General features: G+C 55.5%; 5 protein-coding genes across 6 annotated transcripts; 1 reads left to right on the top strand and 4 right to left on the bottom strand.

The window, feature by feature from the left end:
* The first annotated feature begins 27284 nt into the window (after positions 1 to 27284).
* Positions 27285 to 46455, top strand: LMTK3 (lemur tyrosine kinase 3). The gene is made up of 15 exons (XM_027620287.2): positions 27285 to 27575; positions 28471 to 28604; positions 28859 to 29009; positions 29528 to 29604; positions 30077 to 30195; positions 33806 to 33893; positions 34216 to 34364; positions 34856 to 34940; positions 35019 to 35140; positions 35319 to 35468; positions 35903 to 38436; positions 41047 to 41462; positions 42819 to 42954; positions 43363 to 43500; positions 46305 to 46455. The coding sequence occupies exons 1-15, from the start codon at positions 27500 to 27502 to the stop codon at positions 46319 to 46321; spliced, it is 4392 nt and encodes a 1463-aa protein (XP_027476088.1). The 5' UTR covers positions 27285 to 27499; the 3' UTR covers positions 46322 to 46455.
* Positions 46456 to 50826: 4371 nt separating this feature from the next.
* On the bottom strand, positions 50827 to 59398 carry CYTH2 (cytohesin 2). Of its 2 annotated transcripts, none has more exons than XM_035725059.1 (12): positions 59183 to 59398; positions 58198 to 58345; positions 58042 to 58108; positions 56878 to 56996; positions 55754 to 55834; positions 55142 to 55254; positions 54908 to 55056; positions 54321 to 54433; positions 52330 to 52408; positions 51451 to 51522; positions 51195 to 51349; positions 50827 to 51104 (listed from the first exon to the last, which is right to left on the bottom strand). In XM_035725059.1, exons 1-12 carry the CDS (start codon positions 59199 to 59201, stop codon positions 51017 to 51019), a joined length of 1203 nt encoding a protein of 400 aa, XP_035580952.1. In that variant the 5' UTR covers positions 59202 to 59398; the 3' UTR covers positions 50827 to 51016. The 2 variants fall into 2 exon arrangements, with proteins under 2 accessions (XP_035580952.1, XP_035580951.1); XM_035725058.1 differs by lacking the exon at positions 59183 to 59398 and adding an exon at positions 58646 to 58886 and having other exon boundaries at positions 52330 to 52406; positions 54322 to 54433.
* Positions 59399 to 61588: 2190 nt separating this feature from the next.
* Positions 61589 to 71936, bottom strand: KCNJ14 (potassium inwardly rectifying channel subfamily J member 14). Its single transcript, XM_027620028.2, has 3 exons — positions 71477 to 71936; positions 65255 to 66008; positions 61589 to 63523 (listed from the first exon to the last, which is right to left on the bottom strand). Exons 2-3 carry the CDS (start codon positions 65954 to 65956, stop codon positions 62927 to 62929), a joined length of 1299 nt encoding a protein of 432 aa, XP_027475829.1. The 5' UTR covers positions 65957 to 66008; positions 71477 to 71936; the 3' UTR covers positions 61589 to 62926.
* Positions 71937 to 72130: 194 nt separating this feature from the next.
* Positions 72131 to 78649, bottom strand: GRWD1 (glutamate rich WD repeat containing 1). Its single transcript, XM_027619579.2, has 7 exons — positions 78392 to 78649; positions 78073 to 78190; positions 77758 to 77917; positions 75183 to 75396; positions 74901 to 75043; positions 74536 to 74733; positions 72131 to 73161 (listed from the first exon to the last, which is right to left on the bottom strand). Exons 1-7 carry the CDS (start codon positions 78576 to 78578, stop codon positions 72841 to 72843), a joined length of 1341 nt encoding a protein of 446 aa, XP_027475380.1. The 5' UTR covers positions 78579 to 78649; the 3' UTR covers positions 72131 to 72840.
* Positions 78650 to 79674: 1025 nt separating this feature from the next.
* GRIN2D (glutamate ionotropic receptor NMDA type subunit 2D) lies at positions 79675 to 112030 on the bottom strand. The gene is made up of 12 exons (XM_027619578.2): positions 111566 to 112030; positions 107345 to 107964; positions 103284 to 103398; positions 102741 to 102952; positions 102294 to 102462; positions 101657 to 101810; positions 99402 to 99527; positions 98999 to 99228; positions 96708 to 96868; positions 82649 to 82836; positions 82227 to 82459; positions 79675 to 82020 (listed from the first exon to the last, which is right to left on the bottom strand). The coding sequence occupies exons 1-12, from the start codon at positions 112028 to 112030 to the stop codon at positions 80686 to 80688; spliced, it is 4008 nt and encodes a 1335-aa protein (XP_027475379.1). The 3' UTR covers positions 79675 to 80685.
* Between the last annotated feature and the right edge of the window lie 343 nt (positions 112031 to 112373).

Below are 112373 nucleotides of genomic sequence, written 5' to 3'. Positions count from 1 at the left end.
AGCGGGTCCATCTCGGGGTGTGCAGCGTTGCAGAAACCTCGCTCGCTGCTCTCCACCCCGATTACTCCATCCCCGTGGAGGAGCCTGCCGCAGGGTCGATACTGCAGGCCGGGCCCCACCCCGCACTCTCACCCGGGTGCCCCGCCCACCCGGCTCCGGGGGTGGGGCTAGCGCTGCGCGGAGGTGGGGGCGGCCACGCCGGGTCTCCTCGCAGGGGTGGGGGAGAGTGGACTGCTGGGGACCCTTACGCGGGATCCCGGAGCTGGCCAGACACTGAGGAGGGGGGCTGGCGGGGGACCTGAGAAGCTGGGTCTTTACCTGGTCACAAAAGAAGAGGGGCATGAGGGGGCACAGGTGTACAGGGAGCCGGGATCCCCGGAGGTCGAGCCAGGTGATGACAATGTGGGAGAGCCCACGGCTTGGGCGCTGGACCCCTGGGTGTGAGGGAGGAGGGAGTTGGGGGCCTGGAGTCTTGGATCTGGAAGGGGGTCGGCCATGGGGAGTTTAGCTTCCTTGTCCCTGTGGCTGGGGCAGACAGAGCCCAGCGAGCCTTCTGGGGTGGCGGTGTTGGATACGGGAGTGTTGGGCCCACAGGGACCTGCGTCTTCCAGTCCTCCCAGGTGCTCCCAGCAACATCCTCACCGGTCCCCAGGGCTCTCCTCTGCCAAGATGCCAGGACCAGCCAAACCAGCTGTGCCAGTCAGGCATCCCTGTGACCTCCCCCCTTCCCTGCGGTGGCTCCAGGAAGACCTGGGCCCAGCCCGAGGGCGAGGGCAGTGAGTAGGTGGGTGGGAGGCGAACTCAGGCTGAACAGGATGCCCCAACTGCTGCTTCATCCTCTCCCGCCTGCCGGACCTGTCCTGCTCCATCCCTGCTCCTTCCATCATCGTCCCGCCTTGGGCCAGGGGTGGCACCTTCACTTCCTTCTGGGGATGGTACTTCCTCTTTGGCCCTCAGTCCCCCAAAACCTGCTCTGCCAAATATCTGTCCTGCCCTTCCTGCTCCTGTGTCCCATTTGTTCACTCAGCAACTCCTACAGAGCACCTGTTCTGGGCCAAGCACTGTGCCAAGTACTATACAGTGGTAAACCGAAGCTGAGGATGCACTGCGGGGAACTCAGTAATGACCCCACACCCGGATGATCCCAGAACAGATCCATGACCTCGCACCACAAAAGGGGCTTTGCAGATGTGATCAAGTTAAGGGTCTTGAGATGGGGAGATGACCTTGGGTTACTTGAGCAGGTTACAAGGGCCATTACAAGGGTCCTGGGAAGTGAAAGAGGGAGGCAGGAGGGTCCGAGTCAGAGAGAGATTTCCAGATGTTCTGCTGCTGGTTTGGGAGATGGGGGAAGGGGGAGTGAGCCGAGGGATGCAGGTGGCCTCCAGAAGCTGGAAAAGGCCCAGAAACAGAGTATCCTCCGCAGCCTCCAGAAGAGACCCACCCTGGGGCACACTTTGCTTTTTAGCCTTGTAAGAACCACTTTGGACTTCTGATAAATGTGTGCTGTGTTAAACCTCTACATCTGTGGGAATTTGCTCTAGCAGCAACAGGACACTGCTATCCTAGGAAAGGAAGACAACAAACAGCTAAAAATTACATCAACGGCGGAGAGTGACAAGCACTAGGGGGAAATTTAAGTCAGGTGATATTGCTGGAACATGGACCAGGGGCTGTTTCCAGTGGGCGGTCAAGACTCTAGGAGACTCGGAACAGGGCCTGGAGTTGAAATGCAGTTTTAAAAAAAAATTTTAATGTAAACTCCACACCCAACGTGGGGCTCAAACTCAGGACCCCGAGACCCGCTCTACCGACTGAGCCAGCCAGGCACCCTGAATTGCAACTGTAACCCAAGGTGGTGCTATCTGCACAAGTGCTGGAAAGGGGTGAAGGAGGGAAGGGCAGAAGAGTCCGCAGGAGCAGAAGGTCAGAGGTGGGACCATGCCTGAATCAACGGGCAGAATGGAAGGATGGTAAGAGCTGGGTGCAATCCCAGTTTCCCTCTGGGACCCGGGACTGCTTCCCCTGATGCGGCAGGCTCTCTCCCAGCTCAGGGAAACCGACAGACCTTGCACAATACACAAACACCACTGGGGGTGCTCTACTTATACCAAGATCCCTACTCATAGTTCTGTTGTATTTGTGAAACACGTAGCACTTACTCAGTACCCAGTGATGTAGGAAAGAACATTAGGGGTCGAAGCCAACAGCCAAGAAAGAGTTCTTTTTAATTTTTTTTAAGGTTTTATTTATTTACTTGACAGAGAGAGGGAGAGAGAGGGAGAGGGAGAGAGCACAAGCAGGGGGAGCAGCAGGGAGAGGGAGAAGCAGGCTCCCAGCTGAGCAGGGAGCCCCATGAGGGGCTTGATCCCGGGACCCTGGGATCATGACCTGAGCTGAAGGCGGGCGCTTAACCGACTGAGCCACCCAGGTGCCCCAAGAAAGAATTCTTGAGACATCTTTGGTGCAAAAAGTGGTTTTGTTAAAGCACAGGAACGGGACCCGTCTGCCTTCTGCTTGGGTCATGATCTCCAGGTCCTGGGATCGAGCCCCAGGTCAGGTTCCCAGCTCAGCAGGGAGTCTCCTTCTCCGTCTGCCGCTCCCCTTCCTTGTGCTCTCTCTCTGTCAAATAAATAAGTAAAATCTTTAAACTTTTTTCCTTAGTTTTGAAAGTCATCTCTATCCCCAATGCAGGACTCGAACTCACAATCCCAAGATTGAGAGTCGCACGCTCCACCGACTGAACCAGCCAGGTGCCCCGCTCAAGGAAAAAGGTTTTGCATATTGCCTAGCCCACAATAAATGCTTAATTAACAGTAGCTTGGCGTCACCAGTTCTCATCCTGGGCGCCCATCAGAATCCCTTCGGGAGGCTTTTAACAGCCAGTCCCTAGGTCAAGGAAGTCAGAAGCTCCAGGGGCTCAAGTGTAACAGCCTGTCTCTCCTGTTGGTTGACGGTCCCTGGAGGAGGGGTTGTGTCCACTCACCTCACCACTGAGAACTCCTACTGGGGGATAGGAGATGCTACTCGGAATAGTGGGTGGAGGCCAAGATGAGGTTCAACATCCCACAGCACACAAGAGGCCCCCACGACAGAGTCATCTGGTCCCAAATGTCAGCAGTGCCCAGGTGAGGAGACCTGTTGGAGACACACCTTCCAGTTTGGGGGAAACATGGAGGCAGGCGGGTAGTCCAAGCTAAAGGAATCTGCAGAGAAAGAGATGAATCCAGAAGTGGGGCATTCCCTTCAGAGCCATAGACCAGGCTCTTGACCTCCTCAGACCGGGAGCAGCAAAAGGGAAGGACTGCGTAAGTTATGCATTTGTCGAAGCTGTCTGAATTAAGATTTTTGCATTTCACACCATGTAAATTTCACCCCGTTTAAAAAGCTACAACTGTGAACAAACGCTGAACTCCAGTGAATTAATATAGTTGTTGAAGTGTTGGGTGAAATGCACTGATTTCTGCAACTCACTTTTAAATGAATCAAAAGAGAAGGTGCGCCTGGGTGGCTCAGTTGGTTAAGCGTCTGTTTTCGGCTCAGGTCATGATCTCAGGGTCCTGGAATCGAGCCCGGGCATGGGGCTCCCTGTTCAGCGGGAAGTCTGCTTCTCCCTCTGTGCATGCTTTCTCTCTTTCTCTCTCAAGTAACATAAATATAATCTTTTTTTAAAAGATTTTATTTATTTATTTGACAGAGAGAGAGGGAACACAAGCAGGGGGAGTGGGAGAGGGAGAAGCAGTCTTCCCAACCGAGCAGGGAGCCCGATGCGGGGCTTGATCCCAGGACCCTGGGATCATGACCTGAGCCGAAGGCAGATAGATGCTTGACTGACTGAGCCACCCAGGCGCCCCAATAAAGTCTTTTTTAAAAATAAAATAAATCAATCAAAAGATTAGATGCATACTGTGATGTTGTGATTTATAATAAGAAATATACATGGGGCACCTGGCTTACTCAATTGGAAGAGCATGTGACTCTTGATCTCGGGGTTGTGAGTTCGAGCCCCACGTCGGGTGTAGAGATTACTAAAAAAAGTTTTAAACTTAAAAAAAAAAAAGAAATATATATTTGGTCCCTGTTCCTGGCACAAAGCTCCTAAAACCCTTGGAATTTCCTAAGCAATAGCACCATGAAGGTGTTTTGATACTCATAATAAACCGCTTTCAACCACACCTGAGCATATGCTAATGAAGTGACTTTTGGAAAGGACCTAAGGTTGGGGATGGTTGCCTGGAGATGAGAGGAACTTTCATCCTACTGCTTCACCTCTGGGGAGGTAGGAGCGGCTGGAGGTAGGATCAGTCGCCAGTGGCCAATGAGTTAATTAATCACACCTACATAATGAAGCCTCCATAAAAACCCAAAAGTTGGTGAACCCATGGGGATTGGGGAGAGAGTCCAGCCTGGAGAGAGCATGGGCCCTCCGTACCCTGTCCCCTTGCCTGGCCCTCTGCATCTCCTCCATCTGCTGTTCCTGAGTTATAGCCTTTTATAATAAACTGGGAATCTAGTAAGTAAAATGTTTCTCTGAGTTCTGTGAGCTGCTCTAGCAAATTAATCCAACCTAAGGAGGAGTCATTAGAACCTCTGATCAGCTAGTAGAAGGTGACAGCCTCGATCATTGGCGTCTGAAGTTGGGGGAAGGGCAGTCTTGGAGGACTGAGCCTTTAACCTGTGGGTTCTGATGGTGTCTCCAGGGAGACTGTGTCGGAATTGAGTTGAATTATAGGGCACCAAGCTGGTGTTGGAGAATTGCTTGGCATGGGGAAAAAAACCCCACACATCGGAATTGGAATTGGTGTCAGAATATTATATACCCACTAGAACAGCTAAAATTTAAAAGACCAAGTGCTGGGGCGCCTGCTGGGTCAGTTGGTCGAGACTTCGACTCTTGATCTCAAGGTCGTGTGTTTGAGCCCCGCGTTAGGTGTGGCGATTACTCAAAAATAAAATCTTTAAAAAAAAAAAAAGAAAGGCCAAGCACTAGCAAGAATGTGGAGCCAATTAGAGCTCTCCTATACTGTTGGAGGGGGTACAAAATGATCCAGCCCCCTTGGAAAACAGTTTGTTGATCTCTTAACAAGGCAAACATAGACTGATGTGACCCTCCGTCACGGTCCTGGTATTTACCCAAGAGAAGTGAAGATATTTGTCCACCCCAAGACTTGGACGTGAACGTTCACAGCCACTTCGTTATAACCAAACTCTGGAAATAATGTAAACATCCATCAACAGGCAAATGGGTCAGGAGATTGGTCCATCCAGCCTGGGGAATAAATACTGCTCCACAGGGAGAAGGAAGGAACTGATACATGAAACAATGTTGGACAAACCTCAAAGTAATCCTGCTGAGCAAAAGAAGCCAGACAAAAAATAGAACGTTCCGTATGATTCCATTTATATAAAAGTCTAGAAAATGCAGACTGGTCTACAGTGACAGAAAGCAGGTGGGTGGGTGTCTGGGGACAGGGATTGGGCTGGAAAAGGGTAGGGAGGAGGAATTACAAAAGGGCACAGGACACTTGCGGTGACAGAGGTGATCACTACCATGATTATGGCTGGGGCCTCACGGGGGCGCACAGACGTCCAAACTTGCCAAACTGTGCACTTTCGAACGTGTTCGGTTCATTGTATAGTAACGATCTCAGTAAAGCTGTAGATCGATAAATGAAAACCTGCTCGTTGAACTGTGTACTTTAAAAATTGTTTATAGACAGTGCCATAAAATTCAAAGTTGCTAAGAAACTAGATCTTTATTGTTCCTACCACAAAAAAGAAATGATAATCATGTGACGTGATAAAGGTGTTAGCTAATGCTATAATGGTAATCATATTGCAACATAAAAATGTAGCAGATCAACACACAGGTACACCTTAAGCTTACACAATGTTACGTGTCAATTGTATCTCAATTTAAAAAAAATGGATGGACAGATAGGCCATAAAGCAAACAGAGTGAAACATTCTGCACTGAATCTAAGGGGTGAAGGTGGGGTATTCAGTGTCTAATCCTTTTGATTTTTCTGCATGTTTGAAATATTTTATATTAAAATGTGGGTTCAGGGGTGCCTGGCTGGCTAAGTCGAGAGAGCATGTGACTCTCGATCTTGGGATTATAGGTTTGAGCCCCACATGGGGTACAGAGATTACTTATAAATAAATAAAATAAAATGTGGGAGAAAGGGGGTAAAGGAAGAAAACTGTTTCTTTCCTCACAGCACACTGACACCAGAGGTGTGGGCTGTTCCCAACACCCCCCCCCCCAACCAATTCCTCATCTCTCTCCAGCTGGGTGTCCAACAGTTCAATTCAATTCTGACGCTCACTACCCGGAGTCCCCGCAGACCCCACAGATGAAGGGCTCAGGCCTTCAAGACCGGCCCCCACTTCAGATCCCAGGCCCGGGTCCCAGGTTTGTCACCTGTACTTTCGACCAACCAGCTATAAATGGAAGGTTCCCTCCACTGCCCCCTTAGGTTCATTAATTCGCAATAGCAGCTCACGGAACTCAGGGAAACCCTTTTCTTCTGTTTATCAGTTCATCACAAAGGATTTTATGAAGGATCCAGATGATCGGCCAGATGAAGAGGAGCACGGGGTGAGGGGCAGAGGGTCCAGAGTGTAGGAGCTTCCGTGCTGTGAAGTTGGGGTACGCCACCCTCCCACGATGTGGATGCATTCACCGACCCAGAAGCTCCTCGAATCCCTTTACTCAGGGTTCTATGGAGGTTCTGTTACCTAGGCATGATTGGTTAAATCCCGACCCATGGGTGATTAACTTCTTTCCAGTCCCTCTTCCTGGAGGTTGAAAGTTCCAACCCTCTGGTCATTGAGTTGGCTCCTCTGGCCACCAGCCCAGCTCCTGAAGCTCTCTAGAAGTCACCTCATTAGCATAAAGTCCGGTAGGGTTGAAAGGGGCCAATTAATAACAAAAGACCCTCTTCTGACCCCCATCACTCAGGAAATCCCATGGGCTTTAGAAGCTCTTGTACCAGGGCGTCTGGGTGGCTCAGTTGTTAAGCATCTGCCTTCGGCTCAGGTCATGGGATCGTGCCCCGCATCGGACTCCCTGGCATCGGGCTCCCTGGCATCGGGCTCCCTGCTCCGCCGGAAGCCTGCTTCTCCCACTCCCCCTGCTTGTGTTCCCTCTTTCGTTGTGTCTCTCTCTGTCAAGTAAATAAATAAAATCTTAAAAAAAAAAAAAGAAGAAGACAAAGCTCTTGTGCCAGGAAACCAGATGAAGACCAAATATTTGTTTCTTAGAGCTCAGTGTCACTGCAGGACTGCCCAATGGAGAAGAAACTGAAGAGATCTAACAACCAGACAAAACACGTGACCCTTAGCTAGGATCCTGGTTCATTTACTTATTTTCTTTTCTTTTTCTTCCTTCCTTTCTTTTTTTTTTTTAAAGAAATCTCTACACCCAGCATGGGGTTTGAACTCATAACCCCGAGATCAAGAGTTGCACGCTCCATGGACCATGCCAGCCAGGAGACCCTAAGGGTCCTAGTTCAAACAAACCAGCTCAAGAGACCAGTGGGGACACTTGAATATGAAGGAGGGACTCAGTATTAAGGAATTACTCTCTTGTATAGTGGTTATGTGTGTGTGTGGGGGGGGGGCTGTCCTTATGTTTTAGGCACACACACCAAATATTGTGGGGTGAGAGGTCATGTTGTCCGGGGTTTGCTTTAAAACACTTCAGCACTCGGGCAACAGCAATGTGGGATTTCCTAAATAATGTTGATCGGAAGGAGCCAGGTGCAAAAGAGCACACACAGTGTGATTCCGTGTATAGAAAGTTCTAGAAGGAATAAAACCGACTCAACGGTACTGGAAGTCAGGTTGGAGGTGTTGGACCTGAAAATAAATAGCCACAGTGAGAGGCAAATACAGTGTTTCTTTGGGATCAAAGAATTGTCTTTTAGGGGCCTCCTGGGTGGCTCAGTCAGTTAAGCATCTGCCTTTGACTCCAGTCATGGATTGAGTCCCTGCATCAGGCTCCCGGCTCAGCAGGGAGCCTGCTTCTCCCTCTGCCTCTGTCTCTCCCCCTGCTTGTGCTCTCTCGCTCTTTCAAATGAATAATTAAAAATCTTAAAAAAGAAAAATTTCAATTGGTACTAACAGACCGAGTCGCTTTTTTGTATCAACAAACGAAACTACTCCTAGTACGCACTCAGTAACTATTCTGTCTTCAAAAGGTCCACAGCCAACATTCTGATGACCAAGATGCCCACATCTTGTTGACTTCATAAACAATTGCTTGGAAGACAAGCCGTTTTGCCCTGTCCCAAGGTTTGGGCCCCGTTCAAACAAAGGTGGTAAAACAGTTTCTCTGCAGTGGCCCCGCCCACTCTTTTTGGGGGATGGGGAGAGGGAGAGATAGACCCTTAAGCAGACTCCACTCCCAGCATGTGAGCCCGACAGTGGGGCTCGATCCCACCACCCTGAGATCATGCCCTGAGCCCAAACCGGATGCTTACCTGACTGAACCACCCAGGTGCCCCAGGCACCCCAGGCTCTATTTTTAAATGACTCCAGTCATGGCCATTTTTCACCGTGATTAATTTGGGGGAGGTGGTAGTGCCCAGGGAGGGGGTACGTACACATTACACTTCAGGATTGGATTCTAAGCAGACACCTGGGGGAAACACGGGGTTTGGTCAGGAGACAGAAGCAGGTGCAGTGGGAAAACTAAGCCAAAGCCTTTACTGGGGTTTATGCCGGAAAAGCAAGGCAGGGTGGGCTGAGCAGTTTGGGATTAGCTAGTGCTTATAATTCTGGTGGGCTTTGGGATATGGGGTGGTCTCTGGTCGCCTGGTACCTGGTCCTGGGTGATTTAAGGCAGGGGAAATAGTGGGTCAGCGTGAGGGTTGGCTAAAGAGAGTGTTTTGGGGGCTATGGGTTCAGGATGGGTCGGTTTGCATTGGAAAGATGTGCTAGCAGGCGCGTTGTTATCGTTAAGAGTCAGCAAGCCCAGGTCGGGGGGACTGTTTTCCCTCGATCTGTAAGGCACCCCCAAATGTCAACATAAGATACAGAAAAATGTTTAAGTGATTAATATGCTTGTAAATGCGTGATCTCATGTGGCAAAAGGGACTCTGCAGGTATGATTAAATTAAGGGTCTTGAGATGGAGAGATGATCCTGGATTATCCAGGGGGGTCCAACATGATCACAGGGGTCCCTGTAAAAGGGGGGTGCAGGGAGGTTTGACATACACACAGAAGAGGAGGAGGTGGTGTTTTGAAGACAGAGGCAGAGATTACCCTAGAAGCTGCAAGAGGCAACGAAATAATGGATTCTCCCCTGGAGGCTCCAGTGGGAACCAGCCCACCTCGATTTAATACCGGAAGACTCATTGCAGACTTCTGGCCTCCAGAACTCTAAGAGAATAAATGTGTGTTGTTTGAAGTCACTTAGTTTGTGGCAAAGTGTTGTAGAAGCTGTAGGAAACTAACACAGTTGGTCTATTTCAGGGCTGAACGAGAAGTAGGGAGCCAGCAATGGGAACATGCCTGGGACGAAGCAGATCAGGGTTCATTGTGATGCTCTCAGCCTCTGGCATCAGGGGCCCTGTCCCCTCCCCTTCTGCTCCTCTCTCAGCACTAAGGTCAAGGGACTCTGGTCCTGGAACCTAAAGAGACACAACCCCAGTCTTATCTCAGATTCCAAGACTCTGCGCCGAGTCTCTTACAGAACAGAGTCACTGGCAGGATGGGGGACCTGTATCCCCTTCCTCAGGCCTGGAGATGGGAATCCTGAGATAAGAACAGGTCACCCTTAACACCCCCCGGGGTGCGGGGCTCCCCAGAAGGGGATATAGGCATTTAGTTCATCAGACCAGGGGTGTCCCAACTTGATTTCCAGAAACTGGGGTGCAGGTGACATTCTTAGAAATCACCCCTTATTTTCGTGTTCATGAAAACACTCAGGCTCAGGTTGGAACACCTGACAATCATGAGGGAGGAAAAGGAGGAAGAGAGTGCAGTCTTTATGGAGGGCCACATGGTGGTGGTGGGGGGCGGTGTCTATTAACATTAAATGTGCACACTCCTCCTTCAGAATGTCTACTTCTCTGGATCTCCCTAGAGAAGCACAGGAACATGAACCCAAGGCCCGACTTGCAAGGATGCTCATCCCCGTGTTTTTGTCATGGTAAAAGGATTGGAAGCGACCCAGATGCTATCAGTATGACAATAATTAAATAAGCCAGGACTTTGTGAGTGTGGTGTGCCAAGTGCTTCAAATCACAAGCAGGTGCTAGGGACAGAATCAGCCCTCAGAGGCGTGTTAACTGACAAAGGCAAGTTACGGTACAATTCATACAGTATGATGTGCAAGGCTTAGGTGAAAAAAAAAAAAGCTGCAGAAGTATATACTTATAAAGGGTTAAATATGTGGGAAATATATGGGGATAAAACCTGCAAGGGGACACATCCAGCAGACAACAGTGGGTCCCTAGGAAAGGCGTGGAGTGGCCAAAGTCACTTCCCCTGCAAAGTCGAAGGGGCAAGATGAACCCCCAGGGGTCTGGTCCTCTATCAGGTAATAACAAGGAGTGGGGCGCCCGGGTGGCTCAGTCGGTTAAGCGTCTGCCTTCGGCTCAGGTCATGATCCCAGGGCCCTGGGATGGAGTCCCTGCATCGGGCTCCCTGCTCAGCGGGGAGTCTGCTTCTCTCTCTGCCCCTCCCTCCTGCTCCGCTCTCTCTCTCGCTCTCAAATAAATGAATAAATAAAATCTTTAAAAAAAGGAAAAAAAGAAATAACGAGGAGTAACACTGAGAGACATTAAGTTCCAGGTTTTATCCTTGCTAGGAGAGGATGATACTGCATATGTCATTTAATATCTTACTGTTTTACACATTATTTTAAACATAATAAGCATTTGCTGTTCGGCTTCAAGCTCTTCATAAACACGACTTTTAATGCCTCCTTCAGAGTCTAGGGGTAGATTATAATTTACTTCCCAATTCCCTGTTTTTGGCTCTCTGGTTCATTCTGAGGTTTTCACTGGGATCATTATGTCTGTGCCCGGCACTGTTTCTGCATTTTGGATCAGTTTCACCCATCTCCAGACCGAATCCCTGACGGCCCAGAGGAAATAAACACTCGTTCTGAAGATAATTCTCTTTCTTTGTGCTCACAAAAAAACAAACAAAACCAAACAAAACCAAAAAACCCAAAATGATTGCATCCACGTTTGTGTACAGAGTGTGGAAATACAGATAAGCAAAAGACAAAAACAGAAACCATTGGCGATTCTGCCACCATTATTTGCTATAGACTTTTCCAATAATTTAAAAATTATGAATAATTTTCCTTCTGTTTCTTGCTGAGAGCACAGCACACAGCACTTCCGCACCCTGCTTATTTTTACTTAATATACTATAAAAACATTTTCCCATTTCATTTACAATGATTGCTTGATATTTCCTAATGCTACAGAACCTATAAAGTTTATTATTATAAATATTTGCTATTTCCAATTCTGTGGGCTTAAAAAAAAAAAGCAAAACTCTTACAAATAAAAACAAATAGGGGAAATCATTGTGCATGAACTTAGAATGTGCAGATCTTATGTTATTTTCCTGGAACAGAGTCCCAGGAATGGAATGCTGGGAAAGAGTGCCAAGTCAGTTTCTAGAAAGGTTAAAAATCTCTCCACTCGCTCGCAATAAGCACAGCCTAGCAGGATTTGTGCCCCTGTATTTTTGCTATCATTTAGTGTTATCATTTTATTAGCCCTTTGCTAATACATAAGTTGAATGCACAGTTGAATCTCGTTTTCATTTATATGTATATATATATATTATATATTCACTCAAGGAATCAAAAAAAAGTTTTTGAGCACCTGCTACATGGCAAGCGTGGCTCCAGGCGCAGGGGTACAAAATAGACTCATGTTCTAGGGGGTGTGGGGAGAGGTGATGGGCAGCCAACAAATTAATAAATAACTGGACTAGGTCATCTCAGAGAGCGATACGTACCATTAAGAGAGCTCATAATGAAAATAAGTGTGTTCTCATGAGTTTGTAATCATTGTAGTTCTGCCTGTGACTTACCTGTTCCCTCCCTTTGCCCATTTTATCAGCATAGTGGTTCTGCGTCTTCTATTCCTTTCTTTCTCTCCCCACCGCAAGCTCAGCATTTTCTATTTGTTTACACTTTAACCCTTCAATGGCAGAAACAATGGCACTATCTTGCATTGAACACCGCCCTGTGACAATTCTACTAAATGTCTTACCCTCTTTGTCTCAGACAATTTTGCCAGGGACGTATGTGTTTCCTTCACTTCACAGATAGAATTTGAGGTTTAGAGAGGTTAAAGCCTCTCTACTCGCTCTCTACTCGTTAAAGCCTCTACTCAACTCTCCCAAAGCCACCCAAGTTCGGTGGCACAGCTGAGATTCCAATGCGACAGCCTGGGCTCCTCCTCACCGGGCAATTCTGTTCCCAAAAAGCCCGAGACACTAGTTATCTTATTTGATAATTTGCTTCCCTGACAACAATAACATTTTTTTAAGTTTTTTTTAATTAGGTTACAATGTACATATAAAAGGACGCAGTTCAGTCGTGGACAGGAGGGTGAATTAATTCTAAGTGGACACACCAATTATCCAGCACCCTGATTAAAAAAAAAAAATTCTGGCTCCCCATGACTCCTCATATCTGGTAATCATATTTTAATTGCCAGGTCTGAATTACTAACAAGGCATACTTACGAGATGCTTTGTCAAACCAGGGGAGGACCATCTGCGCTGCTCCCGCACTGATCCTGTTCTTCTCCTTTTAAGCTAAATGTGTGCTAAAACCCACACCTTTCTATTCTTGTGCTCAGACCCTAGACTCTTGGTCTCATTCAAATTAATAGCAGATGTGCAAACACGCACGAGCACGAAGCCAGAAGGGGACCTGGGGACAACTGGACGGATGTATAATGGCAACAAGATCACGGGGAGCAGAGAAGCATGGTCCCCCAAAGGCTGTCGGGGATGTCATCGGCCAGTGGGGACCATCTCAGCCACGGCTTTGGAAGCTAAGGCAAGTGTCCCAGACAAACGGGGCTGGTTGATTTTATTTATTTATGTGACACAGAGAGAGACATAGTGAGAGAGAGAGAGAGATCACAAGCAGGGGGAGCAGCAGGCAGAGGGAGAGGGAGAAGCAGACTCCCCGCAGAGCAAGGAGCCCCATGCGGGGCTCGATCCCAGGACTCTGGAATCATGATTTGAGTTGAAGGCAGCGGCTTAACCAACTGAGCCACCCAGACGCCTCCCTTTTCTCCACTCTTATTATTATCTTTTTTAAAAAGATTTTATTTATTTATTTGACAGAGAGAGACACAGCGAGGGAGGGAACACAAGCAGGGGGAGTGGGAGAGGGGGAAGCAGGCTTCCCGCCGAGCAGGGAGCCCGATGCGGGGCTCGGTCCCAGGACCCCGGGATCATGACCTGAGCCGAAGGCAGACGCCTAACTGACTGAGCCCCCCAGGTGCCCCTCTTATTATTATTATTTTTTAAAGATTTATTTATTTATCTATTTATTTATTTATTTGAGAGAGAGAGAGCACACACAGAGGGAGAGGGAGAAGCAGACTCCCCACTGAGCAGGGAACCCAACTTGGGGCTCGATCCCAAGACCCCGGGATCATGACCTGAGCTGAAGGCAGACGCTTAACCGACTGAGCCACCCATGCAGTGTGGTGATCAAGTGTCCCCACTCTGTAAAGTTAGATGTCAAGTTGTTTTAAATCAATACGTCAAAACGACTATGTTCCAAGTAGAAAGACAATCCCAAAAGTTATTGCCCTGAAGGTCGTTGACTGTTTCTGTTCCTAAAATTTCATCATCTCTTTCTGGAACTCTGTCTTTCACTGACTGTATATACATTAGTCTCTCATATTCTCCCTCGAACAAGTCTGTCATTCTTCTGGTTCTCCCTTTAACATAGATCTTTGGAATATGCTTACTACGTATTTGTTTGAATCATGTGTTTAACTGTTTTTTGAAAATTACACTTGGACAATACCTTCTGAAATAATGTGGCTTTTTTTTTTTTTTAAAGAAAGGCTTGAACTCATGACCCCGAGATCAAGAGTCACATGTTCTACCGACTGAGCCAGACAGGCGACCGTGAAATAATGTTTAAATGTATAGAAAGAAAATGTGTAGCAGGTGCCTGGGTGGCTCAGTCAGTTAAGTGACTGACTCTTGGTTTCAGCTCAGGTCATAATCTCAGGGTTGTGCGATTGAGCTCCATGTTGGGGTCCGTGCTTAGCTTAGAGTCTGCTTGAGTCTCTCTCTCCCCTTCCCTCTGCCCCTCCCCCCTGACCTCTCTCTCTCTCTCTCTCTCTCTCTCAAATAAATAAATAAATAAATCTTGAAAAAAAAAAAAAGAAAGAAAATGCATAGGATTACAAAAGAAACCAACTGGGGCGCCTGGGTGGCTCAGTCAGTTAAGCGTCTGCCTTTGGCTCAGGTCATGATCCTGGGGTCCTGGGATCGAGTTCCACATCGGGCTCCCTGCTCAGCAGGGAGCCTGCTTCTCCCCTGCCTACCATTCCCCCTGCTTGTGCTTGCTCTCTGTCTCTCTCTCTTGCTCTCTCTGTGTCAAATAAATAAATAAATAAAATCTTTAAAAAAAAAAAAAGAAACCAACTAAAGCACAGTTATCAAAATATTCAAAAGATGCATTTTTGTTATAACACACACGCTTCTCTAGTAACATAAGAAATAACAAGAACTGGCAGCAAGTCTAGTAATAACTGTAATTTCAAGGTGGTGAGGACGGTAAAGAATATCCCAAATGTCTGGGACAGCTGTGCTGTGATTTGGAAATATCTGTGATTTCTCTTGCTAGAATAATAGATTCCAGAATAAACAAAGTCCCAGGTATTGCTAGTGCTACCGTGGTTTGTTACTTATATTCATAATTGTATGAGTTATCCACTGCTGTGTAACAAGCCACTGCAAACCTCAATGGCTTAAAACAGTAGCGATCAAAAACCAAACAATAGCGATAATTTACTTTGCTCTCGAATCTGCAGTTTGGGTTGGGGCTCGGCGGAGCTAGCTCATCATTGAACCACATGGCAACTCTGGGAACTGGGGGGACCCACTTTCAAGATGGCTCGCTCGCATGGCTGGCTGCTGGCTAGTAGCTCAGCTGGGGGTGGTGGCTGGGGGTCCTCAGGTCGTCTCTGTGTGAGCTTCCCCATGGACCCTTGGGCTTCTTCACAGCACAGAGGCTGAATTCTAAGAGTCTGTCCCAAGAGAGAAAGGTGGAGTGCACCGCACCTTTATCGTCTAGCCTCAGAAATCGCATGGCATCGCTTCCTTCGAGCCCTGTTGTCTGAGGGACTCACCCAGGTTCAAGGGGTAGGACACAGAGCTCATCTCCCAATGGGGAAGCAGAAAGGTCTGGAAGAGTATGTGAAATGGGAAGTACCACTGAGGTCATCCTTGGGAAATACAATCTGCCACAACAATGGGGCAAAATGCTAGATTCCAGTGGGAGGTTACTGAGGAGAAGGATGTGATTCTTTTTGTCCAAGCTCATGGACTCTGTGAATTCGATCTACAAACCTTTTATGGGTCCCTGGACCCCACACTAAGAACCCTTGAGCCAGAGGTAGGTGAGTTCACGCATGAAAACTTCTAGGAGGGTGGATGAGGTGTTATCTTATAAACAACAGCTCTAAGGTATGTCATTCATTTGTTCAAAAAATATTTATTGAGCTAGCTCCTGGGCATATGACTACAATCAAAACCAATGCAGCCCTTGCTTGCCTGGTGCGTACAGTGGATGGAGGTGGGAGATATTTATATTCACACTACTTAGTATAATATAATTACAAACCAAGGCAAGATGCTTTGAAAGAAAGGAGCCAGCTTGTATGAGAGTATATAACAAAGGAAATAACCTAGACTGTGGGGTCAAGGATGGCTGACCTGGGGTCTGGATATCCTACCTTGCTCCAAACCCTCCCATGGCTCCCTTCTGCCCGGAGAATAGAGTCCAAGCAAATGCACCTGGCATTCAAGATCTCTCATTTTCGGCCTCACTTAAAATACAGAGACTTTATATTGTTACCAGGGTCAATTCTCTCCTTCTTTAGTCATAAAACCCCAATTTTATTTGAGGCAGAAATATGAATTACCCACCTCTCTTGCAACTGGTGGGCAATGAGAATTAAGTGAAAGTTGTAAGGTGGAACTTCTAAGAAAGCTCCTTAAGAAGGATGATGACAGCTGGCATGCTCCCCTTTGCCCTGCTCTCTCCCAGCACCACCACCTCCTTCCTCCTTCTTGGAACATAGGCATGACGGTTGGAGCTGCAGCAGCCTTCTTGGACCATGAGGCAACCCTGATGATGGCAGCCACATACATAAGATGGTGGAGCAGAAAGTTAGAGGAAGTCCTGATGGTTCTGTGGGCGCCCCGTATCATCCCCAGACTGCTGCCTCCCAGACTTCTTTCATGTGAGTGTGAAATAAGCATCCATCTTGTTTAAGTCACTGCTATTTCTGGGCTACCATTAGCTACAAAATTTCTAACCAATGCACCTGTGGCTCTGTCTCACTTCCTGCCTCACTCCACATGACGCACACACACACCTGCATCTTATACTCCAGATGCTCCAAACTGCTCCCTAACCACTCACACCTCCTTGCCTTCGTACCTGTTGAGCCCTCATTCTGGAAAGCCCTCCCATCTGTCTTCTTATCCATCCGGCAAATTCCTGGCCCCTCAAAGCCCAAGTGTCATCTCCTTTGTTTTCCTTAATGATGCACAAATCCAGCCCTGGTAGAAACAGCTGCTCCCACCTCTGTTTGCCCACAACACTGGTGCAAATATTTATTTGCATCCTTAGCATTATCTAAGTTTTTATTTTATTTATTTTATTGTTATTTATTTATTTGACGGAGAGAGACACAGTGAGAGAGGGAACACAAGCAGGGGGAGTGAGGGAGGGAGAAGCCGACTGAGCCACTTTCTTCTTTAAAAGTTTCAAGAGGTCTATTGCACAACATAGTGCCTATAGTTAACAATATGGTATTGTGGGGGCGCCTGGGTGGCTCAGATGGTTAAGCGTCTGCCTTCAGCTCAGGTCATGATCCCAGGGTCCTGGGATCTAGCCCCACGTCTGGCTCTTGGCTCGGCTGGGAGCCTGCTTCTCCCTCTTCCTCTGCCTCTCCCCTGCTCATGCTCTCTCTCTGTATCTCTCTGTCTCAAATGAATAAATTAAAAAATAAAATAAATTAAAAAACCCCAACATGGTATTGTGTATTTAAAACTTTGATAAAATTGTAGATCTTTTGTTAAGTATCCTTACCACAAAAACAAAAATAAAAACAAAAACAAACAAAGACAAACCATACACACAAAGGGACACAAGAAAACTCTTGGAGGTGATGGTATTACCTGGATTGTGGTGATGGTAACACGAGTATATACATATGTTTAAACTCACCAAATTGTACACGTTATATGAAGTTTTTATATATCAGTTATACCCCAATAAAGCTGGAGAAGACTTAAGTGGGTTAGTTGCACCAGAACAGAAGACAAAATTCAAATGCTACAGACTGCACATTTCATGACCACCCCCAAATGTGTTTTATAAGTTTGTTTTGTATCCTTGAATACTTTTTTTCTGAGCATGTATATGTATGTGCCTCAAAAAGTAACTTTGGATTATTGTTGCTTTCTGCTTTTTTACTTTTGTAATAAGTATCACACTGCGCTAAATGTTCTGTAACTTGGGTTTTTCAGTTGACAATACATCTTAGAACTCTTTCTCTGTCAGTCCATGACTCCTTCTCATTTTTAATTTTTTAAAGTTTTATTCATTTATTTTAGAGAGTGCGTGTGAGAGTGGGGGGAGGGGCAGAGGGAAAGAATCTTTAAGCAGACTCCCTGCTGAGCACGGAACCCGATGACACAGGGCTCCATCCATGACCCATGAGATCATGACCTGAGTTGAAACCAAGAGTCGGATGCCCAAACTACTGAGCCACGCAGGGGCCCTTCCTTCTCATTTTTTAAACAGTTGTATAATATTTCACAGGATCGATACACCCCCTTTTATGAAGCCACTCCCTACCGATGAGCATTGAGGTCGCTTCCAATTTTTGTGGCTTTTACATTAATGATGATCAAAGACAAATAGATGGCAGACGGAGAGGGCCTGCACAGTGAAGGTGTTGCTTCAGATTCTATAGACAAACCCACACAAATGTCTCTCTCCCTCGTCCCTCGCTAGATAAAATCCAGCCGGCCAATCTGAATTTGGTGGCGTAGCCCGTGGGCACACCGCCTTCAGGCCTAAGGTCAAGCCCCAGCTTTGTCTCTTCCTAAGTGTTTATGGCCATGGGCCAGCGTCTTGAGCTCTCTGAGCCTCTATTTTCTCTTCTGTAAAATGGGCTGATAACAATATCTACCTCTGAGGCCTATTAGGATGACATCAGAAACCTGGTGAGTGTTCAGAGTGGTATAAACACTCCAGCTGCTACTTTTCTTATCAAGCTAAACATACCCCCACCCTCCGACCCAGCCATCCCGCCCCTAGGTATTTACCCGAGTCAGGGCAACATAGATCCATGTCGAGACCTGTACACAGCTTTGTTCATCATCGCCCCAAACTGAAAAAGACCCAACAGAAGATGGATGGACAGACCGTGGTCCATCCATACAATGGGATACACCTCAGCAATAAAAAAGGAACAGTCTTGACACATCCAGCAACAGGGATGCACTTCCAAATAGTTGTTCTGTGCAAATGGAGGCAGACTCTAAAGATACGAACTGTATGACCACTTGTGTGAGATTCTGCCATAAGTGAAATTGATGCACGGTGAAGACAGGCAGACTGATGGTCGCCGGGGGGTTGGGGGGCTGACTGGGAAGGGGTGCAGGGAGATTTTCTGACTTCTGCACTGCAAGGAGTCTTTCTGGAATGTTCTATATCTTCTTTGGGGTGGTGCTTGCATAAATGTATGCATTTGTTAAGACCCAGCCAACTGCACTCGTAAGATCCGTGAGTGTGACTGTATGTAAATTACACCTCGATAAAAATGAAGTAAAGGGGGCGCCGGATGAGCGCCTGACTTCGACTGGGGTCATGCTTCCAGGGTCCTGGGATCGAGCCCCACATCGGGCTCCCTGCTCAGCGGAGAGTCGGCTTCTCCCTCTCCCTCTGCCCCTCCGCCTGCTCTCTCTCACTCAAACAAACTCTTCTTTTAAAAAAATGAAGTAAAATAGTGGCATTAATACTGCTTTCCTTGCTGCTTCTTTCCTTGTGTCCCTGCCAACTGTCTCGCCAGGATGGAGGCTTGTAGTTGTCAGATGAGTGAATGAATGAGGGAAGGAGAAGGAGGGGGTAAATGAGGTTCGCGGCAACGTAGTGGCTCGTGGAATATCCCTCGCCGAGCCCCTCACACCCCGGTGGCCCTCTGATTCTAAAATGGAGGAGGTGGCTGTACGCCCCGATCCTGTCACCCTGGGCCAGGGCCCCTCCCAGCCCCATAGATGCTCAGCAACTTGACTCAGCAGACGAGATCTTCCGGCAACCTCACCCCTGCCCCCTGCTTGGGCTGTTCTCCCCTGTCACCCCAGGCTCACCCCTCCGACCACTAGACACACAATTCTTTTTTTTAAAAAAGATTTATTTATTTATTTATCGAGAGAGGGAGAATGGTAGAGAGAGAGCATGAGAGGGAGGAAGGTCAGAGGGAGAAGCAGACTCCCCGCTGAGCAGGGAGCCCGATGCGGGACTCGATCCTGGGACTCCAGGATCACGACCTGAGCCGAAGGCAGTCGCTTAACCAACTGAGCCACCCAGGCGCCCTAGACACACAATTCTTGAGCGCCTCCTGTGCACAGGCACCAGGGAGACAGCTGGAAACAAGATAAGCAACGATCCTGCCCTAATGGGCTCCATAAACAAACGTGCAGCCTGATGTCAGGCAGAGTTAAACACAGTGAAAAACTGGGCTAAGGGCCCGGAGAAAGGCCAGAATTGGGGCTGCAGCTTTGGTGGCCAGGGAGGGCCCCTCTGGGAAGGTCACATGCGGGCAGAGAGCCCTGACTGAAGCAAGGAGGCCAGCCAGGTGGAGATCTAAGGAAAGGACATTCCCTAGAGAAAAAGAGCCAGTGCAAAGGCCCTGGGGGCAGTTTCCTATTTACACTGTGTGATTCAAGGAACAGGAATGAGGCCTATGTGGCCAGAGGTGGGTGAGAGGGGGAAGAGGACCAGACATGAGGGCAGAGAAATATTGAGGGGAAAACCATTTAGGGCCTTACGGGCCATGGGTAAGGAACCAAAGGGCTTTTACTCTGAGTGGGATGGGAGCTGCAGGAGAGTTGGGAGCAGAGGCGGGTGTGAGCTGACTTAGGTGTTAGCAGGTTTTCCTGGCTGCCATGGCAAGAAGAGACTGTGGGTATATGTGTGTGGGGCCAAAGGAGGGAGGCCCCTGGGGAGGGTACTGCAATAGTCCGAGCAAACTGTGATGGTGGGAGCAGAGGTGATGAGAGGTGGTCAGGCTCTGGGAATATTTTGAAATCAGAGCCAGCTGACGGATTGGGTGTGGGGGTGTGAGAAAAAGGCAGGATTTGACAATGACTGTGAGGTTTTGGGTGCGAGCCACCGAACTGGGGGAGGCAGTGGGTGGGGCGGGTGGAAGTCTCCTAAATGTTCCAAGCTGTCTCACACCTCCAGACCTTTGTGCACCAGCCCAAATACCATCATTTCCTGAAGCTTCTCTTTCAGTGACCCTGACTCAGTGCCAAGTGGGTGACTCTCCAGTGGCTGGGCAGGGGCCATGGCTTTAATCCAGCAGCAAATGCGTCAACAGGAAATGACCTTGAATTCTTTTCTTCATTCAGCAGATATTTACTGTGGCAGAAACTCTCTCGCAGGCACTGGGAAAACATCAGGGAACAAGAGAGACAAGTCCCCTGCCCTCAGGGAGCTCTACTGGGAGAGACAACAATAACCAAAGCAAAGAAGTAAAGGTCTAGCATGTCACATGAGGAAGAAAAGAAGAGGGATTCCATATGTGAGATGAGGGGGAGGATGCAGTTATTAATAAGGTGATCAGGGAGGGCTTCACTGAGAAGGTAACATTTGAGCATAAACCGAAAGGAGGTAAAGAAGGAGACAAGTGGATATCGAGGAAGCGAAAACAGCAAGTGCAAAGGCCCTGTGGTAGGACTGAGCTTAGAATATGGGAGGAGCCTGGAAGTTCATCTGGCCAGGGCACTTGAGGAGGGGGGCAGAGAGAGTAAGAGCTGAGGTATAGGGAATAGAGGGAGTTGGCACAATCTTCAGGGCCTTGAGGGCCACTGTAAAGACTGCTTTTACTCTGAGTGAGTGGGAGCCACGGAAGGGTTCTGAGCAGAGCAGGGACGGGATCGGATTCAAGTTTCAACAGGATCACCATGGTTGCTGCAAGAATAATTGACATTTGTCGAGCACTTCCTGTTAACCAGGAAATGTGTGAAGTGCTTTGTACAAATGATGTTGGCAGAAGGCCCCTCTGTCTATCCAGTTGTCTAAGCCACGCTGGTGAGCAATCTAGACACTTCCTTCTCCCTCAGGCCCTGTGCCCAAACCATCACCAAGATTGGTCCAGCCTCCTGACCAAACAGTTTTCAACAGCTTAGAATTCACACACCACGCAACTGGCCCCCTTAAGTTGTACAATTCAGTGGTCTTCAGTATATCCACCGAGTTGTGCAACCGTCCCCACCATTCATTTTAGCACGTGTTCACAGTCCCCAGTGAGAAATCCCTTAGGTCCTCCCTTCCCAAGGCAACCACTAACTTACTTTCTATCTGATTTGCCTATTCTGGACATTTCCTACAAATGGAATCCTACAAGATGTGGCCACTCGTGCCTGGCTTCTTTCACTCAGCACAGAGGGGTCGACGTTCATCCATGTTGCAGCGCCCATCCCGAATTCACTCCCTTTTGTGGCTGAATGATGCTCCCTTGTCGGATCCACCGCGCTCCGTCTGCCCGCTGCCCAGCTGATGGGCACCGGGGCTGCTCCGAATCATGCTGCGGGGAACACGCACGCACAGGTGTTCGTGTGGACGCGTGCTGTCACTCCTCGTGGGACCGCCGAGGAATTCTGTGCTTAACGTCCGAGGCGCCGTCAGACCATCTTCTAAAGCGACTGCACGGTTTCCACCAGCCGTGTGGGAGGGCTCCGATTTCTCCACATCCTCGTTGACGCCTGTGTTTGTCCTGAAGCCACCTTGCTCCTCTCCACTCCCACCGCCAGTAGCGTCCTGGGGCTGCCACCGTCTCTCACTTGCCGCTGGACGTGGCCCCATCTCTGGGCTCCCGGTTTCCACCCTGTCTTTCCTCACACCATCGGCAGAGGGAGCCTGTTAGCTCCGAGGTCAGATCCTGGGGCTCAGCTCAGGATTCTTCCCTAACTCCTCATTGGCTGAGAATAAACCCCAAGTCCTCGCCCTCTGGCCCAGTGAGCCGGCTCCTGCTCACCTCTCTGACATTACTCCTGTCCCTACTTCCCTACCCATTCGGACCCAGCCGCACCAGCCCCCTACTCACTTCTTGATGCCCCAAGGACTGTCCAGCCTCACAGTCAAACACCCGCCCCCCGCCCCGTGCTATTCCCTCTGCCCCAGTACTCTTTGCCCTGCTCTCTTCCCAGCTCTTTCTTTTTCTTTTTTTAAGATTTTATTTATTTATTTGAAAAAGAGAGAGCACGAGCCGTGAGGAAGGGGCAGAGCGAGAGGGAGAAGCAGATTCCCCGCTGAGCGGGGAGCCCAATGCGGGGTTCGATCTCAGGATCCTGAGATCATGACCTGAGCCGAAGGCAGTCGCTTAACCAACTGAGCCACCCAGGCGCCCCTCTCTTCCCAACTCTTTCCTTCCCCTCTCAGATCCGGGCTTTACTGTCACCTTTCTAGAAAAGCCTCCTCTGACTCCTCTGAAGTGTAAGTCACACCCCACACCCCCCATCCTCCCCCTCAAAGCATTTGGCAGAGTTTAAAGTTGCATGTCTGAGTGACCGTTCGCCCAGTGGCTACCTCCACCCTAGGCGGGTTTCCGTGAAGATGGGCGAGCATCGGTGCCTGGCCCACGAAGAAAGCAAACTAAACTATTCGTTCTCACTTCACCCTCCTCAACAACCACCTCCTACCTTCCTCTTTGCGTATGCAGTTACCTCTGCCCAAACACACTGTTCCTTCTCCTTTTCTCTAGCTGACTCCCGGGGGGGCCTCAGGTTCATGTCACTTTTCTCTTGACAATATTTCAGTTTTTACTGTGACAGTGAATGAATGAATGAATGAATGAATGAATGAACGAATGATTTTCTTGTGATCGGGACATACATATAGACACAGGGCAGCAGTTCTCAAACCTTCACACTCTTTAAATTATGAAGGACCCCAAAGGGCTATTATTTATGGGGGTTACGTCTATCGATATTTACCATGTTAGAAGTTAAAACTGATAAATGTTCGCAATGTTTATTATTGCATTTTTGAAATAACAATAATAGGGCGCCCCGGTGGCTCAGATGGTTAAGCGTCTGCCTTCGGCTCAGGTCATGATCCCAGGGTCCTGGGATCGAGTCCCGCATCGGGCTCCCTGCTCTCCTTGGGAGCCTGCTTCTCCCTCTGCCTCTCTGTCTGTCTCTCATGAATAAATAAATAAAATCTTTAAAAAAAATAAATAAAATAACAATAATAGGGGTGCCTGGGTGGCTCAGTTGGTTAAGCATCTGCTCAGGTCATGATCTCGGGATCCTGGGATCAAGTCCCGCATCAGGCTCCCTGTTCTGCAGGGACCCTGCTTCTCCTTCTGCCTCTGCCTCTCTCTCTCTGTCTCTCATGAAGAAAAAATAAATAAAATCTTAAAAAAAAACAACTCCTACTGCTAATAAATAAATAAAATAACAATAATAAACCCATTGCAGTTAACATATAAACCTATGTTAATACAAACAGTAAGTTTTCCAAACAAACAAACAAATGAGTGATGGGGCGCCTGGCTGACTCAGTCGGAAGAGCATGAGACTCTTGATATCAGGGTCGTGAATTCAAGCCCCACATTGGGGGTAGAGATTACTTAAATAAATAAAAAAAATAAATAATTTTTAAAAATATAAAAAAAAATTGGGCGCCTGGGTGGCTCAGTCAGTTGAGCATCTGCCTTCAGCTCAGGTCATGATCTCAGGGTCCTGGGATGGAGCCCCACATTGGGGTCTCTGCTCCGCGGGGAGTCTGCTTCTCCCTCTCACTCTCCTTCTGCGTTCTCCCTCTCTCTGTCTCAAATACATAAATAAAATCTTTAAAAAAAAACATAAAAATTAGTGAGAAGAGTGGCATTGTTTTTACCATTTTGCAGCTAAATCTGTAATGTCTGGCTCAACAGGAAGATTTGTTCCTTGTACCTGCTCGTGTTTACTTACGATAGTGCACCCCGTGTGGCTTCTAAAACTCCAGTGGACACTCATGGATATTTCCCACACGCGATCAGGCACTCCGCTATGTTCTACCTTGTTCTATTTTATTTCCCAAGAAAACTCTGGTCACAAGCCACAAGTTTGATGTCACAGCTCAGTAATGGCTCACAGCTCACAGTTGGGGAAAAACTCTAGCGGAGGACCTTTCCGTAAGCCCCTGTGACGACCCTGCCTCTGAAGGGCAAGGAATGGGTTTGACTCGTTCGTTGCTGCAAGCCCAAATTCTGGCATAGGGCCTAGCTCAGCACATAGTAGGCATTGAATAAATGTTTGTGGAGTGAATAAATGAAGAGTGAGCCAGGGACAGGGCTAGGACTGCAACCCCGTCTGTGCCGTTCTCTAGGACTCAAAAATTCTGTCCACATTGTTTTCCAAAGACCCAGGCGCCTGTCACGGCTACCCCTCCGGGAGGCGATGAACCCGAGCAGCCCTGCTGGGCGAACCAGAACTACACTTCCCACAAGTCTCAGGGCTGGGACTACACTTCCCATAAGCCTCTGCTCTCGCCAGGTTCTGTGCCCTTCAGCCACCGGGGCAGTTAATTGCATCTTCAGAGTTCCCTCCCCAGCTCCCAGTTTCGTTCTCTGTACCCGCCTCCTAGTCATTTCACCTTCCAGCCTTGGTCCCGGCGCCCTCTAACCCCCACCCCTCCTCGCACGATGAACCTGCCTCAGTTTCCCCAAGTGAGACCCCCGAGAGGCGGTCCCTCCCCTTCCCCAGGCCCCCTCCCCCGATGGGGAGGGCTGTGTGCCGCGGGGTGCGTGAGCCGCGCGTCCCTGCTGCGCCCCTGGGGGCGGCGGCGGGGGGGGGCCCCCCCCGCGTCTTGGGCCCCCCGCTGGGGGGCGGGGGCGGGGCGGGCGCGCAGGGGAAGGAGGGCCTGGGTCGCTGCCGCCGTGCGCTATGAGGCTGCGTCTGGGCGGCGCAGCCCCGGCCCGGCCTCACGCGGGAGGGACGCAGCGCAGGTGCTCCCGGACCGCGGGGACGTCCGCGCGCGGGGTGGGAGTCCGTTCTTCCGGGGTGTCTGCAGCTCGGGGTGCTGTGGGGTGGGGTGTGAACCCCTCGACGGCGGCGGCCTGGCACGTGATGTGTGCGTCCTTGTCTGTTTTCGTCTGTGTCCCTGTCGGACCGAGTTCCAGTCCCCAACTCTGCCACTGCCGGGCTGTGTGCCTTGGGGCAGGTGACCTCACCTCGCCCTGACTCAGTTTCCTCATCTGTACGATGGGGCTGATAAAAGTCGCTGTCTCAGAGGGCTGTTGTGTAAAGCGCTGGGAACACTGCCCGGCGCGGAGTAATTGCTCGGAAGAATAAATAAATAAAATAAACTATGACTATGTATCTTTTGTATGAAGCAAGCGTCTCTGGCTATGTCATGGCTGCGTAACCTCGTAGGAAACGTGGGTATTTGTGATGTGTGCGTTTTTGTAAGTGTAGCGCTTGCCTGCGTCTTGGTATGTGGTATGTGTCCCTGCGTGTGTTTATGGATGTGACGTGCGGGAATGAGAGCTAATGTGTCCTTGTGACCTTGTGTGAAACGTGTGTATATTTGTAAGGTGTCCGTCCGTGTGTTTAGGTATGTGATGTACCTTTGTGTCTATGTATCTGATATGTGTGTCTGTGTGTTTATGGATAAGGCGTACGGCTGAGTAGATTTATAAATGATATGTGTCTGTATGTGTCGGTGTGCGATGTATTTGTGTGTGTTTTTGTGTAGCTTTGCATGGATGTGTAATTCTTTGAACGTGTTGTGTCTATGTCCATGTATGAGTTGTGACTGTCGACGTGTAACTGGGTATGTGACATGCGTCTGGGCCTTCAGGTGAGTCAAGTGGGGGTCTGCGGGAGAGATGTGTATCTTCCATGTACCTGGGCATATGTGTGTGTTGTGTGTGTTTGTGACACACATGCCTCTCCATGCATCTGCTGTGTGTATATTCGTGCATGTGATACGTGTATCTATGGGAGTGTATGTCGCGTGTGTGTGTGTCTCTCTGTGAAAGGGATGTCTGTGTGTATGTGTGTGATGTGAGTGTCTGCGTATCCGTGTATGTGATGCTGCTAGCAATGGGTGTTCTTTGTTGCCCATTTGTGGCATGTCTGTGCGTTGTGACTGTGTGCCTCAGCCTGTCACCGTGGTGTCCGCGTGTATCTTTGTCTGTGGTGTGGGTGTCTGTGTATTCGGGGCTTTACTTTGTGGCATGTGTGGGTCTTTGTGATGCTTTGCCGTTCCCGTGTGACGGGGTGCATCTGTGCCGGGGGCCGGCCTGCCTGTGCGTGCCCAGTGCAGCCCGTCGTCCCTGCGTCTTTGTGTGTGACGTGTACGTGTCCCCGTCTGCTGATGGCTGTCCACCTTTGTATGAGATGTGCTTGTCTATGAGGGTCTCTGCGACGTGTGTCAGGCTTGTGCGGGCTGCGTGTGCCTGCCTGACATCTGCATCTCGGCATGGAGCACACGTGTCCATGCTGGTGGCGTGTCACAGCAGTGTCCGGGGCCAGGCACTGTGGGCCCTGCGCCCCCCACAAGGGTCTGCTGGTCCCTGGCTGTCCCTCCTCCTCCCCTCCCTCCTGGCAGCCAATGCTACTGGGGAGCCAGTTGCCATGACGACGCTCCATCCTCCCTCCATCCTCCCTCCTCCCACCCTTCCTCTGACAGGCTCTCTGCTCCCCCAATCCTGGCTGCCCTCGGGGGCGGGGCCCTCATTCTCCCCCCCCATCAGCCCTCTCCCCCCCCCACCCCAGCAACCCCGGCTCCCCAGCTCCTCTCCTCTGTCCGCCTCTCCATCCCTTCATCTGTCTGTCCCTTCAAAGAGGGGGAGGGGGGTACCTGAGCCAGTAAGCAGCCCCTCCCTCCCCCTGTCCTGCGTCTCCTGCCCCTCTCCTGGGCCGGGGGGAGGCCAGGGTCGCGCGGGTCCCCATGGCTGGGGGCTGAGGGCCCGCCCCCCCCTCCTCCCCAGCCGCCACCACCTCCACCTCCCTTCCATCCTCGACAAGATGCCTGCCCCCGGCGCCCTCATCCTCCTCGCGGCCGTCTCCGCCTCCGGCTGCCTGGCGTCCCCGGCCCACCCCGGTGAGTGTGTCCGGCCATCCGGCTGTCCGGCGGCCCCCACCCCCACCCCGGGCCTGCCCGGGGGTCGGTCCGCGGCGCTCCGGCTCCATCACCTGCGTGCGCGTCTCCCCGCAGCCGAGCCGGGGCCTGGGGAGCCGCGGGGACGGTGCCTCTGTCAGCAGGGCCTGTGGGAGGGAGGAAGGCTGGGGGCTGGGTGGGGAGGGGGTCCATTTGGGCAACATGTGTGTGTGCACACGCATGTGTGTGTGCAGGTGTGTGCAGGCAGCCGGGAGGGCCGGGGCCTCTGGGAGAATTGGGGGCAGAGGGGAGGAATACTATTTCTAAGGGGGACACAGCAGAGGAGGCTGCCTCTAGCTTTGGGGGAGACCCAGGGCTTGCGGAGTTCCCTTCTCAGGGGCTTGGGCTGGGGACAGAGGACATGAGTGTGCTCCACGAGTCCCTAAAAGAGACAGGCCTCAATCCCCTTAACTAGGGGGTTCCAGCGCGGGGCAAGAATCTTCTCCCCGCCTGCAGTTAGGGGGCTCATCCTCTTGCCCAAATAGGGGGTAATGAGACTGTCCGTTGGAGCGTATTTCAAATTCTGAGAGCTCCAGCCTCCACTATTACACCTCCTTCCTTCAGTCCTCACTGGAATTCATCCAAGCCTGCGGTGCGGTGATGGGGGGGGGTCCCAGATTGGGGCGAGAGGAGGGACCCCACCCCCAACCCAACCACCTGAGAAGGCCTCAAACTACAACTCCCACAATGCCCTAGGCCATCCGGCTCCGCCGCCAAGGAGCCCCTGGTTGCAGAGCATTATGGGAGTTGTAGTCAATCCTGGCCAGGATGGGAGGGGCATGGAGTCTGGGCGCTTGGGGCTTGAAGCCGGGACCCCAGCCCAGCCCTGTGCCCGCAGATGGATTCGCCCTGGGTCGGGCCCCTCTGGCTCCTCCCTACGCCGTGGTCCTCATTTCCTGCTCCGGCCTGCTGGCCTTCATCTTTCTCCTCCTCACCTGTCTGTGTTGCAAACGGGGTGATGTCGGCTTCAAGGTGAGGTGCATGTGGGGATTCAAGTGGGGAGGAAGACTCCAGCAAGACCTTTGCCCCCCCAACCCAGGTAGTTGGTGGGGGAGAGGGGCAGTAAGTCTGAGAGCACCTTCTGGCCTGAAGTTCTGGCAAGATGCGGAGTCTTGGGATGAAAATCGGGGGACAGTTATAAGAAAGACGGGGAGACACCCTGACGAGAAGGGTGACGGTGTGTCTCAGCCCTGTGTTCTCCCACCCCTCACCTCTCCCGGCCCCAGGAGTTTGAGAACCCTGAAGGGGAGGATTGCTCCGGGGAGTACACTCCCCCAGCCGAGGAGACCTCCTCCTCACAGTCGCTGCCTGATGTCTACATTCTCCCGCTGGCTGAGGTCTCCCTGCCGATGCCTGCGCCGCAGCCTTCACACTCAGGTACTCTCCACACCTTGACTAGGATCCCACGGTCCCACGGGACAGGGTGGCAAGCCCTGAGAGTCTTCCCTCAGGGGCCGGGGAGCTGAGGTCCCCCGCAGCCAAGGGGAAAGACAGAGGTGGGAGCCGCAGAATCTTAGAAGCGACCTATAGGGAGCAGAGATCATCTTGATGGAAGCCATCGCTTAATCCAAAGCCAGATCTGGGGATTCTCGTGGGGCAATCAGTGGTGAGGTCAGCCTAGATCTCAATCCCAGAGGCAGCCAATGGCAGGCCGAAGTCAAGTCACGGGATCTCGAAACGCCAAAGGGAAGGACGGATTGGATGCTGGGAACAAGTGGGCAGCCAATGAGGAGGCTGAGATCCATCAGGGAATGTTGGGGCGGCCAATGAAAAGAGATTGGTATCTGCTTTGACCCCAGTCCCCACTGAGTTGGAGGGTGGGGGTTGTAAGTGGCACTTGGAAGGGGAGAGAGGCTAAGGGGCCTCCCCTTTTTGCCCACCCGCCCCCCCCCCAGACATGACCACCCCCCTGGGCCTGAGCCGCCAGCACCTCAGCTACTTACAAGAGATTGGGAGTGGCTGGTTTGGGAAGGTGAGTGGGGCTGGGGGTGGGAGGGAGGGGGTCCATACAATCCAGGGCTGTGCTCCTGTTCTGTGTCCATCCCCCACCCCCACCCTGCTCCCACCACTTCTCATCTGTCCCCCAGCCCACCCAGCGCCCTTGCCTCTGTCCACTTCTCACCTGCTCCCACCTACCCCATCCCCCCACATCTGTCAGTCAGCGCCTCCCTCCTCACTCCATTGACCACTCTGCCTCGCCACCTGGCTCTCCACGCGTCCGTCTGTCCATCCCTCCATCCGTCCCTGCATCCATCGGACTCTGGGCCCGTGAGTCTCTCACCCTGCATCTGTTTGGGAAGGGGTGGGGGAGACAAGGGTGGTGGGATCTGAAAAGAGAGGCTGGAAAGAAGGGGGAGGCTGGAGCCATGCAGTGGGGTGGCGGTGGTCCTGGGGCTGGGGCTGGGGAGACTGCAGGCACTGACTCCCCGGTCCCCCCTGACCAGGTGATCCTGGGAGAGATTTTCTCCGACTACACCCCAGCCCAGGTGGTGGTGAAGGAGCTCCGAGCCAGCGCAGGCCCCCTGGAGCAGCGCAAGTTCATCTCGGAAGCACAGCCCTACAGGTATTGGGGACTTTTCAACGGATGTGGGCCCTGGAGGCCCCCAAGATACGGGTTTGCACCTCAGGGAGGTGACATTTGGGAGTGGAAGGAGTCTAGTGTGGGGTCAACCCTGGTTTGAATCCTGGATCTACTTCTTCCTGGCTGTGCGACTTGACGGCCTGACCCTCAGGTTCCTTCTTGGTGCAGAGCCAGGGGCCCGATGTCGAGGGGGAGGGGAGGGCACAGAAGCTGAGCTAGAGGCCTGCCCCTCTCCACTCTGAACCTCAGAATCTTCATCTAGGAAGTGAGTCTGGGAAGCCCAAACATCCTCACGTAGAGGACGGCTGAGAGGATGTGAGATTTTGTGTTGAGTACTGGGTGCATAGGGGTTGTTCCCCTCCTCAGGCCCTTGCTTGTGGGTGAGGAAGGCATCACGGACCGGGGCCCTGAGCAGACACCCAAAATGGCCCCAAGGAGCTTTTGTCACCTCACCTCCCACCTCTACTGGACTGTTAGGTCTGGGAAGGCAAGACCCTGTCCTGCCCTGCTTGGTCTCCCCTCCCCTCTAGAGGCTTCTGGACAAGAACTAGATAAACATTTGCTACCTCCGTGCCTCATGAGGTAGTAGTTGCCCTGTCATCGAAAGGATATGTAAACAGAGAACCTTTTTCAAGCATTTATAAAAGTGGAGTGTGCCCTGAGGGATACAGACACTGGACTTTATCTCTCATGCTTTACAACCTCCCATGGCTCCCTATTGCCTGCAAGACAAAGTCCCACGCCTCTGTGCAGCCCACACACCCTGCAGGGCCTGCCCCTGTTCCCTTCCCGCCACTGAGCCCCTTGGCCCAGCCATCCTGGCCTCTTCACTGATCCTTTCCCATAATAGTCTTTTTCCTGCCTCAGGACCTTTGTCCTTGCTGTTCCCTCTGTCTAGAATATCATTCCTGGCTACTCAGCCCCAGCTCTAGATAGTGGGCTCCCTTCCCCTCCTCAGGTCTGTGGTCAGAAAGGCCTGCCCTTACACACACACACACACACACACACACACACACAAACACACTCCCACATAAGGAGGGCCCTGGGACGCTCCATCACACCAATTTGTGCGTTTTCTTCATAACACATATATTTCATAGACTTACTTGTTTATTTGTCTGCCTCTCCCTAGACCCATGCTGGCAACCACTAGCCACATATGGCTATTTAAATTTATGTTAAATAACACGAAATCAAATAAAAAATTCATTTCCTCAGCTACACGCAGCACATTTCAAGTGCTCAGTAGCCACATATGGCCAGTGGCTCCCATGTAAGACAGCTCAGATCTAGAACATTTCCACCTTCACAGAAGGTTCTGTTGGAGAGCACAGGACGACACTGGCAGCTCGGGGTGGCCGGGGGTGGGGAGGGGGAGAGGGGGGTGTCCGTCCTCCCTTTGTAGACATTTGCTGAGCGAGCCAGCAACCTGGGATCAAGTCCTCACACCACCACTGTTACCAGCTGTGTGACCCTGGGCGAATTGCTTTACCTCTCTGAGCCTCTATTTCCTCTGGATTCAAAGGGAAAAGGCATCCTGCCCAGCACGGTGGCCGGGGAGGATTTGATAGCAGAAGCGCCGGCCTTGGCTCAGATTAGTAGGGGTGCAGTGCATCCAAGCATTCTTCCACATCCGCCAACCTAAATCCCACCTTCAGAGCTCCAGCTGTCTGTCAAGTCCCCAGGACATGCCGGGTGCTTTGTGACTAGTTGGTCTCATGATTCTTGGACCGGGCAGGGGTGCGAGGCCCCGTTCTCCCAGGTGGAGAAGGTTGGAACACAGGCAGTGAGCCTGGGCACCGGCCCCACGGCACACCAGTGGCCCCTGCCCCCGGCCAGACCCGAGCGGGACAATTACTCACTGTACCTGGAGCCAAACCTGGCATGTTTTCACCTTCCTCCAGGCCCCCAGGCCGGGTATCAGGGCCAGATCCTTAAGTGTGCCCATTTTTACTGAGCCCCTTGTCCAGGCACTGGGGATGCGGCCGCCTGAACGGAAAGCCCCAAATTCTTGTCCTAGTGGGGCCCCCTAGTGGAGGAGATACGCAATGAACAAACGAAGGAGGAAATTTTAAGAAGAAAATGTCAGAGACTGACAAGTGCCGGGAGGAAATAAGGCTGCACGTGACAGAGGGGAACTCTGGAGGATCCTGGGGGAGGTGGGGTTGGCTGGGAGGGATCAGTCGCGCAGGCGCGGTGGGAAGCATGTTCCAGGCAGAGGGAAGAGCAGCTGCAAAGGTGGGAAGGTAGGAAAATGTGGGGCCATGTGAAAATCAAACAATGTGTTGACACGGGAACGGAAAAGCAGTAATAATAGCGAGGATCTTCCACTGTGTGGCGGCGGCTCCTCTCTGGTCTCATTAAATTCCTCCCCACAACCGTCTGAGGGAGTTGCTATGACTGTGCCCATTTTACAGCTGGGGAAAATCGAGGCAGGAAGAGGTGAAGTGATTTCTCTGGGGTTACACACGTGCCAAAGGTGGACTCAGGGGGCGCCCGGCTGGCTCAGTGGGTGGAGCATGCGACTCTTTTTTTTCTTAAGATTTATTTATACGAGAGAGAGAGAGAGAGAGAGAGAGAGAGAGAGAGAGAGCATATGAGCAGAGAGGGGCAGAGGGAGAGGGAGAGAGAGAGAATCCCAAGGAGCCTCCATGCCCAGCACGGAGCCCCGATGCGGAGCTCCATCCCACAACCCTGAGATCTCCGCCTGAGCTGAAACCAAGAGTCGGTGGCTTAACCCACTGAGCCGCCCAGGCGCCCCAGAGCATGAGACTCTTGATCTCGGCGTCGTGAGTTCAAGCCCTACGTTGGGGGTAGAGATGACTTTAAAAAAAAAAAAAAAAAAAAAGGTGGACTCAGGATTCAACCCTCCCCCGGACCCCCCAGCCTGACTCTTACCCACAGTGTGAGGATAAGGGAGGCGGCTTGAGGGCCGTGAGGTTTCTTGGGGGAAATGTTGAAGCTGAGGCCTGAGGGATGAGGGATGAGGAGGACTCTGCTGAGTGGAGGGCTCGTTACCGAGGGAAGTGTATGTGCAAAGGCCTGGAGCCCCAGCGGGTGCCTGTGTGTTTGGGGAGACGCGCAGGGCAGGGCGGGGAGAAGCGATGCTGAGGAAGGGCAGGAAAGACCCAGGAGCGAGGCTTGCGCTGTCCCTGGCTGCCGGGGGAGCCACGGAGGGCTGTGAGCAGGCGAGTGGCGTGTCACAGGCTGACTGCCTGTGGAGGGGAGAGACCGGAGGCAGGGAGGCGGGGAGGAGGCTGAGAAGAGAGTCCAGGAGGTGAGGAGGAGGCTCCAGCCAGGCTGTGGGGAGGGAAGGGGCTGGGGGGGCGGTGAGGTGAAGAGGAAGGGGAGCAAGGAGGCACCTTGGGGGTCTGGCCTGGGAACTGGGGGGATAGTGGGGACGTCCTGAGATGGGGACCCGGGGAAGGAGGATGTGCGTTGAGGGGCGAAAGAGTGTGGGGGTGTGGCCGGGAGTCAGGAGATGGAAGAGACATTTTGGTGTCGCGGGGTTGCTGGGGCGGGACAGGGGTCTGCGGTGGGATGGACAAGGCTGTTTCCTGACCCTGCCGCTCCCCGCCCCCTGCCGCCCCAGGAGCCTGCAGCACCCCAACGTCCTCCAGTGCCTGGGCGTCTGTGTGGAGACACTGCCCTTTCTGCTGATTATGGAGTTCTGTCAACTGGTGAGGGTCTGCGGAGGGAGGGCAGGGCGGCGGGCTGGACGGGCCGGGGGTCCTGGGAATCCTTGGCAATAACACGTGCGACGTGCGCTAAGGTCTCTGGAGCGCTTACTGGAGATGAGCTTTCGCTCAGAGGGCGGGCAGTGAACTAGCATGCCAGGTGGGCTCTGTTGTTATGCCCTTCTAAGCAGCAGGGGAAACTGAGGCTCAGAGGGGCTGCCCGCTGAGTGCAGAGGCCGCCCCCCCATCCTCGCCTCGGATAGGCTGGATGTGTGGACCCCTGGAAGGGGGGGTGGTACTGACCCCACCCTCCCCTCCCTCCCAGGGGGACCTGAAACGTTACCTCCGGGCCCAGCGGCCCCCTGAAGGCCTGTCCCCCGAGCTGCCCCCTCGAGACCTGCGGACGCTGCAGAGGATGGGCCTGGAGATCGCCCGTGGGCTGGCACATCTCCACTCCCACAACTACGTGCACAGGTGGCTGCCGGGGGGGCCACGGGGAAGAGTGTGTGTGGGGGGGTACTACTTAGGGGAAAGAGGCGAGGCTATGGGGGGTGGGAGAGGGGGCTCAACGAGGGGAGAAAGAGAGTGGCAGAGTCAGGAGGGGAGGAGTCCTGGAGGGGGAGGAGTCAGAAGAGAAGAGGGACGAGTCAGGAGGGGGGGCGGAATCGGGAGAGGAGGAGTCATAGAGGAGAGGGCGAGGAGCCCTGCCGGGGAGGGGTCAGAAGGGGAGAGGGAGGAGTTAGAAGGGGCGGAATCGGGAGGGGAGGAGCCCTGCCGGGGAGGGGTCAGAAGGGGAGAGGGAGGAGTCAGGAGAGGAGGAGGCATGGGGAGGCGGGGCAGGGGAAGAGGAGCGAAGCAAGGAAGGGAGAAGGGGCGGAGCCTGCAAGGTGGGCGGAGTGTAGGCGAGGCGGGCAGTCCGTCCCAGGCTGACCCCTTCTCGCCTCACGTCCTTGCCCCGCCCCCAGCGACCTGGCCCTGCGCAACTGCCTGCTGACCTCCGACCTCACCGTGCGCATCGGAGACTATGGGCTAGCCCACAGCAACTACAAGGTGGGGCTGCCCTCCATCAGGGCGGGGGGGCGGGGGAGGGCCCCGACCCTCCTGACCCGGCTCCGGCGCGCCCCCCAGGAGGACTACTACCTGACCCCGGAGCGCCTGTGGATCCCGCTGCGCTGGGCGGCTCCCGAGCTCCTTGGGGAGCTGCATGGGACCTTCATGGTGGTGGACCAGAGCCGCGAGAGCAACATCTGGTGAGGGGGTCCTCCCATCCCGGGGCCGCGCGGAGTCGAGGGCGGCAAGGAAGGTGGAAGGGTCACGGGTCCTACAGGGGTTGTAGAAATGGAGGCCGGGAGGCGGGGGGGGGGGGGGGAGGCCCCCAGGCGGGGCAAGGCAGGGCTCTGACCCCTCTCCGTCCTCTGCTCCCCACAGGTCCCTGGGGGTGACCCTGTGGGAGCTCTTTGAGTTTGGGGCACAGCCCTACCGCCACCTGTCCGACGAGGAGGTCCTTGCCTTCGTGGTCCGCCAGCAGCACGTGAAGCTGGCCCGGCCGAGGCTCAAGCTGCCCTATGCGGACTACTGGTGAGGGCAGGGCCTGACCCGCGGCCCCTGACCCTCCCATCCCACCCCGGGATGTCCCAGAGCCCCTCACCTCTTCGTACCCCACCCACAGTCTCAGCCCTCGCTATACCCCACACCTTTTGCTGCTTGGAAGCATCTGCTGCTTGGGAAGGGGTGACACTGAGGCGGGGAGTGGCAGACCTGGTACTTGAACCTGAGTTCCTCCACTCGTAAAAGACCCCAGCTGCTTGCTTGTCTCTGATTCCAGAACTTACAGCCCAAACAGGAAGGCCACCTAACCATCATTTCCTTACACCTGCCTTGCTGTCCCCTCTCCTAAGTCTCTGCCTCCCCACCCCCCACCAACCCCCCTCTGTCACACACACACACACACACACACACACACACACACACCCTGGGACTCTACTCACCTGCGCCTCCTCCCTGTCCCCCAGGTACGATATCCTGCAGTCCTGCTGGCGGCCACCTGCCCAGCGCCCTTCGGCTTCTGATCTCCAACTGCAGCTCACCTACCTGCTCTCTGAGCGCCCCCCACGGCCCCCGCCCCCGCCTCCCCCACCCCGAGACGGTCCCTTCCCCTGGCCCTGGCCCCCGCAGCACAGCGTGCCCCGCCCAGGGACCCTGTCCTCACCGTTCCCCCTTCTGGATGGCTTCCCTGGGGCTGACCCCGACGATGTGCTTACGGTCACTGAGAGCAGCCGTGGCCTCAACCTCGAGTGCCTGTGGGAGAAGGCGCGGCGGGGGGCCGGCCGCGGTGGGGGGGCGCCCCCTTGGCAGCCGGCGTCCGCGCCCCCGGCCCCCCATGCCAACCCCTCCAACCCTTTCTATGAGGCGCTGTCCACGCCCAGCGTGCTGCCGGTCATCAGCGCCCGTAGCCCCTCGGTGAGCAGCGAGTACTACATCCGCCTGGAGGAGCACGGCTCCCCGCCTGAGCCCCTCTTCCCCAATGACTGGGACCCCCTGGACCCAGGAGTGCCTGCCCCCCAGGCCTCCCAGGCCCCTTCCGAGGTCCCCCAGCTGGTGTCCGAGACCTGGGCCTCCCCCCTCTTCCCTGCAGCTCGTCCCTTCCCAGCCCAGGCCTCGGCATCAGGCAGCTTCCTCCTGAGCGGCTGGGACCCCGAGGGTCGAGGTGCCGGGGAGACCCTGGCGGGAGACCCTGCCGAGGTGCTGGGGGAGAGGGGTACCGCCCCGTGGGCGGAGGAGGAGGAGGAGGAGGAGGAGGAGGAGGGCAGCTCCCCGGGGGAAGACAGCAGCAGCCTCGGGGGTGGCCCCAGCCGCCGAGGCCCCCTGCCCTGTCCCCTGTGCAGCCGAGAGGGGGCCTGCTCCTGCCTGCCCCTGGAGCGGGGGGACGCCGTCGCTGGCTGGGGGGGCCACCCTGCTCTTGGCTGCCCCCATCCCCCAGAGGACGACTCGTCCCTGCGGGCAGAGAGGGGCTCCCTAGCCGACCTGCCCCTGGCCCCCCCCGCCTCGGCCCCCCCCGAGTTTCTGGACCCCCTCATGGGGGCGGCGGCGCCCCAGTACCCCGGGCGGGGGCCGCCTCCCGCTCCCCCCCCCCCGCCGCCACCTCCCCGGGCCCCCGCGGACCCAGCCGTGTCCCCCGACCCTCCCTCGGCCGTGGCCAGTCCCGGCTCAGGCCTGTCATCTCCGGGCCCCAAGCCGGGGGACAGCGGCTACGAGACCGAGACCCCTTTTTCCCCCGAGGGAGCCTTCCCAGGCGGGGGGGCAGCCGAGGAGGAAGGGGTCCCTCGACCGCGGGCTCCCCCCGAGCCCCCCGACCCGGGAGCGCCCCGGCCACCCCCAGACCCGGGTCCCCACCCACTGCCGGGGACCCGGGAGAAGCCGACCTTCGTAGTTCAAGTGAGCACCGAGCAGCTGCTGATGTCCCTGCGGGAGGACGTGACAAGGAACCTCCTGGGGGAGAAGGGGGCAAACCCCCGAGAGACAGGACCCAGGAAGATGGGGAGAGGCCTCGGGAACAGAGAGAAAGCCCAGGGCCCGAGCAGGGACCCCACAGTCCTGGGCAGCGGGAAGAAAGCCCCAAGCCCGAACAAGGACCCGAGCCTCCCCATGAACGGGGTGACAGTGTTGGAGAACGGGGGACAGAGAGCCCTGGGCATCGAGGAGAAGGTGGCGGAGAATGGGGGCCCAGGGACCCCAGAGAGAGAAGAGAAAGTGCTGGAGAAAGTGCTGGAGAATGGGGAGGTGACACCCCCAAGGAGGGAGGAGAAGGTGTTGGAGAATGGGGAGCTGAGGTCCCCCGAGAGAGAAGGGAATGTGCTGGCGAATGGGGGGCTGACACCCTCAAAGATCGAGGAGAAGGTGTCAGAGAATGGGGGCCTGAGACTCCCCAGGAACACGGGGAGGCTGCCAGAGACTGGGCCTCGGAGAGCCCCAGGGCCCTGGGAGAAGGCGCCCGAGAGTGGGGTGCCAGCCCCAGAGACCTCGCTGGAGAGAGCCCCCGAGCCCGGCGCAGTGGCCTTGTCCCGGAACGGCGGGGAGACAGCCCCTGGCCCCACTGGCCCAGCCCCCAGGAGCGGGGTGCTGGAACCCGGGACCGAGAGGAGAGCCCCCGAGACTGGGGGGGCACCGAGAGCCCCCGGGGTTGGGAGGCTGGACCTCGGGAGTGGGGGCCGAGCCCCAGTGGGCATGGGGATGGCCCCCGGCGGCGGCCTCGGAAGCGGCGTGGACGCAAAGGCCGGATGGGTAGACAGCACGAGGCCACAACCGCCCCCGCCCCCGCCGCCGCCGTCGGAAGCACAGCCGAGGTGGCCGGAGCCAGCGCCGCAGAGAGCCAGGCCGGAGGTGGCCTCCTCCGAGGGAGAGCCCGGGGCCCCAGACAGCAGGGCCGGCGGAGACACAGCACCCAGCACAGACGGGGACCCCCCCAAGCCCGAGAGGAAGGGCCCCGAGATGCCACGACTGTTCTTGGACTTGGGACCTCCTCAGGGGAACAGCGAGCAGATCAAAGGTGAGGAGGCCGCTGGGAGCAGGGGAGCGAGGTTGGGGGCCGAGGCCTGGCTGCTTCCAAGGCGCACAGGCTGAGCTGAGAATCTCGGGCTCCCGGGGAGCACACAGGTCAGGCCGGCCATAACGAGAGCAGACCCTGGAGCCGCACCGCCTGGGCTCAGATCTGGGCTCTGCTCCCCTCTCGAGCTCTGGGGCCCTGGACCAATGACCTTACTTCTCTGTGCCTCAGTTTCCCGCCAAAAAATGGATGATGAGGATAGCTAACCTACCTAATAGGGCTGAGAGGCTTCAAAATGTTAAGACTTCTGAAGACTCAGGCCCAGCCTGGCACGCCCAAGCTCCTGCTTTTATTGCAATTCTGTTAGACCCGGGGTCTCAAACTCAGATGCTCCCTGGGGGCCAGACAGTATTGGGAGATGAAGGAAGTCGTCTGGGAGAGGTTGGTGGTGGTGGTGGGGTGGTTAGGAAAGGAAATGCGGTCCCTTTTTTCAGCTCCAGTCAGGAATGCCCACCTGGCATTGCCAAACGTGCTGCTTTTCCCTTTTAAACCAGAGTTCTGCGTGTTTTAATGGTTGAAGCCAATTCACGCGAACTTCTCTGTGTGCCGGGCCCCGAGCTGCCCAAAGCTGGGACCCAGGGAGCTTCAGACTCTGCCCTGCACAACCGCCCCCCCCCCCCACTCCCATACTATTGGTGACCTGAAAACTAGAAATGCCTTTTCTGGAAACAGTTTTGGTATGAACATAGGAATTGTTTTGTCACAGAGGGAGATTGATTTAAGAGAAAGATGAAGGGCCCCTGGTTAGAGGTGGACATAGGGACTGTGGTTCCACCCGAATCACCCAGAGGCCTGATTTCCTTAAACAGTGGTATGGAAGTTCTAAATGGGCGCTGGCTTATATTGGCAATCTCACAGCCCCCCTTGAGGGAAAGGGTATCAGATCTGTTCGCCAGAGGAGACTGCAGCTCAGGAGGGAAAGGTCAGGAAGGGCGCTGGCCGCAGAACTTTCCTTCCTTCGAGCCCATGGTATTAGAACACTATCACTTCTTTGAGATTGTTGTGGGGAATTTGCAACCAGCTGTGCCAGGAAAGGCCCCAGACAGCATGAAAATGTCAGGGGATGAGCAGCTAAAATGCCTCAGAGGATGGGGGGGGGGGTGGTGGTGATATGGGGATAGTGTTGCTGGGTGGGAAGATGCTGGGAATAGCCTGCTTAAAAAAAAAAAAAGGTGCATGAACTCCTACTCATCCTTCAAGACCCCACTCAAATTTCCCCTTCCCTGGGAAACCTTCCTGATTTCCAAAGGCTATCACCCTGTCCTTCTTGAGAGCTCCTTGAGAGCTCCCTCACAGCCCCCAACCCCATCGCCCTGAGATGGATGGCCTCAAGGAGGTGACTTTTGAGCAGATGTGAAGGAAGTAAGCTGGGTGGACATCTGGGGGAAGGGTATTTCGGGTGGAGGGCACTGAGATGGGCACTAACTTGGCATGCTCGGGGAAAAGCAAAAGGCCAGTGAAGCTGGAATGGAATGAACGAAGGGAGGAGAGTGACCCGATCCACATCCAGTTTTTCTCCCTGCTCTGCCCTGCCCCACCTGTTATCCCTACCATTGCCCCACACAGGGCCCGTCACACCATTTACTTATGCACTAATGGAGGAATGAGCGGCCTCGGTTAATTTCCTAGTGAGGAGACAGAGGCTCAGAGAGGTGGATCTGCTTGCCCCGGGGCACACAGCAAGCGAGCAGGGTAGGCTTGGGATTCGAAGCCAGGTTTCCTCCTCCAGGGACCTGGAGTCCTTATCTTCCGGCAGGCTGAGATCAGGGAGTCTTAGGGCAGGGGAAAACACCTGGAGATGGTTAGACACCCCAATTTAGTCTGGCAATTGAGGGCCAGAGAGGGAAAGTACCTCGGTCAACATCACATAGCAGGGAACATTCATTCATTAATCCCAGAGATATTGCCTGAGTACTTCTATGTGCTTGGGGATGCAGCCAGAACGAGCTCAAGTCAACTCTGTTCCGTGGCAAGGCAAACATGAATCACATGACCACAGAAATACAGCTACATGCTGAGCTCATCCGCTTGGAAGGAGCGGTGCTTGGTGCTATGGGGTGCAGAGCAGGTGGCCTTGCCTGACCTCTGGGAGAACTGAAGGCTTAAAGCCCAGGCCGGAGCTGGGGGAGGAACAGGACCTGAATTAGAAAAGGAACTTCCAGGTGGAAGGAACAGCCTATGAAAAGGCTCAGAGGTGGGACGAATAGGGGGGTGGCCCAAGTGGCTGGCTGGAGGTCAAGTCAGAATGAGGTGAGGAAGAGAGCCCGGAGAGGTCAGCAGGGCCAGGGCACTTGGGCGTGGGGCGCGGCAGAGAGAAGTTGGGGCTCTGTGATGTGGACACTGGGGAGTCGTGGAGAGGGTTAACCCCTGGCGTAGGGGGAAGATCTCTCCTACTCTGCGTGGAGAAAGGCCCTAGAGCAGCCCTTTGGTTCACGAGAGGGGAAACTGAGGCCCATACTGTGGCCTGAGATTACCTGAGGACACACAACTGGGCAGGAGGGCATGCCTCAGTTTCCCCGGGAGCAGGGGCTCACCGGGTCTCTCCCCTCGCAGCCAAGCTCTCGCGGCTCTCACTGGCGCTGCCGCCGCTCACGCTCACGCCGTTCCCGGGGCCGGGCCCGCGGCGACCCCCGTGGGAGGGCGCGGACGCCGGGGCGGCTGGCGGGGAGGCCGGCGGGGCGGGGGCGCCGGGGCCGGCGGAGGAGGACGGGGAGGACGAGGACGAGGAGGACGAGGAGGACGAGGAGGCGGCGGCGGCGGGCGCGGCGGCGGGGCCCCGGGGCCCCGGGAGGGCGCGGGCAGCCCCGGTGCCCGTCGTGGTGAGCAGCGCCGACGCGGACGCGGCCCGCCCGTTGCGGGGGCTGCTCAAGTCTCCGCGCGGGGCCGACGAGCCCGAGGACAGCGAGCTGGAGAGGAAGCGCAAGATGGTCTCCTTCCACGGGGACGTGACCGTCTACCTCTTCGACCAGGTGAGCGGGGCCCGGGGTGGGGCGGGGCCCGGGGTGGGGCGGGGCCCGGGGTGGGGCGGGGCCCGGGGTGGGGCGGGGCCCGGGGTGGGGCGGGGCCCGGGGTGGGGCGGGGCCCGGGGTGGGGCGGGGCCCGGGGTGGGGCGGGGCCCGCGGGGTGGGGCGGGGCCCGGGGTGGGGCGGGGCCAGCTGGGTGAGGGCCGGGCTGGGGAGAGTGAGGCCCGGGGCACAGGGCAGGACTTGGAGGGGCGGTGTCTGGGAACGGGGCGAGGCCTGGAGTGAGGGGTAGGGTGCGGCCTGTGGGGAGGGCGCTGGAGGGCAAGGGTTGGGGGGCTGCAGGGTGAGACTTGATCTGGAAGGACGGCGGGGGAGATACCTGGTAATCAGGGAGGAGCCCGGATAGGCTAGGGAGAAAATGCTGAGAAGATTGGGGCGTGGTCTAGATAGCGGGGGCGGGGCTCAGGAAAAGTTTGGGGCGGGGTCTGTCGACCAGCGCTCTCGTGGTAGAGGCTAAGGGCCGGCTCAGGATGCTGCGGATTTTACCCGCTAGGGGCGGGCCCTGGCGAGGCTGCAGGTAGGGCTTAAGAGATGCGGCTTGTAGTGTTAAAATAAGTGCAGGGGCGGGGTCAGAGATGGACAGAGCTAATGAACTGCGGCGGGGCTTAGAGAGATGGGTAGAGGATCGTGTTAAGAGTAACTAAGGGCTGAGAGGGATAGTGTTGAAGAAGGAAGGGCGGGATGATGCCTGTGGACTGGGGCCTAGATGGGTGTGGATGGGTCTAGATGAATCTGGAGCGGGGCACACCGGGCTGAGGTCCTGAGATGTGAGTCATGAACAGGGTCCTGGGCCACTGAAGCAAAGGCAGGGTTTGGAGGGCTGGAGCGGGGCCACTTCAGAGAACGGGGCTTAGGGGCTTGGGGGAAGAGCGGGGTGCGCAGGATGGGCTAGGGGTTTGGAGGACGAGAGGAGTAAGTAGTTCTGCGCCCCGAACTTGGACGCCTGTGGCCCAGATATCGGAAGGAGTTAGGGGAATGGAGACAAGGCGGGACTTATGGAGATGGTATTGAGTTAGGGGGGTTCCCATGGAAGCATCGCGTTAAGGAGCAAGGAGAGAATTCCTGCGGTGGGGGGGCTTGGCTGTGGGCGGGACTCCGCGGTCGGGGGAGGAGCATCGGGCCGGGGTGGGGTTAAGGCTGACCTGAGGTTTCGAAGGCTGATCAGGGGCTCCAGCCACCTCTTCAGAGACTGCAATTGTAAATTGGGGTACCTGAAGCCCCAGAAGTGTTAGCGGGCTTTGTCGCTCGCTGGGAATACAGTGGGTGGGATGTGACGGTTCGCCGCCTAATCCACCTCCACAGGAGACGCCAACCAACGAGCTGAGCGTCCAGGGCCCCCCCGAGGGGGACACGGACCCGTCAACGCCCCCAGCGCCCCCGACGCCTCCCCACCCCGCCACCCCCGGAGATGGGTTTCCCAGCAACGACAGCGGCTTTGGTGAGGGGCTGGGCGGGACCTGGAGGCGGGGTAGGGCTGGGGCGGGCCTGGAGAGGGGACAGAGGTGAGGCGGGGTCTGGAGACCGGGCCTGGAGCGGGGCAGAGCTGGGCGGGGCCTGGAGGGGGGGGCAGAGCTGGGGCGTGGCCTGGAAGCGGGGCGGTGCTGGGGCGGGGTCTGGAGGCGGGGCAGAACCGGGGCGGGGCCTGGAAGCAGGGCGGTGCTGGGGCGGGGTCTGGAGGCGGGGCAGAGTTGAGGCGGGGCCCACAGTGTAGACCCCTGGAGACAGGTCCCTGCGGAGGGGCGGGGCTGGACGGCTGGAGCAGAAGGTGAGCAGCTCCAGAAGTGTCTGGAGGATCTGACCGCGTCTTTCTCGCCTTCTTCCTCACTACCCCCGCCCCCGTCGTTAGGAGGCAGTTTCGAATGGGCGGAGGATTTCCCCCTCCTCCCCCCACCAGGCCCCCCCCTGTGCTTCTCCCGCTTCTCCGTCTCGCCTGCGCTGGAGACCCCGGGGCCCCCCGCCCGGGCCCCCGACGCCCGGCCCGCAGGTACAGTGCTTCCGACCCTCGGGCCTGCCCCTACTTCTGCCTGTCTTCCTCTGTCCCCATCTGTCTCCCCACTTTCTTGGCCCCATCCCTGAATTTCCCTGCCTCTCTCTCCGCAGGCTCTCCCCCTTCCCCTCTAAGTCAACCCTGGCTGCTCAGCATTGAAACCTCACACAACTCGAACCAGCTCAGACTAGGCAGTGTCCTGATAGACCAGGGCAGTCACGCCCCTTCCCTGAGCCTCAGTTTTCCCTTCTGTAAGGATCCCTTCAGAGTCTTGCCCATCTTTGTCCCGTCTCTTGCCTGGCACTTGTCAGATTTTGATCGCACATCCGTGTGGGGGCACAGGCTGATTGGAGGCCGGCAAGGTGGGAGGAAAGCAGTGTGCTCAGAGCTGGTTAGTTGAAGCGGAGCAGAGAGAACATGGTCAGGGAGTCCATAGCAATAACAACAATGGCATTACTACTAATAGTAACAGGCACTTACAGAGGCCCTACACTGTGCTTACCCACCTGAACCCAGACAGTCCTGCCTCGACTTGGGCTCTCTGCTGCGTCCTGCCGCCGCTCCGGAGAATACCCCTGGATGCAGAGCTTGCGCTGGGCTGGGCTGGGCTGGGCGGGCACAGGTGTTCCCGGAGGATAGAGCTGAGACGGTGGAAGGGGCAAACCCGCCCCTTTCAGGGAGGGTTACATTCCTGCTCCCCCAAATCGTGCCCAAGTCCAATTGTTGGCCCTGTCCCTCCTCGGCTCTGTGACTTCGAGCAAGTCACTTTCCCTCTCTGTGCCTCAGTGTCCTCATCTGTAGAATGGGGATGATCACAGGATCTAACTCATAAGATTCTTGAGGGGATTGAATGGTTTCATCCTACACACACACACACACACACACACACACACACACACACACACAGCGCAGCCTGGTCATGCGCAGTGGTCTCTACCTGGTAGCTCTCACTGCACTTAATGAAGTAGATACTCACGGCGCATTGGCTAAGTGCAGGTGCTGTGCTGGGCACGGGGGATTCCGTGCTGAGCAAGATCCATGAGCCCCACTCCACCCTACCCCACCCACAGACACTGACCCCACAGTCTTGCAGTAAATAAGTACAAACTCAGGGCTGCTGGAGAAGCAGAGGACGAGGGGAAAGGGCTTCATCTGTTTGGCAATGCCACTTCATCAGGTACTTGAAGGGCTGGCCATCCTGAACTAGGTGATGGGGAAGGGGGCAGCGCACTAGCAGAAGGAAGAGCTTGCACAAGGGCTCGAGGCAGGAGAGAACGTGGCCAGTTCAGAGAACAGAAGGGAGGCGGGTGCATCTGGGGGTTACTTGGGTGGGGGGACTAAGGGGGGAGGGCGGACCATGTAGGGCTTAAGGGTGGGCTGAAGAGAGGGACTTTGTCCTGGGGGCCCTGGGGAGCCATGGGCCAGCCGTGACCAGGGGAAGGGCGGCAGCAGCCGCTGGTGTAGGAAGACCCCTCTGGGGCCACGTGGGGGCCGGCTGGAGGCTGGGAGGCTGGACAGGAGGCCGACGCCAGGGTCCAGGAGGGAAAGGAGAGTACAGGTGGGGTTCGGGGCAGGAAGGACAGGGCCAAGGGCAGACTCTTCACTTGGCTCCATCCTCAGATTCCACCTCAAATGTCACTTCCTCCCAGAGGTCTTCTCTGAGGCCCCCATGAGGACAGGGAGGGTGGGTTCCAGGGCATGAGGACACTGCCAAGTGGTGAGTCAGGGCTGAGGCCAGCAGGGCTTGCTAGGCTGCCAAGATGACTTCACCTGTAACCACTAGGAGAGGCGAGGGAGGGCCCAATCGTGTGAAACCCCAAATCCCTTCACTCTGCCGGCAGATACTCTTGCTAGAGACAGGCCAGGGAAGCCGCTGAGCCTTTCTGTCTCCCACGACCCTGGCGTGGGGTGCAGGCCGGGCCCCCTTCTGCACAGACTCCCGTGCTTGGCGCGGCTCTGCCCACTTACGTGTGTCCACTGGGTGCTGAGTGATGCCACATAGCCCAGCATCTCTCCGCTCCTTAGAAAAGGACATGAGGGGCATGCTCCCCTTTTAAGAGGGAAACTGAGTCTCAAGGACAGGAGCGAGGGCCACGACTTGACCCAGGCCACACAGGTAGGAACTGTGGGAGGCAGCATGAGGGCGCCCACTGTGTGGCCCAAGATGAGATCGTCCAGCCCACAGACCTTGGTCGTCTGGATCTGTGGAATGGGTGGCGGCTTGCTTTCCGCTGGGATACGAGGGGTCATGGGACAGTTTGGTGGGAGGGCCAGGCGAGGCCCTCTGCTGGACGCTGGGGATGCAGCAGTGACCAAACACAGTCCTGTCCTCCCTGAGCTTACACTCCAGAGAGGCAAGCAGACAGGAAGCTGGCCGACAGTGACTGGGATTGTCCCAGGGGAGAAGCACGAAGAATAATAGCCATAGTGCAATGAGAGAAGGACGGGGGGTCGGGTGGGCACATGAGGGAGCGACTCCTTGACTGAGAAGGGCCGGGGAAGGCCTATGAGGAGGGGGTCTGCCTTACATGGGAAGGGATAAGGAAAGGGCTTTCCAGGTGGTTGGAACAGCCATGCAAAGGCCCTGGGGTAGGACTCTGCTTGGAGCCAAGGAGGAACAGCGAGGAGGCCAGCGTGGCTGGAGGGGAGTGAGTGAGGGGGGTGGGGGTAGGTGAGGACAGAAATGGGACAGAGCAGATCACGTGGGGCCCCGTGGGCCCAGGTGAGGGCTTTGCTTTCACTCCGAGAGAGACAGAAGCCATGAGCCTGTCTGCCCAGTAATTCACTTCCTCTGTCCGCAGGCCCCGTGGAGAACTGACTCCCCGAAGACCCCACCCCCCTGCACCCCCAGAAGAGGGGCTGAGAGTAGAATCCTCTGTGGACGACGGAGCCACTGCCACCACCACAGACACCGCCTCCGGGGAGGCTCCTGAGGCTGGGCCCTCCCCCTCCCCCACCATGTGCCAAACGGGAGGCCCTGGCCCCCCACCCCCTAGCCCCCCGGACGGCTCCCCTGAGCCCCCCGACCCCCTCGGTGCCAAATGAGGCAGGAAGCCCCTCATCCTTCCCTGGAGAGCCGCCTTTCTTGGAACTGAACTGAACTCTTTCGGGCCTGGAGCCCCTCGGCACAGCGGAGGCCCCTCCTCACCCACTCCTGGCCCCAGAGAGGGGCTGCAGGCTTCGGGGACCTGGGCCCCCCATCTCGCGTCTCCCCTCCCCACCCCAGCCCGGCCCCTGGAGGGGCCTCTGGTTCAAACCTTCGCGTGGCATTTTCACATTATTTAAAAAAGACAAAAACAACTTTTTGGAGGAACGCGGGGCCTGTGTGTGTTTCGGGGGCAAAGAGGGGAGGGTCCGGAAGAAGTCGCGGACCGCCACCCACTTCACAGATGGGAACATCGAGGCTCAGGAGGGCGGAAGCGCCGCGGCTCCGCTTCTCTGGCTCCCGGATCCGTCCGCGGCTGGCAGCGCTGACCTGGGCTAAGAGGCCGCGGGGCGTGTCCAGGGTGGTCGGAGGGCCAGGGCTGGGGGCGGGGTGGCCGGCCGCTCCCTCCGTGCCCACGGTGGCTGTACCTCAGTTTACCTGTGTCTGCATGTGAGCGCCCACCTCCCAGGAGACTCTCATCTCTCCACCTGGCCTGAGTTCTGGGGCCCTCTTCCTAATTCTACTTCTATTTCTTTGGGTTTCTCCGCCTGTACATGTTTCATCTCTGTGTCTCCCCGATGCCTGCCTGTCTTTCTGCCTTGTCTGTTTGTCCCGATTTTTCTCCATTTCTCTGGGGCTCCCGGCTGATTCTGCCCGCCCCCCCGTGTTTTTCCTCTGACTGGGTCTATCGTGTGTCTGATCTCCCGGCTTCAACCTGCCCCCCCGACCCCTGGGTACCACATTCATTGGCATGTTTGCGGGGCTCACTTTGGATGAGAGCGGAGGGAAGGGGCCGGGAGTGCGGACCCAGCTGGGATCCTGTCGACACCCGGCTTAGGAATTGAGGTGATGAAGGCATTAGGGTCACTTGTTAAGTCCCGGGGATGGAGAAAGGGAGAGTGAGGATTAGATTCTGCCTCTTCTCAGAGGCACTGTGGGTAGATGGGGTGGTGCTTGAGCTGATCTTAGCACACACCTGCCCAGGGTGGGTGCTGATGGAGCCAAGACTGGCAGGGTAGTGAGGGCCAGGACCCCTGAGTCTGAGGGAGGAGGGGGCCGGGGGGGGCTGGACCCCTGGGTCTGAGGGAGGAGGGGGCCGGGGGGACTGGACTCCTGGGTCTCAGGGAGGAGAGGGCTGGGGGCAGGACTCCTGGATCTGAGGGAGGAGGAGCTGGGGGCCTGGACCCCTGGGTCTGAGGGAGGAGGGGCTGGGGGCCTGGACCCCTGGGTCTGAGGGAGGAGGGGCTGGGGGCCTGGACCCCTGGGTCTGCGGGAGGAGGGGCTGGGGGCTGGACCCCTGGGTCTGAGGGAGGAGGGGCTGGGGGCCTGGACTCCTGGGTCTGAGGGAGGAGGTGCCGGGGGCAGGACCTCTGGGTCTGAGGGAGGAGGGGCTGGGGGCTGGACCCCTGGGTCTGAGGGAGGACGGCTGAATTATTAGTTCACGAGGGCTGCCGTTAACGAAGTACCACAAGTCAGATGGCTTAAGCCACAGACAGCACCTCAGCTCTGGAGGCTAGAATCCAAGATCAAGGATCGGTTCCTTCTGAGGCTGTGAGGGAGACTCTGCTACAGAACTCGCCTCACTTCCGGTGGTCGGCTGGCAATCTTTGGTGCTCCTTAGTGTGTAGAAGCATCACCCCAATCTCTGCCTTTGCCTTCACAAGCTTTCTCCCCGTGTGTGTGTCTGTGGGTCCAAAATTTCTCTTTGCATAAGGACCCTGGCCACATTGGATTAGTGCCCACATTAATGACCTCATCTCCCCTGATTATCGGCAATGATCCGATTTCTGAATAAGACCACGTTCTGGGGTACCGGGGGTTAGGACTTCAACATACTGATTTCAGGCCAATACAACTCAACCTGTAACAAGGAGCCTAGGGATTTGGGGTCCTGGGAGAGGTGGGAGCTAGAATTCTCAGTCTTTGGGGAGGAGATGGATTTGGGGCAAAACTGAAGGACAACTTTGAGGTGACGAGTCTGGTTTGAACGTCCCACAGGCAATTCCAGCTTAAGTTGGCCAAACCAGAGCCACCAAGCCCCACCCCCCAAATTCCCTCTCTGACCGTCCTGATAAATGGCATTGCCATTCACCAGTTGCTCAAGCCAGAATCCCAGAGTTGGTCCAGCACTCCGTAAATCCTGCGGGCTCCTCTTCGCGGGTCCACTTCTCTCCACCGCCTCAGCCCCAGGGTAAAACTGCACAGAGACTTAACTCCCCTCCCTGCAGCTTCCCCCCTCCTTACCAAATTATTCTCTTGCAGCAGCCAGAGGCCCCTCCTACAGCCTCCATCCAAATACGTCATTTGCCTTCTCCGCACCCTTGGATGGCTTCCATGAACTAAAAATACATCCAAAGTCCCTACCATGGCGGATTGGGCTCCAAATGATCAGGCGTATGCATCCCTCTGACTCCCACGTCTTACCAACTTTCCTCCTCAATCACACCGTACAGGACACAAGCCTGACCTCTGTTACTCCAACACACCAAGCCTTTTCCTGCCTCTGCTCAGGCTGTTCCCTGTGCCTGCAATGCCCTTCCAGGGCATCTCTGCCGAGCCAACTACTTCCCCCGCTAGTGGGCACTCAGTACCTATGGGTTCACTCCCTGGAGGAGGGCAGGAGTGGTGGGACCCTCTATTTACCCAGAGACCTCATTTCTCCTTGGGCTGATGACCCCCATCTCCCTGGGAAGTTTGGAATAGGGAATCCCACTGCCTCATTTGGGAACTCCGTATCCCATCAGTGCCTGGGGGGTGAAGTGGCCAGGGCCTCTTTCCCCAACCTGCACACCGGGCTAAGGCAAACCCCACACCGGAGCCTTGGGAAACTACAACTCCCAGGAGGGGAGGCCTCGAGACTGGTTCTCCCGTGGACGGGGCAGGCAAGCGGCGACACTGGTGAGCTGCACAGCCCGCTGGGAATTGTAGACCAAGGGTCTTGCGGGGAGAGCAGCGCCGCCTTTGAGGATGGCAGTGTTGCCACAGCACTCCGGGAGAGGGGGCGGTTGCTCGGAGCAGGCGAATGCCTGTGGCCCGGGGCAGAGCCAGGCCCAAGGCCCAGGATTCCCACACCACCAGGAGCACTCAATTAGGGGTTCGACCCTTTGAAGACACAGCATGTGGGAGGGAGGAAGTGCAACAGGGCACCCCTGCCCCCGTGGGGGCAGGCTTCCAGGTCCCGGCTGGTCCTGGGGCCTGCCCAAAGTCCTGGTTTCTCACACTCAAGTCTGCACTGCAGATTTGGGCGTAGGCGAGCGACACGGGGTCTCCCACCCTGCCAACCCACGCCCTCAGGGTCTCTGTGCCTTTGTTCTTCAGGAACGCCAAGCATATCCCCAGCCGGAGGGCCAAGGGGAACAGACCTGGACCTGGGGCTCAGGGGTACCCCACCCCTCAAGCCTTCGCCCTCAAGGGAAGCGGACCGCACACTTCAGAGGCTGATTCCCAGGACAGGAGACATACCGCGGCTTCCCAGAGCTATCCTTGCTTGGTGTAAAACGTCCCCCAGACGACCCGCCGCTGGTGGCTGAGAAACGGGCCGGATGGCCCCACGGTCCCCAACCCCCACCCGCCACTCCCATCCAGCCCCCGTCTGACACCAGCTACCTCTTGCCGAGCCCCAGGGACAGCCCAGCGGCAAGGCCTTCCGCCTTCTCTTTTCCGGGCTCGTCCGCCCCATGTGCTCCCCGAGTAGGTCCCCCCCACAGCTCCATCGGCTCCAGTTTTCACGCTCAAAGCACCGGCCCAGCTCGCAACCCCATCAGCTACTATCTGCCACCCCTCCCGGCCCACGAGCCGCGTGAGAGCAGCAGGGGCTGGACCGGCACCTGCCCGGTTCCTGGCTGTCAAGTCGTGTCTGGAATGAATGCTAGGCCTCGCCCCAGAACCTCTGCCCACCCGCACGCTCAATGCCATGCAATTCTAACTCCACACCAACCGCTGCCACATCGAACGTCTTCCTTACTCCAGCCCCGCGGGCTCGGGGTGAAACCCGAAGGGACGGACGTGGGAGGCCCCCGCTCGGCTGCAGCCTCCGCCGGCATCCTTCCGTCACGCATGGGGACAGCCCGCAGCACAGGCCGCCGGCTCCTGGCCCCGCTCACGTACGGGCAGCCCAGGCGGCTATGCCAAGCACCTCAGCCCTGTCAACCCCGAGAAAGGAGGGGTCCCAGGCCGCGAGTGGTTAAATAATTAATAAGATTACCAACAGTGTGTTAATTACAAATAACGAGAGAGGAGCTAGAGGTGGTGAATTTTCCAACAGAGAACCAGGATTGGAGAACCAGGATCCACAGCCCCGGGGCCCAGGGGTCCGGCCACCCGGGTGGGGCAGCTCCGTAATAAATAATGGGGTTGGGGGGCGGGGGGTCAGGGCTGCTCCTGCTTCTTCTTGACAGAAATCCGCTTCTTCCTCGCTGCCAGCATCTCATAGAAGGGGTCCACACTCACGGCTGCCCTGCAGAAGGGGAAGGTTCCAGGGTGAGGGCCAAGGAGCCCAGGCCACCCCCCCCCCCCCCGCCCTGAGGGCCCCGGAGCCTGCGCTCACTGGATGGACTTGATCCATTCCTCCTTCTCCTCCTGGGTCGGGGCCGAGATCCGGTACACCATGTGGTTCCCCTCAACCACCCGGCCGTCCGCCTCGGTTTTACAGGCTTTGATGAGCTGCCCCTTGTTGTTGGGGATGTAAAGCTCAAAGCAGTTCTGGGGAGAGACACGAGAGCAGAGGAATGGCGGGTAGGAGCGGCCCCGGGACCAGAGGCAGCCCCCCACCGCGGCAGGCAGGGGTACGGAGAGGGCCTTACCGGTTTTCGGGGGTCATCCACTTCTCGGATGCTCAGATTCTCCAGGGGGATAATTCCACGGGGTTCCTTGTCCTGAAACAACACGTGGGAAAGAACTCAGACTCCCCAGTCCTCGCCCAGCCCCTCCTCCGGAACCCCAGCAACATCTGTGGCTTGAGCCACCGATTCGTGGTACTTTGTCACAGCAGTCCTAGTGCAGTGATGCAGCCCTCCTCCCTCAGACCCGGGAGTTCTGGCCCCAGCCCCTCCTCCCTCAGACCCAGGAGTCCTGCCCCCAGCCCCTCCTCCCTCAGACCCGGGAGTCCAGGCCCCCAGCCCCTCCTCCCTCAGACCCGGGAGTTCTGGCCCCAGCCCCTCCTCCCTCAGACCCGGGAGTCCAGGCCCCCAGCCCCTCCTCCCTCAGACCCAGGGGTCCAGGCCCCCAGCCCCTCCTCCCTCAGACCCGGGAGTTCTGGCCCCAGCCCCTCCTCCCTCAGACCCGGGAGTCCTGCCCCCAGCCCCTCCTCCCTCAGACCCGGGAGTCCAGGCCCCCAGCCCCTCCTCCCTCAGACCCGGGAGTCCAGGCCCCCAGCCCCTCCTCCCTCAGACCCGGGAGTTCTGGCCCCAGCCCCTCCTCCCTCAGACCCGGGAGTCCAGGCCCCCAGCCCCTCCTCCCTCAGACCCAGGGGTCCAGGCCCCCAGCCCCTCCTCCCTCAGACCCAGGAGTCCAGGCCCCCAGTCCCTCCTCCCTCAGACCCGGGAGTCCCAGCCCCCAGCCCCCTCCTCCCTCAGACCCAGACCCAGAAGTCCCGGCCCTCAGGCCCTCCTCCCTCAGACCCCAGGCACCTGACCCCCAGCCCCTCCTCCCAGCGCCCGAGCGAAGCCCAGCCCTGCCCTCACCGTGGTGTACTCAAAATAGTAGAGGCAGTTGTCTGTGAGGATAAACCAGCGCCGCTTCCACGTCTTCACCCGGCCCCCTGAAAGGGAAGGGGTGGGAGGGGGCCTGGGCTCAACAGGGGGACAGGGCCTCTGGGAGGACAGGGAGGGGACTGACAGGCGGAGCGAGCGCAGGGAAGGCGGGGCTGGCGGGGTCTAGGGCAAAGCAGTGCGTGGGAAGAGAGACAAGCAGGGACAGGCGGTTTTCTGGGCCCCAGGAGCCCGCCCGCCCCCGGCGTGGGGCTGCACGCTTTCTAAGCCTGTCTGTCAGCCCGGTGGGGCCCCCCGCTAGAGTCCAAGTCCCCAGCCCCCTCCTGTGGGCCCGAGGCTGGGGCAGCCCCCTCCCCTGATGTCAGGCCGGGCAGCAAGGACGGGCAGCGTACCTACCTCCTGGGGCAGACAGCGAGAAAGCAGGCAGGACCAGGCGAGGAGAGGGGAAGGCAGAAGAATGGGGTGCCCCCAGAAGCCGCAGGCAACAGAAACAGGGCGGGCAAGGGCAGGAAAGCACAGGGGGTGGGACGGGCACAGAAAGAGCAGAGAGGAACACGCAGAGATGGAGAGAGAGGGAGGGGGAAAGAGAAGGAAGAAAACCAGTTACATCGACATGACCCTCTCCCTCCCGGGGAGGCCGCAGATCAGGGCCCGGCCCCAGCCCGCCCCCCCCCCCCGACCCCGACCCCAGGACAGGTTCTCGGCCAGGAGGGCCCCCCACTGCCACGGGGAAGAGGTCTCTCCCCTGCAGGTCATCCCAAAGGGAGAAGACAAACCCCCCCCGGCTGCTTGGCCCGAGGTGGCTGGGTGACCTCAGGACCACCTCTTGCCCTCTCTGGACCCCAGTCCGCAAACCCACTTGCGCCCACACCCTCCTGCTTCAAAGCGACCTGCTCTGGGGTCTCTTGTAGTTCCTGCAGGATCAGACCGTGACAGCAAGAATGGCTTTCCTTAAGTATCTCTGCGAACACGGCCTCCAACCACCCTCTGCTACGCCTCAGCATTTGAAGGAAGAGGTGCCTCTCTCTCTGACCGCACAGAGTGGAAAGCTGCACTCGGTCAGAGATCCGGGGCCAAGGCCGCCCCTGCCCGGGGACTACTGCACAGTGACTGAGCCTCGGTGTCCTCCTCCGGGAAATGGGAAGCATCCCCGCAGATGGAAAGGTCTGCCGGCAAGCCCGCTTTCCTGCCCTCTCCCGGCTCGGGGCACCAGAGGCCTCCACAGAATCGAAGGGTCCCCCAACCCATCTGCCTCCCCTTGGAGCTGAAGCAGGCATCTTCCCCCCGCCCCCCTCCAAGCCACCCACTGCCTCTCCGCTCAAAGGCCGCAACGAGCACTCCCATGGCACCTACCATTACGGCGCAGGGCCCCCAGCCAGCAGCTTGCAACCTCGGCTCTGCCCCAGAAGGCGGCCGGGGAGCTTTCAACACGACTGACAGCCCATCCTGCCCCAGAAATCCTGGCTTTGTGAGTCTGTGACTTGGCCATCAGGGTTTTAAAAGCACCCCGGTGAATCTCTCCCGTGAAGCCACAGATGAGAACCGCTCCAAACCTCAGACAACCCCTACAAAAGGGGCACCTACTTGACCCCTGCTAACTTCTCCGGAATCTGCCGGCGCTCCGTGTTTGCGGGGGGATCGGCCCCACCCCACCCATTCCATCCCAGCCGGGGACTCTGCATTCATAAGCACAGAGCCTGGCATTTAGTCAGTGCTCCCTAACACCTACCCTATGCCCACGGGTATTCATGGGGCCCCTCCTCTGTGCCCGTGCTCGGGCCCAGCACACAGGCCTAATCTTGTTTTCAGCCCCACTTTGCTGATGTGGCAACTTGAGGTTGAGAGAGATCATCAAATCATTTGCCTAAGATCATACAGCAGGTGCACATGGCAGCCAAGTCCAGAGCCCGGGGCCCCCTAACTTCCCCCTGCAGAGGCAGCCAGCGGGGTCAGGAGGGGACGTACCCAGCTTAAGGAGCCAGCCCTCCCGATCCGGGTTGAAGAAGGTGTGGGTCAGGTCATTCCCATCATCCTCAGGAATCTTGAAGGGCTCATTTCGGATGCTGTCGTAGAGGTTCTGGGGGGCGAAGGTGCAGTCAGCAACTCCAGGCCCCAGGGACCCTCCCGGGGTGACCTGGCCATGGTGGGGGGGCTCCAACAGCCAGGGAAGCAATGGGACCACGGGAGGAGCAGCCCTGGGAGGAGGCAGAAGGGTGGAGGGAGCCCCGGGGAGCAGAGAGAGGAAGAGAGGAAGAAAAGATGCAGAGTTGCAGCGGCCTGCAAGGTTCTCGAGAGAGATGGACAGACGGAGAATCAGACAGACCGAGATCCCCAAAAAAGCCAGAGGGCCAGAGAGAGACAGAAAAGAGAAACAGAGAGATGAAGACTGAGGTAGGCCCCGGAGTAAAGTAAGAGAAAAGAAACAGACAGGGTGGCATGACCGCACTAGCCAGCTCGGGCAGCGGGAGACCCACGGGGAGGAGGGCCCAGGGCACGGAGAGGGACGGCGCTGGGGGGCGGGGGCTGCAGGGAGGGGAAGAGGGGGCCTGACCCTGAGCAGCTCCTCGGGCAGGTCCCCACCCTCGTTGATGCCCCGGTTCATGGCCACGAAGCGCTCCAGGCCTGGCTTGTCCCGGACGTTGGGATTGTGAAGGCTGGTGTTCAGCATGATCACGGCGAAGGACAGCACGTAGCACGTGTCTGCATCAGACAGTCAGGTGGTGATGACACAGGCAGGTGGGCCCCTGGCCCCTCCTTCCCAGGCCCCAGGAGTCCGGGCCCCCACCTGTGGACTGGAAGACCCCGGGGTTGCACAGGCAATACCGCTGGGCAAAGGCCTCCATCATCCGGTCAATCTTCTGGGCCTCTCCGGGGAGGCGAAAGCTCCAGAGAAACTGCCTGCGTTAGAGAGGAGCTGGGGGTGGGCGCCAGGACTGGCAGAACCTCCCTCCCCGCTCTCGGTCCCTGTGTCAGGAGCCAGCCAGTAACAGCCTCGAGGCCTCAGCAGTTGTCTCGGGTATGGATCCAAGCTGACCCACAAGCACTGGCCGTGGGACTTTGGGTGGATTTATACAGAAAAAAAACCTCTTTCTTTCTTTCAAGTTTGCTAAACAAGTCTGCCAGGGACTTCTTTTGCCACACAAAAGGAGGCTCTAGAGAGAGCAATGCCAACATCGTGGCAAGCACAAACCAAAGAGCGAGAAAATTGACCTTCTGACACCATTTGAACACCTGGATACAGCTATGCCTGAAGCAGGCCCTACCACGGACTTCTGCGTTCCATGAGACAATCGAGTCCCTAGTTTTTGTTTCTGTTTTTATTCTGAGAAGGGGTTCGGGGGTTGTAAAGACAGCCCTGGCAGGTACATCCCTGCCCTTCCAACCCCATCCCTCTTACCTGAGGGCCTGCACCAGATTGAGGTCAGTAAACTCGTGCAGATCCACAAAGGCATGAAGCACTGCCAGGTTCAGCTCTTCCCTGGAAGGGTGGACAGAGACAGAGTCACGCACAGGAGGGAGTCTGGGGAGGCTGAGGTGGGAGTGGACAGGAAGGGAACGCTGGGGGCAGAGGGGCTGCCTCTGGAGCCGGTGAAAATTTGAGCTTGGCCCCCATCACAGGCCTGGCCCCGGGACAGGAGGACACAGAACATGCTCTTGGGAAGACCATCTGCTGCAAGATCATCCCTGGTCTCGCTGAACCTTTGTCGTCAAGAGAAACACGGCAAACGTGCTCTACCTGCTCTCACCTCCCTGATGACCCCCAGGTTCTGCAGATGTCCAGAAATGGTCCCCATCTACCCCCAGGCAGTCCCCCCGCACCCCAGTTGTTCACAAAACAATCCCCACAACACCAGCTGTCCCCAGATGGTCCCTGGACATCCACAGAGGGCTACCACCTCCCCACGATGTCCAGGCAGTCCCCCACATACCCCAGAGGCTCCTGAAACAATCCCCGTGCACCCCAGATGTCCCCACAATCCCCAGGTGACCAGACAGTCCTGACACAAGCCAGATGTCCAGAAAGTTCCACACATCCCAGATGTCCACACAATCCCTAAGCAACCCAGACATCCCGATAGTCCTGTGCACCTCACATGTTCAGATCACCCCCAATGTCCACAAATCCCTAAGTACCCCAAATGTCCACAGACAATCCTCATGCCCCAGACATCCAGGGGTCCCCATGCTCCCTGACAATGCTCATACTCCCTAGATGTCCATGTAGTTCCCATGCATGCCAGTCGTCTACACGATTCTCACACCCCCAAAATGCTCACAGCTGTTCTCTGCTGTCTCCAGACCTAAGTGGATGGGCCCCGACTTTCCAGGTGTCCACAGGAGATTCCCATGCCCCCTAGATGATCAGAGAGCCCCAAGTTCAGGCTTCCATGGACCCCTCCATTGGTCCATTCTGTCACAGTCCAGTCAGAAGGCTGGTCTATCAGGGCCTCTCCTCGGGAGAGGAAGTTGGCAGTAAGGGCAGGAGCTGGGCGCAGGGGACTATGGGAGCTGGGATCTCACCTCTCCCCCAGGTAATCCCCGATGGCTGTCTTGTTCAGGCCCTCGCCCTTGTACAGGAAGCGGGCGATCTCCTCAGGTGTGTTCTGTAGAAGTTCATTCTCCACCAAAAACTGGATCCCCTGGTGGGTGGGGGCCGGGTCTCAGCCCTGACAGCCAGAAAGCCCCGCCCCCCACCTCCCCAGGGACCTCAGCATCCACACCCACCCCCGCCCTCAGCAGAACCGGCCGGGTTTTGTTTTCAGGCTTCACCCAGGTCCTTAAATGCCGTCCCTCCCACCTCAGAGCCTTTGCACCTACTGTGCCCTCTGCCTTTGCCTGGTTAGTCAAGCATCAAGAGCAGGGTCCCGCAAGGAACAGGAGCCCAATGAGTTTGTTGAATGTCTGACAAACTACAACTGCTTTGGGCTAGAGGAATAACATCAGAAACTGTTCGCAGACAGCAGTACATCAAGGGCTGTGAGGACCAAGCCTCACGCTGGATAGGGTGTTCTCTGGCTCGCCCTGTGTCATGAAAGCCACATCTGACTCTGGAGTGTGGTATCCACGTCTTGGGGCTCGCCGAGGGCAAGGTAAGGTCAAGTCCTCTCTGGGGCTCCAGCGCTGCCTAGCACAGGGGCAAGCCTGCGAGGGCCTCAGAGAAGGGGAATGGCCGAATGAACAAACATCTTTCTCCACCTGGTGAACATGGACTCGTCCTTCAAACCGGACCTGACTGTCCTCTCCTCAAGGAAGCCCTCCCTAACTTTACAAGGCTCCCACCGTGAGGGTCCACAGCCCTGGGAGCTCTCTGAAGTGGCCCTGGTCAAACCTCCTTTGCGCATGTCACCATCCGTGTTCCCGACCAGACTCGAGCTCCTCCTGAGCCCCTAGGTGGCCCCACAAGAGGGTCCAGAAATATGAACAGAAAGGGGAAGAGAGGCTCCCAGGCAGAGGACACAGCACGCGCAAAGATCAGGAAGGCAGAACGCTTGGTGAGCGTTCAGAGAACAAATGGACAGCCTATATCTGAATCTGGGGATTAGGAGCACGTCTGTCCACCTTAAGTAGATCTTTAACTAGCACACTTCTGGAACCTAAAGGTGCCAGACCCCCACCCCACCCCACCCCGCCCACCCCCAGGCCTGAAAATCGGCCTGATGGATCCCAGCCCTGTGGCCCAAGCACCTTCTTGGGATCCATGTTGAACTTCTTCCTGCCCATTGCCATCTTTCGGTTCCGCTGCAAGGTCTTACTGCAGGAGAGAGCAGGAGATGGAGGCTCAATGCCTGGGCATCCCTGGCCTGGCCCCATTACCCCCAAGTTCCCCACCTCAGCCCTCACCTGCCCTCATTGGCCTCCAGACCCTCCACCTCGCTCATGGCTTCACTGAGCTCCTCCCGAAGGCGCTGGATCTCCACCAGCAGCTCTTGCTTCCGCCGCCGGATGTTCTCCAGCTCCATCCGCTCCTCCGGAGTCAGGTCTGGGGGCTCTGAGGGTAGGGTCAGGGGTTGGAGGTCAGTTCTGGGGACTGGGAGCCTGGATTCCTGCAATCTGGGGGAGGACAGGGCTGGAGCGGGCAGGACTAGGTTGCAGGGGAGGGTGAGGATGAGGGTTGGGCCTCCACTGTCTGCTGGAAGAAGAGGCTGGGGGTCTAGATTCCTCAACCCAGGGGAGGAAGGGCTGCGGATGTGGCCTCTTAAGTCCTGGGGGAGCAGGGGGAGGCTAGGGGTCAGGACTCCTGAGTTTGAGGGAAAAGGGGGCTGGGAGCCCGAACTGGTGGGTCCATTACTTGGAAGGGGGCTGAGGCCTTGCTTTTCTGCCTCCATTCCCGGCGAGGTAACTGGGAGCTTGGGTGTCGGGACTCCTGGGTCCGTGAAAAGTAACTACGGCTGGGAAAGCTGTGGACAGCTCGTAAGAGTTGGGATTGGGGGCGGGGCATCGAAGGCCCCCGCCCCCGCCTTAGCGGGATCTCTGCGGCCCCCAAGATCTCTCCCCACCCAAGCGCCCCAGAAGCCCCCCTCCCGGCTCCCAGCAGGCACTGGGCTCGCCCGGCCCTTCCAGCGGGAATGGTTCCGCCCCGGCCTCGCCTCCACCGCTCCATCCCGCCCCCTCCCGCCGCCACCGGAAACAGGCTCGGCCCAAACAATGGCCTGGAACGCCCTGCTCTCGGGCCCCGCCGGAAGCCCGTCCCGCGCCCCACAAAAGCTAGGCGACGACGGGGCCGAAAGGCTCCGCGCGGCGCGCGCCGGGAGGGATGTTCGCGGCGGAATATTGGGGTCGAAACGCTCCATCCGCTCCCAGCCGGCCCCGCCCCTCCCTGACCTACCATAGACACCGTCCTCCATGGCGGCTAGGAAGGCCCGCGGGGAGTCCGGGGCGGTCCCGCCGGTCGGGCCTGGATCCGCGTTGGCCCGCGGGCTCGGATGAGCCCGCTCAAACGCCCCGGGAGCCACCGCCGCCTCCTCAGCGCCAGTCCTCAGCGCTGAAAAGACTCTCCCTTCGCCTCCCAACCGCCCCGCCAATAGGGACCGCCCCTCGTTTTGACACCGTCCAATCCACGGAGGGCCCTCTCGTCTGCTCCGCCCCCGACCCGAAGGATCGTCCTCCAGGGCCAATAGGCACACAAGGAGCAGACGTAGCACTGTCCGGCCGGAGGTAAGACGGCCTGTGGGGCCAATCGGAGTGCGGCCAGGGAGCCGGGCCCCGCCTCCGAAACAAAAGATGGCATTTGGCTGGTGTGCCCGCCAATGAGAAGGCTCGGAAAGGAGTTGCGTGGAGGTGGGACAAGGCGCGAGCAGAGAGGATTGCGCCTGCGCAAGGGCACTGGGCGGCTGCTAGTCCAATCCAGCCCCGCCTCTAGGAATAGGTTGCTGGGGAGCGGTACTCTGTTAGTCTCGTTGCCAGGGGGCGGTGCCACAACCGGCTGCTGTTTCCGGGAGCCACACCTCCTTGGCTGGCCAAGCAGGCTTTTGACCGCCCCGGTTGCCAGGCAACTGGGAGCAGCTTTGGCCCGTCTTTTGGCCTCTGTCCTTCCGGTACTGGCCCCTCTGATCTCCAGATCCTTTCCTTAACCCCTCTCAGGACTTTCCCGTCCACTTCAGCCTCTTGAGAGTCAAGGAGCGGTGAAACAAAAGACTTACTCTTTCTACGCTATGGGGGGGGTCTGTCATGGAGAATGGGACATTAGGGGAAGGCCAAATATAGTGAAGGCTCCGCCTCCCTGGCGCCGTCTGCCTCTCAGGCTCCTCCCCCTCTCCTTCAAGCCCCTCCCCCTCAGTTTAGCATCCTCCCCCTGTAACAACTCCCTTTACTCAACATCCTTCCACCTCTCTGGTTCCTTCCTCGCTCTCAAAGTCCCTCCCCTCCTCTGTAACTCCCCTCAGTTCAGGTCCCCGCTCTTCTTAAACTCCTCCCTCCTCTCGGAGTCTCCCCACCCTGCTCCGCCCCAGCCTCTCATTTCCATCCCTTGCGGAAAAAGCAAGTGCCGGCCCGCTGGCCGGGATGGAGTACCTGGGCATCCCTGTCATGGGCGGGTCCCTAACTGGGTCTCAGGTGGTGTCTGGGCCTTGTCCTCATTTGCTGTCCCTGGGCGAGGCGGGTGGGGGACAGACTCAGGGCCAGGACCTGGTTAAGCTGACAGATTAGACACGGAGCCTCTTAATCCCCTCCCTGACCTTTACGAGCGGCCCAGGCCTTGTCCTTCCCAGTGGGAAGCTAGGCTGTACCAGCTTTGCCCCACTCTCTTTCTTTCCAAACAGAACCCTCTTCCTGTCCCTTCATCCGCAACTTAACATCCTTCTCCATGTGTTTCCATTACCCCCGTCCCTACCCCCGGACACCTGCACTGGGAGAACAACTAGCTAATTAATCCCATCCGGTTATTAAGTGGGGATTTTGAAGGATAAAGGGAGGTAGGGAAGCCAGATGCGGGGACCTGGGTTGCTGCTGCCCTGGGGCAAGCTAATGGGCAATGTCAGTGCCTGCCCGCAGTCCTGGGACACAGGTGGGAATGTGTCCTCCTCCCTGGCACTGGCTCCTTCTGCAGTTGGCTCCCAGCCTGCTGGGCACTTGGTTAGATAGCAGTATGGTGGGGGTTGGAGGACAGGCGTGACAGACCATGCCCCAGAAGCACACTCACAGACACATCACCCAGGGGCTCCCACTGATTTAATCTGGGGCACAATTCTCCCGCTGAACACATACTTTCACCTGACATTCAGAGCTACGTTTTCCTTTCCCGGCCCCCTAAGCTGGACCGGTGCGGGGTGGGGGTGGGGGTGGGGGTGGGGGTGGGGATTCTAGCCCTTAGCCACAGCCCACACTACCCCTTGCCTGCCATGTTGTTCACACATCCAAGTTCACAGCTGGCCTCCGAGAGTGTCTCCCGTCCCAGCTGCCCCTGGAAGGCCATGCATTCCAGCACCAGGGAGAGCTGGGAAATCTATAGGACCCTCACCCCCACCCCCAGCTCTCCTCTTCACAGTGAAGCGAGGAATCATCCTAGTGGCAGGGTCCTTGGAGAACTTCAAGTTTCCAGTGCCCCATTTTTACAGATGGGGAAATTGAGGGAAGAAGGAGGGGAAAGATATGCCCAAAACCACGCAGTAATTTGCGGCAGAGTTGGGATTCAGAGCAAAGCTTCCTGGATCCTCGTAAATGACTCTATTCCAATTAGCTCAAGCTCAGTTTCTAACCCTTTTGTATGAACCACAGGAAAATATAGATAGATATCTGTATTTATATCATATATATATATAATACACATATGTATAACATCTTTAAGAAAGAGACACATTGCTAGGTGTAGGATTCCAGAGCATCATAGACTCATCAGCCTTGGGCCTCTCCTTCCCTTGCCCAACAACCAGCCCTGTTATCCACAGGGTCTTGCGTGGGCCCTCCCTTTCTAGGTCAGCCCAGAAATGCTGTCGATCAAGTCCCAAGTCCACCTCCCTAGAACTGCCAAGTTCTAGGAGCTGATTAGACTTCCCAGGTTTTAATAATGGACAACCCTTGATCCCTGGAGCCTTGATTCCTTTTGGCATTACAGAACCACAAAGAATCATCGAGATTCTCAACTCCATTGGGCAAACCGGAACCGGCAAATCTCAGCCATCTAGCATCTCCACTCCTTCCTTGACTCTGTGATCAATCTAGAGCCACAGAATCCTGATTCCTTTGGACATTCTAGAATGGCACTTAAAAAAAAAAACAAAAAACAAACCCCATGGATCATAAGGAAGTACTGATTATCCCTTTGTTTTGATGTTCTACAGCCAGTGGTCTGGAGGTATCTAATATCAAGAACTCCCAAGCTGTCACTGTCGCCCTTCCAGACCCAAAGACACTCTTCTGTTTTGTGCATTCTAGAAACATGACTATTTCATTTCCTCAGTAGCTCAACACTCTAGCTTCAATGTGTTCTAGAACCACCAGTGCTTGCCTCTGTGGTCAATCTAGATTCACAGAATCTTAACTCTTGGGTCTTCTGGAACCACAAGGTCTTTTCTTGACCTGCAGTCAACAATCTTTGTCATTGGTTAATAAAGATAGTCTTGAATTCTTGGGGCATTCCATAACCCTCCCTCCTTACGTGGTCTAGAAAAAAATGATTTGCTACTTGGTTAGCTGAGTCGAGAAGCAACAGTCCCTTGAATCTTAGGTCAACCCAGACCTGCAAACTCTTAATCTCTGTTGCTGTCCCTGGAGACAGTATATACCACTGATTCCTAACCCTGCTCGACAAACCCACCCAGCCACGTTAGAGGAATCTAGAACCACCAGTCCTTGCCTCTTGGGTGGTCCAGAATTCTGGATCCCTCAGCTCTGGGGAGACTCAGGAATCAGGCTGATAAAGGGGTCTTGGGAGGGAGCATGGACCGCAGAGGAATTAAGATCCAGTGTGTCTGTGGTGGGTCCACTAGGCATGGCAGAACTTCACCAGCTAATAATTTACCCAGCAGGCCTGTCGGGCTTGGGAAACGCCTGCCCCCATCCCAGGAGAGGGCCCTAACTCTCCATCTTGCTATCTCTGGGAAGGGGGTACAAATAGGGAGACACCAGCTGGGCGTCATGGGGGCAGGGTCAGTGCCAGGGTTGGTGTGAGTACTTGGGGGCTCGCAGTCCCATCTTCTGCCTCCACCCCATCTCCCTCCTTGGCCTCCTCTTCCTCCTCTTCCTCCTGGCAGCAGCTCAGTGCAAGTTCATTCTCATAACAAAATGCAGCCAGAGAGCCAGGGAAACTAGACTTGGGGCTGTGGGAAGCCCGCTCTGCCTGTTCATCCAACTCCTTGGCGCTGCAGACCGGTGTCCCTGGGACCTCATAAGTGCGGTGGAAGTGGCGATAGTCAACCTCGTACTGGGAGCCACGCTGGAAGAGGACTGGCTCAAAACGATGGCCCCAGAGCAGCTCACCAGGGAGGTAGGAGGAGCGACACTGTGTGGTCATGGCCGTGGCCTCCACCATGCCTTCGAGAATGACCACCAGCTCAAAGTCAGCTCGGGCCAGCTCAGCACGTCCTAGTTCATACAGAGGACTGGCAGAGTCGATCTCGTGCACGATGGTGATGGGAGACACAAGGAAGATTCGATCGGTGCCACCATCAAAGCCCACGTCCACATCCTGATGATCCAGTGGTATGTACTCACCCTCCGGGGTCACACGAGGCTGCAGCAAGAGGGGAGGGGCCAACGACAGCCAGCAGGGAGCACAGAGATGGATGGAGACAGAGATGACGAGATAAAGGAACGGAGATGCCAAAGAAGGGGAGAGCAGAAACAGGCAGGGGTGGTGGGGTGAGAACATGGACCCAGAGAGAGGGGAATGGAGGCCCAGAGAGAGGAGCATGGAGGTCCAGAGAAAGGGGGGGACAGAACCAGAGATACAGAGACTCAAAGGGTTTGGGGATAGAAATGCAAGAGAGAAAGAGAGGGGACAGAGGGGCAGAATGATATTGGTATCGAGTCACAGAAATCAGCAAAGCAGGGACGAAGTTAAAGAGACAACAGAAGGTAGGAGTAATGTCCAAGCAGCAATTGGAGAAGGAAGAGAGGCACAGAAGAATGGTTTTCAGTATATGGCCACTGAGCTATAAATAAGGATGACAACCTAGGTCCCACACTCCGTATTCTACCACAGCCTCAGGCTAGCCCCTGGCTTATCTATCCCCCAACCCAACTACAAGCCCCTCTGTCCCATTGTACGTGTGTGTGTGTGTGTGTGTGTGTGTGAGTGTAGGTGTGTATGTGTGTGTGGGAGGGGACAATGCAGTCCTCAGGCCAGGTATTGGTAGTTTCCCCCCACCTCCCCCCATTGGTTTTCCATGCCCAACCTTCCAAACCATGTCAGCGCCCCCACAGACTTCTGGGAGAGAGAGTATCTCTCCCTCTCATGAATCCAGGAGCCCCCAGATGCTGCTGGGAGTTGTAGTTCTCACCACCATTCTCACCAAAGTCCAAACTCACCCAGGGTTCTTAAGTGTCTTTACTTGGGCCAGGACAACTACTGCCCTAGAATTTGGGCCGTTTTACAATTCTAGAGAACCACTAGGGCGCCTCCCTCAGGGCACCAGAGGGAGCTGCTACCCCAGGCGCCAATGGGGGTCGTAGCTGTTTTGTTGTTTGTTTGTTTGTTTGTTTGTTTGTTTTGACGGTAAGGTACAATTCAAGGGTGTTTTCCGGCCCTGTACTCCCCTGAGCAGGAGGCTGGTGGGGCCAACTGGGCCACTGATACGGGGAATGAAGTCTCCCGCAAATGCTGCAGGACCCCGTGCCCAGAGGCCACGGAGAATTGCGTTCCACAGCTCTTCTGCAGATGGGACCTGCACCCCATCCTTGGGCCTACATCTCCCACAACCCCAAAGGGGCCTGGCCTCAAGTCACAGGCCACTCTCGGTACCGCTGTGTGGGCTGGTAACTGACAACCCGAGCCATGGTTTACACCACCCACAAACTGCATCATTGGCTCAGACCATCCCTCGGGGATACTTTCCCTGCCCACAGAGGCTTCTGGGAATTGTAGTTTAGAGCCTTTACACGACAGATGCGGCCTTCTCAGGTCTAGATAACCCACAACCCCACTGGGGGCCCGTCCTCAAGCCACAGGAACCTCTTTATGTCTCAAGATCTGTTTCAAGCCAAGGTCTCCAGTTGGCACTGGTCACAGACAGCTCTCTTGGGTTTCCATCTCCTACAACTGATCCAGGAAGGAGCCTCAGTCCACAAAGGGGGGAGGGAGCGACAGGGTTCCCTGCCCGCGAGACTGCTGGGAATTGTAGTCCACGCGCCGGCCAGGCCCGCCGCACACCCCACCCTCAGGCCTACGTCTCCCACCATTGCCCCCCGCGACGGGTCCCTCCCTCCTGCCCCGGCCGGGCCTTTCCAGACCGGCGGCCCGCACCTGCAGCAACTGAGCCCGCACGTGGGCCTCGACCAGGTGGCTGCGGCGGAGGTTGCCGACGCGCCACATGAGGCAGAGGCGGCGATCGCGCAGCGCCACGACGGCGTTCTCGCTGAACACGAGCGTCTCGTTGCGCTTCTTGGGCTTGGCCATCTTGGCCATGATGGCGCCCACGACGAAGGCGTCGAGCACGCAGCCGGCGATGCACTGCAGCACCACGGCGGCCACGGCGGCCGGGCACTCCTCGGTGACGCTGCGCACGCCATAGCCGATGGACGTCTGCGTCTCGAGCGCGAAGAGGAAGGCGGCCAGGAAGCTGGCCACCTGCGAGAAGCAGGGCGCCGGCGGCGGCGGCGCGGCCAGGTCGCCGTGCAGCGAGGCGATGAGCCAGAAGGCCAGGCCGAAGAGCAGCCAGGAGGCGAGGAAGGAGCAGGAGAAGAGCAGGCACATCCAGCGCCAGCGCACGTCCACGCACGTGGTGAACAGGTCGCTCAGGTAGCGCGCGCCCTGGCCGCCCAGGTTCACGAAGCGCACGTTGCAGTGCCCGTCCTTCTTGACGAAGCGCCCGCGGCGCCGCCCCGCCGGGGACGGCGCCCACCCGTTGCGGCACAGCCCCGGCCCGGCCTCCTCCTCATCGCCGGCGCGGCCCTCCCCTGGCTCCAGGGCGCCGCTAAGGCGGCGCAGGGCCCTGGCCAGGCCCATTGGGCGGGGTCACCCCCTCCACTTGGCCTAGTGGGGGGCGGGCGCCCCGAACCTGCGGAGAGGAGAGACAGGCAGCAACGTCAGGGGTGCCGGGAACGGTGGGCTCCTCAGCCAGGCGTGCTCCCTGGGCCGCGGTGGACTCATCTGGCAAATGGGCGGCGTATTACTCACCCTGAAAGTCGGAACAGTGCGGCATCGAGGACAATGATATTATATAGGAGATGCTTGAATAGCAACGAAGTCATAGCCGTGATAATATTGTAGCACGCACCACAGTAATTAGAGCAGACATGCGCGCAGCACCAGACACGGTTGTGAGCACTTTACAGGAATTTACATATTTGAGCCCAACACCGTTATTATCCCCATCTTATAGATGAGAAAACGCAGGCACAAAATGTTTAACTTGCCCAAGGTCAGAGTTGAGTAAACTAGGATTTGAGTGCCACCAATCCAGAGTCCATAGAGTGGTGACTGTTTTCTCAACTTGGAATCCGCACGGAGAGATGAACCTAGGCCATCTATGGCTCCAAAACAGGCTCAGAAAGCAGAAGCAACAGAGGAAAAATGGTGGATGAATTGAACTTCATTAAAATTAAAGACTTTTGGGGCGCCTGGGTGCCTCAGTCGTTAAGCGTCTGCCTTTGGCTCAGGTCATGATCCCAGGCTCCTGGGATCGAGCCCGGCATCGGGCTCCCTGCTTGGCGGGAAGCCTGCTTCTCCCTCTCCCACTCCCCCTGCTTGTGTTCCCTCTCTCGCTGTCTCTCTCTCTCTCTGTGTGTCAAAATAAATAAATAAAATCTTAAAAAAAAAAAAAATTAAAGACTTTTGAAGGGCACCTGGCTGGCTCAGTCCCTGGAGCATGCGAATCTTGGGGTTGAGTTCAAGTCCCGTATGGCATATAGAGATTGCTTAAAAATAAAATCTTTAAAAGGAAAATAAAAACTTTTGGGCTTCAAAGGACACTATCAAGAAAGTGAAAAGACAACCCACCAATGGGAGAAATTGTTTGCAAATCATATATGTAAGAAGTTTTTATCTAAAATACCTAAACGGGCGCCTGGATGGCTCAGTTGGTTAAGCGTCTGCCTTCAGCTCAGGTCCTGGGATGGAGGCCCACATCCAGAGTCCCTGCTCAGTGGGGAGTCTGCTTCTCCCTCTCCCTCTGCCTCTGCCCCCGACTCGTGCCCGCTTGCTCTCTCAAATAAAATTTTTAAAATCTTAAAAAAACAAATAAAATATCTAAACACCCCTTAAACTCAATAATAAAGACACCACAATTTAAAAAGAGGCAAAGGAGGGGCAACTGGTGGCTCAGTTGGTTAAGCATCCAACTCTTGGTTTCAGCTCAGGCTGTGATCTTGGGTCTTGAGATTGAGCCTTGCGTCAGGCGCCGCGCTCAGTGCGGAGTCTGCTTAAGATGCTCTCTCTCTCCCTCTGTCCCTCCCTCCTGTGCTCTCCCTCTCAAATCAACCAATCTTTAAAAAAAAATACGCAAAGGATCCGAGGAGACATTTCTCTAAGAAAAATATACAAGTAGCCAATAAGATAAGCTCATAAAGCTCATATACAAGATAAGCTCATAAAGCACCTAAAAAGATGCTCAATGTCAGCCATCAGGGAAATGCAAATCGAAACCATGAGACGCTATTTTCCATCCACTTGGGAAGATAACCTGTGTTGACAAGGATGTGGAGAAGTTGGCACCCTCATGCACCACTTACTGGTGGAATGTAAAATGGTGCAGATGCTGGGAAAAACAGTCTGGCAGTTCCTTAAGTGGTTAAACATAGCTACCCTATGACCCAGCAATTCCACTTCTAGGTACCCCCCCAGGACAAAACAAACGTCCACACGAACCACTGGTACACAAATAAATGTTCATGACTGTTATTCGAGATAGCCAACAGATGGAACCAACCCAAAGAGCCATCAGTTGTTGAATGAATAACTAAATGTGATATATCCACACAGTGACGTGCTACCCAGCAAGAAAACAAAGCACTGACATGCTACAACATGGATGAACCTTGAAAAGATCGTGCTAAGTGAAGGAAGCCCGATACAGAAGACCACATATTAGGGAACCTGGGTGACACAGTCGGTTAAGCATCTGACTCTTGGTTTTGGCTCAGGTCTGATCTCGGGGTCGTGAGAGTGAGCCCCGGATTGGGCTCACTGAGGATGGCGTCTACTTAAGACTCTCCCTCTCCCCCACCTCTCTCAAATAAGTAAGTCTTGGGGCGCCTGGGTGGCTCAGTTGTTAAGCGTCTGCCTTCAGCTCAGGTCATGATCCCAGGGTGCTGGGATCAGGCCCCGCTTTGGGCTCCCTGCTCGGCAGGAAGCCTGCTTCTCCCTCTCCCCCTGGTTGTGTTCCCTCTCTCGCTGTATCTCTCTCTGTCAAATAAATAAAATCTTTTTAAAAAAAATCTTAAAAAAAATAGGACCACATATTGTATACTTTCATTTATATGCCCAGATGGGCAAATCTGTACATTGAGAAAGACTAGTGGTACCTAGGGCTGGGGAGGTGGGGGGATTGGGGAGCGATAGCCAGAGGACACAGGTCTTCCTGTTGGGGTGATGAAAATGTTCGAAAATTGATTGTAGTGATGGTGGTACAACTCCATGAAAATACTAAAAAACACTGAATTGTGGGTGCCTGGGTGGCTCAGTTGGTTAAGCGACTGCCTTCGGCTCAGGTCATGATCCTGGAGTCCCGGGATCAAGTCCCGCATCGGGCTCCCTGCTCCACGGGAAGCCTGCTTCTCCCTCTGACCTTCTTCCCTCTCGTGCTCTCTCTCTCTACCATTCTCGCTCTCAATAAATAAATAAAAATCTTTATTAAAAAAATAAACAGTGAATTGTATACTTGTGCAGGTTGTATTTTATCTGAAATATATATATATATATATTTTTTTTTTCAAATTTTAAGTTATCTCTACACCCAACATGGGGCTCGAACTCCTGACCTCGAGATCAAGAGTCGCATGCTCCAATGACTGAGCCAGCTAGGCGCCCTTTTTTAAACTCCTATTTTAACGAATAGTTACAGAACCACCACCACCACCAAAACAAAACAAAACAAAACAAAATCCCAAGCTCAGCCCTGACCCTCAGATCTTAGGCAAATCTCTCTAAGTAGTTTCAACTGTAAAATGGGGGAAATTGGACTTCAAGGTCAGGAAGAGTCTCCCAGTCATCTAGATCAAGGGCCCAGTCCTGGCTCATTGGCTGACCCACTATGTGCCCTGGGACCACTGGCTTCCTTTTCTGGAAGGAAAGGAAGAGCCTTTGGAAAGAGCCTGGGTTTTTGAATCAGGCAGTTCTGGGTTGAATCCGAGCTCTGTCACTTCCTAACTGTAGGACTGGTGGCAAGTCCCATCCCCGCCTGAACCTCAGCTCCCTCCGCTGGGAAGTAGAATCTCGGCTGCTCAACAGGGTGGAGAAGAGAGGAAGGACAGCATAGGGCATGGACCCAGGGACTTCATAACTCCCCACCCCAGCAGCTGCGGAGGAGGCTAGAGTTTAGACATGTGGCAGTCAGTCCCATCAGTATCTACCAAGCACCCATGTACTGTGTAGCCCCTGCACCAAGCTCTGGGATCCCCATGGGCTTCTTGGCAGGGCCAGGGGTGCTCAAACTGAGAGGGCTGTTAGTCAATGTTAAGTTCAACATCAGTGGGTCCCCACATTACCCTCCCCCACTCACTGAGCTCTGCACCTGGACAGCTTTGCCGTGTTGCATTCTAAGGACGGAGCCGCAGCTCAGGTCAGAGTGGACTGGGCCTGGCCGTGTTGAGCATCGATGCCGTGCCCCAACCTTGGCTCTTCTCTCACCCTCAACAACCCTGGGATTTGGCAGATCATTCTTCCAGAAAGGGGTTAACTGAGGCTAATGGTTGAAGGGTCCAGGTTTGAATCCAGGCTCTGTATTTGCATTTGCAGCCCTCTCCTCCCCAGAAGTCCCCACTATGCGCTGGTCCCATCAGGAGCCACCGACAGGGTAGGGGAGGTGGTCCGCAGGCTGGGTCCTTCCATACCCGCTCACCCAATCTCTAACCACAACCCTGGGATGCGTGGGGTGGGGGGCTTTGTTTTTCACAGAAAAGCAAACTGAGGCACTGAGGTCCGTTCTTTGTCTCAGGCTCCCGTCCAGGTTTCTCAGGTGCCAGAGCCTGATCAATGACCCACGGACCTTATCAGGGTTCCTGATCAGGTTCCTGAGCACCCTCTACGTCCTGGGCCTTGTATGGGCTCAGGGGATGCCTGCAGCCCACCCACTGGACTCCATGAGACCCCACTGCTCACCTCACCTTGACTGTCCAGGACGCTGGGAGGTCAAGATCACTGCCCCACTTCACATGTTGGGGAGCAGGCTCGGAGACCTGGCCAGACCCACGCAGTGCTGAGGCTGGGGTGCTGGTTTGGGTCCTGAGCCTTTCCAATGCAGGCCTCTGCCTCATCAATCCCCCCACCTCAGCCCTGTGAGGCGGAAATGGCCGTGTCCATTTCACAAAGTTGATGGGGGCCTTCACCTCCAGAGGGCCCTGTCTGCATCCAACATGGCCCAGCTCACAGAGGGTGGATGGGACATGGCTTCAAGGCCTCCCCCGCCCCCCGCCCCACCCCTGCGAAGGCAGGAGGGAAAAGGATCCAGAGTCTCAAGTCCTCCCCCTGACCTGCCAGAGCAGCTTAATGTTTCCATATAAAGGAGACACGGGGCTTAAGGTGTATCAACTTGGTGTCAAAGTCACTGTCTAATCTGAGGCCAAGAAGCTCCACCCCCAGGCCCCAACCTCCCTCCCCCTCAAAAAGGAGCACTTTCACGCTTCCGGAGACCCTGGGTGTCACCCCCGCCCCTGCTTTTCCCCCACCTACCAACAGGGTCTGAACAGCAGGTTGAAGGGCAGAGATCGACAGAGCGGGGGGCTAGGGTGTGAGGGGACAGAGGCTCAGGGTGCACAGGAAGGGTTCTGAGATGGGGAACCTAGAGAGAGGGAAAGACCCCGCGCGGGGTACAGGGACCCAGAGGGAGGTGAACAGAGACCAGGTGGTGGTGGGATGCATAGAGACTGGGGGCGGGGGTGTCAGAGACCTAGAGAGAGGGGACAGAGACACAGTGGGAGTGGACAGAGGGCGGGAGGGGACAGGAGAGACAGGCCGACTAGGAAAAGTTGGGAAGGGGAGATGATGTGTCAGGAAACGGGACAGGGCGCTGGAGTTGTGGCCAGAGACGGGAGAGAGAGGCTCGCGATGACAGGGACAAGGGGGCAGAAGGCAGATGGAGACGGGGTCAGAGACGGAGTCACCCAAACAGGGTGACAGGTTGTTCGGGGGCTGGACTTGGTCACCGAGGCTGAGGACCTTCCTGGGGGGGGGGGAGGGAACAGTGAGGCTGGGGAACATGGGGCAGAGGAGCCCAAGCAAGGAGGGTGCAGGGTAGGGGTGTGGGGGGAGGTGGCAGTTTCAGCCCAGGAGCGCCCCCCCCACCCGGGGTCTCTGTACGGAGGCACATACCTGGTGGGGCAGCCCACCCCCATGCCCTCCGCTGGGGGATCCTCTGCTAGGGCCGCGGGGAGGCCTCTGTGGGTGCTGAGGGGCAGTGATGCGTCCTGGGCCCCGGGGGCCTTGTGCCGGGCGCCCGACCTCTGTGTCCACAGGCGGATCAGAGGCCTGGCCGAGGGGGGGCAGGGGGCGGGGCCAGCTCCGAGCCGCAGCGGGGGAGCCAGGGAGGACGGCCAGGCAGGGCGGCTGGGCCGCAGCCCAAGCAGGCTGGGGAGGAGATGCGGTGGCAGACACCGAAGGGGGAGGGGGCAGGGAGACACGGGAAGGTGGGGACACAGATGAGGAAACAAAGAGATAAAGGGACAGAGGTGGAAGGACGGAGAAATGGGGGGAGCGTCCCTGGTTCCTTCTGAGATGAAGCCTTAAAAAGTCAGGGGACACGGGTGAGCTAACCCCTCCAGAGACCGGGACTGAGTTCCACATGGAATAAAATTGGGGGCAGGTGGGTGTGAACAGCACCTGACGGGGGCGGAGAGAACACACGAAGCAGGGATTCCCAGTGGCCTCTCCCAGCTCGGTGGCCTCGGAATGGCCGGGGTGGGGGCCCGGGTCCCGCGTCCTCCTCCCGTTTCTTCACAGGGAAGCGGCCAGCAGATGAGTCCCACACACATCAGGCCTCCTTCTGGTTCTTTACTGCCTCACGAGCCCCGGACCTTCCTACCTGCACAGCACCTGCCCTGGATGCAGGACGGAGGGGACGAAGACCCCCGCGGCCCCCCACAGGGGAGTCCAGGCCAAACCCTGCTCGGCAGCAAGACAGAGGGCAAAACCAGATTGTGCTGGAGGAGCCCACCCCTCAACTGCGGCCCACCCACTGTAAGGTGCTCGAGTTCCCTGGGCGGGGGCGGGGCGGGGCGACCAGAGGCCACCACTGGGTCCTGGGATGGAGAGGTCAGAGGGTCAAGCCAGGTGCCAGAGCGCACAAAACATCCACAGTGACACCGGCCACACCAGGCCCACCTGGGAAACAGGCCAGCAGGTCCTCAAACACGTGGGGGGAGGGCGGGCAGCCAGGGCCAAACCAAGTCTTTCTGCGGGAGGGGTCCCCGGCGCCAATCGGAGCCCTGTGTTTGGAGGGCTCCCTGGACTGAACCAAGTAGTTCTACAGTCATGGGTCAAACCAGATCGGTTTGGCAAGAGGGGTCGTGGGACCAAATCAAGTCCTTTCAAAGAACAAAATGTCAAACAATCCGTCATGGCGGCTGAAGGGCCAAGTCCTTCTATCGGAGGAGGGCTGGTCAGCTGACCTGAAGGAGTCCCTCCCGGCGGAACCAACGCCAACCTCGGTGGCTGTGGGAAAGGCCAGGCGGGGCTGGTCAGACGCTGATGGTGCGAAAGACGGTGAAGCCCGACAGGGCGGTGCTGACGAGGAGCCCGGGGCACTGTGGATGCCAGTGCAGCTCCTTCAGGTCTGTCTCGCCCTGGTGCACAAACAGGAGCTGCTGGGGGAGGTCCGCCAGCCCGGGGTCGGCGGTCTCTGCGTCGCCTGCCTCGGGGTCGCGCTCCACGGCCAGGTCCCACTGTGTGATCTGGTTGTCTGCACCCGAGGCCGCGAAGACCCCGCCATCCTGGGGATGCCACTCGACCGAGGTCACGGGGGCCACGTGCTGCTTGAAGGTGGCCACCGGGGAGCCAGACTACGGGAAGAAGGGAGTCCGGGGCTCTGAGCACCTCAGCCTGAGTCCCTGAGGTGACCCAAGCCGAGCCCTCGCCACTCTCCGGCCGTCGGGTTCCACCAGGGCGCCACCCCTGAGACCCCCACAGGCCCATGTTCTCTGAAGGGGACAGACAGCCAAGTACAACTGGTGATATGGGGCCTAACATCCTAGGGCGTGCTGGGAACCGTGGTTTCACCTGCAAAGAAGCCCCTTCCAGCTCCAGGTCACAAAATCCCCACCGCTGGTCCTCCCCGGGCATGCCTCAGTTTCCCTTCCTATAAAAAGGGGTGGTTCTCGGGGCCCCAGGGTGGCTCAGCTGGCTGAGCGCCGACTCTTGGTTTCAGCTCAGGTCATCATCTCAGGGTCCTGAGATGGAGCCCCACATCGGGCTCCACACTTAGCTGAGAGTCTGCTGTCCTTCCCTCTTCTGCCCCTCTCCCCACTCGTGCGTGTGCTCTCTCTAAATAAATACATCTTTAAAAAAGGAGGGGGGAGTAGTTCTCAAACCTGCTGATTCTATGAAGGCCTTAAAGAGGGCAGAAGCACAGCTCCCAGGCTCCAGGGACAGCCGAGGAAAAGAAAAACAGCACTTTTACTAAAGCAAAGGTGCTACTGGGGACCGGAGCGAAGTCTCTCTGAATTGGAGACGTGGGTCCAAAGTTCCAGTGGCCAATCAACTTGGCCATGGATGCTGCCCATACACCTGCCTTGGGGGCTGGAACCCGTTTCTAGCAGTTTCCTCAGGCTGACGCCATAGAACTCATCATACCAGAGGGAAGAAAAGATTACATCGTGGGGGGCCCGGGAAGGCACAGAGCCGTATTTAACGGGGGCTTCGGCCAGAGGGATGCCAGAGTTGCAATTCCTCCTGCCCAGAGCCCCTCTTGGCTCTACGAAGTCAATTCTTGGCTGCGTGGTGATGTCACCTCTGCTCCCGTCCTGTCTGTACCTGTTTCCTCTCCTGTAATGAACGACGTGGCTCCGATTCTCAGCTGATTCTACAAAGTTCGCTAACAAAGAGTCTGCAAGCCTGAGGTGCCTGAAGCCTCGGGCTGCAAAGCTGGCTGCCCGGCTCGCCAGCGGGTAGATGGGAGTTGGGAGTCAAGGCTGCCACTCAGCCTCTTGTCTCCTGTCACCTCTCCAGCTGGGGGAGCGAGCAACCCTACACCAGTCACAGCCTTCCTTCCGCTGAGCCCGCTTCCTCATCTGCCCCCCAAAAGGGCTGGACCCCAACTCGACAGGCCTTCCCAGTTCTGGTACAGACAAGCACGTAAGGAGGGAAACCTGCAAATCCTAGCGGCTGCTGGGAGCAGGCGTTCCCCGGGCTAGGGCAAAGTCCAGCTGGGGAAATACCTTGAACTGCCGCAGGTCCCAGATCTTGAGGGCCCCGTCGTCCCCGCCGCTGAGCAGGAAGGGTTCCTGGCGGCTCCAGCTGATCACGTTGACATCCCCGTCGTGGGCGGCGGCGGTGGTGAGCATGCAGGCCTTGCTGGGGGCAGCCCGAATGTCCCAGATGCGAATGGAGGCATCAGCTGAGCAGGAGGCGAACACCTAGACAAGCCAGAGTCTGAGTGACCCCGGGGTGCCTGCCACCTCACCCTGGAGACCAGGGATGAGTGGTGGGCTACCCTCTTTTTCAGTGTCCCCCTCACTGGGACCTAGCTCCAGGCCCCTCCTCTCCCAAGACCCAGGAGTCCAGACCCCCAGCCCTCTCTCACTGTGTCCTCAGTTGGGGACCACTGCAGGTCCTCCACAGAGCGTGTGTGGCCCACAAATGGCCGCTGGTCCACGTGCCAGGAGCCGCCGTCCGTGGGCGTCCAGAGGTGGATGTTCTTCTGACAGTCACCAGTCAGCAGGCGCCCTAGAACCAGGAGTCAGGAAACCGCCTGGGCGCGGCTGGCCACAGCTCCCTCTTCTCCCTGTACTCTTAGCCCCCCCCTCTTCCTACAGACCCCACTCCCTCTCACCCCCAGGACCAAGTGTGCACCCCAGGGACTCACCAGACACCCGGGGGGACCAGTCCAGTGCAAAGCCCTCGCCCATGTGGCCCGCGAAGGCGAAGATGGGCTTCACACGGGCCTGCTCGTCCCGGAGGAAGGTCGCCAAGGCCTGGGGGTCATCCACCACCTGCAGAAGCCGCCGTAGTGCAAATACCTCCACCTGGCCCTTCTCTGACCATATACCAGCCACCGGCTCCTCGCCCAGCCATGACACCTGCAGGGGCAGGGAGAAGGGAAAGGGAGGTGGGAGGGACAGGAGGCTCAGGGTGGTGACCACAGCTCCCAGCATCCGTGAGAACCAGAACTGCAGCTCCTCAGAACGCCCATCGCCCCGGGCGCCCGGGTGGCTCAGTCGTTGAGCGTCTGCCTTCGGCTCAGGTCATGGTCCCAGGGCCCTGGGATCGAGTCCCGCATCGGGCTCCCTGCTCGGCGGGGAGTCTGCTTCTCCCTCTGACCCTCTTCCCTCTCGAGCTCTCTATCTCTCGTTCTCTCTCTCAAATAAATAAATAAAATCTTAAAAAAAAAAAGAACTCCCATCGCCCCAAGGCTGGGACTCCGGCTCCCAGCAGCCTTTGTGGGGACTGAATCACAGCCTGTAAGACCAGCATCGTACCTGGGACAACCTCCCACATTGTGTAGGGGCAGCGATGTGAGTTGGAAAATGCCTTCCAGGCTCCCAGGAATGGAGGCTGTTAACTCCACCAACCCTCGGAAGGGGCTTCAGACTACCAGTCTCTGCAACCCTCTAATGTCTGCTTGCTAGGAGATCCCATTCAACCTCAAGAGCTTCCAGCAGCCCCTAGACCTGACCTCTCTCAACTCCAGACTCCTATCACACCGACTGTTCGAACATCATCGAAGCCAAGTTCCTAACTGCCATCGGCAACCACCTCCTTTCTGGGGCTCCCCGCCTGGGGACTCATTGACTTGTCTCTTCCTCCTCACACCGCGTGCTAGCTACACTCAAAATGCACCACTTCCAACCCCTCACCACCTCTGTCACCACTCCTGCTACCCCTGTCATCCTTACCCTTGAATTATGGCCTCCCCACAGGACTGTCCTTTCCCTTGCCTCCCTGCAGTCTATTCTCGATACAGCAGTCAGAGGGAATCTCTTTTTTTTATTTTTTTAAAGATTTTTATCTATTTATTTGACAGAGACAGACACAGCAAGAGCAGGAACGCAAGCAGGGGAAGCGGGAGAGGGAGAAGCAGGCTTCCCGCCGAGCAGGGAGCCCGACGCGGGGCTCGATCCCAGGGCCCTGGGACCATGACCTGAGCCGAAGGCAGACGCTCAACGACTGAGCCACCCGGGCGCCCAGAGGGAATCTCTTTAAAACACAAGTCAGGTCATGATCTCAGGGTGTTGGGATCAAGCCCCACACTGGGCTCCGAGCTAGGCATGGAGCCTGCTTAAGATTCTCTCTCTCCCTCCCTCAAAAACAAAAACAAAAAAACAACAAAAAACCAAACCCCCGTAAGTCAGATCCCATTTGTCCTCTGCTCTAAACCCTCCAAGGGCTCATAATCTCTCCCCAAGTAAAAGCCAAGTCCTTAAATAGGCCTACAAGCCCCACACAACCCATCACCTCCCCCCCGCCCCCGGCAAATGCTGTCACTCTCCCCTTCGTCCGTTTGCTCTAGTAGATGCATTGGTCTCCCTGCCTTCCCCTGAACTTCCTCAAACATGCCACATTTGTCCCAGGGCCTTTACACTTGTGTTTCCTCTGCCTATAAACCCCTTCCCGACAGAAACCTTTGGCTCATTCCCTTACTTCCTGTGGGTCTCTGTTCAAATGGCATCTTATCATAAATACTTCCCTGACAGCACTATTACAATAGCAAATTCACTCTAGGAACATCCTAATTCCCTTCCCTTACTTTTACTCTTCTCCACAACATTTGGCACCTCTGGATGCAGTTACTTAGTTTCTGCTTGTTCCCTTCCCTGCTACCATGTAAGTTTCACAAAACCAGAGACCTTTTGCTCTCTGTTAAATCTCCAGGGCACAGAACAGTGCACGAAACATGCTAACTCCTGTCTACTGCCATACCACCCTACATGCGCCTGATCTCGTCTGATGAAAAATGGTAACCCTTGAATGGGAACACACAGCAAGGACCGTGGGCCAAGCACTGCCCCGAGTGCTGCTCATGCCTCGTTTCATTTAATTCACACATCAGCCTGCTCCGAAAGGGCTATAAGTCAGCAGCACAAAAGTGACCCCACAGCCCAGGACAGGTCTTGAGCAATAACAGAAAACACACATCTGTACACTAGAACCAGGTGCTGTCTCTAGAAACCCGAAATAACTGTAGGTTATTCCATTTCACCCTTCCGTCACCTCATCAGGCAAGTTTTGCAATTTTCACCGCTGTACTGAAGAGGAAAGAACGTAAAAAACAACCCTCTTATTTCTCCTAGCACACGGTGACAATGACGATACCTAAGACATCTGTAAACTAATATATCAAAATTACGTGCCAGTACTTTTCTAAAAGCTGAAAGGCATGGACGAGGGGGTTAGGGGAGGAGGTCAGAGAATGTAGAGAAGGCTCCTGGGACTGTATCTACCCGGACTCGGTTGATGCCGCCATAGTGGGGCACCATAGCGAGCTCCAGCTGAGGCTTCCGCTCTTCTTCATCGTCTTCGTCTTCCTCCTCCTCCTCATCGCTGCCCTCCGATGGCGGGGACTTTGTCCCATGCAGATTATGCATCCGAAGCATCATCAGTCTGGGGGAAAGTGTGGGGTGAGTGAGGCACTGGACGCCAGGATCCTTAAGAGGGAGGGAGGGGAGAAGCTGGAAACCCCGACTTCTAGGTCCTGGGGGAGGGGGAGCTGGGGGCTCAGGCTCCTGGTCCTGGATGAAACCTCAGGTCTCACTCACCTGTTGCTCTGGGCGCTCTCCGCCTGGGTCCCAGCACACAGGTAAAGTGTAAGAGGAAGCTCTGTCCGGCTGTCTCCCAGGTGATCCCGGACTATGTCGAAGCTAAGACAGGGGGCTCCTGGGGAGAGAAGAAGGGGTTGGGAAATTAGGATGGGACAGAGATCTCAGCCGCCTCGCGCGTGACGTTTTCACCCGTCTTACAACACAGCCTTCTCGCTGAGTGCCTCGTAAGTTAAAGACTCAGGACCAGCCTCGCTCAGGACTCAGGATTCCGGTCCCCTCCTAACTCAGGACCCAGGAGCCCGGTGCTCAGCCATACCAGTCTGCGCTCGGTGGTACAGCACGTAGGCCTCCTCGTCCATGACCATTTCCTCTCCTTCGCGCAGCGGCGGTCCGCGGCCGGGCAGGTAGACCTGGGCCGGGCCTTCGGTCCCTGCGTCGCTGGACTCGGCCTCCCTGGGTTCCCCGGTTTCACACGTGCGCCGCCTACCCTTGCGCGCCGCCATCTTCGAACCCTCTCACCGCGGGCGCGAGGTAAGGACGTCACTTCCGGGTTGCGTTTTCCTCCTTCGGAGATCCGCCCGACAGCACGGTTGCCTTGGAAACCTCCCCAGCTCACCAATTTGAGAGGGCGGTGGCGAGAGGGTGAAGGAGAGCTAAGGTAACGGCGTCCCAGCCTAGCGACCGAGGCCTGCGGATTCGGAGACTCTACACCCTTCGCGTGACTTTGCGGCGCTTTTCTGCAGAACAGCGGCAAGGCCTCCTGGGAGTTGTAGTTCTGTACCAGGCCAGTTTTCTCCTTCTACTGGAGGAGTTCCGAGCTCCGACTCCATCTTCCACTTTTGACTCTCATTGCTTCCTTTCCGCTACATTATTCATTTATGCAAATAAGAGTTCTTACTGGCAAGTAGACTGGGTTTTTGCTCCCCGAGGACCCATAAAGCCCGTTTCCTTTCCCCTCCTTGTTATGATGGCTTTAATTCACTTCAAAATGCTTTAGTGTAGACAGGATGATATATGTAAGTTAGTCGGTTGAATCTACCCTCTTGGGGCAGTCAGCTGCCTAACCAGGCGTTCACATTGCAGCTGTGGTCAGCGAGCACTTAATCGGAAAGTCAGCCCTCTGGAGACCACTATTAGAAGTGCTTCGGCTCTCTTTATCGCTCATCAGCACCAGAGGTTTGGCTAATTGCCATAATGAAATGCTAGAGATAGATTCTCATTGGTGAGATTAACGGCATTCAAGGTAGGTGGATTGGCTAGGATATACTAGACTCTCCCCTCGCTTGCATAAACAGGATATGAAGAATCTAGCAAGCTGCGTAGCTTGCAGCCATAGGAATGGGACCCTAGACTTAATCCTGAAATGTTTTGATCCTGGATCTTTGTTGAGTTCGCTGTTCCTCCTTCTCTCTAGGTCTCTGTCCGCCCTCATCCCTTCTCATTCCTTTTCAGGATCTTTTCTCACAGCTTCCTTCTGGGTCTTTGTCTCCCCACCTCCCTCCGGGGTCAGTGTTCTCAATATAATTTTCTTTCTGCCCTCTCTTCCTCTGTGGGACTTTTCTCAGTTTCTGTTTCCTCCAGAGAAGTTTGAGGGCGGCTGAGAGAAACATGGAGCTCACACTTGGACTGAGGAGGCATAAAAACATGGTTTATTCCAAACACTGCAATGTGTAACAGGAGAGTGGGAGGGGAGGTTGGTGGTGGGTGTGGATTCCCAGACCGTCCCCTCCACACCCCAGCTCCAGACCCGGCTGGAGATCTAGGAAGAGGAGGCTTTTGGGGGGGTCTGCAGGGCCATCATGGGAGGGTCACAAATAAGGGCTGGATTTGGTGAGACTGTGGTTGGTGGCACGTGGGGCAGGTAGTGAGGTGCGACAGGGTGGGAAGTTTTGGCCCGATGTTGGTTGGGATCCACGCTAGGGCAGGGGGAGGCGGGGCTTCCGTTGGGAGTGTCCTAGGTCAAAATAAGGAAAAGCGACCGAGGATGGAAAAGGAGGAGGGTGTGTCAAGGTTTGACGTGAAGGGTCACAGTCTGGTCGGGGTGCAGTCTGGGATGCGGGTCACAGTTTGGGGTCGGGGGTCACAGTCTGGGGTCGGATGACCATTTTTAGGGGTCGGAAGTCACAGTCTGGGGTCAGGGGTTTCTGTGTGGCGGGGCCAAGGTCTGGAGTCACAGTTTGGCGAACGCGTCTCACAGTTTTGAGTCCCGATGGATGAAAGGTTAAAAACGGGCTTCCCCGGAGGCGTGGCTGGGGCCGGGGAGCTGCACAGTGATGAGGGGGCCACGGCCCCGGGCGTGGGGGTGGAACGCGGGCGTGGCGTGATCCCCCACCTCCCGCCCCATCTGGTGACGTTAAAAAGCCCTTGTCGGGTTTAAAAAAAAAACCAAAAACTCCAGTGGGCTCCGAGACCCCCACCTTTCAGGCTGGGTGAGATCTGGGGCGGCTCGTAGTGCCCCCACAGCGAGGGGGCGCAGGACGCTGCTCCAGGCGGGGTCCGGCCAGGTCCATTTTCTCCTTCCCAACCCACGCGGGTCCTGTTCATTGCGCGTGCCCCCCTCGGGCCGTGGCCTGCGCTGACCGAGGGGGCGCTGGGGCCCCCGGGGCCGCGTCATACCTCGGACTCGAGGCTGGAAAAGTGCGCCGAGCCCCTGCGGGTACCCAGGTCCCCGCCCCGGTGTCTCCGGTGGGGCGCGGCGGGCAGCGGCGGCCCCCAGTGCGCGGCGTGCGGGCACCGGCGCGCGTGGCGGGAGGGCCCGGTGAGCCTGCGCGCGGGGGCGGCGCGGGGGCACGAGCTGAGGTCCTCCAGCGAGCGCGAGGTGGGCGCTGGCGGCGGGAGGTCCCAGCCCCCCGCGGCGCGCCGGTGCCGGTGGTGGTGCGGGGCGGCGGCGGCGGGCGCGCGGTGCGAGGCCCGTGGGCGGTGAGGGTGCGGCCGCGGACACCCGCAGCGGGCTCGGCGCCGGGGCGGGGGTCCGGCGGCCCAGGGCGGGGGCGGCGGCGCCCACCAGCCACCGTCCAGGCCGTCGTGCGAGCAGCTGAGATGGCGCGGCGGCGGCAGCAGCTCCAGGCTGGCGCAGTGGCGACAATGCCAGGCGGCGGGACCGCTACGCGGGGGCAGGTAGTCCCAGCTGCCGGCGCGCCAGCCCCCGAGCTTGTCGACCGACCAGTAGCGGCCGGGCGGCGGCCCGAGGCGCTCAGCGTACGGATAGGGGAAGTCGGCGAACCACCAGGGCTCCAGGCCGCCCAGCGACGCGCCGCCCAGGCTCTCCGAGTCCTCCGAGTCCGACGGCGACGGCTCGAGGTCCAGGTAGGGGCACGGGGGCGGCGCGGCGCGACACGGGGGAGGCGCGGCCTGGGCCCCGCCGGCCGCGCCCCCCGCGGCCCCCGCGCCGCCCGCGCCGGGCCCCAGCAGGGGCTGGCTCTCGGGGTCGGAGCGCGGCCAGCGCGCGGGCGCCGGCGGGCTCTCGTCCTCGAAGGCCAGGCGGCAGAGCGGCGGCCCGACGGCGGTGGCAGCGGCGGCGGGGGGCGCGGGCGGCGACGGGAAGCCGGGGAAGGCGCCGGAGGGGGGCTCGGCAGGCTCCTTGTCGCGCACGATGGCGAAGTAGGAGGGCGGCGGCTTCTGCGGGGGCTGCGCGGCCGGCGGGGACAGCGGGCGCCCGGCCGCGCCCCGGGGCGCCGCGCGCGCCTCGCCCACGCCCAGGCCCTGCGGCTCGATGGGGCCGTAGTAGCGGTGGAAGCCGTCGGCCAGGCCCGCGCCCCCCGGGGGCCCTGCACCTTTGGTGCGACGCCAGCGGTCCACCGCTCCGCGCTCGCGGGGCACGAAAGGTGCGGGGCCGGGCGCGGGCCGCGCCGCCGGGTACGCGGGACTGGGCAGCGGCTGCGGCGGCGGCGGGGGCTTGGCCGGCGGCGGCGGAGCGGCCTCGGCGCTGCAGCAGCTGTACATGCCCTGCGGGGGGCCGCGAGAGGAGCAGGGTCAGCACGGGATGCCGCAGACCGCCTGCCTTCCCTCCGTCCCTCCCACCTCTTCCGCACCCCGACCCAGGTCTCTTCCACTTGTAGGCATCCCCGCCTGGCTCCCCGCCCCCCCCCCCCCGCCCCGCTCTGCCCTCCTGCCTCCCTCTCTCCCCTCCTGCCTCCCTCTCTCCCCCCTACCCTGGAGAAAGCCAGCAGGAAGTCCATGCGGTGGGTGGGCCCCAGGCAATGACGCAGGCGCCAGTACACCAGGTGCTCCCAGGCGAAGACCAGCAGGGAGAGGCCCATGGCCACCAGGAGCATGTAGAAGACACCTGCCATGTTGTCGATGTCCAGCTTACTGCTCATCACCTCGATTTTGTCATTGTGGCAGATCCCGGAGAGCCACAGCCGCTCCAGCATCTCGATCTCATCTGGAGAAAGGGGGGCGGGAGGGGCTGTCATAGGTCACCTTCCATGGGTACCGTCTCATAGGAGTCTAGGCGCGCAGACCCCTCTTCCCTCAGACCCTGGTGTCCTGATCCTCATCCCTTCCTTTGCCCAGGACCCAGGGCTCTAGTCCCTCACGCCCCACCCCGGAGGCATCCCTGTGTGCAGCGCACCATCCCCCAGGAACTGCAGCAGCGCCAGGTCGATGGGCCGCTTCCACCGGGAGCCCTTGTGCAGGGCGATGCCATAGCCCGTTGTGGCAAAGACCTTGCCCGAGCCGATGGTGACGAGCTTGCAGCCCTCATCCTTGCGGGCCATGTAGTTGAGCACAGCCGCATCATAGATGAAGGCGTCCAGCTTCCTGGGGGCCAGGGGGCATGAAAGGCAGGGTCAGTCCCACCCAGATGCCCTCATGGCCCAGCCCAGAACCCTCCTCACCCCTGACCTCCAACTGCTCCAAATCCTGACCAGTGGTAAACTCTTGAGCAAGTCACTGTACTTCTTCTTGGCGCCTCGGTTTCGATTTGTAAAGTGGGGATAACAACAGTACCTCCCTTCCTGGTCATTCCAAAGGGAAGATGGCGCTTGGTGCCAGGAAAGTGCTGGAGACCTGTTAGCTGTGACTGATGACGTTCAGCCTCCACAGAAGCCCTCCCCAGAAGGTTCTGCATACTCCCCTCCATTTTAGAGGGGAAGACTGAGGCTCAGAAAGGGGACTCATACACAGAGTAATAATGCTGACGATCACTTATATTGTACTAGGCACTGTTCCAGCCACCGGCATAACTCATTCAATCCTCTCAACGTTCCTGTGAGGTAGAAACAGTTATCTCCAGCATTCAGACGGGAAATGCAGGCCCAGACACGCATCTTACTCGGCTTGGGTTCTCCCACTAGGCCCTAATTTCTAAACCTTGATGGGAAGACAAGCAGGGAGATGGAACGAGTGCTCACAGATGGATACATCGTGGCACATGCCGCCTGTCACTTCCTTCACACATAGTTGTGATTATTTGATTAATCTCAGCCTCTCGATTAGACTGTGAGCTCCACTCAAGCAGGATCCAGCTGGGATCCACTCCAGGCCGTGACCCAGCACAACTCCTGGCACATACAAAGTGGTTGTAAATATTTGTGGAATAAGTGAATGAGTGAATAAATAAATCCATGGCAGGGAACACTGGGTAACTATTCTATGAGACAAGATACATGCCTATGATCTGACATGAAGATGTCCAGGGTATATCCATGAGGGAAAAAAAAAAAAAAAGAGTCTGGGAATCCCATAAAGAGCATAACTCCACATTAATTTTTTTTTAAGTGGTGCATTTTGTGGGGTGCAATTTTGGTCATCTCGACTGCAGACACCAGGCCAGTTCTTAGAGGGAGGTCTCTGTCTTGCCCAGCATTGTCCGAAAGAACACTCCGCAATGATGGGCATGGCCCTTCTGCGCTGCCCAACATGGCGGCCGCCAGCCACACCAAAACGTGACCAGTAAGCCCAAGGGCAGAACTTTAAATTTTAATTAATTTAAATTTAAATAGTCTTGGACAGCGAAGGTCTGAGGAAAATGAGAGAGATCAAAGCCTGTGGCTGGAAGCTGGGTCGTGCAGAAGGCAAAGGAGTTTTGGAGCTGTTTGCCTATCTGTGGGTATAAATGCCTCCGGGACCCCAAATCTTCAGTCAAGCCCTGTCCACACTCTCACACCGGAGCACACAAATGCCTTGTTGCATTTCTGCAACATGACTGGCTGCAGAGAAATGTGGGAAAAGGACAGAATTAGTCCACGGACCCCAAACGGGGAGACAGTCAGCAGATTCCCCACACTGAATGGACTCCAGCCGAAGCAAAAACTTGGGGGTGGGGCAAAGAATTTGAGGCTCTGGAGAAGGAGCAGAAACTCCTCCAGAAACTGGGAGACCAGTCACCATCCCATGGTTGGAGAATGGGGTTTGAATTAATTTTATATGGCTCCTAACAGGCAGGGAGATCCCAGCTGACATCTGGAAACATATATATATATATATATATATAGAGAGAGAGAGAGAGAGAGAGAGAGAGAGGCAAGAAAAATATCACAGCCAGCTGCGGGCACCGCTGCCTTGTCGGCAAACTATAATTTCTCTCTAGGTTTCTCTTTGTTTAGGAAAATGCCCTTGGGAGCAAAAGGTGAATTGCTTCCCTGGTTTAAGTGGAAAGAGCTGGGGGTTTCCAGAGTCAGACTGAAGAGGAGGGATGGGAGGGGCTGAGAGCTAGGATAAAACGGAAGGAGGGTGGGCGCCTGGGTGGCTCAGTGGTTTAAGCGACTGCCTTCGGCTCAGGTCACGATCCTGGAGTCCCGGGATCGACTCCCGCATCGGGCTCCCCGCTCGGCGGGGAGTCTGCTTCTCCCTCTGACCCTCTTCCCTCTCGTGCTCTCTATCTCTCATTCTCTCTCCCTCAAATAAATAAATAAAAATCTTAAAAAAAAAAAAAAAACGGAAGGAGGGTATCCAGAGGTCCTCGAGGGGCACAAGGGAGAGGTATGTGGGATGGGGGGGAGAGACCAGGGGGCATTGCAGAGAGGGCCAAAAATGAAGGCTTCCAGTGGCGGGGAGGTTTGAGGGGCTTTCAGGAAGAGGGGATCTAAAGAGCCTTCACTTTTAATCCTTTGCTCAGTCCTTATGCAATATAATGCCTACCTCCCTTCCCCTACCCCCTACTCCCTATCCCCTGCCATTGTCACTAAACCTCTACCGAGACTCAGCCACATTCCACAGCCTTTGTTTAGGCTTAGGTTTGGGAAAAATTAAAAGTCCTTGCATCTGTCTTTGCTTTCCTGTTTATTCCTGCCCTGTTGCCACAGGGATCTTAACGTGTAGTCAGCTTCCGGTTCCTCCTCAGCTCACTACTCCCCCCCCCCCCCCCCCCCCCCCCCGCCCCGGCTCCCCACTTCACTCAGTAACTGGAGTTACTTCGCATTACAAGGCCCTACAGCACCGAACAGCCCTGGATCCCTCCTACCCCCCTGCCCGCATCTCCCACCCATGACTTCCTTGCTCACCCTGCTCCAGCCACCTTGGCCTTCATGCGCAGTTCCTGGATGGCTCCAGCACCCTCCTGCCTCAGGGCCTTTGCACTGGCTGTTCCCTCTGCTGGAACATTCCTCCAGATAGCTGCCTGGCTCTGTCCCTCACTTCCTTCAAGTGTCTGCTTAAAAGACACCTTCCTGAGCAACTTAGTTAATACTGCAACCCATGGCCTTTCCCCCAGGCCTCCCAAACTCACTCACCCGGCTGTATTTTTGTCCACAGCACGTATCCCCTTGTAACTATAATGTGTTCTTGGTTATTAAGTTTATGGTCCATCTCCTCCCACTGGAATTTAAATTCCATGAGGGAACAGGTCTTGTCTGTCTGGTTCACTGCTGTATCCACGGGGTCTAGAATAGCACCTGACATATGACAAGTGTTTCATAAAGTATAGCTCAATGAATGAATTCAGGCTGCTTCAAGATGGGCATTCTCTGGGCCAGGCATGGAGCTGGGAGGCAAGACTTCATTAATATGGAAGAGATGCCAAGAGGTTTTTCTCCATGGAAAAAGCAAGATGAGAACAGTGTGTGCTTTCAGTAAGGAATGCATAAAGAGGTGTGTATGCACACATAGTTTAGGTGATCAGAGAGAAATTTAAAAAAAAAAAAAAGCTTACTTTATGGAAAGGCGACTTGAGGTTTCCTTTTTTGCCCTTTCTGTGTGAGTGAGAAATTGAACATCCCTCACCAAATGGGCTTCCAGAACTGGCTGGGAGGAGAAGCCGTGTTTCTGTATTTCTTTTTAAGAGATGTATTTCCTTTCTCTTCCTGTGAGCTTGTTTGCCCTCTGTGGTAGGATGAGACCACATTTGGTGTGTGAGCCAGACAACACCATGTGAGGTTGCCAATTCCCTCCTACCCCTCTCTGTTAAGGATGGAATTTTCTGGTGCTGTCCATGGTGGTAACCACTAGCCACATAGAGCTATTTGAATTTGAATTTTTAATTAAAATTTAAAAATTCAAAAAAATTTAAAAATTCAGTTCCTTAGTCACACCAACCACATGTCAAATGACCAGGAACTGCTTGGCTACCACATGGGACTGCACAGATCTAGAACATTTCTCTCATTGCAGAGAGGGCTATTGGAGACTGATGCTCTAGGAACACACATGTGTCCGTCTCCCAGACTGGAATGGAAGGTCCAAGAGAGCAAGGACTTCGATTTGTTCACTGCCATACCCTCCGTGCCTAGCCCAGTGCCTGGTGCAAGGAAATCTTAATAAATACTTATTGGATGGATGGATGAATGAATGAGTTCTTTTTTTTAAGTTTATTTTATTTATTTAAGTAATCTACACCTAACGTGGGACTTGAACTCACGACCCCGAGATCAAGAGTCACATGCTCTCCCCACTGAGCCAGCCAGGTGCCCCTGAATGAATGTCTTTTAATTTCACATCATTAAGGGTTATTGTGTCAGGGAGATCATGATTCAGTGTTTGTTTTCCTTGTTCCTCACTATATTAAAAACATTACATATATAATATGCATATGACATATACACAAGCATACATATGTATTACATATACATGTGTACGACTAAGATAAAAGACAGAAAAATACTGACATTGGGCATTCCACAACAAAAATGGTCCAGGGGCGCCTGGGTGGCTCAGTCATTAAGCGTCTGCCTTCGGCTCAGGTCATGATCCCGGGGTCCTGGGATCGAGCCCCGCATCGGGCTCCCTGCTCCGCGGGAAGCCTGCTTCTCTCTCTCCCGCTCCCCCTGCTTGTGTTCCCTCTCTCGCTGTGTCTCTCTCTGTCAAATAAATAAGATCTTCAAAAATGGTCCAGACAGATCATCTACTGTGAAGTTCATTCAACAACCCTGCTCATGTAATCACAGGCCCACCACTTCTAGAGTTTTGGACTTCCACTCCCAAATATGTAGAGACCACTGAGGATTACTAAACATCAGTAAAGTCTCAATAAGAAAGATAGAAACAAAAGCAACAAATGGGGTGGGGGGGACTTGGAGGAAACAGATTATGCAGAGAGGAAAAAATGCAAAAAACCCAACAACTACCAATATCACCAGAGAAACAAGACAAGATATTCAACTTTGAATAGCATATCATAAAACATAGGATACCATCAAATAATACTATAAAATTTACAAAATACTATAAAAATTAAAAGATCAGAAAGAGTTCTTAGCAGGGCGCCTGGCTGGCTCAGTTGGAAGAACATATGACTCTTGATCTTGGGGTTGTGAGTTTGAGTCCCATGTTGGGTAAAGATTACTAAAAAAATAAATAAATAAACTTTAAAAAAGAGTTCTTAGAAATTGAAAATATACTAGCAAGAATGAAAAGCTTAATAAAAGAGTGGAAGATAAGGTTAAGAAAAACTCTCAGGAAGTAGGACAGAAAGATAAAGAGATAGAAAAATAAGAGAGGATAAAAGAGTTCAGGAAGCCCAATATGAAATTAATAAGAGTTCCAGAGAGAAATGGAGGGAAGGGGGAGATCATAATTGAAAGAAATCAAGGAGGTTTCCCAGAATGAATGCCATGAGGATACAACTGAAAGATCCAGTAATGAAAATAAATGAAGATGTTGCCAAGAAATGTCAGCACACTGAGGACAGGGAAAAGAAAAACGGTTGACACACAGGCTTATGATCAGAATGATTTTGGAATTTTAACAGTAATACTGGAAATTAGAAGGCAATGGAATGATGCCTTCAAAATTCTCAAGAAAATGATCTCCAGCCCAGAACTTCATACCCATCCAGAGGGCCTATCAAGACTAAAGATGTTATCAGATATGCAGTGTCTCCAAAATTTTACCGCCCCCCCCACCATGTGCTTTTTGTCAGGAGGCTCAGAAGAACAAGAGAGAAGAACCCAGGAAGAGTGAGAATTAGAATATGACAGGAACCAAACCAGGGGGCAGGTGAAGGGATCCAGATGGTAGCTATGCGGCAGACTTAGGCCATGAGAGAAACTTCTTTAATATGATGAAATTAATGGAGTACCTGATGCGAATGAATATGTGAAGAAGAGATTCATATAGTTAACAGAGAATTTTGAATTAACAAAGAAAACTCAGACACTTAAGCAACTGAAAAAAAAAAGACAATTATTAACTCCAGGAAAAACAAAGAATTGTGTGGGAGAGGAAAGTAATCACGGTTTACTACTTGTGGCAGCTGTGGGAGCATTTACACAGTCATAACATGTAAACACTGCATATTCATCTAGCCAGAAGCACAGTGTGGGAGGCTGGAGTAATTTAAATAAGAGTATGAGTATGTGTCTTCCATAGTAAGCAGTGAATGGAAAATACCTAAAATTGAAAAATCAAGAGGTAGCCACACAAACAATGGTATTTAGAGACAGGGACACAAATAGCAAAACGATACAATAAATAAGGTAAAAGCAGATCCCTCTGGGGTGGGAGAAACGGAGGGGTAGGCAGATGGAGGACTGTTGGTTTTCATTAAAAAAAAAAAAATCTTGTATTTGACTTTCCAAACTATGTGGATGTATAACTCTGATAAAAATAGAACTAGAAGTTGGGGAAAAAATGTAAAAAGGAATACTGGGGAGAAAAAGAATTCAGCAGAAGCAGAAAATCAGAGCAAGAGGTGACAGAAACACAAGGTGTCCTTTGTAAATCCAAGAGGTTGCTGGGGAAGGGCACAAAGAGGATAATTCTGGAATTTTCACGGCCCACCTGAGGCAACAGAGTGTAGTGGTTGAGGGGCTGGGCTCAGAATCTGATGGCCAGGGTTCAAATCCCAGCTCTACCACCACAGATCTCTGGCTGTACCTCAATTTCCTCGTCTATAAAATGGGAATGATAATATTCACCTCTAAAGTATTATGGTTTGAGGGGCGCCTGGGTGCCTCAGTTGGTTAAGCGACCGCCTTCAGCTCAGGTCATGATCCCAGAGTCCCAGGATCGGGTCCCACATCGGGCTCCCAGCTCAGCGGGGAGCCTGCTTCTCCCTCTGACCCTCTCCCCTCTCATGCTGTCTCTCACTTTCTCTCTCTATCAAATAAATAAATAAAATCTTTAAAAAAATATTATGGGTTGAATCGCCTCTCCCAACAATTGTATATTGAGGTCCCACCTTCGTTGAAGATAGGGTCTTTACAGAGGTAATCAAGTCAAAATAAGGTAACTAGGGTGGGCCCTCATGCAATAAGACAGGTGTCCTTACAAAAAAGGGGAATGGAAGACACTGGGGAAGATGCCCATCCACAAGCCAAGGAGAGCTCCTTCCCTTGCCCTGAGAAGGAACCCGGAGGACTTCTAGCCTCCAGAATTATAAGGCAACAAATTTACAGTAGCCCCAGAAAACTAATAATGAACTAATTAAATGAGTTAGAGCAGAACTTGATATATAATAAACACTATAGTAAATTAAAAAGATATGGGAATGATCCAAGCCTTGGCAAGGATATGGGACAAGTGGAACTTTGCACTGCTGGCGTGTAAGTTGGCACGACCACTTTGGAAGATGTTTGGCAGTATCTTTTGAAGCCAAGCCTCCATCTCCTTATGATCCTGCCGTTCTGCCCATGGGGATTTACCCACGAAAAATGAATACGTACATCCCCCAAAGACTTGTACAAGAATGTTCACCGTAGAGCATTCATAATGGCCAAACACTGGAAACAATCCAAATGTTCACCAGCAGTAGAATGGATGATTTCTGGTATATTCATAGAGTGGTATACTCAGTGGGATACAGCAATGGACGAACCTAGTAGAGCATGGGGGCAAAACAAGCCACACACAAAAGCTACCAGTACACTGTTTGATTCTGTCCATGTGATATTCAAAACCAGGCAACACTGATTCACGGTGATCATCTGCAGTGACCGGTGGGACAGAGGGGAACTGGAAATTGGCCATACCCTAATCTGGTCGAACCAACATAGCCACATGTTATATAGACAATCAAGGAGCTTCACACTTAAGATTTGCATGTTCTATCTCAACAACAAAAAAGACACAGATGAAGCCCAAGCAATTTTTACATATCAGGGGAGGGGGTTGTGGCTGACCTTTGGATGAAAAAAAACACAGGTATCCATCCTTCTCTGAAGTCAGGGGTGGGAGGGATTTGGATTCATTTTTTGAGATGGGGCTGCTCTCCAAAACTCAGGAACTAAGTGGATTTGCGACATGGGGCTCCCCTGAGTGTCTGAATTTTTGCTCTCTCAAGGTGAGAAAATAGACCAAGAAAGTGACGCATACCTCCAGAAGTACAAGAGGAAGACAATCCCCCACCTCCCAAGGAAGAGCGCGTCCTGCTCGTGTAGTAGGGGTGGGTGGGCAGAGCCTGGGGAAGCTGCCCTGCTTTGCAGAACAGAGCGAGAGGATCTGGAATTCCCAGGGGCCTTCCTGGAGGGAGGGGCTGATGACGAACCGGAAGAAGAGGGAAAGGGGAGAGATGAGTCAGCCGGCTGGATGGGGAGGGTACTCTGGGGGTGAGCAAGAAAGTGAAAAAGTCCCAAGGGGCTGGGGGTGGGGGCGAGGGCTGTTCCTAATGTTCATTAGGAAAATTTGCATTTACATAATGTAGACCGGGCTGCCCAATAGGGTAGCTACACGCCATGTGGCTATTCCGAGAACTTGAATGCGGCGAGTCTGAACTGAGACGTGCTGAGTGTAAAATGCACGCCGATTTCTTGCGGGGAGAGTGTGTGTGTGTGTGTGGGGGGGGAGATTATGTAAAAGAGCTCAACCATTTTTATACTGATTACATGTTGTAATCATATTTTGGATACATTGGGTTAAGTAAAATGCATTGTTAAAATTAATTTCACCCATTTCTTTTTACATCTTTTAATGTAGCCACTAAAAAACTTTTAGAATCACGCTGCATCCCGGAGGACAGCGGCTTCCCAGGCTCACTCCCAATCCCAGCACTGGACACTCAGGTCTGAGGCCAGCGGAGGCTTTTATGGGGATTAAGGGAGGGGTGGGCTTCCATTTTGGTTAATAGCTGTGGGGCTGGGAAGACACAGTCGGCGCCAGTGACATGCTCCAGAAAGCGAATTAGATCTAGCAAAGAGGAGCTTGAAGCCAGAGTGAGCCTGAGAAGCACAGGAATTTGCAGACTTCTTTGGCGGGGAGTTTGGAGCCAATGTTACAGCGATCCTCAGGGGCAGGGAGACCCTGTATGACATCTGGGGGTGGGGCAGGCAAAGAAGAAGATCAGGAAGGGGAAGAAGTCCAAGAGACCAGGAGGTGGAAGACGAGGAGGAGGAAGAGGGCAGGAAGGCGGAACTGAAGAAGGCAAAAGAAGGAAGGGAAGAAAAAGGAAAAACAAAAGAGCTAAAAAGAGGCTCTAGCTGGCTCAGTCGGAGGAGCCCATGACTCTTGATCTAGGGGTTGTGAGTTCAAGCCCCACGCTGGATGGAAAGATTATAAACAAACACACTTTTTAAAAAAAAGAGGTAAAAAGACAGAGTTCTGCATTGACACTGTCCACAATGGCAGCCACTAGTCAGGTGGGCTCTTGAGCCCTTGGAATGAGGCAAGTCCAAACTGAGATGTGCTGTGAGTATAACATACTTCAAAGTACAAAAAAAAAAAAAAAATTAATTTTCATATTACACATTGAAGTCAAATATTGGAGATATTGGGGTAAACACAGTATTTCACTAAAATTAATATCACCTGTTTCTTTGAGTGTGGCCAATAGAAAATTTTAAATTACATATATGGCTCCCCAGCTCTGCTCTAGAAAAAAAAAAAAAAAAGGCTGGAGGAAACTCCCGGAATCATGAACAGTGGATAAGGAGGGGAAGGGGAGAATCTTCTTTTTACCTTATTATTTTTTTGAAGATTTTATTTATTTATTTGAGAGAGAGAGGGATAGCACAGAGGGAGAATGAGAGGCAGAAGCAGACTCCCCGCTGAGCAGAGAGCCCCAGGCGGGACTCAATCTCAGGACCCTGAGCCCAAGGCTTAACTGACCAAGCCACCCAGGTGCCCCTTTACTTGATTATTTGTAACACCAAGGAAGTGTTATGCAAGTAAAACCACTATAGAGAGATTAAAAGACATTAGGGGGAAGGGAAACTGTTCAAGGGGCTTGGGAACGTGAAGGCGAAGGGTGCCGGGCACAAAGAAAAGGGGTGTCCTCCAAATGGGGTAGCCCAAGGGAGGGGGCGAAGGGGTCCACCAGGCTTCGCAGCTGAAGGAGGCCAGTGGAGGAAGGGTGCTCTGCAAAGGAGCGCAAGACTTTGTTTGCCCACCTGTCCCCCACAGGTTCATCTTTGAGAACACCCCCGCCCGCGGAGCAGGGGCGTGGCAACCCAGAAACCACATGACCAGGCCCCGCCCTGACCACCGCTGATTGGCCCGAGCATGGACACCTGACTCCGCGCTGGACCAACTGGATTCTCACTAGCGGGGATGTGAAATTGAACCGAAGCATGCAGGTGCTCACCCTGGACCCTGGAGGTGAAAGGCGGCGCGGAAGCCGGGGGCCATACAGCAACCGTGGCTGCAGCTGAAGCCAAGATAATGTGCAGAGAGCCAGTGGCCCCTGAGAGGAAGAGATAGAGAAGCAAGGGAGGAACCTTGGCTCCTGATGTTTCATTTCCCAGAGCCGCTTTGTAACCTGGTGGGATTGTGGACGCCGTATTATGAAGGCAAAAATTAAGGTTCAGAAGCTCAATTCACTGGCCCAGGGCTCACAGCAAGTAAGGGGTAGCTCCCATTCCAATCTGGCTTTAAAATTAGTGCTGTTAAACACCCCCAGAATACTGCTGGGAACTCTCAACACACGGGGGACACCAGCACCCTTCATTATATGGGAAGATCTGGACAAACGGTCTCTAGAGAAAAGAATGGATGGATGGATGGATGGATGGACAGACAACTTAAAAACCAGTGTTTCCTATTCTGTGCTGTGTCCTAGCACCTCTGCCCGGGATTCTCCAAACTCAGTACCCATCTTAGACCTCTGGTAAGGGAGTGCTACTCTGGACCCCATGCTCTTGAGGACTCTCCCCACTCCACCCCCCATTCCCAGGGGAATCCCTGGGGCCAAGGAGTTGTGCCCACCCAGAATCCACACCTCCACTGGACATTATGCTCTGGGAACCTGGGGTGGGTAGAATAATGGTCCCCCAAAGATATCCACACCCCGCGGTGGTTGGGTGGCTCAGTGGGTTGGGCATCTGCCTTCGGCTCAGGTCATGATCCCCGGGGTCCTGGGATTGAGCCCCATGTTAGGCTCCCTGCTCAGTGGAGAGTCTGCTTCTCCCTCTCCCTCTGCTCCTCCCTCCATTCATGCTTGTGCTCTCTCTCTCTCTCTCTCTCTCTCAGATAAATAAATTTAAAAATATGTATTTTTTAAAAAGATACCCACACCCTAATACCTGGAACTTGCGAATATGTTATCTTACACTGGAAAAGAGACTTTGCAGTTGTGAATAAATGAAGGATCTTGGAAGGGGGGGATTAGCCTGGATTATACGGGTGGACCCAATGTCATCATAAGGTCCTTTCAAGAGGAAGGGGGTGGGGTCAGTCAGAGAAGAAGCTATGGCAATGCTAGCAGAGTTTGAAGGATCCAGGGCCACGAGCCAAGGAATGCGGGCAACCTTGAGAAGCTGCGAGAGGCAAGGAAACAGATTCAGATGGGAGGACAAGGAGTCAGCTGTTCTCCTGGAAGGCAGAATTCTGAACTTGAACTTGTTTAGCCTTTCTGTTTGTTAAGGTCTATTTGTCAAGGCAGGAGGACCCAACATAATGAATGGCTGGCTTGCATGATCGGTAAAGTTTCAGTAGCTCGACATAAGGTATGCGAGCCTCCGTGTGCACTCTTCTGCAAACGTTAGCAATCGGGCTGCCCCAGGTCTCAGCTGAAAAGGCCTGTTACCCCAAATGCCTCCAGTTCATGGTGCTTCAGTGGGGAGGGTAGAGGAGAAGGGGGCAGTTCTCTGCAGGGGGTGAAGTGGGGCGGAGAGAAAGAAGAGGTGACTAACGAGAAGGGGCTTCAGTCCTCAGTGTCCGAAATGAGAAGCTTTCGGGGAAAGAAGGCACAGGGAGGACACAGGGAGAGACAGAGATGAGAGACCGTGTAAGCCCCAGGACTCGAGAGAGAGGAAGTAGAGCCCCAGAGAAAGAAAAGAGGCAAGAGAGAGGCTGCCTGGTGGCACACTTACAAACTCCACAAGGGCAGGACTCTGACGGATGGCTTGGCTGGCACAATCTCCATTTGCAACCTCCCCCTCTGCCACTGTCTACAACAGAGCCTGGAAGGCTAACACACTCAGTTTCCCAGCTTCCTTTGCAACTGGGAGTGACCATCCAACACACACTGTGAAATAGCCAGAAGTTCCTCAGAAAGGCATATTTTCCCCAATAAAAAGGCAAGGCCTTGCCAGGAGGAAATCCTCCACCTTTCACTCTTCCTCCTCCTTCTTGCCTGGAATCAAGATATGCAGCAGGGCGGGGAAGCAGCTATCTTGTGACCACGAGGCAGTCACAGTAAGCAAGAAGGTCTAGGCACCAAGGTCAACAGAACAAATACATGGAAAAAGTTTGAATCGTTGATGGTATCTGTGAGCTATCGTGCCAGCCTTGGACTTCTTACTGAGAGAAAACGAAACCTCTGTCTGTTCAAGTACTCCTAAGGATCCAGGCGACTTACCTCTTTTATTGACTATTGGTATCCAGTGCAGGAGCTGGGCCTGGCACAGAGTTGGTGCTCTTTAAAACACTTAAAAATGAATGAATGACATTCATGTTCCCACAAAGCCTAGCTTTCTTTTCTGCTACTGGTTCTGAGAGCCTCCCCTGCATCGCAATGCTTACCCAACCATCTTCCTTACAGCTGGTCGACTGGGCTTCTTTTCTTGCAGCTCAACAATTCCAATCAAGACAGAAGGGTAAAAAGGAGTGGCTACTTGAGGGGTGAGCTGCTTGGGGAAGGTGATCCAGAGGACGTGATAGCCTCCACAGTAATGCCTGTCCATCTATTCTCCACTTGCCAGCCAGAGGGGGCGTTTACAAACAGAAATCAGATCACACCCCTCCCCTATTTAAAATCTCCCCTCCTCCTGGCTTCTTGCTGCCCTTCGGAAAAAAACCCAACCCTGAACTCAGCCTCGGGGTTCACACCCATGCCCTACTCTCATCTCCCCTCTAACGTCAGCTCTCTGCCATCCAGCCACATTGGCCTTCTTGCTGATCCTCCAATAATCCAAGACCACTCCCACCCCAGGCCATTTGCACACCCTATTTCATCTGCCTGCAAGGCTCTACCTCCACAAGTCCACCTGGCTAGCCCTCACCTCCCTCAGAGCTCTGCTCCACTCACCTCCTCCAAGAGGCCCGCCCTGAACACCTTGGTGAATATATCCCAGTTCAGTCATGCCCTAGCTCGCCACCACTTTCTGGATCATGCTGATTCTTCCGGTTGCCTGTTTCTTATTCATGTCCCACCTCCGGACCCTAAGCTCCCTTGAAAGCAGGGACTCTGGTCCGTTTGTTCACTGCCTGGCGTAGACTAGGTGCCAAGAAGATAAAAGTGTGTTGAATGAAGAAATCAAGGAGGGACAGGGAGAAAGTTACTGTGCTCAGTTTTGTTGTAACCTTGGTCTGTACTTTGGAGCCTGAACTTAACTTTACCCCCAGGATTTGGGAAGCTGAAGTTAAAAAGCAAAACAACCTAATCCAAGCATCCATTCCAGTGAGCTCAGATCTAATGATCATAACGAAAATAACATAGCAGCAAACACCCACAGCGAGCCAGCAGTACTACTACCAAATAATAAACGAACCAATAATAATAGGTATAATAATCCTTATGACAACCTTCTGAGGAGGGTCCTTTTGTTATCCCCATTTTACAGAGGAGGAAACGAAGGCTCAGAGTGGTTGAGCAACGTGCCCAGGGTCACCAAGCCACGGAGAGACAGAGCCAGGATTTGAACCCTGGCAGTCTGGCTCTGGAATCTATACCTCCCGGATCTCTGAAGACACATCACAAGGACCCTGGTTCTGGAAGGGGGAGTTCACTCCCAGCCTCAATGATCTATGCACGCCCTCCAAGCCGACCCACCCCTAGCTGACCTCTGAGCTGATGAGTGGCGCCTGGCCCCTCACTCTCTCCCAGCATCCTCAGGGCCCCCGGCGGCCCCACCCCCCACCCCCCAGCCCGAGTCTGCGCTGACCCTGCCTTGAGCTGAGTGAGCGCTTCCTCTACGCGGGGCTGGTTGTAGCGCACCATATAACTGTGCATGTCGGGGTAGTTGCTGCGGATGTTCTTCTCCGTGGACCCGTTGGGCACCGTCCCAAACTTCAGGGGCGGGTACTGCTCCTGGGGCCGCTGGAACTGGGGCAGAATGGGAAGCTATTAGGGCGCCCCCCTGGGGCCATCTGGGTCAAGAATAGCCTTGACCCAGATGCTCTGTTCTGGGGGACACCTGCCAACTGGCAGGCACCCCAGCCCAGAAGTGTTTCTCCAACGTGCTCACCGTGACCCTTTTCTACTCCCACCCAGCAGATCTGTCTGCAGACAGCCACACGTATGCATGCAGACATGTACACACATATGTATTATACACAGTCGGGAGTAATATTGAAATATTTAACACCCGGCACGGCCTGATCATGGTCCAATCTGAAAAGACACTGGCTACAGAGTTCACTGGAGAAGGGTCGCAGACGCCTCTGATGTGCCAGGCATTAACCCTTAACTTGCCGGATCACAGGAGGTCCCAGGGGCAGGGGTTGGCACGACGGGGGCTGGAGGCAATTGCTAATTACCAATCCATTCAGAAATAGTTCACTCTTTTTTTTTTAAGAGAGACAGAGAGAGAACTCGTGCACGTGCAAACCCGGGCGGGGGGGGGGGGAAGGGGGGATAGGGGCAGAGGGAAAGAGAAAGTCCTAAACAGACTCCATGCTCAGCATAAGCCCAACGCGGGACTTGATCTCACAACTCTGAGATCATGACCTGAGCTGAAATCAAGAGTCAGATGCCTAGCCAACTGAGCTACCCAGGCGCCCCAAAAGTTTACTCTTTTAACAGCAGACATAGCCATACCGGTGTGGGCTGGCTCAATGTCAAGTGTGTATATGACTAAAACAAAGATGCAGACATATTTTCTATTCTACTCCATTAAAAAAAAAAAAAATGCTTGTTGGGTTGCCTGAGTGGCTCAGTCGGTTAAACATCAGCCTTTGGCTCAGGTCATGATCCCAGGGTCCTGGGATCGAGTCCCGAATTGGGCTCCTTGCTCAGCGGGGAGCCTGCTTCTCCCTCTGTCCACCGCTCCCCCTGCTTGTGTGTACTCTCTCTCTGACAAATAAATAAATAAATAAGATCTTTAAAAAAAAATGCTGTTGCAATCCACTGAACTGACTTCTCAACCTTCTTTCTTTTTTTTAAGATTTCTTTTTTTTTTTTTTTTTTTGACAGAGAGACACAGCGGAACATAATCAGGGGGAGTGGGAGAGGGAGAAGCCGACTTCCCACGGAGCAGGAGGCCTGATGTGGGGCTTGATCCCAGGATCCTGGGATCATGACCTGAGCAGAAGGCAGACACTTAATGACTGAGCCACCCAGGCGCCCCTGATTTCTCAACCAACCAGTTAACCACTTTGGTCTCAAAGAGTGCTCTGCAAACCACCAGTCCCCGAACAAACTGTGGTCTGGATGAGGTAAGTATAGAGATCGAGAGAATGAGCACTTAGAGCAATTTTTTTAAAAGATTTTTTAAAATTTGTTTATTTTTAAAGTAAACTGTACACCCAATGTGGGACTCGAACTTACGACCCCGAGATCAAGAGTCACATGTTCTACCGACTGAGCCAGTCAGGCGCTGTACATTTATTTATTTATTTAAAGATTTTATTTATTTATTTGACAGAGAGATAGAGAGCACGAGTAGGCAGAGAGGCAGGCAGAAGGAGAGGGAGAAGCAGACTCTCCACCGAGCAGGGAGCCTGACGTGGGGCTCGATCCCAGGAACCTGGGATCATGACCTGAGCCGAAGGCAGCCGCTTAACTGACTGAGCCACCCAGGTGCCCCAGGCGCTGCGCACTTAGAGCAATCTGACAGAATAATTTTTATGTCTGTTGAAACCACATAAAAATTTGGGTTTGAATTACGCATGTCTTGGTTTTCAGTTTTATGTTCTCTTCTTGTAATTCATTTCTATCGTATTTTACAAAAGCCTTGATCTCCATTGGAGGAAGTTCAGAGATTAGCCCTTCATCACACTTTGAGAGAAGCACTATCCCAAATGGGATACCCCATTTGGCACTACTGCCCCCCCAGGACATTTGGGGTCACTCTCTTCTCCTGGGAATATTTAAACAGTTCATTGTGAAACATAACCTTTCTCTTCCAGAACATTCTATTCTACCATTTTGGAATTCTCTTCTGACCTCCCATGGGCCAAATTCTGGCCTGACCTCCAGCCCCAGCCAGCTCCCTGTCTCCCCAAACACACACACCTTTCGATCGCTGAGCCCAGACACGGTGTCCACGTACTCCTCCTGGATCATGAAGGCGGCCAGGTTGGCTGTGTAGCTGGCGAGGAAGATGACGGCGAAGAAGGCCCATACCAGCACCATGATTTTGCTGGTGGTCCCCCGGGGGTTCTCCACGGGCACCGAGTTATTGAACACCAGGGCCCAGAGCAGCCAGATGGATTTCCCAATGGTGAAGGTTGAGCCGCCAGGCCCTGCAGGGGGCCAGGAGGGGGACATGGACCCCAAATCCCTTCTACTCCATGAGGGAGCAGAAAGAACTACGATTCCCAGCAGCCCCCCCAACGCCTCTACACCAGGGGCTGTTGGGAAATGTAGTTTTATCTGTGGTCCGGGTGCTCTGAGGTGATGGAGGAAGGGGACTCACGCTTGCCCGTGGCCAAGCTGCGGTTGTAGCCGACGGGACTGAGGTACTCGAAGATGAAAACGGTGACGGCGACCACAGTGAGGCACATGACGAACATCATCACCCACACGGCAGGGCTGTAGGGCTCTGGGGGCAAGGGGGGAGGGGGTCAGGGCTCGGCCAAGCAAAGGACTGGAGGGACCACAGACACGTGACCAAGGTGCAATCACAGCCTGGACCTTGTCCCACTCTGTCCCCTTCCCAGGCTCCCCATCGCGGGGACAGCCCTCATTGCCCACCCAGACCCCTGGGAGACAGTCTCTCTCAAAGAGAGCCAACTCAACCATTTCTGTGGTTTCAGTCACCAGATATACCCTAAATGTTTCCTGAGCCCCAGACCCGAGTCTCCCCCTGGCAGCTCACCACGTTCCACACTGAGGCCAGGACTGACACCCAGGCTCCCCTTCCTGGGAGCCCCACCTTCCATCCAGTCACAGCCCCCCCCCCCATTTGCAGCCTCACCCCACCTTCCTGCCCTCACCCTCACCAGCCACAGTCTGTTCCCCCCCTCCCTGGCCTGATCACTCTCTCAAGAACCCACTGCTTTAACAGGCCAGAGCTGACAGTTTCAGAGTGAGCCTCACCCTCTCTGCCTTGTCTCCGCCGCTCCCCTGCCAGGGGCACCACCCTGGCCCATCAACCAGACACACTCGCATCCATGTGTCCTCTCCTCACACTGCCGCTGGGAGTTCACTGACAATAAACCCAAATCACCACTTCCTTGAGATTCCTACCAGGTGATCTGCCCTCCCTAGGCCAAGCCCAGGTGGTCACAGCAGGGTCACCGCCCCAGACTGTCACTGCGGCATCTGGGGACACTCCTGTTGCCTCTGCTGGGCAACGTGGTGGGGCATAAATAGGACCTTGTCACTTCCCTGCTGAAGGCAGGGGCCCCATGTGGTGCATCTCAGGGTGCCCTGCCAGAGACCTTGGTGCCACAGAGATGCTCTAGGCGAAATACACAGAAACCAAACGCAAAGGAAGAGATGTCCCTCCTCCCAGCCTCCCACTCCCAGGAGCTTTGCCCAGATTTCAGAGAGCAAGAGGGAACTGAGGTGAACGGCTGCCCTTGGCCTGATGTGCACTTTTCCTTCTCTTGTCACCAAGTTCAGCGAGATCCCTACCTGATCCACCTCACGGCCACCAACCCAATGGGGTCCAGCTTCCTGACCACACTCCAACGCTGGTTACTCGCCTCACCCTCAGTGTCACCTTCCTATCCCACACCCATCTCCTCTCTGCATGGACCTCTGCCTTCTCGTGGGCCTCCTGCCCCCACTGTCTCCAGTGGGATATTTTAAAAGCCCAGATCTGATCATATATCCCCTCCCCCACCACCTACAGCTAAAACCTTGGCCACTGCCCTAAGAGTAAAACCCAACTCTCCTACCAGAGCCACCAAGGCCCTGCATCTTCCTCCCCCATGCCCACCCCCAATTCTCTCTCAGCCCTTGTTTCTCACACCCTCATGATCACTCACTGCCCTCTCCAGCCACACAGACTTCTGGCCATTTCCCAAATATTCCACACACATTCCTGCCTTGGGATCTTTCCCCTTGCTGTTCCCTCTGCCTGGAATGGTTCTCCGGCCGGATCTCCAGAGGGGCCTTCCTGCTCTCTCCTGGCAGCACCAATCTCATTCCTCTCCACCTCCCACCCTGGCTTAATTTCTCATACTATTCATCACCACCTGAAATGATGTTGTCCATGTATCGTCTTAAGAGATTATTTTCTGTCTTCCCCACGAGGCCAAGAGCTCTTAGAGGACAGGGGCTTGTGTGCGGGGCCCAGAGCCTGGCATATGATAGGTGCTCAGTAAACACTGAGAAGTGAGTGGAGCACTTACCATGTGCCACTATCATGCTAATCTCTTTTCCTCATCTCATATACAGGGGAAGACTTGGGGTTTGTAGGGCCTGAGGCTTATACAATGTGGAGGGTTGTCTTTAAGAAAAAAAAGAACACAAAATTATAAGTACAAGAATACAAGAGAATGTGTGAGAGAAGGTTCCTTGAAGAGCATGTGCGAGAGAAGGTTCCTGAAGCTCAGCTTCCTTGGCCTCATGGTAAAATGGCTTCTCCCATTTTACAGATTGGGAAACCTAAGGTCAGAAGTGATGCCACCTCACCAGTCACACCGCAGGGACAGGCAATACCAGGATGGGAACTGGGCACACAGCTGCCCCAGTGTTGCCGTCCCGGGGGCCCGGGCTCACCGAGGAAGGCCGAGGGGGACACGGTGCCGTTGCTGCGCGCCACCATGACGCTGATGCCCGTCTCCACGAAGGGCACGGAAAAGTCCACGATCTCGGACCGCTCCTCGTTGATGGTGAGGGAGCCGATGGCCATGTCCGCGCGCTGGTAGAACACCTGGGGTGAGGGCGGGGGGGGGGGGGGGGAAGGAACCTGGTTGGCTCAAGCGCACAGAGGAGGATGGTGGGCAAGACCTGCCCCAGGAGACCAGTGACAAGGTGAGAGAGAGGCTAGGAGGGTGGCGGGGTGGCGGAGGGGGACGCAGAGTGGGGCAGGAAAGGAGGAGGTGAGAGTCGGGGAGCAGGGGTTGGAAGAGGTCGCCCCAGGCCCGGTCATGCTCCCAGAACAAGCTCTCTGGATTTGGGCTCCATCCTCTCGGCCCCGCCCCCTTCGTTTAGGAGGGACACCCTCCTGGCCCCGCCCCCTCCACGCCACAGGTCCCTCCTTGTGGCCCCGCCCCCCAGCCAAGGCCGGTCTCGGGGTGGCCCCGCCCCCTCAAAGCCCGGGCTTCCTCTCCTTTTGGCCACGCCCCTCCAGCCCGAGAGCTCCGGCGCCGTGGCCCCGCCCCAGCCCGCCCCCTCCCGTCCGGTCGCGCCCCACCTCGCCGATCATGCCGTTCCAGACCCCGTCGATCTTCTTTCCGTGCTTGCCGTTGGTGACCAGGTAGAGGTCGTAGCTGAAGCCGATGGTCTGCGCCAGCCGCTTCAGAATGTCGATGCAGAAGCCCTTGCAGCACCGCTTTTCCGGGCGGGGGGCGTCCGGAGGAGGGCTGCGGGGAGCGAGCAGGCTTGGGGATGCTGGGTACCCCCCCTCCACTTCAGACTCTCCCATGAGATGAGGGTATGGAGGGAGAGACAAGAAGCAGCTAAAAGTATGATTAGCGCTTTCTGGGGAAACTGAGGCTCAAAGGAGTTCCGTGACTTGTCCAAGGTGACTAAGCTGGAGGGCTCTGTGGGTTCTGAGTTCCAAGGGAGGAGGGGCCGGGGGCCAGGGCTGCTAGGCTTCAGGGGATTTGGAAGCCGGAACTCCTGGAGCCGGGGCTGTCACCTGTGGGTGCGGTTGAGCTGGCTCCGGCAAGGCACGGAGTCTCGGATGCAAGTGCCGCTGATGGGGTCAGCGGGCTCCACAATGACAAAGGGCCTCTCCTCCAGTGTGGCCACGGTGAGGTGCTGCGTGTCATCCACGGGCTGCAGGAAGCGGCCGTAGCGGGACCACAGCGGGTACTTTAGGCGGAGAGTCTGCTGCTCCCAGCTGCCCACCTTGGCCAAGAGAAGGGCACTCAGGCTCCGGGGCGGGGACTTTGCAGGATGTCCTGGCCATTGTGGCCCTCCTTCCTCAGAACCCGGGGCTCCCAGCTCCTTCTCCCTTAGATCCGGGAGTCTAGGCCCCATTTTCCCCCTCACCTTAGAACCCACGGGTCTGGGCTCCCACTTATTTCCCCCAGGACCTAGAAGTCTGGGCTCCTTCCTCCCTCAGAGGCCAGAGTCCTCATCTCTGTCAGGACCGAGGTGTCTGGGTCCCCACAGCCTCTCCCTCAGGACCTGGGACTCCAGGCCCTCTCCTGTGCCTGAGGCTGGGGCTGGGACTCACCACCTCCCAAGTCCTGTCTCTGGTGAGGGAGATGACCACCAGAGAGGGGTTCACCAAGAAGCCGTCCTCATTGAAGGAATAATCCCGGTTGTCCCAGGTAATATTCATGAAGTACCTGCCCAGGAGGAAGGGAGGGGACATGTGGGTAGCTGGACTGGACCTAAGTGGCTGAAGGCAGAGATAATCCCCTTCCTACTGACCAGCCCCGGCCCCTAGCAGGAATCTCTCCCCCAAGATCCCGAACACCCCAATATTCCCCTTCTTTGTTCAGCCGTCTCTGCTCGATACCCAGCACCTCCTGGACTGGGTCATAGACCCTCAGCTTGAGTTTGAGGTCCTCTTAGAGACCCTGTGCATTCTGGCCCCATCTGCCTGCGCAGCCCCATCTCTGATCTCTCCCTCCCCTCAAACTCCTTCCACCCCAAGCCCTTTCCGTACCCCACCAACACTGAATGCAAAGTGTCCCCGAAACGTATCACACGGCTTCCTGTTTCTTGACCATTGTAGGTGCTGTGCTTTCTGCCTAAAAAATGCTTTTCTGTCCCTTCTCACCCTGATTGATTCTTTTGTCTTCAAGATTCAGCTCAAGTGTCCCTTCCTCTGGGAGAAGCCCCAGAAGGTCTCTGGACTCCCAGATAATCTTCACGGTGCAATGGTACCTGTACCATGAATGCCTGTCCCCGGGCCCTGGTCACTGCACTGGACACTCAACTGCGATCCTCACCTCCTCACTTCTCCCCCTGCCGGCCACCATCCGCAAGTGCCACCTTCCTGCCCCCAGGATCTCTCCACGTCATCCCTCCTCTCCATCGCCACAGACCCCCTGGACCCCAGCCCAAGGCTCCTGCCTGGCCCCCAACCTCCATCTTCTCTCCTCCAGTCTGCGCCACACTCCACCCCAGAGGCATCTTTCTGCATGCAAAACTGACACCACTCCTTGCCTGCTCACAACCCACCCATGGCTCCCCAGTGCTCCAGAACAAAGTCCGGCCTCTCAACCTGGTATTTGAGGCCCTTGTGGCCTGGCCCCGTCTACCCCCACCCCCAGCCTCATCACCCCCAATCCCAATTCTCCTACCTTCATCCCCTCTGAGCTGTTGTGGTCCCAACCTGCCTGAGTTTCTCTCCCCTCTGGGCCTTTGCAGGATGCTGTTCCCCCCCTGCCTGGAATACTCACTATTTTTGGAGAACTCCTAACCACTCTTAGAATCAAATCCAAACACCTTAGACTGGCCAAAATGCCCTACATGAGCTTGGGCCTACACGGGCCTCACTTGCTTCTCCATAATACCCTGTCCCCCCGCCTTGCTCACTAAGCTCCAGTCACAATGGGCTTGTTTCAGGCTCCCGAATAGGCAATTCCGGCCCGAGTGAGCGACTCTGCACCTGCTGTCCCCCTCCCTTCTCTTCATTCAGATCTTCCAAAAGTTGGCTCTTTTTCTTTGCCCATTTTTTTTTTCTTACCTCCAAATTTCACCTACTCAGAAAGACCTTTCCGGATGACCTCACCTAACCTAACACCCTGGGTATTTCTTATCACATTCTACCTCTTTTATCACCTGCTGGTATTTCTTCTTCTTTATCTTGTTTGTTCACTGTTTGTCTCCCCTATGAGACTGTCGGCTCTATGAGAGCAGGGACCTTGCTCAACACCATGTACCCTTGTGCCCAAAGCAGTGCTTGGCACGTAGCAGACTCTCAAAAAGACTCATTCAATAAACGAATGAATGGGCCATTCATCCGTCAGGTCTCAGCTTCGATGTCTCCTCCTCTTGGAGACCTCCCTGACCCCGTAGGCTGACCCGTGACTGAGTAGCCTAGTTTGGAAGGCTGATTGGAGCCAGTGAAATTCGTCTTTTGGGAAGACGTTGGCTGTGAGATTTGGGGGTGGGGTGGGGAAGGGGTGGAAGACAGGATGGGATGAAATTATGAGTATCAGCAGAGAGCAGAAATTCTGGGTAAAGAGTGAGTGCTAAGAGAAGAATTGGACAGACTCTGGGCATGGCACGTCAGACAGAGACAGGGGTGGGGAGAGTAAGAGGGAGACAATCAAAAAGAGATGAAAGAGTAGCTGGTCCCCAGGCTTGCCCTCAATTCCTGGCGTCTGGGTTTCTGTGCGTGTTTATCTTCCCAATAAACCCCCTTTTCCCTTAGGAAACTTGAATGAGACTCTGCTTCGGGCAACCAGAAACATCCTGGAGCCGACAGTACGCCTGCTGATGCTCCCACCATGCCCGGGGCCGCCTCCATGATTGCGAGCATCACACTGTGTTGTCATTATCCCGTCCCTGTCTGCCACCCCTACAGGACCCTGTGTTCTTTTCAGAGAAGTCCACGGTCTTATTCATCTCCGTGTTCCCAGCGCCCAGCACGAGCCCTAGTTCCTAGCGGGCGCTCAGTATTTATGAACGAGGGATGCTTTTTCTCACCCTCTTGTCCCCGGATCCTGTCCCCCAAGTCACCGATTCTCAATTCTCCCCTCGCTTTTCTTCTCCACCGGTCACCTCTTTAAGCTCAGCTCGTCCTCATTTCGGGCTTAAAGGCCTCTCCCTCCACGGTTCCGGCCCCAAACTCATCAATTTCTTACTGCCAACGCTTCCTACGGTGGCGATGCTGTTTCCCACCAAAACCTGTTCTCTTCTAAAACAACAGAGCGTACGCCGGGCACACACCTGGAATCCGCACTTCCCCAGTCCTCGGTGCCGCTAGCCCAGGCCCCATGCAGGTGAGACCTTCAGACTCTTTAACAATCGGTACAGCGCAAGCGCTAGCCAATCAGAATCGACGTCTAACCAATTTGCACGCGACGCGCCTGTAAACAACCAATAAGGCAGCCTTGGCCGCCCCACGCCATCCCCCTTGTCTCACCTGCCCGGAAGGAAATTGCTTGCTCCCCACTTTCTCTCTCTCCCGCTTTCTCAGACGTGCGGCCGACCCCGCTTCGACAGCGCAAAGGTGGCGGAGCAACGAGGTGGGAGGGTCCTGGGTCCCCGACTGACCACGTGGAGCAACAGAGCCTCCTGAAGACTCATTTCTGGATTTTTTTTTTTTGTTGAAGATTTTGTTTTTAAGTGATCTAGGGGCGCCCTCGGTGGCTCAGTCGGTTAAGCGTCTGCTTTCGGCTCAGGTCATGATCCCAGGGTCCTGGGATCGAGCTCCGCATCAGGCTCCTTGCTTGGCGGGGAGCCTGCTTCTCCCTCTGCCTGCCGCCCCCCCCCCGCCCCCCGCTTGTGCTCTCTCTCCCTCTAATACATAAATAAAATCTTTTTTTAAATTTTTTTAAGATTTTATTTATTTATTTGAGAGAGAGAATGAGATAGAGAGAGAGCATGAAAGGGGGGCGGGTCCGAGGGAGAAGCAGACTCTCTGCTGAGCAGGGAGTCCGAAGCGGGACTCGATCCCAGGACTCCAGGATCACGACCTGAGCCGAAGGCAGTCGCTTAACCAACTGAGCCACTCAGGCGCCCTAAAATCTTTTTTTTTTTTTAAGTGATCTCTACACCCCCACGTGGGACACGAACTCACAACCCCGAGTTGGAGAGTCGCACGGTCCACCGACTGAGCCAGCCAGGGGCCCCATTTCCAGATTGTTAAGTGAGAAAGAACAACTTCTATCTCGTTCTGGCCACTGAATTACTGGGGCATTTTGTTACTGAAATTCAGCTTATACTCTAGGGAATTTCATCATACCTGAGGTGCCATCAAGTACAGGGTGTATCTCTAGTTTTATGTACCACAAAGAAAGAAAAAAGTGCTGCCAATTAAGCCATGATAAGCCATTAATCGTACGGTATATCTTGATTTCAAAGACATTAAACTGTGGGAAAAAATTCATCTTAAAAATCAGGAAATATTGTAACACACTCACCGTGTCTTGGGTGCTTTTTCCCAATTACCTGACTTAACCCCGGGCAGGAGACCCAAGTATATCCATTTTACAGAAAAGTACACTGAGGCTCTGAGAGGGGACGTGACCCATTTGAGGCAGCTCAGTCAGTGAGTACCCCAGGCAGTCAGGCTCTGGAGCCTTCCCACAGCCCTCCTACACCAACCCCACTCACCTATGCAGACTCTCCCCTCTGTGGGTGCGGTTCTGGGCACGGCAGTCATGGCCGAGCTCGGGCAGGAAGCCATAGTCACGCAGCAGAGCCTGGGCACCTCTGGCCACGACGGCCACACCAGCGGCCACACGCCGGGCCAGGTCATCCCGCCAGCCAGCCGAGCGCACTGCAAACAGCCCGGCAGGCAGTGGGGCGCCTCCTGGCAGAAGAGGGGGCTCTCCAGGGGCGCCTGAGCCTCCGCCTCCAGCCAGCTGGGGCCCCACCATGAACCAGACGTAGCCAGGCCCCGTGAGGCCAGCCTCCTCAGCTGCCCGGAACACGGGCTCGGCTTCTTCCCGGGCACAGAAGAGCAGGCGGATCTGCGCGCTGACGCTGCGGAGCTGGGCACCCAGCACGGCCTCGCCTGCTCCAGGGTCCAGCGTCAGTGCCCCGCGGTGCTCCCAGCCCACCATGCTGCCATCAGTCAGCACCTCGATGTAGGACAGGAAGGCCCGGTGGCCGGGGGCACGCGTGGTCACCGCTACAAAGGATGTCCAGTCGTACTCCTCCAGCACCTCAAAGATGACCTGGAGCTGCTGCTCTGTGGAGGAGCCCAGCTGCAGGAAGGTGGAGCCCTTCTCCTGTGGGGGAGGAGGAGGATGTCAAGCCTCCGGATGTGGAGACCACAGCTCCCAGCAACCAGTAGGGGTCTTCAGTTCCCAGTGGTCAAGACAGATCTCATCTCCCAGCAACTGATGAGGGCATCCCAGCTCCCAGTGGCCACCAGTATGTCACGGCTCTCAATATGGCAACCGACTAGCTGTTCACCAAACCGGTCTCCTTTCCCTGCTGGTGCACAGAGCTAGGCCTGGGTTAGGTTTTGCCATGTGGCTGAGTTCTAGACTCATCCGGAAAAGCTCTCCCCCATGCACCTTACTCTCTTCCCTGTCTGAGAACAGACGCAGAGGCCCCAGAAGAGAACTCCGAAGTCCTAGGGGGTAACAGAGCCATAAGAGGGAGGAGACTGAGTCCCTGAGTCATCACTTGGAGGAGAACCACCTCTTGTCAGGAACACCTGTTTGGATTTTATATGAGTGAGAAACAACCTTCTATTGGGTTGAGCCACTGAGATGTGGGGGTTTATCTGTTATAGCAGCTAACATTACCCTAGAACACACACAGCATCCAGGGAGGAAACTACAGTCCCCAGCCTCCACTGGGAGGGACTACATTTCCCAGCATGCAACAAGGGTGCCGAAGATGCCGTCTCTCCCAGCAGGAAGCAGCTTTGCTGAGTGGATTTGCCCTTCTCTGGTCTTCCTCCTGCCTCCCTGACTTCTCCTTCGGTCAGAATTTTAAACACAGAAGTGCTCTAGTGTTCTCTTTCCTTCTCTGTCCTCCCTCCTTGGTGATCTCATCTAGACCCATGTGTTTAAATACTGTCTTCTGTGCTATCCAATATGGTAGCCAGTAGCCACCACATGTCAAGTGCTCAAGAGCCACACGTGGCTAGTGGCCATCATACTGGACAGAGCAGATATAGACCATCTTCCCCATTGCAGAAAGTTCTATTGCCCCGCACTGAATGTGTTAATGGCTCCTCTCCAGTCACTGTACCTCTCTCGTGAACTCCGGACAGACCTACCCCCCTTTCTACTCAACATCTCCTCTTGGATTTCCAAGAGGCATCTCAAAATTAGCATGTCAAAACCAGAATTCTCCATCTCTCCCTCACCCCAACCCCCCGCCCCAGCCTCAAACCTCTTTCCCATCTTCCTTTCCTTATTCACCCAGCTGCTCGGCTCCCAAGGCTAAATCATCCTTTCCCTCTCTTTCCCTCATGCCCAATCCAGGCCATCTTCTAGTCTTCCCGGCTCTCTGTTCAAAACATAACCCCATTCCTCACTACTGCCCCATCACAACCCTCATTGACCACTGTCTTGCTTAGACAAGTGTAACAGCTTCCTGACCCCTCTCTGCTAACGTTTTTGCATCTTCCAGTCCATTCTCCATCAGCAGCCAAAGTCATCTTTTCAAAATATTAATTGGATCACATCCCTTCTTGGTTGAAAACCTTCCAATACTTCTACCTGAGAGTCAAAGCCAAAGTCCTCACTTTGGCCCACAGGCCCTGGATGAACTGGCCCTCGTTGCCTCTCTGACCTCATCTCCCACCACCCCCACCTCTCTGTTCTTCCTCCAACACATCAAGTTCCTTCCAGCTTCAAGGGCTTGGCCCTTCGCTGTTGCCCTTCGTGGGGACACTCTCCCCCAGCTCCTCCATGCTGGACCTACCCCTCCTCATTCCTCAGGTCCAGCTCAGTTGCCACCTCCTCAGGGAGGCCTCTCCTGACTGCCATCCTACCCTTCCTCCAGGACAGATTTCACGATCTGTTATTTGCCTTCTGTCTCCCCATTAGAATGCAGGCTCCATTAAGAGCAGGGATCCTGTCTTTTTTTTTTTTTTTTTTTTTTTTCCTCATCACAACTGTATTCCCCGGAACCTAAAACAGCCCCGGCACGGAGTCAGCCCTCAATGAGAAGAGGAAATGGACTTTCTTCCTAGGTGTGTGCCTATGGTTATGTGTGTAGGAGATAGGGCAGTTGTCCTGAGTGGATGAGGTCTCCCAGCATGCAATGAGAATCCCGAGAGGAACTCATCCTTGGCAAGTGGAGATATGCTGAGGGGACCACGTTCCCAGCATTCCATGGAGGCACGATGGCCCTGTGAGGACCCCTCTTTCTTCCATCCAGAGATACTAGAGGGACTACATTTCCCAAAAGGCAACGAGTGTACACTGAGCGGGCCACAGTTCCCAGGTGACAATAAACAGCGGCCCACACTTCTCAGCAGCAGTGGAGGCAAGAGGAACCACATCCCTCGGTAGGCCATAAAGGCGGCAGCCACGGAGTAGTAAGTCCACCCCGAAGGTGATATGCTTGCATATCTCTGGACAACTCCTGTCTAAAAGAAGAAAGTTGGCCAGAGGCCCTTCCCAGAATGCTCTGGACAGGAGAGAACTACGAGTCCCAGGATGTAACTGTGACCTAGTCACGAAACACCCGAAGCCACCGGCCCTCACAGCGGGGAACAGGTGGGGACTTAGGCTCCACCCACTCAGATGGCCCCATTCGCCCTAGTACCACCTCGGTTACACAGGCTCCACCCCTAAACAGGCCATGCCCCTTCCCAGGCACCTCCTCCTAACCTATCCCTTCTCCTTCTCAGCGCATACACCAGGCTTGGTCCAGTTCTTTCCTTTTCTACCAGAAGTCCACTCCAGCTGGTGCCCTCGGGCGGCCGGCCTCTTTCCAGGCCACAGCCGGCTCCAGCCTCTTGCCCCCTCTCTCCCGCAGGCTCCTGGGTTTGACTTCTCATTCGCTGGGCCTGCCTTTCTGGTGGGTCTTCATCCTCCCGGGCCCACCCTCCAGGTTCTCGCTTTCCACGCCTTACAACTGGGGCATGCCTCTGCCCAAACCCCACTGCCGGGGCTGCTTCCCACTTTAGACCCCGCCCCTTCGGTCCAGAGCGTAGGCCCTGCCATCTTCCTGACCTCCCTCTGCACCACCTCACCAGCTAGCTCTCCCCTTCCCTGACTGCCCTCGCCCCACTTCCTGGCTGCCTGGTCCTGCCCTTCCCCAGCCCATCTACGACTCCTCCCCTTCTCCCACTCCTCCTTTCACCGGAAGGCTCCGTCCTCCTACCTGGACTTCTAGAGCCCTTGCTCAGCTGGCCGAAACCCTCCCCGTCCCTCAGTACCCTGACCTCCGCGTACCCTCTTTCATGGCCCTCTCCCTGCCTTCCTAGCTCCTGACCAGACCTCACCCCTTCCTGAACCCCATTCCTTTCCAACTGACTCCTCCCTTGCTGATCCCCAGATCCCACTCCACCCTCAGAGCAGGCCACCTCTGGCGGGTCCCTTTTTGTTCCCAGTCCCCGCCCCTCGCTGCCCTTCCCCGCCTCTTCCCGATTCCATTCCCTCCCCTGACTCCCTCCTGCCGCAGACCCTCAACCCTCCGCATACTCTGACCATGACTGGCCTCTCTCTCACCCTGCTCCTAGGTCAGTCCCCAGGCAGGCGCCCAGGCTCCGATCAGCCTGTAGGCCACGCCCCCAAGTCAGCCCCGCCCCTCACCTAGCCCCTAGCCTACCTTCCGGCCCCACTCCGTCCCAGATGCGGACCCTCAGGCTTGGCCCCGCCCCCCCCGCGGCCGGCCCCGCCCCCCGCAGGTCGCGCGCACCTTGGGCGTGAGCACGAGCGCGGCGCCGCCGTGCACGGCCACGATGGGCAGCGAGGTCTGCGCCGACAGGAAGTCGAGGATGGGCGCGACGGCGGGCGCGCGCGAGTCGTCCTCGAACACGACGCCGTGCACGCGCAGCCCCGACAGCAGGTCGCAGAGCTGCAGCACGAGGCTGCGCGGGTCCGAGCCGTTGAGCACCAGCGCCACCGGTCGCACGTCCAGGCCCGGGCTGCGCACGGCCGCCGCCACGGCCGGGCCCAGGCGCGCCGCCTCGGTCGCGTACGCGGGCCCCGAGAACACGAGCGCCACGTTGAGCGGCCGCGCCCCGCCGGGGCCCCCGCCGGGCCCGGCGGCCCCGCCCGGTCCCGGCGCCTCCTCCGGGAACGGGCTGGCGCAGGCCAGCGCCAGCAGCAGCAGCATCTTAGCGGGGCCCCGAGGGCCGCGGGGGCCACCGGCACCGCGCATCGCCTGCGGGCCCCTCCGGGCGGCCTCTGACAACGGGAGAGCGGGCGCACAGAGCCGGGGAGACCCGGGAGCGGAGAGGGACACAAATGAGAGGAAGACACAGAGATGGGGAGACAGAGACAGGGGACAAGATATAGAGAGACACGGACAGGAGGAGATACAGGGAGGGAGAGAGGCAGGGGTAGGGAGGAGAGGGAAAGGTTGCGATATAGAGACGGGGAGCCACAGAGAGAGACACACAGGCAAAGGGAGAGACAGAGACAGAGCGAGGCAAAGGGAGAGACACAGAGACAGGGAAAGTGGAGGTGGGTAATGGGGACAGAGAAGATGCAGAGATCGGGAA

The sequence above is a fragment of the Zalophus californianus genome, chromosome 17 (genome assembly GCF_009762305.2).
Source record: "Zalophus californianus isolate mZalCal1 chromosome 17, mZalCal1.pri.v2, whole genome shotgun sequence".
NCBI classification, from domain to species: Eukaryota; Metazoa; Chordata; class Mammalia; order Carnivora; family Otariidae; genus Zalophus; species Zalophus californianus.
The sequence above is the reverse complement of the archived record's forward strand: the minus strand, read 5'-3'. Positions and strand labels throughout refer to the sequence as shown.

Bases quoted from the DNA above. Each gene is read 5' to 3' on its own strand.
- LMTK3 (XM_027620287.2), top strand. From the start codon at position 27,500: ATGCCTGCCCCCGGCGCCCTCATCCTCCTCGCGGCCGTCTCCGCCTCC. The intron at 29,605-30,076 runs GTGAGTGGGGCT...CCCCCTGACCAG, and splicing joins GGAGTGGCTGGTTTGGGAAG to GTGATCCTGGGAGAGATTTT. The intron at 34,941-35,018 runs GTGGGGCTGCCC...CGCGCCCCCCAG, and splicing joins TAGCCCACAGCAACTACAAG to GAGGACTACTACCTGACCCC.
- CYTH2 (XM_035725058.1), bottom strand. From the start codon at position 58,682: ATGGAGGCAGAAAAGCAAGGCCTCAGCCCCCTTCCAA. The intron at 51,523-52,329 runs GTGAGGGCAGGG...GTGTTGTTTCAG, and splicing joins ACTATTTTGAGTACACCACG to GACAAGGAACCCCGTGGAAT. The intron at 51,105-51,194 runs GTGAGCGCAGGC...CCCCTTCTGCAG, and splicing joins GAATGGATCAAGTCCATCCA to GGCAGCCGTGAGTGTGGACC.
- KCNJ14 (XM_027620028.2), bottom strand. From the start codon at position 65,956: ATGGGCCTGGCCAGGGCCCTGCGCCGCCTTAGCGGCGCCCTGGAGCCA. The intron at 63,524-65,254 runs GTGCGGGCCGCC...CTCTTGCTGCAG, and splicing joins TGCGGGCTCAGTTGCTGCAG to CCTCGTGTGACCCCGGAGGG.
- GRWD1 (XM_027619579.2), bottom strand. From the start codon at position 78,578: ATGGCGGCGCGCAAGGGTAGGCGGCGCACGTGTGAAACCGGGGAACCC. The intron at 78,191-78,391 runs GTATGGCTGAGC...TTCTCTCCCCAG, and splicing joins GTACCACCGAGCGCAGACTG to GAGCCCCCTGTCTTAGCTTC. The intron at 74,734-74,900 runs GTGAGAGAGGGC...TGGCTTGTCTAG, and splicing joins GGTCCCCAACTGAGGACACA to GTGTTCGCCTCCTGCTCAGC.
- GRIN2D (XM_027619578.2), bottom strand. From the start codon at position 112,030: ATGCGCGGTGCCGGTGGCCCCCGCGGCCCTCGGGGCCCCGCTAAGATG. The intron at 102,463-102,740 runs GTGACAGCCCCG...CGCTCCCCGCAG, and splicing joins CAGCTCAACCGCACCCACAG to CCCTCCTCCGGACGCCCCCC. The intron at 99,229-99,401 runs GTGAGTCCCCTT...GGCCCCCTGCAG, and splicing joins CAGCTTGGCCACGGGCAAGC to GGCCTGGCGGCTCAACCTTC.